Source organism: Notamacropus eugenii, chromosome 3, assembly GCF_028372415.1.
Source record: "Notamacropus eugenii isolate mMacEug1 chromosome 3, mMacEug1.pri_v2, whole genome shotgun sequence".
NCBI lineage: Eukaryota > Metazoa > Chordata > Mammalia > Diprotodontia > Macropodidae > Notamacropus > Notamacropus eugenii.
In genome coordinates this window covers 130,037,976-130,159,889 of record NC_092874.1, presented here as the reverse complement: position 1 = coordinate 130,159,889, position 121,914 = coordinate 130,037,976, and the positions used below count along the sequence as shown (strand labels likewise).

Below are 121,914 nucleotides of genomic sequence, written 5' to 3'. Positions count from 1 at the left end.
CACAATAAATGTCTATATTGGAAAACCAAGAATATTTAATAATCCTTATCTGAAAGAAAACTGATGCTTTACAATCCCTGATGCTGTAAATTTTGAAACTATACTTTTAATTTACAGAACTGAGGGAACTGATGTCTCTGTGTGTGTGTATTATATATAAATATATATAGATATAAAATACATACACATATACACACATACAAACATATGTGTATGTATATATGTGCAGAATGTGGTTTTGCTTAAAGTGTCCAAAACGACAGTTATTTTACTCATGTAAAAGCATAAGGTGCATTTTTTTCTTGCTTTACATTCATCTTAGATACAAGTTACTTACTTTCCAATAAACAGTTTCCACCTTGATTTACTGCTGTTTTTGAGAAAGATTTTGAAGTACAAAGTAAAATACAAAATCTCCTAGTTTATCAGTACAAGTTATTAAAATTCTGATAGTTTTGCAACTGTTGTGTCAGCACTACATGTACCATGTAAAATGTTAACTTCTGCTAATGGTTTACTCCAAGATTATACCATTCATGCCACTTACGTAGTCTGTAAATGATGTTGAGAAAAAAACTGAAACTCAGCAAACTGACAGTTCCAGATGTTTAAAAAAACTTGGATTTCTCATATTTTTGTGCAAAATTGAATATAAAATTATCATGATATGGTCTAACTTAAATATTTCTGAAAAAATTAACTAGCCTATTATTGGGTATTTCGAGATATACACTTAAAATTCTGAAAATACATTAGCCCTGTCAAATATCTTAACAGTTACAAAGTATTGCTGATTGTAGAGGTGCATAAATGACTGAATGCACAGAAGCTTCTCTGGCATTTGTGTTTTCTGGAAAGCTCAACCCACTCTTTCACTGACTATTTTTGCTAGAAGAAATCAAAAGTGACAAATTAGGGAGGGCATTTCATTTTTATGGATATGAGCATTCAGAATACTGGTCAAAAATTGTAGAATTTCATCAAACAAGAGTGAATGATGGTCAGAGAAATACATACAAAAATAATAATTTTAAAAATCTGTTTATTTCTATGACCACACTGCTAAACTATATCAGGGTCATTCTTTAAATGGCTGCTACAAGGTTAACTTACTTGCATCATAAATACAAATTATTTCAAGTTGTATTTCAAATCATATACATTTATACATTTCTTTTATCACTTCTTTTAGACAAAAAGGATGTTTGTGCTTTTTGCAACCTGATCTAAATTTCTATATCAAACATTCTAATTCTATATCTTAAAATCTTATTGGCCAGAAGTCTCTGTGGGATGTGAGGAAATAAGGTGGGGAAGGAATGAGGTAGAGCAGGAAGGGTATTGACTATTAGACAGCAAAGCAAAATTCCGGAATATATACAACTAGTCAAATACTTCTTTATTAAAGACTGACTACTGCCTTTAAAAGGGCAGTATATTTAAAAAAAAAAAAATTTAGCTCCCCCACCCACCCCAACAAAACTCTTTACTTTTACAATGGCCACATTCTTATAGCAATTGTATCTATAAAACAAGAGTATACCAGTTTTCATAATTTCTTCACAATGTGTGCTTAAAGACATTTCTACATCTTAAAGATGTTGTTTTTCATAACGCAATCTAAATCCTGTGCTTTTAGAGACAGTAGCTTAGAAAAGGTTCGTTATGGTGGACCTATTTACAAAGCTTATTCTTTAGGTTAGCAATAAATAATCCTGATTTGGAAGAGTGGATACTCATGCATAACTGACAAGATGGACGTATACTCTCAAAATATTTACATAGTAATATCTCCTTCATAGCATTTCCATCAATAGCGGAAAGATAATTTTCTCTAACATTCTTCATATTGTTCAGTCTTGCTTTTGGGGGATGCACCCTTCCATTTCTACAACTTCTGGCCATCCTTCATATTTGTTTGTGTCCTTGTTGTTCTTTATGTGCTGCAAAAGAAGAAAAAAAGAAAACCACCACAAACTCACCACAGTAACAAACACCATCAAGCTGATCTACAAGCTTGATTTGTTTTTGGCACAGGTACTACTATGTTTATTATAGTGAAGAAGGCATGACCAAGAAAATATTTATGAATTCCACTTAGTTAAATGTCAATAACAAAGACTCCATTACTTAATAGCAGGCAAAAAAGTATGATATTTATTGAGTTAGTAAACATATTACATACTTTTGCTATAATTCAAAATCAAGTTCACATAGTTCTAATGCTAAGCTCTCAGAATAAGGAAATTTGGATGTAATATAAAACATAAAAAATTATAACAATTTCCCAGATTAAATGTACCAGTATTTGTAGTGTTAACTACTCATCATTCCAAAGATTAGGATGAAAAAACAGTTTTAAATTACCATTATTTATACCTATAGTTCTAGTGCATTGAAAGGATTATGAAAAAGTTTGGGGTTTTTAAAAATTTGAGATTTTCAGAAGCTAGAGAGTACTATGATACTTCTAAATAGTGAATTAATAAGCATAGCGCTCATACAGGGTAAATGACTATATTTGATATCTACCCATTTAACTGAAGTGAAGAGTAACTGGGAAAAAATTAATTATATTTTTGTAGAATGCCAAGCACTTTGAATTTATCCACCAAAATATAATATGAGAAGTTAGGAGACTCACCTGTTCAAAGGGGCTTTTTGTCTTGATACCTTTTCCACCACAGAAGACCCAGTTGTCTCTAAAATCAAGGTTGGCTATTGCTGTACTTCCCAACGAAGCAATCAGTAATCTTGCCTCATTATTGAGTCTTTGAGAGGAAATAAATGAACATAATATGAAAACACCTTGTATAAACTGCATTAAATATAAGAATACTACTTCCCTCCAGAAGATTTTTTTTTATTTTAGACTTAAACATACAATAAGAAAAAAAGATACATTATAAACTTAAATATTGAAAGTTAAATAAAAAATAAGAAAAGATTTAAAAAAGCAGTCAAGTGCACAGCAAAATATGAGAGGATTCAAAACATACAATAAAATTTCATCTTAAGAAAGCCTATATAATAAATACTGCATGTTACGTTTAGAGCTGTCCCATCTTTTGTTTTTTTGTTTTCTGCTATGTACTTTTTACTTTGTTCTCCAACCGCCACCTCCAAAAGCTACAATTAAGTGCAAATATATTTATAGATACATATATATACATATATACATATCATTTCCTTAACAAATTCTACTCCTGAACTTGTTTTTATGTTTGTGTGTACCTCATTTCCTACCCCTCCCGATTCCTCTACTTCTACCTGCTACCTTACCCTATTACTTAATCTACATCGCCCCCTTATCCTCCCATTCCCATTAGTCTAAACACCTTTTTATATGCCCTTTCATCTATTCCATCAACCTCCCCTCTAAAGATCCTTCCTTTCTCCTCTCCTCCCTACCCCCTTAATATTTTATCTCCTTTTGAATTTAGAAGACTTTTATACTCTTCTAGATATATATGTATTGTTCCCTCTTGAACCCATCCATTCCCAGTGGCAGTAGGTTTCCAGAACTACCAGCCCTCCTCTCCCATCTAAATCCTTTGTGTTGGTTCTTCTTCTTGTATCTCATTTGTACAAGATAATTACTCTTTTGAGTTGTTCCTAAAAGATTTTACTTTTTAAAAATCTTATACTCAGGTCTACCCCAAACTTTCTTACAAACTACCCAATTACTAATGACAATCTGAGACATACATTTTACATACAGAAAAGGTAAACATTCCATCCTTATTGAGTCTATTGCAATTAGTCTTCGGTATGTATCTTATATCTCTCTTGGCTCTTGTAGGTCTTGTACGTTTTGTTTTGTTTTTTTTAAACAAAATCCTAAGTCTGACAATTCATTAAATTTCCTTTATTTTTTTTTCATTCAGAATTATGCTTAGCTTGGCTGGGTGTATTTTTGGGCAGAATGCCAGTTCTTTTGCTGTTTGATATATAATTTTCCAAGACCAGCAGTCTTTTAGTATTGCCACTGCCAGGTCTTGTGTGATTATAACTGTGGCAATACCATATTTAAATCTCTTTTTTCTTATTGCCTGTAGCATTTTACCCTTGAGCTGGGGGTTTCAGAATTTGGCTATGATATTCTTGTGGGTTTTCCTTGTAGGATCTTTCAAGTAGTGATGAGTGGATTTTTTCTATTTCTACTTTCCCCTCTTTTCCTAATATTTCAGGACAATTTTCTTTATTTGTGTTATTGTATTCAAGATTTTTTTAATCATAGTTTTCAGGGAGTTCAATTATTCTTATGATTTGTCTTTTTGATCTATTCCCCAGATAAGTTTATTTTTCTTATGAGATGTTTCATATTTTCTTCTATTATTTTCATGCTTTATATTTTATTTTATTACTTCATGTTCTCTTATAACTTCACTGGCTTGCCCCATACCCAATTTTGCTTTTCAAGAAGTTGTTTTCTTCCTTAAGATTCTGGATTTTTTTTATAATTAGTTGACTTTTTTTCATATTCTCCTTGTTTTTCTTGGATTGTTCTTACTCTTTTTATTTTTAGTTTTTCCTCAGTCTCTCTCATTTGATTTTTAAAATTATTTTTGGACAGGTGACCATCTGACAATAATTATTCTTTGGGAAAAAGAGAGTTTCTTTGTTTCACTATCCTGCTCTGATGATGAAACTGGTCTTCTTCTATTCCCATAGTACTCTCTATGACTGAATTCTTTCTCCTTTGCCTGTGTTGGTTTTTTTTTTTTTTTAATTTGCAGCAGCTTAGTTTCTGTAATCACTTCTAGTACTAGCAGCATGGGGGATGGTACTTCTGGCCTCAGATATTCCTTCAGTTCTCCCCTCTGAGCTGAAACTGAACCGAGACCTCCAGCCTCCAGTAAGTGCCCACAGATAGCAGCATCTCCACCCTATTGCTTCTGCACTCACTGGATGTGTGCTGGATCCTTCCTGACCCTGCCACATCTCCACAGTACAGCTGTGTCTGGTATTCCTTGTCAGCAGAGGTTCCTGCGATATTCCCCAGCTCAGAAGCCCCATTTACCTCACTGCCCAGGGTAAAAGTTCCTGTGGTTGGGGTTGAGGGAGTGTCCCAACTCAACTAACTCAACCCAACTAACTAACCGATTGTTGTTGAAGCAGAATTTCCCTGGAGGTGTTTACTCTTCAGCAGGCCCAAATCTTTCTAGAATTTTTCTTCAGATTTTCTCCACTGTCCCAGGAATACCACTGTTTTGCTCCTATTCTTATTTATTTTAACCACTCCATATTTGGAGGGGGGGGGGGGGGGGGGGGGGAATCTGGAAAGCTTGGAATTTTCTAACCTATTCCTCCATCTTCCCAGAATCCTACCAGGAAGATTTTAAGAGTAGGTTTTACAGAAAGAGTGGAACAATGAAGCAAACAAAAAGTTAGTTTTGTTGAATGCTAAAAATACTGTGAGCATTTTTACATAGTCATAATGGTGGAGGGCCAGATAGGTGGTGCAGTGGATAGAACAATGGCCCTGGAGTCAGGAGGAGCCTAGTTCAAATCCAGCCTCTAACACTTAGTAGCTACCAACTAGTATTAAAACTAACCAGTTCAGAACTATTTAAGTACATATAATACATAAATGAAAACAATATCTACATCAACAAATAGTCACATAAAATCTCTCTAGCAACTAATACTTGCAAGAAGCAATCACACTCTGCTCAAAAATACATTCATATAAAAGTTAAACCCTACTATTAGACAAAAAGTAGGTTGAGAATTTTCTGATTCTCTTTTCCAGAAACTTCACAAGATACCTCTACTTTTCCTAAGACACTCCAATGAATTTTTGGCACAAATTAATTAGTACGTAATTTAGGGGCTTCTGGACAGGAGAAATTAGGGCAACTAAAAAGCTAAATATAGGGGAAACCACTGATTGGCGAGGAAAATAAAAGACCATCATGAGATTTTAATACAGAATATTCTATGATACTGTGATTTGACAATCTACCTTACCACAGTGTAGAGAATTTGTGGACACAAATCTAAACTTCTAAAAGCCAGATCTCTAAAGGCTTTTGACGTAACAAGAGTTCCAAATGACCCACATGTACCATCCAAAGAGTTTGTGATTAAGGAAAGACTGAGGATGTGAGAAGGCAACAACTAAATAAAGCAATGATTATTATCTTTTAGTTTAAACCTGTAATGTCACTCTTACCAACGCACAGCAACAATTTTCATCAACTTATAGTTAAGATAGCTACGTGAGACATTAAAAGATTAAGTGATTTGCCCCGCATCATAAGAGTTAAGATGTGAACCCAAGTTTTCCTGATGTCAAGTCAGTCCTCTGCTTCATGCTGTATCTGACAACAATGATTATTAAGTGCTGAAAATCATTAATAAGTATATCATTCATATAAGTGTTTGTATTTCACTCTTGTTTTTGTGTAACAACTTTTTACATTTTTATGCTAATGCTAGTTTGATTATATGCTGTTATTTTGATATTCTTATTTTTATATAAGCCTATTTAAGTGGAAGATGTTAAACTAAGTTCTGTTAACTATGCCCAAAAGGAGGAAGGAGAGAAATAGATTTTTCTTGAATAAAAAAAAATTTAATGAAAAAATTATTTAAGTAAACAAAAAAAGCAGATAAATTATTATTAAAGAAATGCAAATCAAACAACTCTGAGGTACCACATCACACCAATCAGACCGGCTAACAAGACAAAACAGGAAAACCATAAGTAATGGAGAAGATGTGGGAAAATTGGAATATTAATGCATTGTTAGTGGAGTTGTGAACTGATCCAATCATTCTGGAGAACAATTTGGAACTATGCCCAAAGGTCTGTAAAACGGTGCCTACCCTTTGACCCAGCAATACTACTTCTAGGGCTATATCCCAAAGATATCATAAACGTGGAAATGGACCCACATGTACAAAAATATTTATAGCAGTTCTTTTTGTGGTGGCCTAGAATTGGAAATTGAGGGTACGTACACAAATATTTATAGCAGATTTTTGTGGAGGCCAATAATTGGAATTTGAGGGGATGCCAAAAACTGGGGAATGTTTGAACAAGTTGTGGTATATATTTATAATGGAAAACTTCTGTGCTATAAGAAATGAAGAGCAGGTAGACTTCAAAAAAACCAGGAAAGGCTTATGTGAACTGATGCTGAGAGAAGTGAGCAACACAGTCACAGCAACACTGTACAATGACTAACTTTGACAGACTTGGCTCTTCTAAGTAATGCAAGGATCTAAGACAATTCTAAAAGACTTGTGGTGGAAAATGCTATCCACATCCAGAAAAAGAACTTTGGAGTCCAAAGGCAGATCGAAGCATACTATTTGCTGACTTTTTTGTTTCTTCTTTCTTGAGTTCTTTTCATTGGTTTTAATTCTTCTTTACAACGAGACTAATATGAAAATATGTTAAATATGAATGTATATGTAGCGCCTATATCAAACTGCATGCCATCTTGGAGCGGTGGGTGAAATTTCAGAATTCAAATCTTATGGAAGTGAATGTTGAAAATTAGAAAAAAAAATTAATTTTTAAAAAAAGAAAAAAAAAGCTGTTCAGAAAAATACGAGCAAGTAAAAAGCCAGTCACATGGAAACTAAAAGCAGTCAGCAAGGAGGTTTCCTGGGATATCAGCTAAAGTCCTAACACTACTTTATATTCTCTCTTTCCAATGGGTCCATAGCTGGACCCCAAATCAATCTAATTGGGGGCACATCCTCTGTTCACAAATATCCCAAAATGAAGTTGTAGAAATGTGGGAAGTAAACTCAAACTTTAGTTCCAATATATTGGACCGCAAAAAGACCTAAGGAGAAAATAAACAGCCTGCAAAAGATTGAACTTGTTCCCGTGCCACAAAATGGTAGCACATGTTAATTCAACAAAGTAAAATACACCCAAAAAGTCAAATGATTGCCATATAAAAGCCACCTATATGAAGCCATCAAGTAAAAAATAATTTTTTTAAGTTGCTTTATACATTTAGGTTTTGTTAGCGATACAAAGCAAAAATACATACAAATTCTGGCTTGATTCATGGAAGCTAAATGAATGTGTGTATGTGTCTGTGTGTGTATATGTTTGTTTTTTTTGAATTATGAGGACAGTCAGGTAAGATGAACTAATACTTGAATCATAGCTGTATTTGGTTTCTGTCCTTTCAATTCATATAATTTAAAATTTTGCTTTCAGATAATAAAATAATTTAGCCTAGCTGTTTATTCTACTACTAAGAGGTTCAGAAACAATTTGAAATTTAAAATTTTAAATAAATATTTAGCATGCTCTTTGCTTTTTCCACTGTTTCTTATATATCTGATTTTTTTTTAATGTAAAAGGTGAAGCTGTGAACTAGTCTATCCATTCTGGAAAGAATTTTGGAATTAAAACCAAAATTACTACACGTCTTTGTGCATATCTTTGACTAAGAGATATCTCTACTAGGTCTATCCCAAAGAGATTGAAGAAAGAAAAAAAAGATATGTATGTATAAAAATACTTATAGCAGCTCTTTCTGTAGCAACAAAGAATTGCAAATTACGGGAGTGTACATCAACAGGGGAATGGCTGAACAAATAATAGTATATGAACATAACAAAATCCTACCATCAGAAGAAATGATGAAACAGTCAGTTTCAGAGACAACTGGTAAGACTAGTATGAACTGATGCAGAGTGCAGAACCGAACCAGGAGAATATTTTAAGACAAACAGCCCTGAAAGACTTAAGAACTCTAGGGGATGGTGGTGGAGCCAAAATGGTGAAGTAAGAGCAAGTAGTCACCTAAGTTCTAAGACAAACTCCCCTTCAGATACCTCTAAAAAGAGAATCTGAACAAATTTTAGAGTGGCAAAATACAATAGGAGACAGAGTGTGGCAGATTTCCAACTCAGGATGGCCTAGAAGGTCAACAGAAAGGATCTGTTGCATGGGGCTGGAGGGGCACACTGCGCCCAGGCTGTACCAGCGCAGACAAGCCATTGCAAAGTTGAGCAGGAAGCCCCAAGTAGTCTGAAGCAGCAGTAGCACTGCGGATTCTCAAATACATCAGCCCAGGACAGGACAGAAGTCCAGTGGAAGGAGCGAGAGAGAACCACAGAACCCCAGGTAACTGCAGCAATCACTCCTGAGACTATCAGCCCACAGATTAAATGTCTGTAAGTCACCTACTTGAACTTACAGGAGCCAAAATGGTAGAATGATCTGTAAGTGCTATCCCCCTCCCTTTCTTGACCTTGAAAAGCCCAGAAAATATTTCCCCAGGAAAAATCCTGGAACAGTGGGATCAGCCAAAGGGGTAAACAATCTGTTAGCCTGTGAGGCTAGGAAAAACACAAAGGGGGAGGGGGGGGCCCTCGTGCTGTGACTGAAGGGGACCAGTGCAGGACTGGAGCTGTCTCAGACAGCCACACCTCAGCAAACCAGGAGATCCTGAGCCCCAGGGTGGTTGAGCCTGTAATCACCAAAACCAGGACCCCTGGTTGTGCTGGGGCATGACACTAGCGCAGATGGGGCAGACACGGTAGACAGGGTTCACCAACCCCTGAGCTTGCTTATGCCCTACCTCAGGAGAGGAGACTTCCTGTGGCCAGATCACCCCTCCCCAACATTTAACATAACAAGCTCCAGAGTAACTTCAGAAAACTCAGAAAGACTTCACATGGCCTCGGCTTTGGCACATCAGCCAGCCTAGCACAAGGTAAGCTGCAGCATTTTAGCTTCTAGCTTAAAGAACCAGAGGCCACAATACACAAAGCATCAAGTTCTAAGCACAAGAACCATGAGACAGAGTCCCCTGTGGCCCAGAAGCAGAGATTCACTTTAAAACCCAGGAAAAGGGTGATCATTATGAGGAAGAATCAAACCATAAAAGACCATAAAATCTTTCTATGGGGACAAGGATCAAAACAGGAATACCAAAGAGGTCAGTACTGGACTCCCATCTGAAACTTCAGAAGAGAATATGAACTGGTCTCAAGCCCAAAGTGCATCCTTGGAAGCCTCAAGAAGGATTTTAAAAGCCAAATTAGAGAAGTAGAAGAAAAAGTGGCCAATGATTTTTACAATATGAAAAAAAAATCACAGAAAAAAGAAAATTGGGCAAATGGAAAAGAAAGCACAAAAACTAACTGGAAAATAGCTTTTAAGAAAGGAAGAACTGGACATGTGGAAAAGGAGATACAGAAGTTAACTGAAGAAAGCAATTTGATAAAAATTAGAATTGGGCAAGTTGAAGCTAATGACTCTATGAGACATCAAGAATCAGTCAAACAGAATCTAAAGAATGAAAAAATAGAAGAAAATGTAAAATATCTCATTGGAAAAACAACTGACCTGGAAAATAGATCCAGGAGAGAAAATCTAAGAATTATTGGTCTACTGGAAAGCAATGATGAAAAAAAAGAGCTTGAACAACATCTTCCAAGAAATCATCAAGGAAAACTGCCCAGAGGTCCTAGATCCAGAGGGCAAAATAATCACTGAAAGAATTCACTTATCAATTCCTGAAAGGGATCCCAAACTGAAAATACCAAGGAATATCATTGCCAAATTCCAGAATTATCAAGTGAAGGAGAAAATACTGCAAGCAGGCAGAAAGAAACAATTCAAATATCTAGAAACTACAGTCAGGATCACACAGGACCTTGTAGCTTCCACATTAAAAGATCAGAGGGATTGCAATATAATATTCTATAAGGCAAAGGAGCTGGGACTACAACCAAGGATCGAATACCCAACAAAATCGAACATAATATTTCATTCAGGCAAGGACACGAGCATTCAATGAAATAAGGGATTTTCAGACCTTTCTGATGAAAAGATCAGAGCTCAATAGAAATTTTGATCTCCAAACACAAGTTTCAAAAGAGGCATAAAAAGGTAAACAGAAGGGAAAAAAAACTTGTTATTCAATATAGGCAAACTGTTTACATCCCTATAAGGGAAGATGATAACTGTTAATCTTGAGAATTCCATATTTAATATGCTATTTCAAAGGGATATACATAGAGAGAGTGGGTATAAATTAAATGAAGGGATGATTAAAAAAAGTGATTTAAAGGTGCGATGGGATTGTAATGGGAGATGTGAAAAGGAAGAAGCAGAAAAGGGTAAATTACATCACAGGAAGAGGAACCAAAACATTACAGTAGAGGGAAAGAGGGGAGGGAGACGAGCACTGTTTCAGATATATTCTCATCTGATTTGGTTCAAGGAGGGAACAACAAACTCAGTTAAGTATAGAAATCTAACCAGCTCTACAGGCAGTAGGAGGGGAAAGGGAAAGAAAAGGGAGGGGAGGCTAAAAGGGAGGAAAGAAGTAGTAAGGGAAAAAGGGAGTAAAAGGGAGGAGGCTGAAAGAAGGGAGGAAAGACAGGGAGGCAGTGGTCAAAAGTTAAAACTACTGCGGAGGGGAAGGGAAAACTGAAAGCATAAACAGCAGAAAAGAGGATGGAGGGAAACACACTGATAGTAATCATAACTGTGAGTGGGAATGGGATGAACTTTCCCATAAAATGGAGATGGATAGCAGAATAGATTAAAAACCATAATCCAACACCATGTTATTTACAAGAAACACAATTGAAACAGGAGGATACAAACAGGGTAAAAGTAAAAGGTTGGAGCAGAATATATTATGCTTCAGCTGATGTAAAAATAGCAATGGTGGCAATCCTAATCTCAGACAAAGCAAAAGCACAAATAGATCTAATCAAAAGAGATAAGGAAGGAAACTATATCCTGCTAAAAAGCATCATAGACAATGAAGCAATATCATTAATAAACATATATGCTCCAAGTGGTATAGCATTCAAATTCTTAGAGAAGAACAGACATCAAAAGTATACTACTGAGGGATCTCAGCCTCCCCCTCTCTGAACTTGATAATGGGGATAGAAAAGAATATACCTTTTTCTCAGTGGTATATGGCACATATACAAAAATTGACCATGTACTAGGGCATAAAAACCTCACAATCCAGTGCAGAAAGGCAGAGATAGCCAATCCATCCTTCTCAGATCATAATGCAATAAAAATTATATGTAAAAGGCCATGGAAAGGCAGACCAAAAATTAGCTGGAAACTAAATAATTTAATCCTAAAGAATGAGTGTGTTAAACAAGAAATCACAGAAAGAATAAACATCTTCATTCAAGAGAATGACAATAATGAGACAACCTACCAAAACTATGGGATACTGAAAAAGCAGTTCTTAGGGGAAGTTTTATATCACTGAACACCTACATGAATAAAATAGAGAAAGAGGAGATCAGTGAATTGGACACATAGCTGAAAAAGCTAGAAAAAGAACAAATTGAAAATCCCCAAGTAAAAACCAAATCAGAAATACTGAAAACCAAAGCAGAATATATAAAAAAAAACTATTGAGCTAATAAATAAAACTAAGACTTGGTTTTATTAAAAAACAATAAAGTTGATAAACCTTTGGTCAATTTGATTAAAGAAAAAACAAGTAAACCAAATTACCAATATCACAAATGAAAAGGGTGAACTCACCTCCAATGAGAAAATTAAAACAATAATTAGAAATTACTTTGCCCAACTGTATGCCTATAAATTTGACAGTCTAAGTGAGACGGATGAATATTTAAAAAAATATAAATTGCCCAGATTAACAGAAGAAGAAGTTGAATACTTAAATAACCACATCTCAGAAAAAGAAATTGAACAAGCTATCAAAGAACTCCCTAGGAAAAAATCTCCAGGGCCAGATGGATTTACAAGTGAATTCTATCGAACATTTAAAGAACAGTTAATTCCAATACTATACAGACTATTTGGGAAAATTGGTGAAGAGAAGTCCTACCAAATTCTTTTTATGATACAAATATGGTTCTCATACCTAAATCAGGAAGAGCCAAAACAGAGAAAGAATATTATAGATCAATTTCTTTAATGAATATAGATGCAAAAATTTTAAATAAGATATTAGCAAAAAGAACACAGCAACTTATCACAAGAATACATTATGATCTAGTAGGATAATACCAGGAAGGCAGGGCTGGTTCATTATTAGGAAAACGATCAGCATTATTGATCATATCAACAACAAAACTAACAGAAACCATGATTGGATGTAGAAAAAGCTTTTTGACAAAATAGAACACCCATTCCTATTGAAAACACTGGAGAGCATAGGAATAAATGGAGCCTTCCATAAAATAATAAGCACTTATCTACCTAAAATCATCAGCAAGCATTATATGTAATGGGGATAAGCTAGATGCATGTCCAATAAGACCAGAGGTGAAACAAGGATATCCATTATCACCACTGTTATTCAGTATGGTACTAGAAATGTTAACTTTAGCAATAAGAAAAAGAAATTGAAGGAATTAAAACAGGCAAAGAAGAAACCAAGTTATCACTCTTTGCAGATGATATGATAATATACTTAGAGAACCCCAGAGAATCAAGCAAAACACTACCTGAAATAATAAACAACTTTGGCCAAGTTGCAGTTTACAAAATAAACCCACATAAATCATCCGCATTTCTATATATTACTAACAAAGCCCAATAGCAAGGGATAGAAAGAGAAATCCCATTTAAAGCTACAGAAGACACCATAAAATATCTGGGAGTCTACCTGTCAAAACAAACCCAGGGACTATATGAACACAATTACAAAACACTTTTCACACAAATAAAGTCAGATCTAAGTAAATGGAAAAGCAACAGTTGCTTGTGGGTAGGCTGAGCCAATATAATAAAAATGACAATTCAACCTAAATTAATTTACTTATTGAGTGCCATACCAATTGAACTACCAGATAATTATTTTCTAGAGCTAGAAAAAATAATATCAAAATTCATCTGGAAGAACAAATAGTTCAGAATATTAAGGGAACTAAAGAAAAGAAATGCTAGGGAATGCAGCCTAGGGAAAAGAAATGCCTGGCCCTACCAGATCTCAAATTGTATTATAAAGCAACAATCATCAAAACCACTTGGTACTGACTAAGAAACAGAGGTGTAGACCAGTGGAATAGGTCAGGTACTCAAGACACTGTAGTTAATGAATACTGCAATCTACAGCTTGATAAACCCAAGGACTCTAGCTTCTGGGATAAGAAATCACTGTTAGACAAAAATTACTGGAAAAACTGGATAACAGTATGGTGGAAACTGGGCATAGACCAATGCCTGACACCATACACAAGAATAAAGTCCAAATGCATACATGATCTAGGAATAAAGATTGATACTATAAACAAATCAGAGGAGCAAGGAATAGTGCATTTGTCAGATTTATGGAGAATGAAGAAATTTTTGACCAAACAAGAGATAGAGAACATTACGAAGTGCAAAATGAATAATTTTGATTACATTAAATTGAAAAGTTTTTGCACAAACAAACCTAATGCAACCAAGATTAAGAGGGAAGCAGAAAACTGGGAAAGAATTTTTGCAACTAGTGTCTATGATAAAGGACCCATTTCTAAAATATATAGCGAACTGAGTCAAATGTACAAGAATACAAGTCATTCCCCAGCTGATAAATAATCAAAGAATATGAACAGGCAGTTTTCAGAGGAAGAAATTAAAGCTATCTATAGTCATATGAAAAAATGCTCCAAATCACAATTGATTAGAGAGATGCAAATCAAAACAACTGTGATGTACCACATCATACCTATCAGACTGGCTAACCGGACAAAACAAGAAGATGATAAATGCTGGAGAAGATGTGGAAGAGTTGCAACACTAATTCATTGTTGGTGGAGTTAGGAAGTGATCCAACCATTCTGGAGAGCAATTTAGAACTATGCCCAAAGGGTTACAAAAATGTGCATACTCTTTGACCCAGCAATATCACTTCTGGAAGTATATTCCAAAGAGATTGTAGAAATGGGAAAGGGCTCCACACGTACAAAAACATTTATAGCAGCTCTCTTTGTGGTGGCCAAGAACTGGAAATCGAGGGGATGCACATCAGTTGAGGAATGGCTGAACAAATTGTGGTACATGAATGTAATGGAATACTATTGTGCTATAAGAAATGATGAACAGGAAGACTTAAGAGAGGCCTGGAAAGACTTATATGAACTGATGCTTAGTGAAAGGAACGGAACCAAGAGAATTTTGTACACAGCAACAACCAGAGTCTCTGAGGAATTTTTCTGGTAGACTTAGCTCTTCACAGCAATGCAAGAACCCAAAAAATTACCAATGGACTCAAGGCAAAATGCCGTTCACATTCAGAGAAACAACTATGGAACTACACTGCAGAATGAAGCAGACTCTTGTGTTTTGTCTTGTTTCGTTTTGGTTTGGTTTTTCTCATGGTTTCTCCCATCCATTTTAATTCTTCCATGCAACATGACTAAGGTGAAAATGTATTTAGTAAGAATGTACGTGTAGAACCCATGTAAGACTGCATGCTGTTTCAGGGAGGGAGGGAAGAAGGGAGGGGAAAGGAGGGTAAGAAATTCTAAAACTTATGGAAGTGATTGTAGAAAACTGAAAACAAATTAATTAATAAAAAATATAAAGACTTAAGAACTCTGATCAATGCAATGATGGGCTGGGATTACAGAGGGACAATCACTCACCATCTAACAGAGAGGTAACAGACTCCATGTACAGAATGACACAGTTTTAGAATTGGAAAATGAAGACATTTATTTTTTTTGACTATATATTTGTAACAAGAGTCTTGTTTTTCTTTTCCAGTAATTTGATGGGAAATGGGAATGGACAGAAAATATTTTTAATTTTAAAAAATTATTTTAAAATACAAAATAAGGTGCTTAGAAATGTCACTACTTTTTTTTTTTTAACACTATTATCTTGATTTTATTATTTTCTATTTGACTGATACCTTTTCTGTCTCATTTGCTCCACAGGATTTACCAGGAGGATAGTTCATCCACCTCTAAGAATGCAGCATTTAATTCCATCAAAAGCAAAGTACAAGCAAAGCTTAGCGAGATGCAGGATTCCTGGCTCAGTGGGAAGGCAGATGAAATTCAGTTTTATGTTGATAGCAACAAACCAATGCACTTTTATGATTCCCTGAAAGCTATTTATGGACCAAAATCACAATTACTCAGTGCTGATGGAGCCACATCAATTAGTGATAAGGACATGATCCTAAAGAGATGGGCTGAACACTTCCCTAGTATTCTCAACAGACCATCATCAATCAATGGTAAGGCCATTGATCATTTTACCTCAGGTTGAAGTCAATCCCTCCTTAGCTGAATTTCCAACTGAAGAAGAGGTTTTGAGGGTCATTAGGTTCCTTTCATGTGGCAAAGCACCTGGTGCTGCTTCTATTCCAGCTGAGATTTACAAGGTAGGGGGACCATTGCTCATACGAAAGTTGACTCAAATTTTCCAGGTTATATGGCAAGAGGAGATTATCCCTCAGAAGTTCAAGGATGCCTCCACTGTCCACCTCTATAAGGGTAAAGGGAATAAGTTGTCCTGCCTGCAACAATCACAGGGGGATCTCTCTCTTAGTCATTGCTGGCAAACTTCTTCCTAGAGTCCTCCTTCACTTGGAAGATGGTCATATACCTGAGAGCCACTACGGCTTCAGAAAGGGCTGAGGAACAGTGGATATGGTGTTTGTTGCCCGACAATTCCAGGAGAAATGCCAGGAGCAGTACAGGTCTGTACACAACGTTTGGAGATCTGACCAAGGCCCTTGACACTGTTAGTCATGAGGGCTTATGGAAAATTATGTCAAAATTTAATTGCCTGGAGAAGTACATCAATATCGTACATCAATTTCACGATGGTATGTTTGCTCGGGTTCTGGATAATAGACAAATCTCTCGTGCCTTCCTAGTCACCAATGGAGTGAAACAGGCTTGTGTGCTTGCTCCCATGCTTTTTAGCATGATGTTTTCAGCCATGTTGACAAATGCTTTCAATGAGGATGAACGTAGCATCAAGGTCAACTACCATACTGATGGTAAGTTCTTCAATTTGAAAAGGCTACAAGCCAAGACCAAAGTGCAGGGAGTGCTGGTGCATGATTTTCTGCTTGCAGATGATTGTGCACTCAATGCAGCCTCTGAAGCTGAGATGCAAGAAAGTATGGATCAATTCTCTGCTGCCTGTGCTAATTTTGGCCTAATAATTAACACCAAAAAAACACAGGTGCTCCATCAGCCACCACCACACCATCCATATGTGGAACCATCAATTACAACAAATGGAGAAGTTCTGAATGCTGTGGATAAGTTCACTTACCTTGGTAGTGTACTTTCCAGGGATGTACACATTGACAATGAGGTTGATGCATGCATCGCCAGAGCTAGCTCAGTGTTTGGGAGGCTCCGAAGAAAAGTTTGGGAAAGAGGTATTAGGGTGACTACCAAATTGAAGGACTACAGAGCCATTGTGCTGACCTCATTGTTGTAAGACTGTGAAACATGGACAGTCTACCAGTGCCATGCCAGAAAACTGAATTGTTTCCATTTGAACTGTCTTAGGAAGATTCTGAGGATCACCGGGCAGGATAAGGTACCAGACACTGAAGTCCTTGCTAGAGCTGAATTGCCAAGTATTCAAACGATGCTTCAGAGAGCGCAACTCTAATGGGCTGGCCACGTTGTTCGAATGCAAAATGTACGTTTGCCAAAAAGACTATTTTATGGAGAACTTGCATGGGGCAGGTGATCACATGGTGGCCAGAAGAAATGATACAAGGACACTCTCAAGGTCTCTCTCAAGAACTTTGGATTTGATATGCAACATGGGAGACACTGGCACAGGACCGCTCAGCATATTGTGCCCACATAAGAAAAGATGCTGTGCTCTTTGAGCAAAGCAGAACTGAGACAGCACAAAGTAAACGCAGGATGTGCAAATTTGGGATATTCACCCAAATATTCGCACCGACTATCCATGCCCAACTTGCGGTAGAGCATTCCAAGCCCATACTGGTCTGATCAGCCACAGTCAGACACAATGAAATTTCACTTTACAATGGTGTCATTTTGGTCCTCTTCGAAGATGAAGGACAACAACCACCCCTATAATTTAAAACTAGATGTCCAACAGGAGTCACAAAATCAAACATGACTAAAAGAGAACTTATTATCCTTTTCCCCAAATCCATTCCTCTTCCAAACTTCCTTATTTCTGCCAATGTGATATTTTCAAGTCTCTTAGTTCATTAACCTGGGTGAACAACTCCACGTATTCAACAGGTTGCCAAATCTTTCCATCTCCCCCAACTTGCCTTGCATACAATCACATTTTTCCTCCTTAGCTCAGACCCTCATTGCTTTTACTTTAAGACTACTGCAATAGCCTAAGTAGTTCCTGCTTTCCAATCTATTCTCCACAGTTGCCAAAGTGATTTTCCCAAAGCACAGACAGAATCACTTCATTCAGCTTAGACTACCGTGATTCCTTATCACCTCCAAAATCAAATATAAATGCTTCTGTTTTGCTTTTAAAGCCCTTCTCAAACTGGACCACTCCTATCTTTAAAATCTCCTTAACATATCATTCCCTTTCACACACGCTACAATCTAGCCAAAGTGGCTTTATTGCCATGATGCTCCATCTACATACCTTTACTTTGGCTTTATTACAGACCTGGAATGAACTCCTTCCTCATCATTGCCTCTTAATAGTTTCCTTCAAGGCTCAGCTTAAATATAACCTTCTACATGAAGCCTTTGTTTATCACCCTACTGACCTGCTAGTCCTTTTTTTTCCACCTCCTCCCATCACCTTTTATTTATAGGCACAGGGTTTGTGTGGCATGTTAACTTATCAACTGACAACCATGTCAATTATTGAAAATGTTCTTGTAATTAAAATGTCTTCCATATAATAACATGTAGTGTATAAAAATAAGACAATGGTTTTATTATGTAATCAAGAAGGATATAGTGTCGATGCTTCCTTCTTTCTTTTGGGGAGGGGGGGAGTGAGAGGGGTGGTGTTAGTGAGTTAAGTGACTTGCTCAGGGTCACACAGCTAGTAAATGTCTGAGGCCAGTTATGTGCTCAGGCCCTTTTAACTCCAGGGCTGGTGCTCTATCTACTGTGCCACCTAGCTGCCCCAGATGATGCTTTCCTGGTAGAGATTATAATACTGGCACAAAAGCAAGTGCAAAGCACAGGAAGTTTCAATTATCCTAACATCTTTTGGTAGTATAATTTCAAAGAAACTAGAACAGCAATATTTGACACATGCTTTGCTGCTAATTTTCTTATTCAGCAAGGGTTACTACTATTTTGAAATTAATTCTAATTAACAAGAAATAATTAGTTGGTTACATGGAAAAAGAGTAACTTAAGCATAAAAATGTCCATTTTCAATTAGAAACAGTAAAGAAAAGGAATATATAAAAAATGTACATGAGACAAGAGGAGAACAGATTTCAAAAAGTTAAGGAAAAAAAGATAGATAGGTATGAATGCATGACTAGTGGTTCCAAAAGTGAGGGAAAATGTCCAATAAAAGCTAGGAAATTTTTTGTAAAAAATTCTCACCATAATCACCAACCAACCATTAAGTACTTAAGCACTGCATTAAGACCCTAGAGGAATGTGAAAGAAAAGAATAAAGGTTCCTAAACAGGCATGAATATAAGTGTGGCATGGAAATCTGTCAGGAAATCTAAAGCCCAGAAGAGACTAAATAAAGAGTACATCAGAGTGGATAAAACAAATAAAAAAGGGCAATGTTCCTCTGCTAGTGGAAAATGGTGTTATGTTAACCAGTGACAGAATATATATGAAAGTGGCTCTGTAAATTGTAAGCTATGTGACATGCAAATATGTGGTATTTTTTAAAAAAAAAGAAAAAAAGACATATTCCAAAGATCAAAGAAAAAAGACCTACTTGTACAAAAATATTTCTATCAACTCTTTTGGTGGTGGCAAAAAAATGAAAATCAAGGGAGTGCTCATCAACTGGGGGTGAAAAGAAAGCTATTTATTATATTTTCTATAGCTACCTCTACCTATTTTAAAAGGTATCATGTAAAAAGAATAGACTTATTCTGTCATTCCATACAGCAAAACCAGCAACAATGGGGAGAAGTTACAAAAACATATTTCAGAATAATTTAACAAATACATTTTAATGATATAGTTCTTTCAACAATCGAATAAGTTTTCTCATTAGGCAGTGAGCTTCCAGTCACTTGGTGGTTGAACCCAAGGCTGCTTCTAACTATAACTCTATGGTTCTGATACTTTTTAAAAAATTAGGTAGAAAGGAACTTTAAAAAAAAATATGGCTCCAAATAGATGAAACCAAGATTAAAAATAAGCTCAAATTGAGTTTAGCTTGCTTACTTAAACTAGAGATTTACTTAATTTATACTAAGCTGTATATAGGATATTATTTCTGCAGTAAAATCCAGAACTATGTCTTTAGTTATAACCTCATGTCTGTTGCTGACATGCACAAATGTACCAAAAGCTGTTACTAAAGTAGAAAGAAGAGATCTAAACCAACTTTTGTCATTATTATTTATGACCTCAAAGTATTATACAAGTGAAAGGGGCAGGCTCAAATTTAAGCCTTCTACATACACACTTGCATAAGGAAGAAGGACTTCAAACTGAAGAATTTTCCTTGTTTTGTTGAAGTAGGCACCTAGTCTGTTAGTAGACTTAGAGCTTCTGGCTCATCCCAACAGTTGGTGGGTAATTGATGAGTTACTTCAAAGGTTCCTCAATTATACACTTGCCACTACAAAGTACTACAGACTTCACTTATCTCTATGGACAAGTTAGAAATTAATGACCCCACTGCCTTCTTTCATCAAAGTAATAAACAAGCTCATCAATTTAAAGTTGTCTTTACCCACCACACAATAACATGGGAGGAGGAGGAGTTTAACAGTCCCCATGGTCAAAAAGTACCTTTTATTTACTAATGGCAATATTTTCAGATATAATCCTAATCAATGTAATCCTCTGAATACATTAAAATAGTGGATATGCTGAAAACATAGAACAAATTGATAATATTGTAATACACATGACTAACACTAAACCTATGCTGAATTTGATTTCTTTTAGGAAAATATTTTGAAGTATAATCTCACTGTTTTATATTCAGAAAATTAAAACATTCTATACATTAATACCAACTAAAGAAAATATGTAAAACTAAAGAAGCAAAAATTTTAATTGCGTACATTAGAGTTTTGCTCCAGTGATGAGAACAGCACCTAGGACATAGTGGGTGCTTAATAAATGTTATCAATTGAATAACTGACCAGGGGTGGGGAACCTGTGGCTTTGAGGCCACATATGGCCTTCTAGGTCCTTGGATGTGGCCTTCTGACCAAGTAGAAGTTTTACAGAAAAAATCCTTTTATTAAGGGGATTTGTTCTGTGAAGTTTGGAATCAGTCAAAGGACCACTTTCAGGGCTACATGTGGCCTCCAGGTTACAGGTTCCCCACCCCTGGACTGACCTACACTTCTGCCAAATAAATTGAACTTTCTGCTAAAGCTTTCAAGGACTGATGGACTTTGTGTTTAAGGTTCATAATAGTTTAATGAGCTATTAATGTGTACAGATCTTTCCAGTCCTTGTTCCTACGAAGGAATTCTAAGCATAATAACAGAAGGTTGGAAGAAACCCTGAGGTTCAGCAATACTACTTTAGAACAGGGTAGAAAAAGCATAGTAATAAATATGCCTATCAAGTGTACACAGACTACAATTAAGATAAAAAAAACTTTCTCCTCAAAGAGCAAAACATTTTCTCTCCTGCATTTATGCATATATATGTATATTGTATATTTCTGTGTATTTTAAGTATGTGCTATTCTATTATATATACGTGTATATATATATATATATATATATATATATATATATGTTGTCTCTGATCAATAATTGGGGGGAGGGAGAAAGAGAAACATCTAAATTTTGACAACATAGATGTTGTAGAGACTTAGATTTAGATTTATACAGAATTTACAGAATTTTTCTTCTGACAATCACTCTCATCTTATATTTAAAACTCTTAACAAAATAAAAATGTGCCCTTCATAACAGTAAAAGACTGCTTTGATATACACATATTCATTTATAAAGGTCTTAATGTAGAAAAAATCCATACATACTTGGTTGCTCCATCATCATATGTTCCCATTAAAACTATGGTCCCATCCTGAATAGACTTAAGGAAGTCAATAAATGGTGCCACATCTAAAGAGAACAAAAATAATTAAATTTTTAATGACGGAGCAACTCGATCCCCCACCTCCAACCTCTGTCACCAGGCCTATTTCAAGCCTGGCCCTCATCTAATCCATGAAAGCAACCCTAAGCAGAAGGAGCGGACCATCCCTGTCACTACTGCCACCAGTGGATAGGTAAACCTACGAGTCCGAGCAATAGCAGTACCTCAGACCACCAGCCCTGCTTTCAGCTTAACACTCATAACCATTATCCAGGGAAGAAACTCTTGTAGAGATGTAGTCTGGTAACTGCCTCTTCAAGTTAGCCCCTGACTTCTCAGCAACCACAGCTCTGAAGTTCCCCCAAATACCGTCACTAAAGTCTTTGACACAGTTAAATGCATAAGAAACTGATAAGAGTTCAAAAAGAAATGTCACTGAAGAAGATGCATTACTGTTTGCCTAGTGGACTGGCCTTAAGGACCACTGAGCCTTTCCACCTGACTTGAAGCTGATGATCTTTACATGTTTACATGCTTTCCGTTAAAATATAAGCTCCTGGAGAACAGGGCCTATCTCATATTTCTTTTTGTATCCCTAGTACTTAGTACAGTGCTTTACACAAAGCAATGCATAACAAATTGGTTATTCATTCATTCTTTAATTCTAAGAAATTATCAAGCAGTCAGTATTAGATAGGAGTGAGTCATTTAAGAGAGTATATTACTGCTTACCTCCTCCCCACATATCAAAGTATTCAGTGCGTAATGCTTCTCCTGTTTTTCCTACAGAGATAAATATTTCAGATCAAAACACATAATGACTGAGTTTTAACTTATGGATATGAAATTATTTAAGAGGTAGTAAGCTAAAAGTAACAAAATTTAAAACTCTAGAGTCCTAATAATTTAATTCAAACCTATAAAACATAACGTGATAATATCAAAAGTCAGATGAGAAGAGGGATTCCATTGCTCCCTAATGGTCACTTCTCCTCCTAAGCTGCTGTCTAAGGATTCCTGATGTTCCCTAATACCCTTTTTCATCCTTTACTCCTATACATATGTACTGCCAAACTCCAACAAACATGAGCTCATCTATAAACAAAGAACAGGAAAATAATACCTTTGAAAAAAAAAAAACAAAACACCACTATTAATGGACCACCCTCCCCACAAAATGACATTCCCTTCTAAGTTAGCATAATCAAAAATAAATCCAAACATTGGACATGTCTGAAAACCTATCTCTCACTCTGAATTGCTAGACCATCAAACTGTTAAAGAGATAAAACACAAGCTTCCTCACTGGTTGTTGTTGTTGAATTGTTTCAGTTGTGTCTGATTCTCTGTGGGCCCATTTGGGCTTTCGTTGGCACAGATACTAGAGTGGTTTGCCATTTCCTAATCCAGCTCATTCTATAGATGAGGAAACTAAGGTAAACAAGGTTAAGTGACCTGCCCAGAAACATACAGCTAGTAAGTATCTGAGGTCAAATTTGAACTCAGATCCTACTGACTATAGGACCAGAGCTCTGTTTACTTTGCCACCTATCTGTCTAATAGCAGATTACTGCGCTGATAAGAATTAAGTTCTTTGAAGTTTAATTCTATGATGTTGTAGCAATTATCTTTGACCTCTTTGAGATACAGTCCTAACAGCTGTACAGTTCAGTCAAAGAGTATATTATTTAGTGATTTTTAGGGCACAATTTCAAATTGCTCTCAAAAATGAAGTGATTTACAGCTCCATCAACAGTCCAATAAGGTAGCTGCCCCCTGATAGCTCCAAAAACTTTAATTTTCCTTTTTTTGGTATCTTTGATAATCTAAATGGTAGAAGGTAGAACCTCAGAGTTTCAATATTCTTAATTTACTACATATTTATTAAATATTTTAATAATTATCATTTTATCATTAGTAATCTGGAACACTTTTTCTGCTTTTGAGAATTGTCTGTTCATATCCCTTTGACCACTTATCTGCTTGGCAGGACTCTTGTTCTTATATAGTTGAATCCATCCCCTATCTTATCTTGATACTAGGGAACAATCTGCTCCCAGCCTCATCCCTGACTTTCTGGATTTCAGAACCATGCCTTCTCTACTACTGGTCCATCATGGAACTTTCCCCAGCACCTGGGGCCTCCTTGCCCTAGAAGAGATGACATTACTAAGGGCTTACTTACCCCACAGTATTCCTCCACAAAGCCCACCCCCTCTCCCATTAAGTGAGTTTCTCCTGGAGCTTCCACCTTGTGCTGAATTGCTCTGGCAAGCCTATCTTCAACCCCATCCTGGCCCTGATTCTCTTCTGTACACTTCCCCCCCATTAGAATGCAGGCTCCTAGAGGTCAGGGATAGTCTTTATTTTTGCTAGTATTTGTATCGCAAATACTTAGCAAAGTGCCCAGCACAAAGCAAGTGTTTAATAAATGTTTCTTTTAATAAATGTTTAATTTAGTGTTTGTTCATTTTAGACCTTTATCAGAGAAACTTGCTGCAAAGATTTCTTTTAATGCCAGCAGAGTTCTACATCCTTCTTTTCTAACACTAGGTTTCTATACCTTACCTTTCATCTCACCTAATTAGTCCTCAAAGAGTCAAGATTTTTCACTTTCCTCCATTCACTAAGCCTATACTATCTTAGGTGAAATAAAAAATAAGGTAGGCATTTATACCTTTACTTCTACTCTTATGTAATATTTTTATTGCCTTGATTGAAAATAAATGGTCACATACAAAACAAAAATTCATTCAAGAATTCCAGAGTAGAAACTATTTTATCTTATGGTTTACAAAAGGGTATATGTAAGCAATTTATTTGCCCAAGATATCATAGCAGCTTTAACTTTTACATTCCAGTATTCTTAGTTATAAAATTTATTACTATAAAAATAGATAAAACCGGTAAACCATTTATTTTATCACTTGTACTCATGTAATTACTATCATACCTTGGGGATCTCACTTTTCAGATTCAGAAACTATTTTATCAGTTCACTAGGGTGAATAATTAAATATTTTAATAACTGCTAACCAAGTTCAAAAGAGATCAATTGATAAACCAAAATGCCATTTTATTAATTTGCATTGAGCTCAATGAATATTTATTTTTATGGATTGGTCAGTTTGGGAAATCAATATGAGATAACACATTAAAACCAGAATATTGCATAGTATATAGAAACCACCAAGCTCTGATAAACTGACATTTTTTTTTCACTAACGGGATATACTATCTAAGTAGGTCAGCTATTTGCATAAGTTAGTCAAGACAATTGTCTCCCTGGTCAATGCTAGAAAAATATCAAAATCCTCATTTTCTCAATTTCAAACACACAGCTACCCTTTGGTTCTTACACTATCCCTCTTCACTTCAGCATACTCAGATACTCTAAGCTCCCAAATTTACAACATTTTTATTGACTATGCATTAGGGATCGGCTAAAGTTAGAGGTTGATTGTTTGCTTCTTAATGATGTTCAGGAGTATCTTAAAGAGAAGGTCATGTGCCTAAAATACAATGTAGGGAAGATTATTTCTGAGAAGAGAAACAATTCCTATGCTAGAATGCATATTCTTTTTAGTGTCAATTAAAAGAACAACACTTTCTTTCTCTTTTTCTACATTTGGGGATACATATTACTTCTGAGGTGTCCATTCCTATATTCCCAAATACAGGACTAAGCTAAATTACACATACCATTTACCAATGCAACATTGATTCCTCTTCCAACATTATTCTTTACACCACTCATTAAACTGAAGAAAAAAAAATACGACAGATTTCAGAAGCAATTATTCACATAGTAATAAATACAAGGTCTAAAAATGAAGTAATGAAAAACAGAATGAACAGCATTAAGTGTATAATATATTCAACAGAATAAATTTAGGAAAAACTAAACCAAAAAGCTGTATTTATATATATGCAATGATTATTTAAAAACTCCTTTCAATGATGACTTCCTAAATATAAACGATATGTTAAAAGACTGGGGGTATAAAAGGTATAAAAAAAAATCAAGATGTTCCTTGATGAGTTATCAGATTATGAAATATTTCCTATGAAATCCCTCACAGTATATACATATTGCAAGTATGACTCTGCACCTGCCTTCAAACGAACAAGTGACCTAATTTACTTTTCATTTCCCATAACAATCTGATGTATAAGATAGAAGTAAAGTAAGATTTGTATGTAGGCCAAGAATTGAAAAAAATAGGCTACACGGAACCTGGGAGGCAGCAAAACTATTTTCAGTGACCCCAAGCTGCTTGTAAATGAAAAGTTCTATTTCTAAGGCTAGTATTATCTTGAAAATGCTATATGGCTGAGAATTATATAACACTAGCATCTCCAAAGAATCACAATCATACTCAAAGAAAAAAATGGGAGATAAATAAGGTACCATTTGCTAATAAGGATTTGCAAAAGAAGATCAGTATAAAAAATAATATTAAAGACATGGTGACCATAAAAAAATTTTGCACTGCTCATGATCTATGAGCGAAAGATAAGAGGCCAAGTGCTATAATGATAGCCACAACAAAGAATTAAAAAGGTAAGTCTCCATCCAACATGCAGAAAGATCCTCTTTAGAGGGCCAACAGAAAGATGTAGATATAACGTTCCCCAAGATGAGAAGACGTAATGGGGTTAAATCTGTACCTAAAGAAGGAGTATAATTTGAATGAGATCACAGATTCATTCAGTGAAGCGTGTCTAACAGAAAAGCCACTTTGAGTAACAAAGGAAGAGTCAGTCACTTAAGAACACTGAAAGGTTAAACGCCTTGCCCATAGCCAGCATATGTCAGGGGTAAGATCTGAACCTAGGTCTTACTGAGGAAAAGAACAGCTCCCAGTTCAACTCCCAGAGAGGTTCCCCATGTTTTTCATTCTGTTAACACTTCTGAACAACAAAAATGGTGTGAACTCCCAGAGTAACTTAATATACAACTCATAATTTTCATAAGCAACTTTTACTACTTAAGGTGCCATTAAAGAATTGTTAGTGTGGGGGAGGAGCCAAGATGGTGGAGTAGAAAGACACACATATGCTAGCTCTGAACCCACAGCCCATAAAATGCCTGTAAAGAAGAACTCCCAACAAATTCTGGAGCAGCAGAAGCCACAGAACAACGGAGTGGAGGAGATTTCTGTTCCAAAGAGACCTGAAAAACCAACCCAAAAGGTCCGTCGCGCACCTGATCTGGAGCAGAACCCAGCCCTGCCTCGTGGCAACGAGAGAAGCAGATCAGAGCAGGCTTCAAGGACAAAATCTCCAGCGGCCATGCAGGTCCCTCCACCCACAGGTCAGTGAGAGAGTCTTTTTGGCTCCCCAGAGAGGAGCAGAGTGTCCCCATAACTCAGGCCCCCTCGGGAGGCAGCAGCGGAGGCGGGAGCAGAGAGGGGTTCCCAAAGCAGTCAGGAGCTCTGATCCATTGTTGAATGTCTCCGCATAAACCCCCTGAGGGAACTAAGCCCCGTGTGGTAGCCTGCCCCCACCTGAACACTTGAACTTAATCTCACACTGAATAGCAGCCCCGCCCCCGCCCAAAGCCCTGAGGCTGGGAAGCAGCATTTGAATCTCAGACCCCAAGCGCTGCACCGATCTGGAGGCGAGGTGGGTGTGGAGAGGACACTCAGAAGTCAAGTTACTGGCTGGGAAAATGCCCAGAAAAGGGGGAAAAAAAAAATAAGACCATAGAAGGTTACTTTCTTGGTGAACAGATATCTCCTCCCTTCCTTTCAGAGGAGGAAGAACAATGCTTACCATCAGGGAAAGACACAGAAGTCAAGGTTTCTGCATCCCAGACATCCAAAATAAATATTCAATGGGCTCAGGCCATGGAAGAGCTCAAAAAGGATTTTGAAAATCAAGTTAGAGAGGTGGAGGAAAAACTGGGAAGAGAAATGAGACAGATGCAAGAAAAGCATGAAAAGCAGGTCAACACCTTGCTTAAGGAGACCCAAAAATATGCTGAAGAAAATAACACCTTGAAAAACAGCCTAACTCAATTGGCAAAAGAGGTTCAAAAAGCCAATGAAGAGAAGAATATTTTAAAAAGCAGAATTAGCCAAACGGAAAAGGAGGTCCAATTAGAATGGAACAGATGGAGGCTAATGACTTTATGAGAAACCAAGAAATCACAAAACAAAACCAAAAGAATGGAAAAATGGAAGATAGTATGAAATATCGCACTGGAAAAACAACTGACCTGGAAAATAGATCCAAGAGAGACAATTGAAAAATTATGGGATTACCTGAAAGCCATGATCAAAAACAGAGTCTAGACATCATCTTTCATGAAATTATCAAGGAAAACTGCCCTGATATTTTAGAACCAGAGGGTAAAATAAGTATTCAAGGAATCCACAGAACACCGCATGAAAGAGATCCAAAAAGAGAAACTCCTAGGAACATCGTGGCCAAATTCCAGAGCTCCCTGGTCAAGGAGAAAATACTGCAAGCAGATAGAAAGAAACAATTCAAGTACTGTGGAAATACAATCAGCATAACACAAGATCTAGCAGCTTCTACATTAAGGGATCGAAGGGCATGGAATAGGATATTCCGGAAGTCAAAGGAACTAGGACTAAGACCAAGAATCACCTACCCAGCAAAACTGAGTATAATACTTCAAGGGAAAAAAATGGTCTTTCAATGAAATTGGGGACTTTCAAGCATTCTTGATGAAAAGACCAGAGCTGAAAAGAAAATCTGACTTTCAAACACAAGAATGAAGAGAAGCATGAAAAGGTAAACAGCAAAGAGACTTACTAAAGTTGAACTGTTTACATTCCTACAAGGAAAGACAATATTTGAGGCTCTTGAAACTTTTCAGTATCTGGGTAGTTGGTGGGATTACACACACATACACACACACACACACACACACACACACACACACACACACACACACAGCAAAGAGTGAATGGAATAGGATGGGATCATATCTTTAAAAAATGAAATTAAGCGGTGAGAGAGAAATATATTGGGAGGAGAAAGGGAGAAATGGAATGGGGCAAATTATCTCTCATAAAAGAGGCAAGCAAAAGACTTTTTAGTGGAGGGAAAAAGAGGGGAGGTGAGAGAAAAACATGAAGTTTACTCTCATCACATTCCACTAAAGGAAGGAATAAAATGCACACTCATTTTGGTATGAAAACCTATCTTCAATACAGGAAAGTGGGGGAGAAGGGGATAAGCAGGGTGGTGGGAAAGATGGAAGGGAGGGCAATGGGAGGAGGGAGCAATTTGAAGTCAACATTTTTTTTTTTTTTATTTAGCTTTTAACATTCATTTTCACAAAATTTTGGGTTTCAAATTTTTCCCCTTTTCTCCCCTCCCCCCCCAAACGCCAAGCATTCTAATTGCCCCTATGACCAATCTGCTCTCTCTTCTATCATCCCTCTCTGCCCTTGTCTCTGTCTTCTCTTTTGTCCTGTAGGGCCAGATAGCTTTCTATACCCCTTTACCTGTATTTCTTATTTCCTAGTGGTAAGAACATTACAGCTGGTCCTAACACTTTGAGTTCCAACTTCTTTAGCTCCCTCCCTCTCCACCCCTTCCCTTTGGAAGGCAAGCAATTCAATATAGGCCAAATCTGTGTAGTTTTGCAAATGACTTCCATAATAGTTGTGTTGTATAGGACTAACTATATTTCCCTCCATCCTATCCTGTCCCCCATTACTTCTATTCTCTTTTGATCCTATCCCTCCCCATGAGTGTTGACCTCAAATTGCACTCTCCTCCCCATGCCCTCCCTTCTATCATCCCCCCCCACTCTGCTTATCCCCTTATCCTCCACTTTCCTGTATTGTAAGATAGGTTTTCATACCAAAATGAGTAGGCATTTTATTCTTTCCTTTAGTGGAATGTGATGAGAGTAGTGAAGTCAACATTCTTGGGGAGGGATAAGATCAAAAGAGAGAATAGAAGCAATGGGGGGCAGGATAGGATGGAGGGAAATATAGTTAGTCTTACACAACACGACTATTATGGAAGTCATTTGCAAAACTACACAGATATGGCCTATATTGAATTGCTTGCCTTCCAAAGGGAATGGGTGGGGAGGGAGGGATGAAGAGAAGTTGGAACTCAAAGTTTTAGGAACAACTGTTGAGTACTGTTCTTGCTACTAGGAAATAAGAAATACAGGTAATGGGGTATAGAAAGTTATCTGGCCCTACAGGACAAAAGAGAAGATGGGGACAAGGGAAGGGAGGGATGACAGAAGAGAGGGCAGATTGGTGATAGGGGCAATTAGAATGCTTGGTATTTTGTGGTGGGGGAGGGGACAAATGGGGAGAAAATTTGGAACCCAAAAGTTTGTGAAAATGAATGTTAAAAGTTAAATAAATAAATTTTAAAAAACAAACAAAAAAAACCAAAAAAAAAAAAAAAGAATTGTTAGTGTGAACCCCTTAGACCATTATCCTGAACCTCTGAAATTCACAAACCACTAAATGGGAACCACTGTTACTATGGCATGCTTCCTCTTAAGTGCTCAGACAGAAGCAACAATTTGTACTAAAATACATTCTGAAATTTAGCTTGCATCACAGAACCTCAGTAGGAATAGACTTCAGAGGCCAAATCCAACCATAACTAAACAAAAATCCCCCAACCCCACCTCATGCTCACAGCTCTAATTGTTTGGAAGTGTTTGGGTTTTTTTTCCTTTCTAACAAGCCTGAATTTACCTTTTTTCAAGTTCCATTCATACCAACTAGTTCTCCCCTTTGAGCTCAAATAGAACCAGTCTATCTCCTTTTCCCACTGAACATCCCCTTAAAATATTTCCAGATAGCTATCTTGATCTTCCTTTTCTCCTTCCTCTTCTTTTCTCTAGGCTAAACAATCCTCATATGACATGGCCTCAAGGCTCTTCATTATCCTGGTTACTCACCATCCTTCCTAAAAGTGCCAAGAAATGAAGAGAGTACAGTAAACAGGACTACCGTAGCTAGTCAGGGCACTATTCTTTTAATACAGCCTAAGACTGCATTAGTTTTCTTTAACTGTCACACATAGTTCACAATATTGACTTTGTAATCCACTGAAACCCCTAGATATTTTTCAAAAGTTCTAGCCATGTCTCCTGTATTGCTTTTTGATCTCAAGTCTGAGACACTGCATTTATCACTATTAAACTTCATCTTAAGATCATACCCAGTTCTGACTCACTATCTACCATTAGATATCTTTTCTAGCCCTTGTCACCTGCAAATTTTGACAAACACTCCATTTAAAACATTAATAAAAACCTTTAAACTCTCCTAGATACTTCACTAGGGAAGTCACTGAAAATAAAAACGGAACAAACCATTAATGACTACTCTTTCAGTCTTGCCATTTGACTATAGTTTGAAATCCCCAAGAATAGCATGAGAGTTTATCAAATGCTTGGCTAAAATCTAAGGAAGGCATATAAATAGCATTTTCCTGAGCTACTTTGGTAAATAGTGCCCTCCAAAGAAATAGGGATGTTTGAAGGAGGGAGAGGGGGATGACGGATGACAGAAGAATTCTCTTTTAACATGTTGATTTTTGAGATGTCTGTAAGACAGCCAGATGGAAATACTCAAAAACTGGAGCTCAGGAGACTGATTAGGGTAGATAAGAATTTAAGAGTCATCTGCATAAAAATAATGCAATCTATGAGTGCTAATAAGACCACCAAGAGAACAGATATGTATACATACAGAGAGAAGAGAAGGCTCAGGACAGACCTTGGGGGAAAAGGGGCAGGGTGGAACATGAATCTAGCAAATTAGTCTGAGAAAAAATGTTTAAGGCAAAAAAAGAAAACTAGGAGAAAATGTCATTAAATTCACTGGAAGAAGAATATTTAGGAAGAAGAGGTGAAAAGTAAAGAGATATATTAATAAAAGGCCAGCAGATTTAGAAAATGAGATAATCAGTAAACTTGAGGACAGCAGTTTTAGTAGAATACTGGGGCCAGAAATCAGATTACAAATAGTTGGGTGGGAAAACAGAAGATTAATATGCTGAAACCACAACAAATCTGCTATATTTAAAGTAGCCACACTAAATAATCAAATCTTAAAGTCTGTTTACTTTGTTCCTTTGAAATCAGCTTGTGATATAAGTAGAAATTCTTAATAAACTATCTTCTGAACTACAAAACAAAAGGTCTGATTAACTATTAGCTCTCAAAAAAATCTAGGTATACTATTAAGCCCCAATGTAACTTTTCATTAATACAGAGATAGATGATACACTTTTATCCAAACAGGAATAAATTAGGAATATGCAATCCTTAATGTAATTTGCTACAACTACAGGGTTGTCTCATTACTTGAAAGAATCTAATGTTGTGATAATGAAAAAATAAATGATCAAGTAGGATGAAAAACTTCCACAAGATGGCAGCATATCTATATGCTAATTTAAAAACAAGGCTATTTTGCCAAAATTAAAAACCAGGTCTGTGGTAAATTAAAATTGTAAAGTGCTTACAAACAGATTTTTGACTACATAAAGGTCAAAGTCAACTAAAAGACAGAATTATAATTTATTATGCTTCATAAATTATGAATCTTTCAAAACCAGAATTTAATGACAATTACTGTATAAGTTGTAAATGCTACTCTGCATTTGTTTGTCCTACTTTCAGATTTCATGTATTTTTATTTAAATTCTTTCTTGGTCTTTTTAGCTTGAATTTTCCTTTAAAACTACTAAAATTCTCACTATGATCTTGCAAAGATGTTTGTTTTTCATAGCCATCTTACCATGATTCATAGATTAAATCTGTACAAATCATATTGGTTATATGTACCAAAAAATAAAAATAACCATTTTTCCTTCTAGTGTTACCAGATATGATTGGTAGTTTTACTTTTTTCTGTCATATAATTAATGATTCCTAACATCACCTCTACCTAAAGTAAGAGATCTTAACCTGGGGTCTAAGCTTATTTTATGTGAGAGAAAAAAGAAGGCTCCTAACATGTACCAGACACTGTGCTAAGTGCTTTATAAATATCACATACATACAAAACTATTTCCATTGTTTTTAAAACCTATGTCTTTCGATGTATTAAAATTTTTGAGGGAAAAAAAAAAAACAGGTTTCACCAGACTGCCAAAAGAACCCAATGACACAGGAAGGTTAAGAAACCCTAATCTAATTTTAAAGAATTATCTACTGTGTTTTAAATAACATACAAAACTCAGGTTAAAATAATTCTTTGCTTAAGAAAAAAATTATCCATTCCTCAGAAGATCTTTCAAAGCAAAACTAGACTCTAGCAGTGTGATCTTGGGCAAATCATTTCACTTGTATGCACCTCTTTTTCCTCATCTGAATTAGGTGACCTCCAACATTCCATTCCAGCGCTAAGATTCCATAATGCCTTTAGGGAATGCTGGAGTGAGGAGATAAAGGTCAGGCCTTATTTCAGTTCTACAGAAGAATAAACTTATCTCCAAAATCACAGGATTCTAGATTTGGAGCAACCAAGGAGAACTTAAATCCAACCTTCTTATCTTACTGATACTGTGCTCAAAGGTTAAGTGACTTGCCCAGGGTCACTGGGAAAGTAAGCAGCAAAGTTGGGATTTAAAACTAGTTCCTCTGACTCCAAATACTGAATTCCTTACATAGTACCACACGGCATCCAACTGAAAGGCCAGGCCTAGAATCAATATTCTCTGGCTCAGAATTTCCTCTACTAAACTGTAACTGCCCACACAACACTTTCCCTTTTAAATGGTCGTTTCTCAAATGAGTACATATGCTTGCAGATTAATAACTACCTGATCCCTTTTTTCCGCAACAACAATTAAAAACTTCCTAAGTGATCAGAAGTGATGCTGTAGATACCTAAATGTGATCAAGTGTGAGTCAGGCATTCAAACAGAAGAATCCTTTCTCCCTGTTACTTAACAGTCAAACTAACTGAAAAGATATATAAAAAGAAAATGTTCTACATAAATGCAGAGCATACTGATTAAAACTAATGAATCTCCATTTAAAAATTTATTACATATTTTTTACAGCTAGATTTATGTCCACGTTAAGTTTGTAACTGAGAAAATAGTATCTTACAATTCAAATACAATATCCTATCACATAACTTAAGTATTTAAGGCTGTGTGATGTAGTGAAAAAAAAATCCTGTTTTCTATAGCAGTGTAACCATGGGGAAATCACTAAACTTTTCAATGCTCCAGGCAACTAAGATATAAATTGCAAAATAATTAAATTACAGAACAATTACAAATCTGCTTTGATAGCAGGAATTTGCTTCCCACAGTTCACCATAGAAAGAAAAAAATAGGTCTAGCTAAGGGGTGGGGAGCCTGCACCACATGTGCCCTTTTAGGTCCTTGGGTGTGGTTTTTTTTGACCAAGGACAAGTTTTACAGAATAAATTTTGTGAGGTTTGGATTCAGTCAAAGGGCTGCACTTGAGGACCTTGAGGCCACAGTAACCTCACCCCTGGTCTAGCCAAAAAATTTTTTATATAACTCAGTAAAAGAATAAATTTCATTATATTTAACTTAATTCAACCAAAAAGTTTTTTGCTGCACTTGTATGTATATTCAAGATATTCAAAGGTCAATGACAAACAGACTCAAATTACTAGGGGAAGTCTCATAGAAATTAGAATTTAAAGCTACTGAACCAATGTCCTCAATTTACCAAAGAAGAAAGTGAGCCAAACAGGAAAGGTGACTCATTTAAAGTCATAGCACTATACAACAGCAGAACCTGTATTTAGTATCTCAATATTAAATATTAAGTCTCAAAAGTAAGAAAGAAAATTTTAAAAAATGCAATTTACTACAACCACAGAGATGCTATACTGTTATTTGGTTGTAACAATCTATTTCACTTTTTCCACCAGTCAACTTATACATTACTGGGATGTGTCTTCCTTTTTTTTCAGTAAATATAAACATTCTTGTTAACAGATTTTTACATACCTTTCCAAGTGCCCTAGTAACAAAAGACATCACAGGGTGACTTGATGGCTGGAGTTTCCAACCAAAGACAGTCTGTCTTAGGTAGGCTTTAAGAAATAGATGGTGCAGTGGAAACAGAGCTGTATTTGAAAACCAAACAAGTGGAGGTACATCCCAGTTCTGTCTGTCACAATCTGACCTTGGGCAACTCATTCAGCCTCTCTGGATCATGGGTCTCTCATCAGTAAAATCCTAGTGTTGAATTAAATAAGTAACCTCTACGATTTCCACACCAAATTGATGGACCTGGAAGTTTACTATCTGGTTATTTTTTTCATGTTTGTAGTCCATCATCAATTCTAAAAAATAATTTTGTAGGAATCTAGTATGCTATGCAAGAATATTCAAGGTACTTGTGAAATTTGGTTTGTTGGTAAATGCACTACCTTGCAACAAAATGGGCCTATGTTTTATAATGTAATTCTACAGCATACAGAATCATTAATTACATAAAACTAACTTTGGGGAGAAAGACATACAATTTGGAAAAATTTAATAAAAATATCAAAAATCAAGACTATCACTTAGCTCAATTCCATAACCAAGAGTATCCAACAAAATAATGATTAAAATTGCTCATCTTTGGTTCTTGATGCCTCTCTTTTGAAATCACTTTCATTAGAACTAGAAACAAGCTTTTCTGTTGACTACTTTAACCTTCAACATTACTTAGGATATCTTCCAATATAAGACAAGTTAGTGTGTTTTTAGAAAATTAGCTACTAGTCAAGAAAATATTTGATTTTGCACATGAAACTAAAAATTTTAAAAGCCTTAACATTCGTCATTAAGACTGAACTAAAAGTTGACTTTTGAAATCTCAAAGTTTTAAAACAAAATTAAATTGTATACGTACAAAGGTAAGTAAGCTCTGTCAGAAATAGGAGCAGAAACCTCTAATAAATTTCCAGAAAGCCCATGGTTCTTTGCCTCTACAATATGCAAACTTTGCAAATTACATAAATACCAATTTATCTGAAGATCAGATTTCTAAGAACCCCAGAATCCTCAACTATAAAATAGGGATAATAATAGCACTACTTCCCAAGATTGATATGAGGATCAAGTAAGATATCGTCAAAGCTCTTAGCATGCTACCTGGCACACAGTAAACACTATATAAATGCTAATTGTTATTGAGGATGTGCCTGAGCTATATTTTGATGCAATCTAAGGGATTTTTGAGAAAGAAGTGAAGAGGAGGTGCATTTCATTCAGAGTTGGGAGACTATGTGTACAAACCCACCAAGGAAGATAATACCAAGTTTTCTAAACAAACAGTATCGCTCTCTAATTCTAAAAAAAAGTTCTCTTAAAAGTTTCAGAAAAAATAGAACATATACCTTTAAAAATTAAGTAACGACTATGAAAACACTAACTGGAAAGCACTACAAACATGGATTATTAGAGATTAAAATATGAAAATTAACTTCAGCAAAGTTAATAAGCCTCTTTTTAAAAGACACATTACAACTCAGCTTTGGAGATTATATTAAAATGATAAATTTGTGAAATGACGGTTTCAAGTTTATGCCAATACTTACATATTGTCTTCCACACAAATTTTGGGACCAACAACATTAGCTGCTCCACTTGCCATTTTGAAGGCAAAATGTTTTTCCGGACAAGCTTTTGAAATTCCACATTTATATCTGGGAGGTTTTGTATCTTTGGAGAAAATAGACACAGTTTCAAAATGAATTAGTAATTGAATGTATGTGACTATAATCAACGATTCTTCTAACTGCAAAGTAGGCAATGCACTAAATGACCAATCAAGGGCTAACATTCTTTGAATGACACACAAAAAAATGAAATGGCACAATGGAAATAACTGGGAATCACGAGATTATAGTTCTAATCCCTCTAGGTAACTAACTAGGTACAACAACTTTGTAATTTAACCCCTCTATGCCTTTATTTGCAAAATAAGCATGTTAGATCAGATTACCTCTAGAGTATCTAAAACTGAGTATACAATTTTCAGTATATATACTAGCTATATGTTCAGCTACAACTCTGCGTATGTGTGTATTATCAGTGTACCTTAAAGTTTATATTGGAAATTTTGTTATCTTAGAGTTTAAAAAAGACTTCCAAATGTTTAATCAAAAGATCCTAAGTGGCAGACTAGCAACTGACATAAGATAAACTTGAGTAAGAATGAGGAAAGATTTGAGCTTATGAATTAAATGGTTTCATTTTTTTCCCCCATTTAGAGACATTTTTGAGCCTTCGATTTAGTTTTCACTTTGGATAAACCCTATGCTAAAAAAAAAGGCTATGTAGAGACTGAAATAAATACACAATTTAAGCATTTAGAAAATTTTTTTAATCTATTTAGGTAAATTTATCTATACATTAATTCCTTCAGAGTAAATGACTCTTCTCTGTTCTGTCAACTATTACTCCAACTTCTATTAATCTTCGTTTTTTGCTATGGATTTTAAAAAGTTTTTAAACCAACAAATATAGCAGTAAAGTCTATGGTTTCTACTATTAATGAATGAAATAGCCTTTTGTGGGTGTCATGGACTCAACAGTTTGGAGAAGTATATAGATACCTTTTCAAAATAATATTTTTAAATGCATAAAATGAAATACGTAGGATTACAAAGGATGCTGTCAAGATTTTTTTTAAAGTTCACAGATGCCAGGTTAAGAATCCCTGCTGTCAAGTACAGTAAAAATTGAAAAGTAACTAAAGTGATTTTTCATTTGAAATTATTTCGCTTCTAGGTCAATTCTGTATGTTGAATTTCACAATAACCAAACTGATGTCAGTCAAAAATATGCCCCCTAAAAAACTACATATTACTGAACCAAATAGAAAATAAATTTCTTTTGAGATATATAATACTTACAAGCTATCTGTAGTGCTGACCTTGCTAAAATAAAAAACACAAAAAAAAGTCAGTTAACTTCAAGCAAAAAAACTGAATATGAAATGTATCTACTGAATTTTTAATAAACTCATAAAATGTTTATTGTTCATTATGATTTTATATACAACCTCTACCAAAATGAAAATAAAGCATATTGAAAGAGAAACCAGCAAGAATAGCTAACATTCAAAATACTCATAGTTCAAAATTACAAACTATAATGAAGTAGACAGATTACAATGTGGTATGTTTTAATATAGATAGCAAATACAGTTGTCATCTTTAATTATTATTGTAAATTTAAGGTCCAATCAGGCATATATTAAATTTTGATTGCCATATATTCAATAGCCATCACTGCAAACAATAAAATACCACTTTAAAATTATTACAGATTTGAAAATTTTTTTCAAAAATAAATTCAAACAAAACTAGAAACTCCTGAGTTATTAAACACAGAATCTTAGATTAAAAGAAGCAATATAATCTAAAGTAATTCCCTCTACACTTGATAAAATTCAGCTTTTGCAATTGGTCAGTTTTACTGGTGGAAAATTTGCTAAACCTAAGAAGATAGCCCGTTCCATTTTTGGCCTTCTTGATTTCTTAGTTAATTTTTCTTTATGCTCAGCCAAAAATATGTCTCCATTTAACTTTTATCCACTGGACCTGCTTTTACCTTCTAAATAAGTCTATTGCCTCTTCTACATGTGTCCCCTAAAAGTACCTGAAGATAAAAGATGTCCAGCTCCTCTCTAAAATAATCAGAATTTCTTTGACTTTTGCTCATATGCCATGGTTGAGAATGCCTTTAACTTCCTGTTCAAACAATCAACCAGTCATATACTTATTAAGTGCCAGTGCTATGTGTTAGGTGCTAGGAACACAAGTACAAAAAATGAAATGATTCCTATTCACAAGGAACTTATCTGGTAAAATGAAGCAAACAATAAGTACATACAAAAATACACACAGCGCAAATATAAAATGAGAAAAGCAAACATACACAAAGCAAGTTTGGATGAAGGAAACTAGGCGTTGGGAGATTAGAGAAAGGTCCATATAGAAGATGGTGCCTGAGCTGTGTTTTAAAAGAGAGGTCTCTGAGAAAGAAGAGTCCATCCAGTATTGTGGGATGGGAAGCACAAAAACTTGGAGAGAGGAGATGGAGACTTGTATATGTGGAAAAAGAAAAGGCGAGTTGTGCTGGATACCAGAGTGTGGGAGGAAGAATAATATCCAATAAAGCTGGAAAGATAAGTTGAGGCCAGAAAGTATAGGACTTTAACAGCTAAACAGAGGAGTTTTTATCTTATCCCTGGAGAAACAAGAAGCCATTAAAGTTGACTGAAAAGGGGAGATATATGGTCAGATTTTCACTAAAAGAAAATTATTTCTGAAGAAATATGCAGAAGAGGTTGGAGTGGTGAGAGACTTAAGTAGGGTAGACCAATTAAGTCTGTTGCAATAATCTAGGCAAAAGGTAGGAGGGGTCTGAACCAAGATGGTAGCAGTTGTCTGTGTGTGTAAAAATGGGAGGAGATAAGAGATACTGCAAAATTTTGCAACTCAATGGATATATGAGATGATGGAGGGTGAAGGAGTGAGAAAAATGCTGAGGTTATATAAGCCTGAGAGATCAGAATAAAGAAATTTCAAAAAGGAGAGGGTTTATAGTAAAAGATAATGAGTTCTATTTTAGAATCTGCAATAACTTCTGGGGAATTCTAGTTTGAGATATTCAATAAGTAACTCGTGATGCAGGGCTGAAGCTCAAGGGAAAGTTTGAGGCTGGTGATATATATATATATATATATATATATATATATACACACACACACACACACACACACACACACACACACACATATACATATAGTGGTGATATAGATACATACATATATAGATACATACATATATACACATGTATATAAAATATACATACACTTACATACATATGTATCCATATATAAATAAGTTAGACATGCAAATATATATTCCAATAGTTCCAACAAATATTTATTAATTTTAACAAATATAAATATCATCTAGACAAGAAAGACAGATACACAGACAGACACAACTGTATCTAGGTTCATCTGTTCATATGTATTTGTCCTGCCTGTGTGTTTTTCTGACCATTTGTTAGTGTCTGCCTGTATATCCCTATGCCAGTGTCATATCTCTGTGTCTGAGTCACCTGCTGATTATGTTACCAAGATGAAGGATATAGAGAGAGAAGACGGCCTAGGACAGAACCATGGGGAAGGTGTGCAGGATTGTGTAATGTGGATGATGAGTCAGCAAAAGAGCAATCAGATAAATATGAACCAAATCAGAAGGGAGTAGTGTCATGAAAACCCAGAGAGGAAAAACTATGTAAAAGGAGGAGGTGTTCAACAGTGTCAGATGCAGCAGATAGGATGAAAAGGAAAGACCATCAGACAACTTGGTAACTTCAGAGAAAGTAGATTTAATTGAGCCAAATGGTCAGAAGTGAGGGAATTAGGATTGAAAGTAGTTTATTGCAGGAATTAGGTGAACAACACTGACTCCATCTTGTGACTGAATTCCGGAGATTTCACTTTCTATTCAACTATGAGTCTAGTTCAACGTACGTTTTGTGAGAAAACTTTATTCAACTGTGGGAACTCAGAGAAAACTTTATTGCACTGTTTGAACCTAGTCCTGCATGTCTGGAAGCTGGAATACCCATCTGCTGCTTAGAGATCCTTAACTAAGAACCTAGGTTATGCTAACCAGAAACCAAGTCAGATGCAAAGAGTTTTCTCACAATTGTACATCTCTAGCAACCCATGTCTTATCTGAAAATTGACCACATGCTGATCAATTATTGTTTCTATGTTTCTTTGATTGTTTCCAGATACTTTGGAGGGAGTGCGATATATCTCTTTTTTCTGAATTCAGGTAATTGTACCTATTTGCTTTCCCCCTTCCAAATTGGAAAGTCCCTAGTTTTTCCTCCAATTAGAAATCAGACTACCTAATGTTGTATTGTTTTCTTTTAACTAAGTTGCCTTATTTGATCATTTTTAATAAATAAAAGGGTCTATCCTCAGCTGAGGAAGGGGCTTGGTCCTCATTTGTTGGGCAATTGGCATGCACTGCTTCATAAAACAATATGCTTGGAAGATCAAACCTTTGTTTTCCCCGGTCATTTCATCTTTTGCTTGCCAGACTCTAGTTTGTCAGACTGCAAAGAATTAAGAAATAAGACAGGACATGGATGCAACATGTATAGATAGTTTTTTAAAGGAGTTTGGCTAAGTAAGTAAAGAGGAAGAGACATAAGTGACAACTTGAGAGAATGCCAGGGTGCAGTGAAAGATAATTTTCTGTGTTTTTTAAGGATGGAGGAGGCTTTAGCATGCCTGAAGGTAAAAGGGAAGGAATAAGGAGATTCCAAGAATGGGAATAGGTGGGTACAAACATAATCTACTGGAGAAGAGAGAAGGGGAGGAGATAACGTATACATGTAGGAATGTTGGCCATGGCAAGGAGGTAGAGTGAGAGAAAGAAGTAGAGTAAGAAATTATGTTAAGAGGTTCTCAAATAAACAGAAAGGAGAGAACTTGAGCTTTTTGATCTCAGTTTTCTTGGTCAAGAGGCACTGTATTGGCTGAGACATAGGAGGGTAGGGTATGGGATGCTTAAAGAGGGAAGATAAAGTTGAAATAGCTTTTGTGTGGAGTGAGACTGGGAATCAATTAGGGAGGAATTAAAGATTTTCCTTAGCATTGGAAATGTTCCTTTTAAAATGTACTGAACAAAATATTACAAGGGTGATCTGATCAGCAACACAAAAGACAATGGGACTATAACTTTCCTTATTCTAGATCCTACATTTTTATTGATATTGGCTAAGATTGAGCTTGCAGTAAACTCCATCCTACAGTCAGGTAGCATTTCTTTTAAAGCTTAAGTGCTTATCCCTATTATGCTTCATCTTGTTAGGTATGGCTGGCTGTCAAATGTTTGATAGTACCTCTTTGAATCCTGATTCTGAGATCCAATTTACTAGCTATTTTTCTCAGTTAGATATAATCCAGAGTACCAAGGAGGATAGTGAAAAGTCTGGAAACCAAGTTATATGTAAGAGGGTTAAAGGAAAACTGGGATATTTAGTTTGCAAAAGAACAGAATAGGGGACATATGATCATTATCCTTAAATAATTAAAGTGCTGTCATGTGAAACAAGGATTAAGTTTATTTTGTGTGGCTCCCAAGGACAGGAAAAAAAAGACTAATAGGCAAAATATACAAGTAGGCAGATTTCAACTCATAATTATAAAAGCTACCAATTAGGGATGTTTAACTTAAAAGACAAATCCATTTTTTTTTTTTTTAAAGTCAGCTTCTCATCTTTGAAAGGGTTCAAATAGGAACTAATTACTATATCTGTCAGCTATTATAACAGGGATTTTCAAGTTGGGTAGAAGGCTAGACTAGATATACAATCTCCCAAGATACTAAGTCCATCCTGAGTCTATCAATAACACTACTTTCACTCCAAGCATATAAGGTCAAAGCCTTATGTTATCCAGCTCCATATTTTCATCAACAGTATAAAACTATTTTAAACAATGTCTCAGCTAAATGATTACTCATTATAACTCTGAGGACTCTTACAAATAAGGCCAACACCTTCTGTCTTCAAATACTGTAGGTCTTTAGTAAATATGCTGTAATATGTCGTGGTGATTCAGAAACAACCTTGCATTTATCTAGCTTCCAGAGCTTAAATGAATTAAATGCTCAAGTTAATATATTCCTTCCATTTTTTAGCATATAGATATTTAAATTATAGACCGATTCCTTGGGGAAATACATGCGCTATAATTACACTGCTGAAATTCAGTAATTTTTAAAACAGCTATTTTAAATATAAAATAAAAAGAACTGAAAACTAAAAGAGAGTCTATCAATTGGGGAATAGCTAAATAGATTACAGTACTGAATGGAATGAAATGAACTGTATCATAAGAAATGATGAAATGGATAGTTTCAGTATAGACTGGGAAAATTTGTATGATCTGATGCACAATGAACAAAATCCGAACAACTTAACAATCACAACAACATTGTAATGACAAAGAACTTTGATCTTAAGAACTCTTGGTCAACCCAGTGACCAACTGTAATTGCAGAAGAACTACCAGCCTGAGAAAGATAATGTGCTCAAAATACAGAATGACATAGAAATCTATAAACACACACATTTACCTGCCTGACAGAAGTAATGTACTCAAAAAACGGAAATATACACAACACACTTATATGCATACGAGTATGTATATATATAAATATATATGTACACACATATCTATACACACACACACACACATATATATATACCTACATATATAATACATACACAGTGACCAATGAGGGGAGCTGTTTTTCTGACTATACATAACCATTACAAGGGTTTTCTTTTTCTTCCTTTACCTTCCCCCCTTCTCCCCACCCTGTGGAAGGATAGACAAAATACATTTTTGTTCATTTAAATAAATTAATGAATTTTTTTTTCAAAATTAAAAAAAAATTATGGTCACCCCAGGAACATTGAGAATATATATTCCAATTTTGTTCCCCTCCATGACAGCACTTTTATTTATGTCCTCTACAAATAATAGCTGAATTATTTATATACTTTGTATTTAGTGATTTTAAAAGCCACTACTATTTGCATTTCAATATTACAAAGGATCAATATAACATAACCAAATTTACTTTTCTTAGAACAAAGCAACTCAGAGTAAGGAAAACTTGTAAACTAGGTGTCATAAAAAATAAAAGTTAAAAAAGAAACAGAAGAAACTTACCAAATAAATTTCCTAAATTTGAATCCAGCTTTATTTCAAATACTTGAGATATAACATAAAATGTCAGTAGAAATACTGCTACAGCAACCACCAACTTTACAGCCCCTGAAGAATAAGGAGCAGTTAAGTAATCTCATAAAATGTTCATATTACCTTTTTTTAAAGATATGAGTGTGTAATCCTAAATTCAGTATAAATAATTACAAATCACAATACAATGATCAGTGAATGAAAGTTAGCAAGTAGAATGATAGACAAATCATTTTTAACCATGTTAAAAAAGCTGTCTACTGTACTAAACTGATCAATGCAAAAACTCTCAACAAGAGAATACCTATGTATGACCACTACCATAAATGCTTTATGATTACTGGAAAAACCATTTGATTAATAACCAGTAGAATCATTTTCCTATATACAAGTTAACACATTAGAAAAACATTACATGCACAACCAGGGGGAGCCAACAGGAATGACTAGCTCTACTGGTAAAAGTAGTAAAAGTACTGAACAAGTCACTGAAAGGTAATAAGTTTTATTGGCCATACTAACGCTGGCAGGCAGAGGAGTGATAACTTTCTACTGGCTACCAAGAATGACCTTAAACCTTGTCCCCCTATCCTCTAGTCCCCCCAACCCTCCTCTAAAACCCACTACAATTGTGTTTTGTCATTTGGGGAGACTGCTTTTGTTTTCAGTCCCCTCTGAGCTAGAGTTGGAAGTAGAAATCAAGAAATGGAGTGAAGGGAATTTTCTTCAGGCTTCTCCATGCAGGAAGGAACACTTCTTTTGAGAAAGGGTCTCCCTTGATAATAGTCAAAGGAACAGAAACCAAGGGTCACTGTTACCTAATGAGTAGGGAAAGAAAGGAGAGGGTAAAAGGAATAGGCATTTATTAAGTTCCTACTAAGTGCCAGGCATTGTGCTAAGCCTCACTGGATCTGCCCCACAACCCTGCAAGGTAAGTACTACTATTATTTTTAGGGTCACAGCTAGAAAATGTCTGAAGCCAGAGTTGAGCTCATTCATGTCTTTGTGACTCTAGGCCCAGTGCTCAATCCACTCCATGTGTTGCCTAGCTTTTTCAACAACCCAATCAGCAATATAACTTTAGGAGAAAAAAAAGGATACACAGGGTAGTCTAGGAAAAATTAGAAAGGTTGTATGAGATAAATAAGGATACCATTTCTATAGTCAACTATGGGAAGGAGAGATGGCGAATGGGTGGGATAAGAAGTGACTCTAAAGCCCTTCTAAAAGCTCTCAGAAATGGTGAGCCAGCAATACCCAAGAAGTATGGCCTCCTTGCTTCTCCAACAGATGTTATCCCCAAACTAGGAACAACTTGAGCCTTTGGTTTCAGACAGGAAGCTTGTAGGGCTGGAGGGAGAGGAAGAAGCAAAACTACTTCCCTTTAGCAGAGGACAGGTGCTGGGCACACAGAAAAGGACTGGCCACACAGAAAAATGAGGAACTGGGTGGAAGAAGGGCAAAGATACTAGATAAAAAGGCTTTAAGCCATCTCCTCTGATTCTCACCCACTGAGCCTCTTGCTTCCTTGGCCTGGGAGGAAACCCCCTGGGGCTAACAGAGGCTGACCTTCCCTCTAGTAGGTCAACAAGCATTTATTAAGCATCTACAAAAGTACCAAGTGCTACTGCGTAAAATTTGCTTCATATATTGATTAACGAGCACTTATCAAGCATTTACTTGAATTTACAGCCATATTTATAAATATGAAACTTCAAGATTAAACATGTTGTCTGAAATAAATGTAATTTATTCTTTCTACAAGAGGCAATGTAGCACAGTGAACAGGGAGCTGAGTCTCTAAAACAATTCCTGCCTCTGAAACACTGGCTGTGTGACCTGTGGTAAATAACTTAATCTTTCAGTAACTCTGAAAGACTATAAATTGAAGAACAAGTCCATTGGTAAATCAAGTTTCTTCACAAGACATTGCCTATCAATGAAATCACAGGTCCAGTCCAAAAAAAAAAAAAAAGATTTAATGATAATACATTTACATTTGAGTTTTCTTCCACAAGTTCTATTGGCAGACCTAAAGGTGACCCTGTGGTGCAGTACCAGACCTCTGCTAGTGTCCAAAGCCCAGTTAAATTTGTGAAGGCTAGTAATCATCTGGGTGGGCAAATAGTGAAAAATTGTTCAGCCATAGTATATCTCCAAGGCCATTTACTAAGTCATGTAGTGATTTATCAACAAAATCATAGATATATATATCTGAGCATTAATCTCTTTTAAAATGATAGGTTTTGTTGTTGCTTTACAAAAAGGATTTCTAAAAATAGCTTAATTAAAAATCTTGAATTGTTGTTTTGTTTTTTTTTAATGTGTCTCTTCCCCTAGTGGTCAGCATTGTAAAAGAAAAGGCAGTGGAGTCCTGAAAGGTCTGAGTTCTAGGCCCAGCTCTGCCACTAGAAATATCCAAGTTACTTAGAGCAAATCACTCTCTCTGTAAATCTAAATCTTAATTTCTCATTTGTAAAATGAGGGGTTTATACAGATAATCTCTAATGTCCCTTCCCATTCTAAAATTACATTTTTTAATGACTTGTTTGTTCTAACACATCTTTGATACTTCTGAGAAGTATCCCCTAGGAATACAATCCATTGTTTGCCTAAGAGATAATAGGTAATTAAAATTACCTAATATCTATGCTGGGCAGGTATTTATGGGCAGCAGCTACCTCCAGGGTACAGGCAATCCACAGAAAAGAAGCATGACTTCAATGTAAAGCCAAAGAAAACACCAAACAGGAAAGGGAACAGAAAACCTGATCACTAAGATACCCCACACCTCCAATTACCTACAGAACAATATATTGTTTTATGCTTATAGTCCTTAACAAAAAACATTTTTATATTTTCTTAATATTTTGTGTAAATAATTACTTAATAATGCTTTCCCTAGTTTCTCTAACAGATACAAGTTTTTACTACAAAGTATCTAGTCACCAGTCCTATTTATTCCTCACATATGTGTTTTACTGAACTCTCCACATATGTCACTGTACTTGTTCATCTGCTACGATCCTATAAAGGGTTGTTAACATTCATTCTTCTCCACTCTAGAAGAACTCCCTCTTCACTCCTTAGCAATCCAGCTCCCTATCCCATCTTCCATTGCTTTCTCCAAAATTACTCCTAAATTCAATGCACTTTTTTCGGTCCTCATCCTTCTTGATCTTTCAGCACCAACCTCCCTCCTCCCATCTTCCCCAGGCATCCTTTCCTATGTAGGTTTCTATAACACTACTCCTTATTTTTCCCACTTGTCTGAAAGTTCTGACAGTCTCCACTATGGGATCACCTTCTCTTGCTCTCTAAGGGTTTACATCCCCCACAGCTCTATCCTGGACACTCTCTTTACACTCTCTTGGCAATCTCTTCTTGCTCCCATGGGTTCAATGATTTTTTTGTAGATGACTATCAAGTCTATAACCATCTCTAATCTCTACTGCCCTTCATCCCCCCTTAAATGTCCAGTAATGCCACATAACTGACATATCCAAAACAGGCACTTCTTTTCCCTAAAACCATTCCTCCTCCTAATGCCCCAATTAATATTGATGGCATCATCATCTTTCTACACATTCTTGACTCTTTCCTTTCTCTGAATCTCTACATCCAATTACCAAGTTTCCTTAACTTTAGCTCCATATCATTGTTCACATCCATCTTCTTTCCACTCACAAAGCTTTTATCTATCCTAATATGGAAACTTATTAACTCTCATTTGGACTACACTACCTCCTCTTAATAGCCTCCTCCTAAGTTGTCTCCTTGATCCTAGTTTCTTCCCTCTGTAACCCATCTTCCATACAGCTGCCAGACTGATAATCCTAGAACACAATTCTGATCATGCCCCACCCCCTACTTTAAAAAATCTTCCATGGCTCCCTATTATTTTGGAATAACACATGATTACCTCAGCCCGGAACTTAAAAGTCCTCAACCTTATCTTTCCAATCTTCTTTAATATCTGTACCCTTCACATACTCTCCACTCTTGCAAAGTAGTCTGCTAGCTGTTTCTCCTAAATGATACGGTATACCCTACCTCAAAGTCTCTCTACACCAGACCAATGTGGAATATGTTTTGCTTGACTATGAATATATATTACAAGGGTTTTTTTTTTTCTTTTCAAAATAAGGGAAGGATGTAGAGAGAAAGAAAAGAAATGTTTATTAATTGGGGGGAAAAAAACTATTCCTACTTTAATTCATCCTCTATAAAGCCACCTAATAAATTTTCCTGGAGGGGATGTGACAATGTCACTCCCCTACTTAAACACCAGAGACCCCGTTTCCTTTAATATCAAATATAATCACCTCTATTTGGCATTTAAACAAAGCTAAACTAGCCCCCTATCTTTTTACACATTACTCTATACTACGCACTTTGTGCCCTAGCCGTACCAGGTCACGGGTTGCTCTTCACACACAAAATTATATTCTCATCTCTAGACTGTTGCCCCATCCATAATGATGGCACGAATGCATTCTGTTCTAACTTCCACCTTGGTTTCCTTCAATATACTTAAGCCAAGCACTACCTTCCACAAGCAACCTATCTTGATACTCAACAGCTGCTAGAACCCATCACCTTCCCCACACAACCATCTTCATGTCTCCATTAAAATTTAAGCTCTTTGGAGACAGTCAATTTCACTTTTTTTTTTTTAAAGTATAGCAGGTACTTGATAAATGTTTCTTGATTGACCAACTGGAATATCCACTTCATCTCTACATTTTACAATTCCTAGCTTCCTTCAAAGCTACCCAGGTGCTACCCACTACGCCTGTCCTGATTCCTCCAATCATCAGCAAGCTCTCCCCTGAAGACATTTTGTATCACTTTGACTTCTCTTATGTTGTACAAGTTACAGTCCTCAGAAGGTAAGCTCTTTAAGAACAAAAACTCCTATAACAAGTTAAGTTCTAGTGCCTTGAATATACTAAATGTTTACTAATTGCTGATTGACTTAAATTTATTGTATATAAATAGAAGATATTGAAAGTTTAAACTTTAAGACATATTTCTCAATAAAGGTTCAATAAAGGAGGACTCAAAAACCTCACTGTATACTTGTAGCAAAGATTTTTACAAATGAAAACAAGCAAATTTCTCAGATGACATTTCAGTTGACATTTCACAATTTATTCCTAATATGTTTATTGTACAACACACAGCATTTTTTAATTAATTTTATTTATTTTCAGTGTTCTACAATCACTACCACATAACTTAGATTTTTTTCCCCTCTCCCTCTACTTCCCCCCTCTTCCCCAAGATGGCATACAATTTTATATAGGTTCTACACATACATTCCTATTAAATACATTTTCACTATAGACATGCTAACACAAAGAATTTCAAAATAGCTTAAATACATTTAAGGCATAAAATATGAAGAAAATTCCATTTTAGTCCTAGAAGCTAAATATTATAGAATATCCAAGAATATTACTCCTTTCATCAAGAACAGAATATTCTAAGATGTGCCCATCATCATGAAAAAGAATACTGCTATTAACATAGTCCCTCAAATTAAAATTTTCGATCCTTCCTTAGAGACAAGGAATTCAAAAAACTCCCAATCTTTTCATTCATATTAAACAATATGATTTATTTCCCAAGTAATGCAAGTACTAATGAAATAATTATCTTACCTGCCATTCTCATGTTTGCGTTTTTCAATCTATGGCACTATTTTGTTAAATAAGTATCCTGAAACAAAACAAATCATTAGACCTAAATTAACATAATTCTTTAAAAAGTATCCTTTTAATTTTTAATTAAAATTCAAAGATCTCCTAATAAATGGCACTACAGATTTCTTTTCCTAAGCATTTTACTCACTGACACCACTCATGGAAGAAAAAGGTTTCACACATTAACTTTTATTGGGTTATTTTAATTAATTCATAACATGTATATATTAAGTACCCACAATTTAAAAATAGCTTACACTTACGACACTTCAGAAATATACAGGACTTTATATACATTATCTCATTTGATCTTTCCCCCTCCTTCTTATTGATGCCTCTATATTAGTCATTTTCTCCCATGTAACAAAGAAAAACAGTTAAGGATAACTGGGTGGCAAAGTAATTTGTATGCTACATTTTTTACCCATTGTGGCCTAGTTCTCTGTTAAAATGAGTAATATGGCTAAACCTGCTGCACTCTAGAGCCAATATTGTTCACTACAATTAATTCAAGTATTGTTCTACTTTCTTCAATCTGCTCATCAAGGCTCCCCAAGATTCTCTGAAATCATGTGTCCATGTCATTTTTAAAATAAAAACACTAATATTCAATTATATTTAAATACCATGATTGTTTAGCTCTTCCTCAACATAGGGGCCCCTCACTTTGTTTTCAATTTTTACATAATGTAATTTGTTTAACATTAAGAATTTAATTGCCTTCAGATATATAAATTTTAGTTCATTATCTTACTCATATCCTTGTCATACTGAGAAACAAATTTTTAGAACTAGAAGGGGTCCTAGGAGATCACCTGGCCTAATGTCTCCTTTTTATAGATTGGGGAAATTGAAGCCCAGAAGGATTTGCTCTACTACGTTAGACCTAGAGTTTAGAATAATCAGGTCTCTTGACTTCAACCCAGGCAAAGATCTTCATTTTTTATGTGAAAAAATTTCAGATTTTTATTAATAAGTGTGCTCACATTCTCTCTCCTTCCCTCTCCATACATAGATGTATACACACACACACACACACATATACGTATACACACACATATATGACTGCTATGGAAATAATAATTTTGTAATGAAGTCAGTATGACATCCATTCAGGGATTCTTAAAACTGGATGGACAGATTTAAGGGATATGTGTACTTGGACAGGAAAAAGAAAAGTATATTCAATATAATTAGTTTTCTTTATAATTCAATGTATTATGTTTTATTCATTTCAAAACATTATTCTGAGAAGGGGTCCATAGGCTTCACCAGACTCCCAAAGGCCTCTGTGACACACAAAAAGGATTAAGAGCTTCTGAACAAAAACCTTGTGCAGGGATGCTGACTCCTAAAATCAACTCTAGATTATTTGCACTAGTGGAAAAAGCTGTAACATAAAGATAATCAAGAAACATTTTCCATCAGGTTTCAGAATGATTTGGGGATAGTAAAATTTTAATATGGCCATATGTTCTAGAAATTCATAACCATTAAAATTAAGTAGTGACTTGATGAGGGATTTGGGGGAGAAACAGGAATTGGTCTTCTGAGACTATCCTGAAGAGGCATCTCCCACCCTAACTGATATTATGCACCTGTTTAAAATTCAATCTAAAAAGGGAATTCCTGTCCCACTACCATATACTTAGTTTTAGTTATAAAAGAGTTCTGGCTGTGGAAAAGCTAGCAAGACACCAAAAAGAGAGAAAGCTAAATAGTTTCTACAAAGCACAAAATATATTGTGCTTTTTGAAAAGCACATCCCTGATCTTAGCCAAAAGGTCAAGAAGCAATTACTGATAACGATTTTCTCTTAACTCAAAAGAAAAACTAAGATATACAGTAATCATATTCTTTTGTACTTTAGCTACAATATTTATTTTGTCCAAACTCAAGTGATGTTTAAAATAAAAAAAAAAAACTATTTTTGATCATTGTCATGAGGTAACTTGAGCAGAGGCAGACACACGCATATACGCATACACACACACACACACACACACACACACAGAGCGTATCAGCAAAATAGGTCATATTATTTGGGGTGGCAGAAAATTTTGTCCCTAAGAGAATCAGTTTTTAATCTATTTAACCCTTCAAAAAACATTAATCCCTACTTTGAATAATACCTAGCAAGGGAGAATAAAGTTGTACAATGTTATCTTAAGAATTTACTCCTTTTAAATGGCAAAGAACAAAATGTTAAGATTTGGAATAATGATAAAGTTATTAATATTTCTAAAATGGTCGATGTAGAAAAAGACCAATTCTTGTTAAAATTCTTTTGATTTCATGAATGACTGAATTATGCTTTCACTCCACGCAAAAGCATATTCTCTGAAAATGGCCTAAGGAGAATTTTATCCAAAATAAACCAGACAACCAGAAGATTAATATATTTGCTTTTAATCACAATGTAATATAACTTACCTTTCCAAATAGTGTCCCATTTTACCACTCAATTTTTAATTCATTTGGAAGGGAATTTATTGAGCAGCTGTTATATGCAAGTTACAAAGAAAAAAATTCCTACCAACAAGGAACTAGTTATTCTGAGAGGACAGGGTGGAATACAATAACTACTAACGAAAGGGCACTAATGACTAGGGGAAATCAGGGAAGGCTTCCTCTAAGAGGAAGGACTCCATAAACTGGGCCCAAGGGAGATCTTTCTCTGTCAGGTGATCAAAAATGAAAAGGAAACACTGACTAAAAATTGTGTCACTAAAACTTTCAAAAGAACATAATACACAGCTTTATTAAATCACTACAACTGTAAATCACTAAAATCACTACAAAAATAGTAATATAAATAAAGTCATGGGGAATGGACATTTAATATACTTTTAGAACATTTTTTTAAGGCAGCACCCATTTATTATAATGTGTAAAGAAATCTATGCAACACTTTCATGCACACATACAAGTTGTACACCTTACATACAGACCACGACTTGTCCTCCCCTCCCCACCCCAACTCTTCTATCAAGAGACATCAGATTCCTTGCCGTTCCTCACATAAGACAACTCTATATCTAACTTTGCGCCTTTTCACTAGTAGTCCCTTATGCCTGGAACTATATTCCTCCTTTTCTATATGTAGGCATCCTTGATCAACTAAGCTCTCCCATTCCCCTTAGTGCAAGAAGCCATGGCTGATTCATTTTAATGCTAGCATCTTCCCTTTGTTTATTAATTTCAGCTTATCCTGAATATATCTTGTTTGTGCATAATTGTTTGCATACTATTTCCCCCACCATACTGTAATCTCCTTGGGAGCAGGAACTGTCTTTCACCTTCCTTTGTATCCAACAGTGCCTGGCGTATAGTAGGAGGGTCAATAAATGCTGAGTGGCACAAGGAGTGAATTTGCAAATTTCTGAAGGGACCTCAAAAGAAAAAAAGGTCCAAAGAAAAGGCAATTAAATAGAATATGGTTTTTCTGAGGACACACTAAAAAACAAACAAAAAACCAAAGAGGATTCTTCAACACAAAAGACAAAAGCTTATGATCCAAGTTCATAAAATCACTAAAAGTAGAACAAATAAAAGTACTATTTGGCACAGCAGGAAGTAACCACATGGAATTCATTACCTCAAAAAACGGAGCAAAAGCTGCAGATACAAATAGGTTTAGGCTCTCTCCCTTTAGAATGCACTCTCCTTGAGGGCAGGAACTGTTTATTTTTCCTGATGAGCTCAGATGCTAGTGACATCCCACAAAAAATTACCTTGTATTTATTTTGCATGTACTTATAAAAGAACTTGCTGTCTTCTCAGATATCACAAACTGCCTGATGACAAGGGCAATTTCTTTTTTGCCTTTGCATCCCCAACCTCAAGAATAGCACCTGGCATATAGTAAGTGTTAAATAAATGCTTGTTGATGACTGATAATCTCTGCTGCAGATACACTACTGAAAATAACAATTGACCAAACTGACTATATCTCTTTTATAGTCCCTGATAGAAAGTAAAAAACACTACATGCTATATGATCAATGATGAATAAGATCTTCCTATGCAAAGTATGTTAAATATATTTTCACAAACATGTCTTTTACTCAAGAAGAAAATAAGATTAAGAAATATTATTCAAAATGCAAAGTGACTAATAGTAATTTAAATAGATTCTATCAAACTTGGTTGGCAAAACTAAATATCAACCTTGGTCCAGACACACAAAATTTGTTGTTATCAACTGTGAATTCGAAGGCAAGATTTGTCTGTGGCACTTAAGGGAGTAATATAAATGAAAACAGGTAAGTATTTAAGTAGTAAGTGAAGAAATTTGTGAAAATCAAATAAAAAGATGCTACATTCCAAGGGAAGATACTACTAAAAGTAATTCTGATATTTTCACAAACAAGAAATTCAATCCATGAACACCATTAGAACAAGGTACAAGGAAGAATTTCTGTGACTTTCAATTCTTTGCAATTTCCTAGAAAGAAATTTACCAGAAAGTACTGCCTGACTTTCCTCACAAATAGAATTCTAGAATTTTAGGGTCTGAAGGGCCCTTAAAAAGTCATCTTGTCTAACCTCTAAACCAAGACATGAATCCCATCTACAACATCCCAAATAAGAAGTCATTCAAGCTTTGCTTAAACATTTCTAGTGATAGAAAATTCAACTCCTAAGGGTAACTCGTTCAATTTCTAGACAGCTCTAATTGTTAGGAAATGCTTTCTTAAATTGAACCTCCCAATACCTTCCACCCACTTAGTCCTATCTTTTGTAACCAAGTATAAATAGCTCTAAATTCCTTTCATGAACTTATCTTCTTAAAGCTAAACAGTCCCACTGGATACTTTCAAGATCCTTTACTGTTTCAGTCACCTTTGTCTCCTAAAATGTAGTGCTCCAAACTGGATGCAAAATATTCTAAATATGGTCAGACTAGGTCAGAATACAGCTTTGTTGGGTGATTATACTTCTATTACCATAGTCTAAGCTTTCACTGGCTGTTTTGGCTGTCTCATCACACTTAAGTCATATTGAGCCTATTAAAACCCCAAGGTTTTCTCCCACATGAACCGCTTTCTAGACACATAGTATTCAGGATCATATATTTAGAGCTGAAAGGGGTTCTTTTTATGGGTCCTTTTTAGCCCTTTGAGGTTAAATAATTAAATAGTAGGTATCAAGACCTTCCTTAAAACTAGGTTGGCTCAGGGGAATTAAAGGCTCAGACAACACTGCCTCATCTTCTGAGCACAAAGCAGCTGGGTGTCATTCTACGTGTTTTCAGATGCTTGGTTTATGGGTCACAATGGGTAACACAAGTCAAGGAGCTTCACTCAGTTGAATGAACTCCTAATATGTTCAATGGCATACCTTTCTTGAATAACCTTCTCATGCTACGGTTAAGTAAATCTCTTTTTTTGGTTAATTTCTAAATGACTGTCTCATTTTGTTTCAATACAGAACCTCAATTGCAAGGGAACTAGCCTACATCAATTCCAGCTCAGCAAAGAGGCTATCTGTCAAATCCATTTTACAAATGAGGAAACTGAGGTCTAGAGAAGCTAAGTAACTTGCTCAAGATAACCCAGCTAGTGAAAAAGACGGGATTTTAAAAATAGGTCCTCTGACTCCAAAACCAGTACTGCATCCAATTAACTACACCACTTCTCCCCTATCATGCATTACTCTGAACTCAAGAGCAAGACTTTAAATTTTCCCTAAATTTATCATTTCAACCTGACCAGATCTTTTGGAATCCTAATTCTTCCATCTAACTTTTTTTAGCTATCTTTCTCAGATTCAATAGTTTATTCTAATTCATTGTAGAACATCATATTTATGATTCATTTTCACTATCATTTCTTATATGAAAAGATCCATGTACTCTAATGAGCCCTCTTCAAGAAGACAATAAGCAAAGACTTTCCCACTGTTGCCTATGGTTTCTTCTCCCCTCTATCACTAACAAAGTGATTAAATCCCATTTTCCTAACAATATGGGCAGTTGCAAAAAGATGAAATGGGATAGATCCTATTTTATTAAATTTCTCTCACAAGTATGTCATTTGGATTCTGGATTTAACAAGTGGAAACACTTATGATTACAGAGAACTTATCTAATTATAATTTGGTATCAAAACATCAAAGGCCTGTCCCAGAGTCCACTCTGTCCTAATTTGGGAAATGTCACACTGCACATACAAGGCCCAACCAGGAGTTGGCCAGCTCTGCCAGAACTGCAGACTAACCTAAATGACCCCAGAACAACAGTGAGGCTTACAATGTTTTACATCGAAGAGGAAAAAAAGTCACAGCCTTTTTAAAAATATACCAGTCTTCAATAAATAGACTCCAGGTTCCTTTGAATATACTAGATATGGATAAAGTAATGAAAAGGCAGATAAAAAAAGCATATATGGGCTGAGAGAATTCAGTTCAAGTTTAGTGGCTACACATACAGATTGATCAGTCACAACTGGCTCTTTCTGCCTACCTACTACATCCTCCACCTTCCTTCCTCTGCAGAAAGTGGTCAAGTCTGACTAAACTGCCTCAACTGATAAGCTATAAGGGTAGGACAAACAGGAATTTTTAAAAAGTGACACTATCAAAATTCAAATTTAATAATTTACTGAGAGCTTGATCTTAGTAAAGCATTGTGATAAGCCCTGAGGACAAAGATACAGGGATGGTCCCTATTAATTTTACAATATGCTAAAGACTTGTCTGGGACTGTTTTAAATGTTTTCCCCTCCAGAGGAAAACAGAAGGGTTTGCCCTACTTAATGTGCTTTTAAGATTCTAATTCAAACAAATGAATTGGTATGTTTTTTTTTTTAAATTAGCTCATATTTTTCTTCAGCAAATATTCTTTCATTCTATTGACTTTTAGATTATTTTCTTTCACCATGTTAGGTATAACCTTAAATTATTCCATAAAAAAATGATAGTCAACATCAGAAGCCTTTGTCATGCTGGCTCAGTTTTTAAAAGGAATAAAATACCTAGGTTGTGACAGCTTCTTTGGGAAGCCTCCACCTAAAATAAATGTACATTTTGAAGGAAGAAGAGTTTTCTATAATAGAACACTTTAGGGTGCACAACACTCCGCATAGGTTTTATAATCCAGAAGCCTGACCCCATCTCCCAACCAAAGGCCACCATTTTTTGACAAACTAAAAGACTGACCCCAGTTTTGGATAGCCCTGTTTTTATTCAATTTTATTTTCATTATCCAGTTCTTTCTGAATCCATTTGGGTTTTCTTGGCAAAGATAGTGGAGTGGTCACAGTGAAGAAACAGGCCAACAGGCTTAAATGACTTGCCCAGGGTCACACAGTTAGACTGTGTCTGAGGCTGGATTTGAACATAAAGTTTCCTGCTTCTTCATCTGAAGTTGTATCCACTTCATCCATCTGCCCTGTGTGACCCTGTTAGGATCATGTTTTAATTCCATACAATATCTAACCTTGTGGCCTGGCAATCCCATCATGGGGACGATGGGTCACGGTTACTCTCATTCCATCCTAACTAAGTAAATTCCTTATGTCTGTATCAAAGTTAAGGGAAGAAAAGAAATAAATGGAAATGGAAAAGACAATAGGATAGGTCTGATATTCAAAATATCAATTATGCATATTCTGAAAGACAATACTCTAACTCTTCCACTATTAATCTGATCCTAGAATTTGCTATAATTGATACACATTTGGAATAAAATATTCATACCTTCACATAGGCTGTCCCACGTCTCAAATGTACTCTGCCTCTTAGAATCCTTTTTATATCTATGTATATAGTTGTCTATGGTATAGTAGAGAGAATACTGGGTCTGGAGTTAGGACCCAGTTAGTTAGGTTCAAGTCCAGTCTTGGACATTTTACTAGCCATATGACCCTAGGTAAATCTCTTAACCACTGTTTGCCTCCCTCTCCTCAGCTGTAAAATGGGGATAACAATGGCACCTACCCCCCAGGGTGGTTTGTGAGGATTAAATGAGATAATACTGCAAAGCATTCATCATAAAATGCCTAGTATAATGGACCCTATATAAATGCTTATTCCCACTCCCAGGGCAAGGAACTGTTGTTTCACTTTAGTCTTTGTATCCATGGCCAAGCACAAAGTTTAGCAACTAGGCAATTAATAAACACTTGATTAAGAAAAATGAAAACTAACGTGCATGACTCCAGAAAGTTACCCTAAAAAACGAGCCTGAAAATAAGCCCTAGCAAAATTGTTTTTAAAAATGTTCTTATGTACTCAAAGCACCAATCATTGAAAAAAGTCACAAATTTGGACTTTAAAGAACTGAATGAACATAGGATACAGTCTATCCTTGCACTTTGTATTTATTTTTTTTTAAGTTATTTATCCAAGGCTAAGTGACTTCTTGCTAAACTAGATCAGATTTATTCAAGTTACATTATATTAAAATATTATAAAGAGAAGTAATAACATTCAATCATGAAAACTGATCCAAAGGACACAAAATCAGGAAAAGGAGGAAAAGATACATCAGTACAGGGACAGATACCAAGCAGGAAATATAACAAGAAAATAACCAATGTAAATCATTAACCAAGCTGGGATTGAATTTGCCTAAAAATCAACCAGGTATTCCCAGTCTCCATATTCCATTTTGTTCTTTTGAAAAGTTGACTGGGATGGATGAAAGTGGGTGTGTAGAAAATCTTCACAGCTCTTCTAATGGGCTCATATCCATTCTTCTCCATAATGCAATATATGATAGTACTAACCCTCCCCTCCATCATGTCCTGTTTAACAGGCCAAGAAGATTTCCAAAGTCCTGCCAAAATATGGAAGTATTTTCTTAATTATGGACACCTATCCCACACCCCCACCATCTTCAATGAGGCAAAGATAGTTGTAGAATCAGATTTAGAAGTGGTAGGGACCTTAGAGACTGATTATCTAGTCCAGAGGTGCTGAACCTGTAGCCTTGAGTCCATATGTGGTCTTCTAGGTACTGAAAGTGTGTCCCTTTGACTGACTCCAAACTTCATAGAACAAATCCTCTTAATAAAAGGATTTGTTCTATAAAACTTAGACTCCATCAAAAAGCTGCACCCAAGGACATAGAAGGTCACATGTGGCCTCAAAACTGCAGATTCCCCACCCCTACTAGTCCAACTCCCTCATTTTACTAATAAGGGAAAAACCGAGACCCAAAAAAGGGAAGTAGCTTGCTCAAGTTACACAGGTAGTAAATAACAAACTTTAGTGAATTTGCCTGTCCTCATCCAAATGAACCACATTCTTCATTAATAAAAATCATATTCTCTGTATGTGTAGAACCCATATGAGATTGCATGCTGTCTTGGGGGGGGGCGGGGAGAAAAGCTAAGACCTATGGAAGTGATTGTAGAAAAATGAAAACAAATAAATTAATAAAAAAATCATATTCCCAACCCCCTTTATCTCATACCCCTACAGTTCTACTGAAAAAGAAACATTCTTCAGTACTACTCTCCTTTGATCAATGAAAACTCCCTGAAGCATAAAGATTTTTCTATCTCTAAAATAATGCAGGTATCAGTTTTTTTAAATACATGAGTTAATACATATATAAAGTAGGGGTTTTGTACTTAGTGCAGTGAGAAATAAATGTTCAGTTGTTTGAGTCTGTCCGATTCTTTGAGACCCCATTTGGGGTTTTCCCAGTTGGAGTGACTTGCCATTTTCTTCTCCAGTTCATTCTATAGATGGGGAAAATGAGGCAAACAGAGTTTAAGTGACTTGCCCACAGTCACACAACTATTAAGTGTCAGAGAAATAAACAAATATTGGACAAAAGAGATCTCTACCTTTAAGGAATTTACAATCTAGTTAGAGAGCAACATCTGAAACAATATTAATGGTTCACTTCAATAACAGAGAAATTGCTTAGATGTACAAAGCTTACACTAAAATTAGATTTCAAAATTTAGATTGTTTACCCTCTAATCTATTACATGTAACATATAAGTGGATAGGGATAGATTTCTTCTCATTTGCACAGAAACAGGAATTTTACATTATTATGCCCTAAGATGAATACTGAAATCACATCTGACATTGGAGTAATGTAATTCAATTTTGAAGAGTGATTGAAAAATAGATTACACTTCTAATGTGTAAGGACTTCAGAAATAATTTTTTCAACCAACCTAATATTAAATGAATATTTTGAAGTAAGAGTTATTAACTTATTCTAGAATGACAAACTGATGGTAAACATTTATTAAGCAGTGACCATTTTAAGTAGCTACTAGCAGTGTTTACATATTAAAATGTCCTACATAAACAAATTCTGGATCTGTATGTTCTAGTCTGAACTGTTACACATTGCTAGAGGGACTATATTAAGGCTATCGAGTTGTTCTGCACACCATAAACCATCTAACTTTTTTATTATAAAAAAATGAATTTTCATCACAATTCCCCCTCCCTCATTTCTCTTTCTATACCTTTTCTCTATCATTTCACCTACTCCCATGGCTTGAAGGATCACCTCCATGAAAGTAACATCCAGGTCCAATATATAGTTCTAAACACTCCTCTAAGCTCCAGTTACATAGTTAATTATAAATATTTCTTGGACATCAGCGTGACACTCCACTAGAAGGTCAAATTCAAAAAGTTACAAATGAACTTTTTTCCTCCCAAAAAATGTGCATAGTCTTCCTACAGCTTTTAACAGCACTCAATTCTCCTAATCACCCAGATTAAATACAGTAGTCATCTCCAACTCTTTACTAAACCCACTCTACCCAATCAATCAGTGGCCAAGTCAACCTTCACAGTGCCTCTTTAATTCATCCTCTCATCTCCCCTTCATACTGCCACCATTAAGGGCCCTCAACACTGCTCACTGAGTGCCTCCTAGTCTCCCTTCTTCCAATTTTTCCTTCCTTTTTCCTTCATGAAGCTGCCAAATTAATCTTCCTATATCAAACTTTCAGTTACATGATACCTTGAGAAAATACCTAAACTGGCATTCAGAGATCTTCACAATCTGTACAGTGCAAAGAATGCAGGCTCTGCAGTCAAGGTTCACATCTTTGCCACATCCTGTGTGTCCTTGGGGAGGTCACTTAACTTCTCTGTATTTGAGGAGGCTGAATCAAAGGGCCCCTCCTTTTTCTTTAAGGTCCAATTTAAGCACTGGTTCTTTCATAAAGTCTTTCTTGATACACCAAGATGAAAGGAATTCTTTGTCTCCTTAAATTTAGAAAGCTATTTGATTCTCTCTCCTTAAATTTTGTTAGAAAGCTGTTAGAATCTCTTTTCTATCAGACTTATGGCCTATACCCCACATAGAACTGGCATCCCCTCCCCTGACACAGAATATAAATTCCTCAATGAGAGAGACCACAGCACTTTACCTCTTTGTATTTCTAGCTCTAAGCAGAATTAGAACTTTGCCCAAGGCAGGCATTTCATAAAGGCAGGGTTGAGGGCAGCTAGGCCTCAATTATTAATACAAAGCAATTATCAGTGGAGCTCCGAATAGTCTTCTTTTCAGCTCCACAGCTAAAGCAAATTCAAAGAAGGTCTCTAAGCCCTGACAATCTAATTGTATTCACACCATAAAAGTTTCAGTAGCATGTATGGGAAGCAATCTACCATTAAAAAAAAAAAGACTGGATGAGATGAAAGCAAAGATGGACAGTAACTGGACATCTCAAATAATAGACTATATCCTGTACAATCACAAAATACTGACTTGACAAGTAAAAAACTTGAGAGGACAAACCAATATTATAGCTAGTTGGGGACTGTTGACTCTGATATTCAGTGATGTGCACTATGAAGAAGGAATGATGACTAATCTCACAATGAATAAAATGCTGTCTTTGCCCTCCCAGACGGCACAAAGTGCATTTAAGGGCATTGGAGAGGGACATGAAAGCTAGCAGATATTAGAATTATTAACAAGTTAAAAAATAAGGAATGAGAAAAAAAGAGCTGGAAATTTCTCAAAAGACCCATGGATCTAAGGAATTCTTTCTGAAGGGGAGAGATGAAGGATTAGGGTAAGTATGTTACCTACCTAGGATGTGAATACCAATATAGCCACCTACTCTCACCTGAACAGGGGAATGTAACACTAAATACAAGATTCCTTCTCTACTTTTCTAGTATTGCTAGGATAAATTGGAATAGAATCAGTCATAGGCTGTTCTAATACAGTAAGAAAGTGGTACCTGGTAATTAGATCTTTTTTTTATAGTCTAGATTAGAAAAACACCCCTCCTTCTCTAAGGTTACTACCTACTTTAATTTTCTTCTTTCTCCTTCAAGCCTACAATTCAATTTGAAAAGTGAATTTCAAAAGGTTTACGACTCAAATTACTGCTAAAATTATCCATATGCCACAAAAGGGGAGAAGGGAGAAGGAAAGAGGTGAATAAAGGGCCAAGGAAAAATATTTTAAGGATAAATTCCTGATAAATAGGAAGTGACTGGGAGGAGGGAAGGGAATGAGATGTTCTGATTAGGTAAAACAGACACCAAAAGGCACAATCTGAGGTACAAATAAAGCATTACCACCTTCATCTCAAATGACTCTTTTACCTAGTACACATGACTAGATTAAATAGACAATTGTCTGATAAAATGCTGTGGAATGCAGCTTTCCAACACTCACTACTCATAATTGTATTTAGTATAAATCATAATTTGCTTTTCAGAAATATTTTCTATTCATTTTAACCCTGGCAAATCGTTTATAAAGCATAAGCTAAACAAGTTATTTTTGTTGCAGAGGAGTATTACAGGGGTTTTTTTGTTGCAAAGAGGAGTAGTAAGTATGTTGCTTTGGCAATCTGAACTTTATTTTTAGAACTATTGTACTAAATTAGGTTGGAACATTATTGTTTCTGACCAAAAAAGATTTACTATTCTTTGCAAAATTTATTTTTGTACTGTCATATAGCATATACACATCATATGTGTACGAATGCTTTGACTAACCTATCTTGACACTGAAAACCCTTGCGGAACTTGTAACCACAATCAGAAGCTGATTCAGTATTCATTTACACATAACCTTTTCACACTAACACACAGAACTAACTCAAATAAAACTAAAAAACACTGAGCCCAGAAAATGATCTCAAATATAGTAGGAGGGATGACTACCTTAGTGAGGAAGAATATTATCAAGATATTTGCTTAATAGGCTTAAGAATTAAGAAGAAAAGTGGAAAGGGTTGGATTTTAGTAAATTGCAGCAGCAGTATAATAATGAGTATATGGATGTCTCTATCCTCAAAATTAAGTCTTATAAGGAAAATATTTTTCAAGTGGAAGTACGATCAAAAACATCTTGAGAAACATCATAAAGTGTTCTGAAAGCCAAATCCAATTCCCTAATGTCAGGGATAAGGAAAATTAAGGCCCCCAAATAAAAAGCAACTTACTGAAGCAGAAAGCTGATGGCAGAACCAGGTCTGATTTTCAGTTCAATTCCTAAAACAAGTCTAAAACTTTTTGACTATGATGGTGAATTCTGAATGATACAGAGGTGGTACATCTTGCTTCTTAGACCTCCCCATGACAGACTTTAAAAACTGTAACAATGCAGAAATAGATCTCTTCTAACAACTAATAGTGACCATTATAATTTATGTGAAAAAATTCGAGAAGGGGAAAAAATTTCACTAGATGAAAAAATAAGAAAAAGTTTGGAAACTCAATGACCTGGGTAATGAGGGGATGAATGTCTTATAGAAATGCTCGAGTTTGCGTGTTGGTGTTTCATTGCCCGAAGAAGACCATGCCATCAGAGAAATGATGACATCACTGGCACTTGACTTTGTTTTGAATGAGGGAGGGTTGCAGGTCACCAGCCTCACTGCTCCTCCAGAGCCATCTGAATCCAATGACCAGATATTCATCAGGATGACTGGAGATAACCCAATTTGAGGCAACTGGGGTTAAGTGACTTGCCCAAGGTCACACAGCTAGTAAATGTCAAGTGTCTGAGGTAAGATTTGAACTCAGGTCCTCCTGACTCCTACACTGGTATTCTATCCACTGCACCACCTAGCTGCCCAATGCTAAAGTTTATTACTCACTAGAAAGGTTTATCTAGAATTATTTAGGAAAACTCCAAAGAAAATTGTGTAATGATTATTGACTAGGGAACATACAATCTTTTACCACTAGAAAGTTACTAGAGATATTCAACCAAGTTCCTCCTGCTCTGTGGTTAATAATTGATGGCATTTATATAGCCCTTTAAAGTTTGCAAAGCACTTTACAGATATTTTCTCATTTAATCTCTACAACAACCATGTGATTCTTTCCATGGTTTCTTATCCCCATTTTACTGATGAGTTAACTGAGGCAGACACATAAAGTGATTTACCTGGGTCACTAAGCTAGGAAGAATCTGAGATTAGGTTTGAATCTACATCTTTCTAAATACTTTCAGTATTCCATCCATAGGTGCCTCAATTTTAACTCAACTGAATTTTTTTTTTGATCTGCATTTCATCCTTTAATACTTTTATTATTTAAAAATATTTATTCAATTACAAGTATAGGTGGCAGAGTGACTGGAGTACCAAGGCTGAAGGCAAGAAGATGAGTTCAAATCTGACCTCAGACAAAATCTTTGCTAAGAAAACCCCAAACAGGGTCACAAATGGGGTACATGACTGAAATGATTAAACAACATTTTGTTCAGCTAGGTGACCCAGTGGATAGAGTGCAGGGCCTGGAGTCAGGAAGACTAGTTCAAAACTGGCCTCAGACACTTACTATGTGTGTGATCCTCGGCAAGTCATTTAACCCTGTTTGCCTCAGTTTACTCATCTCTAAAATGTATTGGAGAAGGAATGGAAAACCACTTCAGTATCTCTGCCAAGAAAATCCCCAAAAAAGGGGTCACAAAGAGTTGGATACAACTAAAACAACTGAACAATTCAAATACATGTTAGATTCCAATTTTCAAGTGTACAAATATATCCAATCATTTCCCCTTGAAAAATATTTTGAATAGCTTCAACAATTTATGAATAATGATGCTGCATTTTAATCAGTTAAGAAAACATTAACAATCTCTCACACACACCCTCAATTTAAAGAGAACTGGTAACAAGCACTTAATCTTAGCCTGGGGGTATTCATAACCATAGTTAGGTATTTTAAAAAAGCTTCCCTGGTCAGGAAAAAAATTTCCTAGCTGCAGAGCTATGGTGTGGTACCTGTGGCTCCTGTGAGGCAGTGTATTATGGTGGGTAGAGAACCTACTTTTTAGAATCAGGAAGAATGGGTTCCAATAGTACCTACCACCTCTAACATTTGGCTGGGAATGTCTAAATGCCCTAGGCAAATCTCTGACATAATAAATTGCAGAGAAAGTTCAGACTTAGATTCACCTCACTTTGGGGAGTTCCCTATATCAACAAAATCACAGGTTCATGTCTTTATCCCCTAACAAGGAGTATGAAGATGAAAGAAATGATGCAGTGGGAAGAATTAATGATTAGGAGTCAAGGAGCCTGAGTTTCTTAACTCTTGGTCTTGCTTGGGCCTAAAGACAATTATGTGGCCCAGTGGATGGAGCACTGGGCTGGAATCAGGAAAACTCATCTTCATTAGTTCAAATCTAGCTTCAGACACTTAAGCAGCTGTGTAACCCTGGGTAAGTCACTTAATCCTGCTAAATAAGCTGGAGAAGGAAATGGCAAAGCACTCCAGTATCTTTTCCACGAAAACCCCCAATGAATCTGATGTGACTGAACAATGACAAACCTAGGTAGGCCTCAGTCTTCCTCAATATAAAGAAAGGCACCAGTCACAAGAAAAAGGAACACTGAAAAGCCTTACTCCAGAGACTGATAAGACCCACTTGCCATGGAGGTGAGGGGCCATAGGTGCAGGAAGAGATATATTTACATACAGGGATAGCCGATACCTTGGTTTCTTTTGTGTGTGTACAGTACTTATTAATCACAAGGAAAGACTTATGTGGGTGGGGAGGGAGAACTGGCAGGTAATAAAGGTTTAGTTAAAAAAAAAAAAGCATCAATGAAGCATTTAAAAAAAAAAACATAAGAGAGTAGAAGGAAGTTCAAAAGGGGACCCAGAGAAGTTTGGCAGTTTTGTTACTATCATGTTACATTTAATGTGCCTTTTTAAGCCATGTAACAGGTTAGTTTCACATAGAATGTTCTTTTCTGTTCTTTATTGAACTGTTCATGCTTGTTCATGTTAAGTTCAAAATCAAAAACCTTTTAATTAAAAAATAAAATATATTACCTTGTTTGTCCTCTAATCTATAACACCTAACAGGTAAGTAGATAGGGATAGATTTCTTCTCATTCACACAGATCTACATGTCTGAATTTCTTCTACCTCTAACACTCTAAGCTTAGAAATCAAGATTCTCCTAAAATGTGTAAGAAAAGAAGTGATACCGATTACTTGACAGTAACTTGAGTACTCCTTAGGGTTGCCAGTCTGTGGGTGAGAAGCTTAAAATAACACTAAGATAGAGATAAGCCAATAAGACAGAGATAACAGAATTGTGAATTACTTTTAAAGAATAGGATAAGTTTAAAGCTGCATGCACCTCGTTCAGTATTAGTATAAAATATATCCCATTTTTCCTTTCCTTGTACACGGATACAGTAAACAAAAAGAATTGTCCTTTAGACGACTGTACCAAACTACAAGAATAAAGCATTCACTTCAGTAAAGAGAGTGGGCAAAGGCATTAAAAAAAAAAAAACAAAAAACAAAGGCATATCTTTGAGAAACAAATTTCAAACTAAAAAAAGGTCGCATTTTTATAGAATGGATAAAAGCGATGGAAAACACAAGGGCACAGCCATAAGAAACCAATTTCACACTAAAAAAACAAACAGATGCCAACCAGACACTGCGGCTATCTAGTATCTAATGTCAGATTTTCAACCACTCAGATAAACTTGGAGACAGAAGGTCACGCCAGTAGCTTCTGCGAACGGAACGGAAGGGCTAATTTTGAGACAGACTTCCCTTGGAAAGAGTCACGGCAACTCACCAGGTGAGGCTTCAGGAAAATTCAAACTTGACGTACAACAAACACCTGCCAACCCCAGCGGCCCCCCATGCGCACATGCACGCACACACACACACGCACACACACACGCACACATGCACATGCATGCATGCACACACACACACACACACACACACACACGCACGCACGCTCTCTTCCTACCTCCTTCCTTAACAAGACGCAGACCCACAAAGTGCACTTCAGCCCCAGGGAGGCTGGCGGCCAGCCCAGGGATAAGCGGGTTCTCTAAGTAGGTACCCCCCGTGGCAGCCTGAAGATGCAGTCCGAATAGAGGACTTCGGGCGACTCATTCAAGTGCAAGATCAAGGGCTTGGCTTGGGGAGGGGGGCTGGGGTTGGATGGAGGGGTGCCCCCTGCTGTGACCCGGCTCGGCAGGGGGCGGGAGGAGCGCAGAGGAAGAGCTCGGGGAGTTCCAAGTGGGAAAGGAGGATGCTGCCCGCCCCGCCCGCGCGGGTCCGAAGGAGGAGGGCAGAGATGCCGCGCCCCCGGGGCGCCCCTCCCCTCGCCCCCAGGACACCTGCGAGTGCGCGCGCGCGCGCGTCCGAGGGAGCGACGGTCCGAGGCGAGCGGCCGTCTCCCTACCGCGCCAACGGTCTTTACCGGCGCCCGCCACCGCTCGCGTCCGGTCCCTGCCCGAGGCCGCCGGGAGTCACACGTCTCCACCTCGAATGGTCCTGGTCCTCCTCCTCCTCCTTCTCCTTCTCCTCTCCAGGTACCTCACGCTTCCCTTCCACCCTGGCTTGTGGACAGGAGGAAGCCCAGCTCCCCACCCCTGGCGTGCACCCTCTTCCCGCCCCTTCGCCTGCGGCCACCAATGAGCGCTCGTCTCCGGGGAAGCCGTTGGCGCCTCCCGGCGGTGGAGGACTGAGTTGCCCGCCCCGCCCCTGACTGGCCGCCATTGGCTGAGCGAGAAGGCAGCCCCCGTGGCTCCCCGATTGCTTGGGAAGGAGGGGAGGGCGGGGTCTCCTCAGCCAGTCCCGCCCCTCCCTTTCCCCAGCTGACGCTCCAGTCTCGGCGCTGTCTGACTTTGCCACGTGGGAGCCGCAGCTGCCTCCGGCTCCGGTCCCGGCGCGGGGATGCGGTCGTGCAGCGGCGTTCCTGGAAGGAAAGGGGGGAAGGACGTCCCCGGGAAGGAGCATTGGTTTGTCTCCTCTGCGGTCGCCTCCTGACCCTGCCGCTCCCCACCTCCCACCACGCCCACAAGTTCTGTGTAAGAAAATGAAAATAAACGTTGGTCTCTACCCTCGTGCTTCCTGTCCCTGTCCCTGTCGGGGTGGCGTCCGCCGACGGGCCACAGGAAGTTCGTTTGATTAAACGATGTTGCCCGTCCTGTGACTAACCTGAGTTTTGTTTTTATTTTTTAATGATTCGCGGAACCCCATCCCCCACCTCCGGAAGGGGCCCCGCCCCCACGGTCTCGGCTGCCTTCTCCGCTACTTCCGAAGCGCATCGTTGCCAGGTCTGATGTTACCCGACCTGAACGTTAGATATTGTAAAGGCAGATGTCGTCCCCCCTGAATAAACTGCAGGGGCCTCTGTCTTTGATCAGGGCTGCTTTAGAGCCATAGAGTGAGTGGCGCAGGGTCACTCGGTTTGGATGTGCCCAAAGCGGGATTCAAACTGGGGTTTTCCTGAGTCAAAAGCCCCCCGCTCTGTCCACTGTGCCACCTTTGGCTTTTAACTCCACCTCTCCTGGCCTCCGGACGTCGCGCCCCCTCCCGTACCCAGCCCTCGTCCTCCCGCTGGGCGCTCCGTCTGCGGTCTGTCTCCATGCCTGGAAGGCACCGTCCTGCCCTGGCATAGGATCCCTTTCTTCTAGAGGAATCTCAAGCTTCCATCCTCCCAGGAAAGCCTTTCCCGATCCCGTGTCCACCCGCTTAGAATGCAAACTTCCAGCCTCTAGGGATTGTTTCATTCCTCGTATCTGTGTCCCCATGCCAGCCCTTGGCACAGGGTAAGAAGTTGTTGATAAATCCAGGCATGTTCATTAATTGACGTTCTGTTCACAGCAACTAGATCCCAGGATCAGAGAGATCAGAGAGATTTAGAGGTGAAAGGTCACCTTTTCAAACTTCATTTTACACGAGAGGAAACAAACTTAAAAAAAAACCTAAGTGACACGCTCAAGATCACACAAAAGCAGGGGGTTGTGGAATTACGATTCAAACCGAAATGAAAATAACGAAAATCTATTGCACTTGCCACTATGCCCCAGCTCGCTAATATTTTAAAAATGTATTGATTTCAATGTCTAATACGGTGTGTATATGTATACACATATATCTATCTAGATATAAATATATATATCCATATCTACCTAGATATATACATATGTATCCATATCTAGGTGTGTATAGATATATACATACACACATCTATCCATATTATATGTAGATAAATGAAAGAGAGAGATCTTCCACATGAAAGCTTTTGCCTAGCTCTAGAGTACTGAGAGAATGAGTAATTTGGTCAGGATCACACAGCCAGTGTAAGGGAAGCAAGATCTGAATCCAGGTTTTACTGGTTTAAGTCCAGCTGTATCCATTATTTCACATCGCCTCCGGTCACATAGTTGGTGCTGAATAAATGCTTGTTGGTTGAACAAACAAAGCCCAAAATACTGCACTCAAAAAAAAAAAAAAGGCTGAGAGGATATCCTGGATCCCATTGGGCATATGCTTTGTAGAGGCATATCATCAGTCAAGTAGAAACAGTCCACTGAACTGTAGCTGAAGATCTCTCCAGGCTGCATATTGACTTGAAACCACAGAGGAACATTATGTTTTATTGCATTTTAATTTTGTTTTTTTAAACTTTCTGTTTTGGGCTATAGCCGTGTTTGACATCTCTGCTCTGTGAACATCTTCAAAATGAGAAGGCATTAGTGAGTTGCAATCTAATGAAAGTGCCTGCTAAATTAAGATCACAGATCTTTTAAGAGTCTTATTTATTTTGTCCTTGTGGCAAGTTGAGCGAAGTGGTTAAGTAGAGAGAGAAGGGAATTCCTTGACAGCATGTTTTACTTCCGGTCTTCAGTATTCCTTATTGGTTATATGTTGCAGACTGTTCATATTTACCACATACCTCTCTGTGGGTCTCTATGTGCTATTTTTATTCTTTGAAAGATAGCTGTGTTCCATGTCTTGGTACCATGTAGAAATATTGGGTAGAAGGTTATTTAAAAGACGGGCATTTGCTTTTATGAGAAACTTGGGATCATTAAAGGTGCTTTGCAATTTCCAGAACACAATCTGGCCCACCTTCCTTCTCCTCCCAGTCAACTCTAGATCCAACATCTCTCCATTTGTACCGTCTTCACTTATATATAGAACAAAAGTAAGGGCTTTGGTCCCTGAAATTTCCCACTGATATTCAAAAAAGAATAATAAGATATATGAATAATAAAAATACAAAAAACAGAAATAAAAAATGTAGGAACTGAGAAACTTACAGAAAGAGTTAGTGATTGCAAGAATAGTTGCTATTAAGTCATGTAAGTTCCTGTCATGTGAGTTACGCCTGTAGAAATTGTACTGAAATTTTAAATGATATGGTAATAAAGGGCAAAAAGTACATTCATCTTGATGCTTGGAAAATGAGCTTACAGTCAATTTTATAAAAATTAAAATGTACTTTATATAAAAAGCACATCACTAACTATCCAAACTAGTTTTCTTGATTAAATGCACAAATTCTCAAGACAGTTTGAGGAAGTGAAGGGACTAGCAGTGAAACCTGTGGCAATAGAACTGAGTTTTTATCTTGAGTGGCCAGTCTGGAGAGCAAATAGAATTAATTTTCTCAGCATCATCATATCACCACGATACAAGCAACTGTACCATCCTAGACAAGTGGACAATTCCTAAACTCAACATTAGGAACGTTTCATTTCCAAGCTTTCGTGCTTTTTACAGTGTAGTATGACTTGGAACAGGTAGCATGCTGTCATTTTCTCCACCTATGAGACAAGGATAACTATTCTGCATAGTTACTTTCATGGGGGTCAGAGGAGTCTACTTAGCAGTAAGTTTAAGTATGTAAAACAGTATTGAGATCTCTTAAGCTCTAGGCAGTTATACTTAAACTATGTTATGTAATAGCATTATCAGATACCGAATAATTGTTGTTTTTCAGTTGTTTGAGTCTTTGTGACCCCATTTGGGGTTTCCTTGGCTGAGATACTGGAGTGGTTTGCCATTTCCTTCTCTGTCTCATTTTACAGACGAGGAAACTGAGACATATAGGGTTAAAAGACTTACCCAGGATCACACAGCTAGTAAGTGTCTCACAGCAGATTTGAACTCAGGAAGATGAGTCTTACTTACTGTGGGACAGAGCACTGAACCACCTAGCTATGAATAATTACTTATTTTCAAAATTTTAATCACTTATTACTTTAAATTGATTTCTTAATTAATTTAACTAAATTATCTCACACACAACAAAATTTAAATCTAATCTTGAACAAAAGCTTACATTTACTCTGGCTAATTCTTAAAGAGGCCTATTCACTGAATGGATGTTACCTCATACCTTCCTGAATAGACCTTGGCTTGAAGGGGCCAAGGTCTTCCATTGCATCCTGGGTCACCTCCAGTCATCCCGATGAATTCTGGTCACTGGATTCAGATGGCTCTGGAAGAGAAGTGAGGCTGGTGACCTGCACAGCCCTCCCTCACTCAAAACAAAGTCAAGTGCAAGTCATGTCATCATTTCTCTGATGGCATGGTCTTCTTCAGTAACAAAGGACTTAACAGAACAACAACCATTACAGTTACTTTCTTTCCAAGGGCATTGATAAAGATACCCTTGACACCTCGTCATGACATAAAAGTGCCTGATTTCTCAAAGGCAATTCCTATAGAGTCTAAGTACATTCTACCAAACTGGAAAGGGATTAAGCACCCAACTCACAAGATTAAAGAGCTAGAAGGAACCATTGAGATCATCTGGTCCAACTCCCTCTACAGACACTAAGAGTTGTCTTACCCGAGGTCACATAACTAATGAGTAGTAAGCTAGTACAGGAATGTAACATGGTCTGCTTATGGGATAGGTGAATTATGGTGATTAACTCATGAAGAATTTAATGTCATCAATATCTTTAGTAATTAATGTTATTAAATATTCAAATCTTGATGATCAACTTGAATAATAAGGCCAGATTTATAGTTGAAGGGGACCTTAGAAACATCATTATAACTGAAAAGGAAGGAACATTGTATATTAGCCTGTGGCAGCTGCATGGTTAGAGTCCTGGACTTGGATTCAAAAAAGACCTGAGTTTGAATTCTCCCCAGACAATTATTAGCTGTGTAACCCTGAGCCAATTGTTGATCTCCTCTCAGCCTCAGTTCCATCTTCTGCAAAATGAGGATAAAACTTCTACTTTGTAGCATTATTTTGAAGTGTCAAATGAGATAAGATAAAGCATTTTGCAAACCTTAAAATGCTTCATAAGTGCTAGCTATCATTAATAAATATGAGAGATATTGAAATAAAGTGTGACAATGGCTAAGGAAAGCTATACAAGAATACATGTCCAATCCATGCAGTGCTTGACAAGAGAGTGAAGAAATTGCTGCTTGCCTTACAAAAGCAGCATTTGGAAGACTCGAATGGGAGAGAGACTAAAAAAATCTATTGGAGGCTATAAGATGGTAAACAGTGAAGATTCAATTCTGAGCCAAAGGAGCTCTAGGGTCTGATGAACTCTGTAATAGGGGAAATAATGATTTTCTCCACTAGGCCTATATCATCCTTGTTAACCCAAGGCACAGGAAGTACAAATATAGAACCTGGAGCACCCATGACACTCATACACACACACACACACACACACACACACATACACATGATTGCCTGCTTCAATAAACTCTGTAAATCAGCACACACTCAAAGTCATAGTATGTGGCTTTTAGATGAGGTATTTCTCAGGTCCTTAGTTTCCTCATCTGTAAAATGAGAACCCAGAGTCAATCTCCATGTTGATGTGAAATATCAGAGTAAGATCATATCCCTGCCTCTAGAAAAAATGATAGTAAAGGTAAATAAACCAATGCTTACTTTTGCCAATAAACCAAAATCAAAATAGTCGATATTGAATCAAAGCTGTCCTTGAGCAATTGCTTTGACAGGCAGTGGGGTAATAATGAAGAACGCATGAACATGAAGCCAGGAAGTCCTGGGTTCAAATCTTGATTCAGACACTTACTAGTAGTGTGATGCCCGGCAAGTTGCTTAACCTCAGTTTCTTCATCTATAAAATGAGGGAGTTGGAGTCATTGGTGTCTGAGGTGCCATCCTGCTCTAAATCTGTATATATATGTATGTATCTATGTATTCATTCTTCATTGCCAAAGAAGACCATGCCATCAGAGAAATGATGATATGACTTGCACTTGACTCTCTTTTGAGTGAGGGAGGGCTGTGCAGGTCACTAGCCTCACTTCTCCTCCAGAGCCATCTGAATCCAGTGACCAGACATTCATCAGGATGACTGGAGATGACCCAACATGAGGCAATTGGGGTTAAGTGACTCGCCCAAGGTCACATAGCTAGTAAGTGTCAAGTGTCTGAGGTGAGATTTGAACTCAGGTCCTCCTGACTCCTGCACTGGTGCTCTATCCACTGCACAACCTAGAGCAATAACAAAGTGATGAGACTATCCTTCTGATACATACACTGTGGCAGAGTTGCCCATATGACAGTGGGGAAAGGTATATCCAGAGAGAAGGCATATACCTGATGGGAATGCATATGGCCAGGGAACATTCATGAGGGGGCACAGGTCAGGAGCCCATCTGGTTAATACCTATAGAAGACACACATATGGGGAATATGTACATCCAGGACAATTCATTCCTCCCAAAGCTGCAGAGCTGCTGATAGCTTCTCCTAATGTCACACAGATTCCCTGTAGGCATGAAGTGTCTCTACTGGGTATTATGTCACCTAGGGGGTGAGAAGTGGACATCCCCAACTGATGTCCTGATTGTGAAACTGCTCTCTTTTCATCTGCTGGTCTCTGGGTTTCCATCTATTCTGGCAAAGACATAGATCAGGTTAGTCTGGCAATTCAGCCTTGGAATTAGATTTCAGTAAAACTCAGACCATAAAATGCAATAAAAATAACTTTACCTAGGATAAGGTTTAAAAGGTCACAATGAAGGTAAAAAGCTATTTCTTTTCAACTCAGCTTTTCATAATTAACACTAGATCAGAAAGACATCCTCACAGGGCATTGGAAATGCCTCTCCTAAAGGCTCAACAGCAACCATTGATAATACTGAAAATAACCTCCCTACCTTCCCCTTAAAGGGAAACCAGATTAGCTTACTTCCAACAGATGCTACTCCTACCACACAAGCTATTTAAGGTATGAAGTCTAGAAAGTCACTCCTAGACTGGGGCAGCATTTTGTTCTAGCATATAACCAAGGCAAGATAGCATTTGAGGTACTGCACCTAGCTATGGAGAACTAACAAAAGCAAGTAGAATTCTCCACCACCATTTTCAGTCTAATCTTTTAACTGACAGAGCCTGGTGATGATTTTTCATTTGATTTAAAGACATCTATCTGATTTAGGATTCAATTTTTAACTCATTATATTCCTGGTTGTGATCCTCTATCCTCAAAACCTATTTCATATGCTTTCCCGAAATAAACCTCATCTGAACTATTTGGAAGCTGGGGCAATGATGTTCGCCAGGTTTGAAGATCTTCTTTGATTGGATCCAAATGAAGTTGGACCAAAACAAAAGTGAAGTGTAGAAAGTAAAACCATTCCTTTCAAAGCTGTAGGTCCATATCCTTCCCTTTAATATGTATATCTATCAGCAATAAAACTTCAGATTTTGCCTCTGTTCTGATGAGCAGAAAATATTATTGTCTCCCTTGATACTTAGCTATCAGGAGAGGAACAGAAAAAATTAATTACTCTCCTGAGAATTCCAGTGCAGTGATACTTAGGTCTCATGTCTCAATATGCTTGTGACTCTTAAGGACCTCCAATTTTTTTTCCAATGACTTAATACTAGATTTGCTAAGATACAGAGGAATAAAATGGTTCTTTTAGTGAATGGTGATTGCAAACAGGCTTCCAAATTCACATATCTGTTGTAACATATAATATTGAAAGCAACATTCCAACAAGTTTTTAAGTTCTAAAATGTACAGGTGTTTCCACACTAGGCAATCTCATATTTTTTCTCTAAGCTATCCCATAATAACACCACATAAATAGGCAGATTTGTTTTAAAATAACTTTCAAAAACATTCTATTTTGATCTGTAGAAGAGTTCTTTTCTACAAGTATTTCCTTCATTAAAGAAATGTTTAAATAAAATGCAAATCACAATACATTGAGAATTAGTTAGTGAGTATTAAAAAGTACCTAACTGTGTGCTAGACACTCTTCTAGGTATTGGACATACATAGACAATAAATAAACTATATCCTCCAATTTATATTCTATCAGAAAAGACAAATATGCACATATGCAAATATATGCAGAATAAATAAAAAATAAATACAAGGCAGGTAAGAATGGACACTGGAAGTTTGGGGGCAAGCAGGTGTAATGCACATGGTGAGTGGGGGAAGAGTTAAAGATCTTCCCCACCCATTAATAGGCCTCAAAACTTTTTGTTAATTTCCATTGAGGCACTGGGTCAAAGGGTCCTGCCCACTGGCTCTGGAAAGTATATAAATACTCTGAGGTGAGGTTTTACGTGTGGGCTTAGTTTTTGGAAGAAGAGATAAGACTCTAGGAAGAAGCTAAGCAGGCCCCTGGTTTTGAAAACCCAGATGTTGGTGCTTCTTTCTCTGGTAACTATGTATGTATTGTCAGACAGTTGGATTTGTTGATCTGTGATGTATGTATTGCTTATGGTCAGGCAGCTGGAAGCCCTGTCTCTTGATCTTTATTTCTCTGTATTTTCTTTGAAGTTCAGGGTGCTGACTTTTCTCCTGAACTAAGTGAATGACATGTATGTGCTTGATTGTTGACCACACAAAAGTTGCTTTCCTTATAAAAATTCAAATCTAAGAACCTGTACAGCAGGCCCTCCTGTGTATGCCAGGGTCCTTGCTTTTACAGCAGGAAAAGCTTTATGTAGAAGGTGGTACTTGGACCGGAAGGAGGAGATTTTCAGTGAGGCAGAAGTAAGGAAGGAGAGAATTATATTAATGAGTGGGAGAAAGGGAAACAAGGCAGAATATCCAGTGTAAAGGAACACGAGAAAGAGATAGAAGTCAGAGTGCTATGGGTGGGGAGTAGAAAAGTCAGTCAGACTGGATGGCAGAGTACAGAAAGAAATTAACCTTTGATGATTTTAGAAAGATAGACTGGGGCCAGGTTATAAAGGGTCCATTTGGGGTTCATTCTTGTCAAATCTTATGAAGAGTCAGGAAACTAACAAGCTAAGGCATATTGAACGTATCTTGACTCTTCTAGGGACAAAATACTCTATTCCAGGCCACCAGAATGAAATAGAGCCAGAGACGGAACTGAATGGCTTTCTTTGAGGTGCTATCTTTCACTGCACCTGCTTGCATATATTTCAGTATCAGACTGCCTTGGAGAGCATGCCTTACTAGTCTAAGGACTAGTCTAGTTGGAGAGTCTCTTCACCAGAAGGTTGGCTACCAAGTGATGATATTTTATGGTCACAACTCATTAAGGTAATCTAAGGAGTAAGGATCAATGGTATGGGATAAGACCAATGGAATTGCATGCTACTGTACAGTAATAAATAAATGAAAATGCCAGGTATGGTGGTGTGTTCCTATAATCCCTGCCACAGGGCAGACTCTCTTAGTTGCCAAATCTAATGGTCTTTTCTCAATTCTCATTCTCTTTGACCTCCCTGCAGCCTTTGACACTATTGGTCACTGTCTTCTCCTTGACACTCCCTTTTCCCTAGGTTTTCAGGATACTGCTCTCTCCTACCTGTCAACCGCTCCTTTTCTCTTTCCTTTTAGAATCCTTCTCCAGATCATGATTTCTAACTGTAGGTGTCCATCAGGGTTCTGTTTTAGGCTCTCTTCTCTTCTCCCTCTATACTGTCACTTGGTTATCTCATTGACTCTCTTTAATTACCATCTCTGTGTTGATGATTGTCAAATCTACCTTTCCTGCTCCAGTTTTTCTGCTAATCTCTAATCTCAGGTCTGCAACTGTCTTTCAGACATCTTGGAATGGGTGTTTAATAGATATCTTAAAATCAATATATCCAGAACAGAACTTATTATCCTTCCCTTATTATCCTCTCCTTGTCCTACATTCCCTATTACTGTAGAGGGTAACACTGTCCTCACAGTCCCTCAGGCTTGATACCTAGGAGTCCTCCTGGATGCCCCACTATCTCTCACCCCCTCCTCTCTACCACTACCCCTCCCTTACTCCCGCCGTATACAAGCTGTTAAGTTGTTGCCAAGGCTTACTGATTTTTTTTTTTTGCAACATCTCTCAAATCCCTCCCCTCACTCCCGCAGGACAGTGATACCGCTCTAGTGCAGGCCCTCATCATCTCAAGCCTTGATTACTACTCTAGCTTGGTGGTAGATCGGCCTGCCCCACTCTCTCCCCACTGCAATCCATTCAGCTACTAAATTATTTTCCTAAAATGGAGGTCTGATCATTCCACAAACATATACACTTACACATACCCCATGTAATAAGCTCTAGAGGTTTCCTGTTACTACTAGAATCAAATACAAAATGTTCTGTTTGAAATTCAGAGCCCTTCATAACCTAGCCAGCTCCTACATTACTGTCTTCTTATACCTTATTCCCCAATATATACTCTTCTAACCAATGATATTGGCCTCTTGACTGTTCCACAAACAAGACACTCCATCTTTCAACTCTGGGCATTTTCTCTGGTTATTCCCCCATACCTAGAATATTTTCCTTCCCGCACTGGGAGTGCTGACCTCCTTGGCTTCCTGTAACTCCTAACTAAAATCCCACCTTCTAAGGGAAGTCTCCTGAACCCCTCTTAATTTCAATACTTTCCCTTTTTAAATTATTTCCAATTTATCTTATGTATAGCTTTGTGTATATTTCATTGCATTTTCTTCCTCCATGAGATTGTAAACTCCTTGAGTACAGGGACTATCTTTTGCCTATTTTTGTATCCCTAGTGCTTAGCATAGTAATAGATGCTTAATAAATGTGTATTGACTGAATAATTAATTAATTAGTTATTAATATTAATTAATTATTGACTGTTTAATTAGGGATTCTTTCAGTTCAGGAGAATTGAGCTGCAGTGGAATAAGTAGTCAGGTGTTGGTCCTGTGCTAATTTTAGCATTAATGTCAAGGTTTACATTTTGATAAACTATGGTATGGCCTGTGAGTGTCCCTTGCCTGTTCAACCTGAGGGGTGGAATGGGAGACAAGCATGGAAGAGGAGAGATGAGAGAAGGGAAAGAGAATTAGAAAAGCCACCTTTGGTTTGTACTAGGGTAGGAGTGGGCAACGATATTGGATTTAAACCATTAAAGCCCTATTTATCCATCGTTGAGGCTCAGAACTATTGGGAAATAACCAATGTATTTGCAGCTATGAAGTCATTGAATTTTTGTTCGAGAGAAAGAAAACATTAATAATTTAAAGGATAACTTAGTTGCTTCTCTGCATATAGATTTAAAGTTCACTTCTTACTGGGTATAACATCATGATTAAATTTGATTTAGGAATCCTAGTTCAAAATGCCCAAATGTGCATTTTTTTTTTTAATCTTTATCAACTCTCAAATTTGATCTATATCAACCAATATACTAAGGATTACCAAATGCATATTTTATCTGCCTCCAAAATGGAAAAATATAGAATTTTTTTAATGAAACAAAGCAGTGGGATACCTGTTATTCCACAAGCTATGGTTTTCAGAAACTGGCCATTTGAAACCAAGCCTGCTTATCTACAGTGAATCGTGGTGAGTTTTGAACTCTGAAATATAAGGTAAGAGGTAAAGTTAAGAATTAACTTTGGAGGAAGTAAAAAGAATTGTGAAGCCTATGTTATTCATTGAAATGCTATGTTTTCTTACAAAGAGTAGGACTGATAAAGTATTTTTTTTTAAGTATACCCTAGGCATTATTGAAACTGAAGGATCTCAGAGCTTTCAAGTTTTCATTGCAGTATGTTATCTGATGACTAGGAACTATAGTGAAACTACTGTAATAGTTGATGACCAATAAAATTATTTGATTTAATGTAGTCCTCTGTTAAGCTAGTTTGTCATGAAACAGAGAATTAAATTAGGAATTGGGGAGCTGGATAGAAACTGATAACCCAGAAAAGATACCCAATGCCAAAGGATTCTGGAATGTGAAGGGTTAATTGAGAATGCACTATACTGCCTAGGAGAGGTCATGACAACCAACACCCATTTGGAATACCCCATAGTGGATAGGATGAGATGATTACCAGATGCTGGGACAGGGCAGAGACCATGCAGAATCATTCTAGAGCTCCCTTTTTTTATGTGCCAAAAGCAAAACAACTACTAAATTCTTGGCTTGCCTTTAATGACAATTTCATCCTTCAGAAGATGGAAGAAATATCAAAGGTAATATCTAGTCTGCACCTAATTCTGACCAAGGAAAAGGAAGTAGTTGCTGAAGTAGTTGCTGAAGTAGTAACAATGGGAAACTTGATAGAAATTGGAATTCTGTTTCTGAGTTTGTGATAGAGGACAGTACAGACGAGTATAGCTTGACATGCAACCTAGATTTTAGGAAAAACAGACGTCAGAGGATTCAGAGAAAGGATTGGTAGGATACCATATTTTGGGAAATCACTCTATTGGGCATGGGACACTTAAAGCCTTAAGATGCAGAAGTAATTCCATTGAAGAAGGAAATGTGGAGTTGTCCAAAGAAATTGATTTCAGTGTATGAGATATGCATTGATCATCTTAAATTTTTAAATGACATGCAAAGGAGAGAGAAGAAAGGGCAAATAAATGGGAATAAACATACAACTATGGCATAGCCCTGTCAGAGGATGTCCAGAGCAGTAAAGCCAAGAATGTGCTAAGGATGCTGATAAATTATTAAGGACATTATATATGTTCATTGATTTTAACAGTATTGATGAAAGAAGAAAATCAAAGAAGGGATAAGACCACTGCCTGGAACTGATTGACGAGATATTGATAAAAGATGACAGAGAAGGCCAACTCAACTATTTTTTTTCTTTTTTACTTTGTTTTTTATGAATTGAAAAAGGAAAAAGATAGGTAATAGGCAATTATGACCCAAGATAAAAGAAAGAAGGAAATAAAATTTCACCTAGCTACTCTTCATGAATTTCAGTAACCAGGCTCAAACTAACTACATTTCAGGATTCTGAAAGAAATGGTAGAGGTAACTGCTGAGCCACTGGAAGGGAACTTGAAATGATCATGGAAAATGGGAGAGATGCCACAGGATTGGTCAAGGGCAAATGTCTTAATGATTTTCAGAACAACAACAAAGTGAATTAAAATGACAGGCCTGTGAACTTGACATCAGTCCTCTGCAAAATTCTAGGACATAACACTACAGGAAAGGGTTATTAATAACTAAAAAAGGGAAGCAATGATGATAAAGGACAGCATGATTCTTTAATTACAGCATAATTCACCTAGATTTTACCAAAACATTTGACAAAGTCTCTCCCACTGTGTTTGGAGATATGAGATGAGCCATATAACAGTAAAGTGGATTCTGAACTATTAGCAGAATAACCAAAGAGCAGTCATTAGTCACGTTGGAGGGATGTCTCTAGTAGAGTGCCTCAGGTATCTGTTATTGGCCCTTTGCTGTTCAGTATTACTAATTATTTTAATGAAGGCATATAAGAAATGCTTTTCAAATTTGTGTATGGTATAAATTGAGATAATTAGTACATGTAACAACAGAGTCAGAATCCAAAAAGATCTAGATCATCCACAAGATTGGGTCGGTTTCAAAGATGAAACTGAACATAGATTAGTGTATTAGGTCATAAAAGGATTCACAGGTTTAAAATGTAGGAGCCTTATCTACATAGCAATTCAACTGAAAAAAGATCTCAGGGTTTGAGTACGATGCAAGCTCAATAAAAATCAACATTTCTACCTGGGACCCCAAATGATCTTAATTGTTTTTGAGATCTTAAATTGTTTGAAGAAAGAGAATGTCCAGGAAATTTTCCAGTTTGTCTGGAGTTGATAGTTCCACTGTAGAACATTCTGGCTAGACTCTTGGAATAATGTTGTTAATTCTCAGCATTATAGTTTAGGAGACATTGATAAGCTGTGGAGTATCTAGAGATAGGCAGTGAGGATGGTCAGAGGCCTTGAGTCCATTCCGTGTGGAGATCCATTGAAGTAATAGGATGCTTAATCTGGAGAAGACAAGACTCACAGGTAATATTATACCTATCATCTGGAAAAGGTATTAGATTTACTCTTTTTTGTCCTTAGCAAGCAGAGTGAGAAAGAATGGGTAGAAGCAAAGAGGCAAATTTAGGTTTGATTTCAGGAAGAAGGGATAACTAGGCTATTAGACTTTGTGATTTCATTATTACAGGGATCTCTCAGCAAGGAACTTCTGTCAAGATAGTCCAGTACCATCTCTGCAATTTGTCATCTTAAAAAACCCACTGGAGCCCTAGCAAGTTAATGATTTGCCCAGGATCACAGAGGTGGTATGTGTGAAGATGGGACCGAGTCTTTTTGGTTCTGAGGCCAGCTCTCTGTTCACTGGACTCTCCTTCAGGAGAGAAAAACAAAAACAAAAAGCTTTTCTAATAATCAGACTATCCACAAGTGGAATTACCTATATTGAAGGTAGTAGGATCCCTCTCACTAAAGGTCATCAAGCAGAGTTTGGATGACCCCTTGTCAGGTACATCATAGTGTAAATTCCACTATTATTCTGAGTTGGAATAGATGACCTCCAAGAACCCCTATGACTCTAAAATTCTGTGAATCCATTGTTCTGGAGCAGACTATGCCAAGGAAAGTAGTGTAAAATAACTAGAAAAGAAGATTGGAGCCAGACACTGTAGAATCTTGAATAGCTAAGGAGTTTATATTTTATCTGGTAGGCAATGAGATGGCAGTAAAGGTGGCACCTGAGCTAGTTTTTAAAGGAAGAAAAGGATTTCAGTAGGTGGAGATATGGGGAGAGGCTATTCAAAGCATGGAGGCTAATAGAATGTACATGCGGGACACGATGAGACTAGAGAATGATGAATAGTCTGATTCAGCTAGAAGACAGAGTATACAAAGGAAAATAGTGTAAAATAAAGCTGGAAAGGAACTTGGAGCTATATCATGGAGGGTTTGGTATACCTAGATGAGGAGTTTTATCAGGTGGACACTAGAAAGACAAAGGAAAAAACATAATTGAACCTGTACATTGTTAGTGTGAAAGATGGATTGGAGAGAGGAGAGACTAGAGGCTATTAGAGAGGGCCAGTATAACATTTTTAGCCTAGATGGAAATAGAATGACTCCCAAGGTTCACTCAGTTTTAGGGATCTTTTTATAGGCAAACAGTTGACTAACAGAGAGAACCCCCTGTGATTGTCACAGGACAATCTTTTCACTTTACCTTTATAGAGATGGACAGTGGAGGCATCCTTGAACTCCTGGGGGATAACCTCCTCTTGCCATATAACCTGGAATATTTCAGTCAGCTTTTGTATGAGCAATGGTCCCTCTACCTTATAAATCCCAGCTGGAATAGAATCAGCACAAGGTGCTTTGCCACATGGAAGAAGCCTAATGATACTCAAAACCTCTTCTTCAGTTGGAAGTTCAGCTAAGGAGGGATTGACTTCAACCTGAGGTAAATGGTCAATGGCCTCAGCATTGATTGATGATGGTCTGTTGAGAACACTATGGAAGTGTTCAGCCCATCTCTCTAGAATCATGTCCTTATCACTAGTCAATGTGGCTCCATCAGCACTGAGTAGTTGTGATGCACCATAGGTTTTTGGTCCATAAATGGCTTTCAGGGAAACATAAAAGCATTTTGGATTGTTACTATCAGAATAAAACTGAATTTCATCTGCCTTCTTACTGAGCCAGGAATCCTGCATCTCTCTAAACTTGGCTTGTACTTTGTTTTTGATGGAATTAAATGCTACCTTCTTAGAGGTGGATGAACTATCCTGCTGGTAAATCCTGTGGAGTTCTCATTTTTCATTTAGCAGCTTCTGAATTTCCCCATCATTTTCATCAAACCAGTCTTGATGTTTGTGAGTGTTCTAACCCAGAGGAGCAAATGCAGTGCTGTACACCAAATCTCTGAAAGCTACCCACTCTTTTTCTGCTCCACTGTTGCCAACTGTATGTTGACTCAACTTTCCCTCCAAGTTAACAACAAACTGTTCACTCTCAGAGAAGAACTCTAATTTGTTGACAATTCTTCTGGTAGTCATTTTGCCTTGGGGGTGGCATTTTTGATGAATGTGAATATTTAGCTTGAAAATGAGAAGTCTATGATCAGTCCAACACTCTGCACCACACATTGCCTTTGTCACTCTCACATCTTATCTGTCTCTTCTCCTTACAATCACATAGTCTATTAAATTCCAATGTTTGCTGCAAGGGTGCATCCATGAACTTTTATTGTGTTTAGGTAAATGGAAAACAGTGTTGGTGATGAGGTCATGCGATGTACAAGTCTTCAGCAGTAAATGACCATTGCTGTTGCTGTGTCTAACTCCATTCCTCCTTAAGACTCCCTGCCAAGTCTTAGCCTGAACCTATTCTAACATTAGTCACCCAGAATTGTAAGTTTGTCCTCTTCTGACACATTGATGATAAGGGTCTCTAGGTCTTCATAAAATTTTTCTTTGACCTCATTAGTGTTCGTCATGGTGGGAGCATAGCAAGTAACAATCTCATTGTCGTGAGCCTGTCATTCACTCCTCTTGACAGGCATACCAGCCTCTGACTAGATTAGTTTTGATTGCAAAACCCACACCAGCTTCACAGCGCTCCCCTTCACTGCTCTCACTCCAGAAAAATGTGTATCCAGCTCCAACTTCAGTAAGCTGGCCTTCATTTGCCAGCCTTGTTTCACTCAGGGCTGCTATTTGGATGCAATACCTGTTGAATTCTCTTGCAGTTCATCTTTCAGGTCTACTGGGTTTTGTGTTGTCTATAAATGTGTGCATGTTTCATGTGCCAATGGTGAGTGGAATCATCTTTAAAGATGTTTTGTACATTTTGTACATTTTTTTGTGTTTCGACCACAGAGTAGGATTCCCTACCTGCTGCAGTAATCACACCAGGGTTGGGTAAGCAGACAATTTTTAGGGTACTTTTTCTAGCCCCCTTCCTCACACCAGGAGGTGAACAGAGCAATCCTGAAAAGACTGCTTTTAAGGATAGTCTCAAGGTCTCTCTCAAGAACTTTGGATTTGATTGTGCGACATGGGAGACACTGGCACAAGACCACTCAGCATGGGATGCCCACATCAGGAAAGATGTTGTGTTCTATGAGCAAAGCAGAATTGGAACAGCACAAAGGAAATGCAGAATGAGCAAATTTGGAGTATCCACCCCAAATATTCACAAGGACCATCTGTGCCCAACCTGTAGTAGAGCATTCTGAGCTTGTATTGGTCTGATCAGCCACAGTCATACACACTGAAGCTTCACTTTATCATTGTGATGTCATTTTGGTCCTTTTTAAGATTGAAGGACAACAACCAACCATAGGCAAACAGTTATAATTTCAGTCACAATTGCTGCAAGCCCCAGTGCAGGCAATTCCTAATGTTTAAGCAGAGGTTAGGCTTTCTGCCTAATACTTACATTTATATCACTCTCTAGTTAACCTCTGGCCTCTTTGTGGTTGAGGCAAAATTCAGTTTACCAGAAATGATTGAGTAATGAAGCAGCATACTGTATTATTCTATCTGTGGATAGACAAGGAAGGGAATGTTGGGGAAAGAGCCAGGCTCTTCTTGGAACTTCCCTCTGTCTAAGTCTTCCATTCCAAGATGCCTGTAAAGCTAAGAACTCCCCTCAACGTCTCCCTTCTCTGATACAATCCAAGCTTTCCCTTGCTCCTAAAAGGTATGCTAGAAATGCCATGCATACTCCAACTTCTTGAATCTAGACCCTCAGAATCCCTCCTTACAATTCTGAAATAGTTTCTTTCTTTTATACAAATTCCTTAGGCTATGACCCACTCATGTCTTTGATTCATTCCAGAGGTTGTACAGGACCAGTTTTCATACCCAGTTTTGATTTTGCTTCAGTTGTTTTTTACTTAGTCAAGGTATAAGAGAGCTCCTCTTTGAGAATGAAGGACAAACACAACAATGAGAGCTCAGATGGGAAGTGCTTTCAACCTTGCCCTTACTTTCTTCTCCAAGTTTTAATATTTATTTGTCCCCAATAAATCCACTTGAGTCAAAACATGGATAACTCTTTAGTGCCTCAAGGATGCTTTGTGTTATCTGATTCAAAGAAAAGTCCACAGGACATAGCTGGTATCAAATTCAGTAATTAACATTATTCTTTTTTCAGAAGATTTCAACTCCTGCTATAGCAAAATAAAGAAAAAAAAACAACTAAATAATACTCTACCCTTCAGTTCTGAACTTCAGATACCTTTATTTTCTTCCCAAGCTGGGGAGAAGGTCAACTCCCAGGGTCTTCAACAACATAAACTTCATTTTTCAAGGCAACCAGGTCAGAAGGAATGAAGGTTTGAACTAGGCTGTTGGAAATAGGAATGGGAATAAAAGGGATGGATAGGAGATATCTAGGGGAGATAGAGTAAAAACTTGGGGGAATACTTATTATATGGGAAGAAGGACAAGAACTAACGCAAGAGTAAGATCTGTCAAAGATGCAAGAAGAGCTGCAGATTGAGCCATGTCATATAAATCAAGAGAATGGAAGACTGAATGAATTAAAATCATTTACTAGATGAAAAGAAATATTAAGGGCAGCATGGTCAGAAATGGTAAAGGCCTAGTAGCATGAGAACTGAGCAAATATTGTATTTAGAAATTGAGGCCATTGGTGACCTTGAGGGGAACAGTTTCAGTAGAGTTGTGAAAAGAGAAGGCAAACTTCAGAGACCTAAAGTATTGTTAGGTGGTGAGAAAATGGAAGCAAGGAACATTGATTGATTACTGTTTCTAGAAGTTAGCAGTGAAATGGAGAAATTTATGGGCAGATTATCTCCACACAAATGATTATGGGGAAATAATCATTTCAAGAATAGCAGGATAAAGGGAAGCTTTCTTTAAAATAGGGAATCCTTGAATATGTTTGTAAGCAGAGGGAAGAAGTCAGTAGGATGATTGAAAATCATAAGAAGGTAGGATGATTGACAGAGCAAGGTTCTAGACTAACATATGATGAGATCAAAAATAGTAGGTTAGCTTTGGCAAGTAGGAGAACCACCTTCTCATCCAGTACTGCAGGTAAAAAGGAAGATACAGAAGAAAGAGAAGATAAATTTTCAATCCAAAAGGGAAAGATTCCAAGATGAAATACAGTTAGGTAGTACAGTGGATAAAGTTCTGGTTCTGGAGTCAGGAAGACCTTAGTTCAAATCCTGCTTCAGGCATTTACTACGTGACCCTGGTAAATCACTTAATCTCAGTTTCCTCAACTATAAAAAGGTGATAATAATAGCACTTACCTCCCAGGGTTGTTGGTGAGGATCAGATGAGATAATATTTGTAAAGTGCTTAGCACAATGTCAGGCACATAGTAGAGGCCACATATATGTTTATTTACTTACCCTGCCCCCCTCCCCTTGCTCAATAGCTATATGATCACAAGCAAGTCTTAATCTCTGTTTGCCTCAGTTTCCTCAACTTTAGCAAGGGGATTGTGACAGCACCTAACCTAACTGGGTTGTTAGGAGGATCAAATAAGCTGATATTTGTAAAATGCTTAGCACAGGACCCAGCACACAGCAGGAACTTAATAAATGCTTCTTTTCTTCTTTTTTGTGGTAGCCCTATTTTGAAGGTCTGAACTTTAAGATCCTTTGTGACTCTTCTGCCTCCACCTCTCTACATACTTGACATTAGTGTCAGCCCAACCAGACTCTGACACTTGGCAGGACCCCTGAATGGGAGGCAGGACCCCCCAGTAGTGACTGTCAGGGTCAGAGAGTAGAAGAGATAAGAACAAAGAAACCTTGAGGAAAACTGCAGGGGAGACAAGATGATTAATTTAGATTGTAGAATTACACGCGCTAGTTGATTAAAAAATTTTTAAAGTTGAAACTAATGAGCAAGATTTAGGGCAGCAGACATTTCTTCTTCTTTTTTTTTTTTTACCATGATTTCTTCATTGGAAGTACAAACTAAGGGAACCACTAAAACAGTGTTTGGTTGACTATGAAAAGATCATTTTGGGCTTAAAAACAGAGGAATAGATCTGAAGCCTAGGCATTCATGGATATTGACTCCTTAGTGCATTGATTAAAGAAATACACATTGAAACAACTGTGAGGTACCACCTCATACCCATAAAACTGACTAATATGGCAAAAAAAGAAAATGACAAAAGCTAGAGAGTATGCAGGAAAATTGGAATAGTAATAGAGCAATACGGTGTTGGTGGAGTTTTAACTAGTCCAGCCATTCTGGAGAGCAATTCGGAACTATGCCCAAAGAGCTACAAAACTGTGCATCCCCTTTGACCCAGCAATATCACTGGCCTCTAAGGAAAAGGTTAGGCTCTAGAAATCTCTAGCTCTTTACACTCCAACCCTAGGGCCCACAGAAAATCATTTAAAGTTTAAGTTTGGCTCATATTTGTGTGTCCTTCATTGCTGAAGAAGACCATGCCATCAGAGAAATGATGACATGACTTACACTTGCCTTTGTTTTTGAGGGAGGGAGGGCTGTGCAGGTCACCAGCCTCACTTTTCCTCCAGAGCCATCTGAATCCAGTGACCAGATATTCATCAGGATGACTGGAGATGACCCAGGATGAGGCAGTTGGGGTTAAGTGACTTGCCCAAGGTCACACAGCTAGTGAGTGTCAAGTGTGTAAGGTGAGATTTAAACTCAGGTCCTCCTGACTCCTGCAGCACCACCTAGATGCCCCATATTTAGGGTTTCCACAGATGAAATAGAAAGGTACTCAATGGTCAGTGTATAGGGCAGACACTTATTTGTAACCCATAAAAGATGTACTTAAAATACAAAAGACTAATAAGTTTGCCTTGACAAAAATGCAAAACATTACACAATAATACATAACTCCTGTTTTATTCTTCTGAGAAGCCAATACTCAAAACATCAAAATATGAAACATTTCACTTTGGTTGTGTATGCTGCCAGAACCCTCCCCCCCCCTTGTCTGCTCCTTCCTCCCCAACACCCCCCTCCCCAGGATCATATAAACCTGTGTATGGGTTGGGCACTTCCTATTGGTGGTAATCCTCTCCAAGAAGGGTACAGTTATGGAAAACTCCAGCTCTTGCTGGTCCTGAGGGACCAGGAACCCCTGTCCTCTCAATTCAGGAGGTTCCAAGTGTGTAAATGCCTATCTCAGGACTGTTGTTTATTCAACTGTGCTCAAGGAAAGAAACAAAGAATAAGAGATAGCCAAGACACTGAGATATATAGTCAGTTTTAGGCTCCACTATACAGCACATAAGTTTGCTGCTGTGTACAAACAGTCACCATTTACTGCTGGGGGAAGAACAAGGGACACCAAAGAGAATTCTAAACCACACTTTCAGGAGAAAAGAATGAAAGAACAAAAATAGATTTGTCTCTTCATTTAAAATCTACTGAAAGTTTTGTTCTTTCTGACTTAGTAGTTACTCCCCATTGACTAAGATGAAATATTGTGTACAGTTATTGACTGTTGACTATTGACATACCTTTTCCCCCTGTTGCCATCATGGGAACCAAAGGATACTGCTACCATTCCCAAAAGTTCCTCGCTGAACACATATATTCCCAGAATTGGCCAGGCCAGCTTGGCTTATTTTTGCAAATGCTCTTTGGGATGATCTTTTGCAGGACCACTCATAAATATGCTCCATGTGATGTCCTCTGTGAAATTATGTCATCCTTTGGAGTAAAGAATTGTCAGACTTCAGCTAATTGGCTAAACTGTTGGAAGCCACAAAGAAAAGTATCAATTTCTGTTTCAAAAGAAAGAACTAAAAGGTTTCTGAGCCTAAGCCCCTGACCCACCTCTTAATAAACTGCCCCCAGTTATTAGCACTATCCGTATCCTGAAATTGTTTTGCATAAACTTTGTATTTACTTAGGTAGCCCTGCACCTTAGAATGCACCAACTATGAATGTTTTGGAACTGGGGTTCCTGGGGAGGGCTTTGTGAAGGCTACATCATCCGTTTGTGTACATGATATCTATCCCCTCCCACCTCTCCCTAATAGAATGCACACGCCTGGAGGATGGAGGCGCTTTCTTTTTTGCCTTTGAATTCCCAGTGCCTAGCTGATGGAACTGTGCTTTTATTAAGGAGATTTGTTCTGTGAAGTTTGGGTTCTATCAAACGACCGCACTTGTGGACCTAGGGGCCACATGTGGCCTCAAGGCCACAGGTTTCCCACCCCTGGTAGCACCTAACAGTCACTTAATATTGAATTGAATTCTTTCCAACAACATGTTCCTATGTCAGCATGATAAAATGTGTTAGTATAACCTTCTGTAAATAAAACAAAAGGTTTCTTAATAATGATAGCTCATAAGGAAATTAATGATTCACCTGTGTATCACTTTTTTTTAATGCTATCTAAGTTATCACTATGAGTTGGAGCTTTGAGGGCTGGAAGGTCATGTCAACTACCAATAGCCTCAAGCAAGGCTCTCTTCTTCTTCCTATCTTGGCGCTCCCTGAAATCAGTAAACAAAAAGGAGGTGAAAAAAGAGCTTCTATTGTAGAGTTGATTATACTTTAAGAAAGAAGAACCAATGTGAGCTGATCCAACCATTCTGGAGAACAATTTGGAACTATGCCCAAGGGGCTACAAAAATGTACATGCCCTTTGACCCAGCAATATCACTTTTAGGGCTGTATCCCAAAGAAAACATAAAAATGGGAAAAAGTCCTACATGTACAGAAATATTGATAGCAGCTCTTTTTGTGGTGGCTAAGAAGTGGAAATTGAGGGAATTCCCATCAATCAGGGAATCCCAATCAATCAGTACAATAATATTCCGTTGCATTCGTATACATAAATGCAATGGAATACTATTGTACTATAAGAAATGATGAACAATCAGACTTCAGAAAAACCTGGAAAGACTTATATGAACTGATGCTGAGTAAAATGAGCAGAAGCAGGAGAACTTTATACACAGTAACAGCCACAGTGTGTGAGGACTTTTTCTGATAGACTTAGACCTTCATAGCAATGCAAGGACCTAAAGTATTCCCAAAAGACTCTTGAGGCAAAATGCCATCCACATCCAGAGAAAGAAAAATGGAGTGGGAATGCAGAATGAAGCAGACTATTTTCTCTTGTGCTATGTTTTGTTTTGGTTTGGTTTGGTTTTTCTCATGGTTTCTCCCATTTGTTTTAATTCTTCTATGCAACATGACTAATGTGAAAATGTGTTTAATAAGAATGTATGTATAGAACTCATATAAGATTGCATGCTTTCTCAGGGAAGGAGGGAAAAGAGAGAGGAAGAAAATTTAAGACTTATGGAAGTGTGTATTGAAAACAAATAAATTAGTTAAAAAAAGAAGAGTCAGATAAGATCTTTCTCTTTTTAACCTACACAAAACCAGCTATATTAAGCAAGAAACCTAAGAATCTTAAGTCACGGTTGGACCACTTTTATGGTATAGGTTCAGGTAAGGATGTTAAAAAGACAAAATATGGGTGAAAGCTTATTATAAATTGGGAAATTTCAGTTTCGTGCCTGAAACTTTGTACATTGTGACTTGGGCAGTACAACTAAGCACTATTATTTCTCCCCTAAGAGTGAGAACTGTGCTCTCTTGGCTAAGCTAGGCCTTAGTCAGGGAACCTTGAACTGTTCATTACCAGGGTTGGTTGAATAGTATCAAAGATTGAAAACCCTGCCACATCTCCCCACTTGGCTAAAAGCTTCAGGAGCAAGACCTCCCCAGGGGCTCTGGAGTGTAATCAAACAGCCAAGATCTTGTCTTCATCTCTAGGTTTTTCATTGTTTGGGGAGAGAATCACAGAATAAACAAGGGCTTAAGTACTGGGGGCTGCCAACCCTAGAAATCTTGGAGATAAAGGTGTTCCTAGGTGAGGAGGAGGGAGTCCCTTCTCATTCCAGCTTCAGTATCATCACTGACTTGCTCTCTTGGCTCAGTCTTCTGTTCCTGGATGACTTTCCCTGTGTTGGTTTGGGTTTCTTTCTGTTGTGTGTCTCTGGGGGAAGTTTTGTATACCAAGCCAATCTCTAAATTCCCCTGAGGTAGTAGTTGTAGATAACACTGAGAGTTTGTCATTACAGAATTTGTGTCACAAGGTCAACAAACAGCTATGATCTGGAAAGCACTTTCTGAGCCATCTGGGCTTCTCTCACAGACGCCTGGGTCAGAGGTTGTCCGAATTCTGTTCACTTAAGTTATGTGGTTCTATCATTTGCTGCATTTTCTTGGACGGAGATATCAGTTTCACTGGTTTCATTAATGGTTCTCTTGGTAGGGAAATGTTTGTCTTTAGTTATCTGGATAATAAATCATATTACAATTATATATATGGTAAACCACATTTCTAAATAGTCATTAGTTGAGTGGGCTCACATCCTCTCGCTACAAAGTAAAACTGTCTCTTAAATTAATTATGAATAAACTTGCTTGTATTATAAACAACTATTATGGTCATAAGGCAACTGAGTGGCATAGCAGATAGAGCACTGGGCTGGGAACATGGAAGACTCCTCTTCCTGAGTTCGAATCCAGCTTCAGACACTTACTTAACTGTGTGATCCTGGGCAGGTTCCTTAACCCTGTTTGCCTCAATTCTTCACCTATAAAATGGGGACATCCCGGAGAAGGAAATGGCTTTACTCCAGTTTTACTCCATAAAGTGGTTTACTCCAGTATCTCTGCCAAGAAAACCTCAGAAGGGGTCCCAGAGTCAGATAAGACTGAAATGACTGAACGACAATAAATTATGGTCACTGGTAACTACCACAGAAGAATCAGGTTTGAAATGTTGTATCTTATAAAATATGGGGCAGATAAAAATGGGATCCCAGAGAGTTGGACACAACTGAAAAATTACAGGACAACAAATAAAATATGACCACCTAGAAAAGTTTCATTCCCAGCAGCTTAACCTCAGATATACTTTTAGTGGACTCTTAAAGGGAATGATCTCAAATGCTCACTCATAATATTTATATATAATTGGAATATCATAAGTATGCATGCACATATTATGAATAATGTATAGAAGGGATGGGGAGTCAAGACTTTTCTAACCCTGATGAAAACATGTTTTATACTTTTCATCACTCTGGAGCAAGTGGGAAAATATGATTATCCCTAGCACCTGTATAACGCACAGCAGTCAAAGTGAATGAGTCCAACATGAGGACATTTGAAAACATTTCTCTCCCCACCCCTTTTTACAAACAAAGTAGGCACTAGAAGGTACAAATGGAAGTGAGAACTGTGGTGTAGGAGAAAACCATGGACTGCTTTCTTACAGCGTAATTGGCCACAGGTCAGTAACCTCAGTCCTTCAAGTGTAGAAAATCTTTAGAATAAGCAGAGAAGTGTTGGGTTTTTTGGGGGTTTTTTTTGTGGGCTTAGCTTTGTATTTAAACAATTAAGCTCTCCAGTTACATGAATTGGAAATAACATTGCTTGCTAGGTAAAGTAAAACAGTATTAATATGGGTAACAGAATATCATGTAACTGTTGCTATTCAATTTAAGACCTTGTCCCTAGTGAATTTCATGGATTCAAAGGATAATACTCCAGCAGCATTGGAGACTGAAGGAAGTCTTTGTGGAGAAAACCTGTCTCATATATGCAGAAGTAAGTGAAGTGTACATCTTATCATTCCATATGCATTACCCTAATGTCTATACACCTAACAGGGCATCTTATTTAGACTCCTCAATTTGTGATGCAAGCATTTTACCAATATTGCTAGTTATGAAGATCAGAGCTTTCCATGGGGAATACGGTTAAGACATTTGAGCCCCACATGGTAACAACAGCTCTCAACAGTGCAGCTTTCCTGTACTTCATCCACAAGAATGCTGTTTCTGGTGACAGCTGGGGCCTGGAAAGGGGGCTGGAATCAGATAGACTAACCAATTGTCTCTCTTTCACATGATGAAGTTTCCCCTTTCCTCAGGTCAACTCTGATCTCAGCTTCTTCATTCCCACCTTTAAAAAAGTCTCCAAAGATTTTAATCCCCATTTAGATATGAAATTCTCATTGTAAATTACTAAACTATTCCTCCTTGCTTTTATTTTGAAATGTTCTCTGTACAGATGTTGTGGTTTAGCTGAGACTTGGTACATATTTTTAAGTGTAATTTATTTACCCAGGAAAGCTTTCTCAAATATAGCATCTGGTTTTCAGTGAGGTTGTATACAGTGGTCAGATTTTCCATCTGGGATTTTGAAGCATAAAGACAGGGGCAGAGATGACTTACACATTGAGAGATCAGGAGTAGGAAATTAAATCTTGAAATTTTCAACTGCCCCCTCTCTTTTCTTCCTTCTTGTCCTTTTCTATCTCCCTCTTTCCTCCTTTCTTTTGGCCTATAAGATACTATTTCAGAAAATAATGACCAAAAAAAACCTACACTGCAGTCAGTGACGTATTTGACAGGAATTTGCCCAAATATTAATAGCTTAATACCAATCGTTTCCATTTTAATTTCTTTCTTACCAGATGTAAACTCTCTCCTTAATGTGTGTTCCCTTTCATTCTCACACAAACACACCCAATCCTGCCTACAAAGTCAAGTCACATTGACAATTTGTGATGTCATTTCAACAATTTATTATTAAACTTTTGTGAACGAAGTTTCTTTTGTCTTATTGGCTTTGATTCCTCCAAGATAAGCATCTAGAAAATATATGATATTTCAAACTTTATTTTAAAAACAGCTGGATCATTATACATCTTAGATTTAGAATTGGAAGGGACTTGACATTAATATAACCCCCTCATTTTACAGGTAAGAAGACAGTATGATATTCTCTATTACTTGCCTTTAAGAAACTTGTAGTCTCACCCATTAGTTTGATCTGAATCTATTATTTCATCAATGTAGGGAATTCGCAGTGTGGAAACTGCCTCTGTCAGTGCATACAGGTAAGTCATCTCTAACTTTGAGATTTGTTTTGGAGTGCTGAGGTGTTTAGAGACTCATTCATAGAAACAGGTGGTATGTTTGAGAAATAGAACTTTCTATCAGGACTTCTTGACTCCCAATACGGCCCTCTGATAACAGCTAACATTTACATAGTGCTTATTGTATGCCAGACACTATTTAACTGGTATAGGAAAATCCTAGGCAGGAATCTTCCTCTATCAATACTAATCTAGACCTGATTCAGAATTTATAATCTTAAATGAGTTGCCTGGGGACACTGATGGATTAGGCAGCTGGTCTAGTGTCAGACTGTCAGTATATGCTAGAGTTGGGATTTAGATTTAGATTTTGCTGACTCTGAGGTTAATTTTTTATAATTATTCATGAATACTTCCCATGTATGTGTGTGTGTGTGTGTGCGTGTGTATGAGTATGAGGCAATGATTGGCCTACCTCCTAGCTCCCTGAATCCAGCACGCTCATTTGGCAGGTGGGCAAAGAAAAGATTCAAACCCATAGATTCATAATTTTGGAAGCTCAGCATCAAGTCACTTGTGTTGCCAGTCCTGCTCTGACCTTGTACCATGTTTGTATTTTCTTCCTTATATCTAAACCCCACTGCCTTCAACCCTGGTTCTAGTCACATAATCACCTGGCCCACTTTGGTTTGTCTATTTGTTAGGACTGAGAACAGTGGGGGCAAAACAATTCCTGAGGCAAGTGATCACTGCCTGTTTTACTGCTAGAGAATTGAAGATGTATGTACTCTAGGTCCTAGTGCTGAGCCCCCTGGAGCAATCCAATATGTAGGCTAAAATGAATATGCCTTGGTCAGATCTGGTCTTGCACCACATATTTGAGTTGCAGTTTCTAAGCATGGAAATAGCAAGGGAAAAAGCATGTTTCCAAAACAGTGAGTAAACAGAGGATCTGAGTTGAATTTTTAAAGAGAAGACTAGAAAAGTATTTTAAAGGCCAAATTCAAAGGACTTTGAATGTCAAGTTAAGGAGCATGGACTGTTTTTTGTGTAGTCAATAGAGAGACATTCAAAAGTTTTGAATAGGAAGTTCTGTATATGCTAAAAGTGATATTTTCAAAAAAATTTATCAAGTTACCCAGAGGGCAATGGGGAGACACATAGTGAGGGAAAATGAGTTGCTATGTACTATCAGTGATGACTCACACATATGTGATCAGAAAAGGAGAGGCTGATTATGTAATAAGAGATTAGAAATAAGAGATGAGCAGTACTAGCCTACACAATATCTCCTTACAATAGATCTTCTCAAAATTTCCTCTTTCTGTTGAGGGCATCATGATTCTTTTAGTCACCCATGTTCAACCTTGCAGCCTCTCTTGCTTCTCCCTCAACCATTCTGCCCACTCAATTACTGATTCTTATTGATTCTACCTCCACATCTTTCCCCTTCTTTCCACTCATGGCTACTATGCTAGTTTAAGCCCTTATCAGTTCTCATCTGGACGATATATTTCAATAGTATTTCAGCCAGTTACCTCCCTCTCATTCCTACATGACTGCCAAACTGATATTACTAAAATATCGATCTGACCATGTCACTTTCTCACTCAAAATCGCCATTGTTTCCTGATTGCCTTGAGGATAAGATACAAAATCCTCAACCTGACTTTGAGGTCCTCTACAGTAGGGCTCCCACCTACTTTTCCAGTCTTATTTCATGTTACCCTCCTCTGAATAGTCTTCATTCCAGTTCAGCAGAGCTACTAACTGTTCCCTGTAGACAACATTGCATTTCCTGTCTCTCTGGTTTTGCACAGGCTGTATCCCAAGTCTGAAATCCAATCCCCTGTCATCCCCAACTCCTAGAATTCCTAATTTCTTACGAAGCAGAGTTTAGGTGGAACCTACTACATGCAGCTTGACCTTATTCCTTCTGTAATTAGAGCTCTCTTTCCCTTGAAAATGTATTGCAGTGATTGTATAGCTTTTGTATGTATTTGTCCACAAACAAATTGTATTCCTTTAACCGAGTGGAATGTAAGCTTTTTGAGGACAGGATCTGGTTTTATTTCTGTTTTTGATGCTACCCTGAGATTGTTACTTGAGTAAACCAGGTATGAAGTGTAATAGCCAAGTGCTAAACCGTTAGGGGATGACTGTTGTACAGCATCTAACTGCTGAGACAAAAAAAAATAATCAGTTTCATATTAAAAAATACTGCTCTGACCTAGTTCAGGGAATCTTTAATCAAGATCTAACCCATCACATTGGAAGCTCCCCATAGAACTGGCCCTGGGACTCTTTTTAACTGACTTATTCTTGGATTCCTGGATGGGGTGTCTCCTACTGCGTGAGTAGCTCCGTTGCTAGGTGCCATAGCCTGGGGGAGAGGGGTGGAGTAGAGACATCTTCCAGACATTTCTGATGTAAATACGCACTCCACAAAGTTGCTTTTGTCCAGGATGGCCCCTGCTGCACTTCAACCTTTTAAAGGGCCATCAGGGTGAAGCCAATTTTTCTGTCATCTGTATATTATCTTTTATCTTCCAGTTCAATCAGTGAGAAAGTCATTCACACTTCCTAAGGGGATTATGGAATGTGGCAGCATCTTTGTAGTTATTAATTATTTTTTAAGTTATTAATATAATTGCTCATTATATTATAATAATTAATTGTCATTAATTTCCCCTTACTTTCAATGACTACATTAACTGTTAGGAGAGGAAATCCGTTCATCTGCAGAAGTACTTGGCATTGTATATATTGGTATATTATATATACATACATATATAAAAAGGAAGGGAGTAAGTATTATTATAGTAGCTGCCAAGTACCAGACCCTATGCTAAGTGCTTTACAAATATTATTCTCACAACAACCCTGCAAGGTAGGTGCTATTATTATTCCCATTTTACAGTCAAGGACATCGAAGCAAACAGAAGTGAAGTGACTTGCCCAGGGTCACACAGCTAATAAGTATCTGAAGCTGAATTTGAACTCAGGCTTCCCTGATTCCAGGCCCAGTATTCTATCTACTGTGCCATCAGCTGGCTCTGAGTGAGTCTATTTGTCCTTCAAATATGTTATGCTGTTGGTGAGAGATATAATATGGAAGAGCAAGGATTTTTAAATATACAAAAGGGGTTTCTTTTGGAGTCCCTTGGCTACCAAAAGACCCTTGTACTGAAATAACTTTAAAAAAAAAAGAGAAAAGAAAATAGAGAGAGGGAAAAGGAAATGCCAAGTGAAGTCACTTAATTTCCTGAAGATGGTGAATCTCCTCAGTAAAAGCAGATAGACAACAGGAATATAGAGCTTTTAAAACAAAAACAAATGAAGCAGAGAAATATTTGAAAGTCAAAAACAAGTCAAGATTTTCTCCTGTCTTTTAGTTATCTTTTTATTCCCACCTATTTTTTTCCCCTTTTCTCTGGCTTTTCCATAACAAGTAGCATCATGTAGGGTTCGGAGGGCCAGTCTCAAAGTAAGAAACACATGAGTTCAAGTCAGATCTCTGACACATACTAACTGTATAATCAGCTCCAAGTCTCTTAGCCTGTCCCAGACAATTCCCTAAGACTATACCTTCCAAGATAGCTGTTGATCAGAGTTTCCCCCACTAATGAAATCACCACATTGGGAAAAATTAAAAGAATCTTTTCCTTTTCCCATTGTGAAAGCACCTTTCTTGGAGAGTAATGAATCCTGTGGACTAGAAAGGGGAGATTGTGTTAGAAAAGGTAGGAAACTTTGACGTGAATTTACAAATGTTCAATACCAAAACCAGTTCTTCTTTTGCTATTCAAATGCTCCCTCAGAATACAAGAATACAAAGGGAAGAATTATATGGAAGATTTCTGATCCACAGTTTAGTATTTTCTGATGTCACTTCTACAAAGCGCAGTTTGGGTTTTTGCTTAGTCTAGGAGTGTGTGTTCGTCCTTCATTGCAGAAGAAGACCACACCATCAGAGAAATGATGACATGACTTGCACTTGACTTTGTTTTGAGTAAGGGAGGGCTGTGCAGGTCACCAGCCTCACTTCTCCTCCAGAGCCATCTGAATCCAGTGACCAGATATTCATCAGGATGACTGGAGATGACCCAGGATGAGGCAATTGGGGTTAAGTGACTTGCCCAAGGTCATACAGCTAGCGAGTGTCAAGTGTCAAGTGTCTGAGGTGAGATTTGAACTCAGATCTTCCTGACTCCTGCACTAGTGTTCTATCCACTGCGCCACCTAGCTGCTCACTGCTTAGTCTAAGTGCTTGACTATTTGTGCATGTGCATGGAATATCCTTTTCCATCCATCCTCTGCAGCAACTAAGTTAAAAAGTCAGGCTAAGCATATCCCATATATTCATCCTGAATTTATTTATGCATATCAGATAGATGACCTTTAAAACCCAATTCTGACAACTGCTTTTAAATGTTCTTCATGCCCTTCCTTAAATGTGAAGTACTCATGCCTATTTAAAAGCGATATTCCTATTTTCAACTTTTATGCTATTTACATAAGACCAAATAAACACAATTTAATGTAGAAGCACTGCAGTCCAGTAAGGAAGGATACTTTAATCACATGCAGTTCTAATTTATTTAAATGACATATAACTATGCATGCTGTAGTTTTATAGTCACCATTTCCTTACCAAAAGAACAAAGATGCCAGAGAGGTAACACCTACATCTCATTTCTAATTATAAATATCTTTCAACTTAACCTTCAACGATTTCACATGGATAGTTTTCGTTCCTGATCCTATAATCCCATGCAGGACTGAATAAGATGCACTAAGCTTTGACAATAGGATTTAAATTTAAAGTCTGGCCCAGATTTCCCTTACATGAAATCTTAAGAGCATTTGCATTGTAGAGGTATATTCTTGTTTTTGGAATTTTTCTCTCCTGACTGGTCAGTTTTTATTTTTAATCACTCGTGAAATAGACAAGATCAATTATTTCAAGAGAAATAAATGAGGATGTGATGAGATCTTGGCTTTTAAAAATTAATTATTTCAGAATAAAGTTACTTTTCTTTCCCATTGAGGGCAGAAACAGCTATGTGATCTAGTACACTATTATATTATAATTTTCTGTAGGAGAGGAATCATTCAGCTTTCCAAAGGGTTTATTATCATAATGCTTTTGTACTAATAGAATGCTTTCTCCTCCCTGAGGGTGTGTGACTGGAAGTTTGTATGTGGCTTTGTTTTCTGAAATCTAGCCTCCTCTTACTTCTGTGACCCCACTTTACTCTCAAATGACTTACTATAAGGAGCCTGTTTCCCCATGTGAGATCCCTCTATTTCCATAAAAGTAAAAGACTGAATGATTTATGGAGAGTGATTTGAAGGATGCTAAGAAAGTCTTCCTACATACACATATCTTTAATCCCCTCTTCCACCATCCCCCTGGGACTGCCCTTACTGAGGTTGGCATCTAGGGGCATCCCTTGTGACCAGTAGGGTTAAGGTACTTCATCTTGGAGGATTGCCTTTCTTCAGCCTAAAATCACATGCACTTTCTTGGCTGGTATATCGCATCATTGACTCAAATACAGCTTGGTGTACAGTAAAACTCCTGGAATTTTACGGAAAACACAGCAAGCTGCCCTTTCGTTTCATGGATCCCTAAAAGTCGTTGCACTTGTATTCTTCAATAAACTGAATAAAGTGAATTCAATAAACTGCATAATAATTCAGCTCTCAGTCTTCATTACAACAGAGCACCAAACCCAGGGCACCTGCCCTTTACACCTTTATAGAAGTTGAAGTTGTTAGTTTAAATCAGGGCTCAGCAAACTGCTGAGCCCAGGGTCAAATCTCATTCTCCACCCTTTCTTTAGGGCTAGGAGGAAGAACGGTTTTTTTAATTTGTAAATAAGGGTGGACTGGTTTTGACCCTCAGACCTTAGTTTGCTGACAGTAAGCATCACAGGACCAAAAAAGGGAGCATATTATTGATTTCTATGTTCATATCCATGTCTATATCATTTATATCTATACCTCTGTTACATATAGATATACACACATATACATGGGTATACACACGTTCATACACACATGTATCTGTGAACAGGAATAATTTTTTTCAGCAGAGGCACAATAGATTATAACAAAATAATGTTAATATTTGGGAGTTAGCTTACTAAGAACGATAGACATAGGGACAGAAACTGGACCTGTGATTTCAATGGTTTAGGGAATTACGGTACAAGGAAAATTTCTACCATGAATGCAGATCGATACCTTCTCTGCAACTTGTAGTCTTAGACGGTTTCATAGAGAGATTCTGTGACTTGCCCAGTGTGTGGGATGGCTCAGGTCCCTACATAAATCAATTACTCAGAAGCCTCTCAAAGTGATGACAGAAAAGTGATTTATTCGATTCTCGAGAAGCGGGGCTTACCTGTAGGAGTAGGAAAGCCGAAGACAAAGAACAGGACAGTGATTTATATAGACCCTAACGCAAGTCCCTCCTCCCCCCCACTGACCATTATCCTCATTAGCTGAGAATATGGTCTTACATTCTAGACACGGAATCTAACCAATCCCTTTTGAAATGAAGACATCGAGGAATTATGTAAGTTTTGTCCAATCATTGAGATCCTAATACGCTACACAGTTTTATATCCTTATATGGAACTATTCTATTCTAAAAATATTGTAACCTTGAGCCTTTAGGCCTTACCTCACCCCTGGGAGAAAAATTACAATCTGAGGAGTCTTCACTAAGTCTATCCCACTCACCAGTATCACACAGTCAGTATAAATCAGAGGCAGGAACTAGACCCAGGTTTTCTTAGCTTTGAGGCTGGTTGTCCATCTATGAAGCCATGCTGCCTCTCCAAGTATAACACAATTTTCATAGAAATAAAACATGATCTGAGTAGACAGAAAAACAGTCAATGTTCACAATTGGGACATGATAATATAGTCAAAATGATGTTATCCAAACTGATCAGCAGATTTAATACTTGTGTGTGGGGGGGGAGCACGAACCCCCCCTTACTCAAATTGACTGCTTAGAGGCGTCTCAAGGCAAAAACAGAAAATCCTCTTCATTAGGTTCTCTCGAGAAACCGGGGGATCCCTTTACCAGTAAAGCTGGAGTAGAGAGGCGCCTTACAAAAGCAGAATGGCAATTTATGTAGACCCTGACTCAGATATCCCCTTCCCCCAGCTGACCATTATTCTCATTGGCTGAGAAGCATGGTCTTATATTCTAGGTGCGAAATCTAACCAATCCCTTTTGAAACCTGGTTCAAATTTCCCACTCCTGGATATTACAAAGCCCTGGAAAATACATGTCATTGTATGCAAACCAGGCACTGAAAATACAGCAAATGAAGCATTGATGACTCATGCAAATTGGGCATTGAGAACTTATGCAAATCAGGTGTGAGGACTGCAGACTGCGTGCGCATGTGCAAATTAGGTATTGAAGAGTTAGTAAGTCATATCCAATCGTTGATCCTAATGTAATAGGGAAATATGCCTTATATGTTAATCACCTGACTGGAGGAAAGGAAACCTGGGCCTAAGGTTCCTTCCACTCCAGGGAGAAGACTCCATATTCCTGAGAAGTCTTCACTAAATCTGTTCCCATTCAATACTAATATAATATAATCAAGGAAATTACATAAAATGATGGAATTCAGTCAGAAATATGGCCAGATCTGTTGCATCCTTCAAAACCTTTCAGTTGACCCTGCTGCTTTGTAGCCAAGGGTACCTCCCAACTCCAAGCCCTGGATCCCTAATGAGGTTCTCCTTAGGTACAGTATTTCATGCTAAGGTGGGTGAAGGATCATAATCCATGATGGGGGAATATCTTTCCATTTATCTGCAGGCAATTCCTCTTTTACCAACACTACCTTCCTGGTGGACTTTCAACTCTGACTGCCAGTGAGACATTTGATAGCTCTTTCAACCTTGTTTCATTTGCCTAAAATAAATAAAGAATAAACACAAAAGAAATAAAAACAATGTCTGCTTTCCGATATACTATAAATATCTGAGTGGGATCACCCAAGGTAACTGCCCTTTTCTTTGCTCAGATGCTCATAGTAGTTCTGTCCCATTTGATGCCAAGAGGGCACACACACACACACACACACACACACACGTTAACAAATTTCTCCTTTATGTAAAAGGATTTCCAGATCAGCAACTTGAGTCATCAGGCCAATGGGAAAACTGTCACACAGAGCACCAACCCCTTAGTCATTCGTAACCAGAAGTAAGCTCATTAAGTAAGAGAATATCTGTGCATGTTCTGTATGATCTATCTGGAAAGACAAATTTGAGTATACTCTAAGGATTGTATCCTCAGTGTCCAGCCCCTATTTCCCACCCCCCATTAAAAGAGAAGAAGGTTTAGCTTTGACATGGAAAGAGGATTCTTTTCATTCTTTGAGACTGGAGGGAAAGGTTCATAGGATGACCGAAGACACAAGGATTAAGGAGAGGAGTTGAGGGAATGTGTGTGGTCTTCTATTGAAAATGAGGGGAAATAGGGCTTGAGAAGAGAAAGTTAGAAGATATAGTTGTTATGGTGGATGTACTAGTGACTAAGAGAAAGATATTTGAGTTGTACCGAAAGCTTAGTTGAGCATAAATGTGCAATAGACTGTATGATTTCATGTAGAAACTTTTTTTACATATGATAGTATATTACTGAAGCATGACTCGTTATATATAATTAGAAAGCAAAATGCAAATATTTCATGTCGAACTGACTTTTCATCATACTCTCATTCTACTATCTCATATGTATATTTCGAGTAAGAAAAATGACATATCTTATACCTAAAGTGACAGCTAGTTGAAAGTACCCAATTTCTAAAATTTTATACCTCAGCAATTATTTTTAGTTTCTTTTTTCATAGCCTTACTTTTGAGGAGAAACAGATGTGACATTTAGTTAGAGATGATGTTGTAATTTTTTGGGAGTTTACCAATGGTCAAATTATGCTTTTTTTCCCACGATGAGGCAGTATTGTGTAATACGACCCAAGACAGATAACCTAGGTTTCAATTCTCACTAATACTAGTTGTATAACCTTGGGCAAACTGAGACCTCTCCAGTTCTGTTTCTTCATCCATAAAATGGGGATAGTATTTGTACTATCATCTTCACAGGGCATTGGTGAGAAAAAAAAACACTTTGTAAATCTCAAAACTTCTCATAAATGTCATTTATGTTGGGACCCATTGTTATACTTGTGTTACTTAGATAACATAAAATATAAATCAGATGGAAAACCATGTTTTAAATGACATGTTCAAAGATTTTTTGTTGTTCTTTCCATTTATATTACAATAATCTCTTTTTTGTCTGCCAGTACATACATTTTTGATATTATATTTTATTTTCCCCCAATTACATGTTAAAACAATTTTTAAACATTTTAAAAAAGTTTTGAGTTCCAAATTCTATCCCTTCCTTCCTCTTTCCTTTTCCTAATTGCTGCCTTAGATAGTAAGTAATCAGATATAGGTTATACATGTGCAATCGTATGAAGTATTTCCATATTAGTCATTTTGCATAAGAAGACTCAAGAAAAAAAAGAATGAAAGTGAAAAATATCATGCTTCAGTCTGTATTCAGTCAGCATCAGTTCTTTCTCTGGAGGCTGATAGCATGCTTCATCATTGGTCCTTTGGGATTGTCTCAGATCATTGTATTGCTGGGAATAGCTAAGTCATTCACAATTCTTCATCTCACAACATTTCTGTTGCTGTGTACAACATTCTCCTGGTTCTACTTACTTCATTTTACATCAGTTCATCTACGCCCAAGTTTTTCTAAAATCATCCTGCTTGTCATTTCTTATAGCACAATAATATTTCATCACCATCATATAGCACAGCTTGTTTAGTCATTCCTCTGTTGGTGGGATCCAGTTTTTGAAGAAAATCACTTCAACATACTAATGCAGGTAGATGATAGTCTTGGAAAGATGTCCTGATTTGTAGTCAGGAGGCACATTTCACATCTGATGCTGTCATTTAGAGTAAGTCATTTTACCTTTCAAAGTCTCAGTTTCTATTTGTAGAATGAAGAGAAATACACTTGCCTCACCCACTTCATGGGATTATACTAAGGAAAACCATAAAGTCTTATAGAAATGTTGAATGTATTTTTAAAAAAGTATACATTGCTAAACTCGCTCTGGCTTGAGTAACTTGAAAACTCCATAAAATGGATTGGACTCTAAATGCACAAATAATCTTTGCAGCCACCCAGGTTGATCTCAGAGATACCCTCGGTTCTTCCTTCTTCACCCCCTCATATCCTTCCAATTGCCAAGTCTTGCTAATTCTATTTCCAGAATACCTCTTGCATGTGTTTTCTCTCTACTCACAGACATCACTTTATCAGGGCTCCAGTATCCTCTCCCCAGGCTTTAACAATGGACTTCTAATTAGACTCTGGGCTTCAAGTCTTTCCCTTTCCTAGTCCATCCATCACAGAACTTCCAAAATGCTGCTCTGTCCATGGTTCTATGATTCCTTGTCACTTCGTACTCATGAGGCATCTGTGGCTCCCACCTGACTCCAGGATCAAATACACACTACTCTGAATTTTAAAGCATTTCTCTTTCTGGCTCCAGCATTCATTTCCAGGCTTTTTATGCATTATTCTGTGTTTAATCTCTGTTCCAGTCAACCTGACCTACTTTTTGTTTCCTGAAAGTAGCATTCCTTCTTTTGTCTCTGGGCCTGTGTAAAGGCTCCTTATATTAGGAACACCCTTTCTTCTCATTTTCACCTCAAAGAGCCCGTGCTTTCCTTCAAGATTCAGTTTTTATGGGAACTTCCAATACGAGGCCTATCCTCCTTGTGCCCTCTCCCCATAAATTACTTTATATCAAAACTGTATGTGTGATCATATTCCCCTAATCGGGCTCATTTGTCCAATTTGTCTTTGGCAAAGGCAGATTGGGTCTCCTGAGGGTGGCAGCTATGAGGTTCAGGGTCCTAGGGGGCATTCCTCTGGGTAACTATCCTGCTAAGTTTAGCTCAAGAGGCACCTCCCAAAGGCTTTCCCTTAACAATCAAGAAGCAGACTCATTTCTTTTGCAAAAGCATTTATTTAACCAACAGAGCAAAAACAGTAATTAACAAGATTTTCCCCAGCTCCAGGCATGCATTATCTCACAAGCACACCCAGAGTCTGGGAGGACTTGAGTGGATATGAACTTAAAGTAGAGAGGCCCAAAAGTAGGGAACTCAGGTGCCTAAGGCAACTCTGGAGCATTAAGGCCTTTGATGTACTTTGTCTCTCTAGAGTCTGCCATGCTACTTACTGTGAGAAAGCTTGTTCAGCCAGTGCTGGCCCTTTGTAGGACGTGGTTTCTCTGAGCTCTGCTGTTGGGCGGTTGCTGCTGGTCAGTGCCAAACAGGCTATCCTGCTTCTGTCAGATCACAGCCAGAAGGGGCTGGGAATCTGCTCTGCATTGGGATGCTCTTAGGGAGGTTGGGCCAGGCAAAGCTTTTCTCAGGGCAAAGTATCTCTGTTGGGTGGGTTGATTTCCTGGACCCTGCTGGGACCATCCTTTGATGAAGCTGGAAAGATATTAAGTATTGTACTGTGCTGAACCCTTTACAAATATTACCTCATTTGATCTTTACAATCCTTTGAGGTAGGTGCTGTTATTATCTCTATTTTATCATGGAAGACACTGAGGCAGACAGAGCTTAAGTGACTTTCTGAGGGTCACGCATCTAGCAACGTATATGAGGCTGGATTTGAACTCAGGTCTTCTTGATTCAGGGCCCAGTGTTACCCACTGCCCCAGTTAGCAGCCTTTTCTACCTTCAGTCATTGACTTAGCTCCTTGGTTCTGTGTTCTCAGCTGGAGCATTCCCTGGGTGCTACAAAGCTATTGCAGCTATAATCATGACCCTTAATTTAGAATTGGGAGAAGCCTCTTTCCTTCAACTCCCTGGGAATCTCAGCTCTGAAGTTGTTTGTCACCTGCAGGCAGGAGATGGGAGAGGCTCCCTTTTGACCATCCTGCCTAGATCAAAAGCAACTCTCCAGAATGAGCCACTCCATGTTGACTCAGGGTGATCAGTTTCAATGCAGTCACTTCTGCAACAAATAGTTCATGTTTAGAGACAAAAGAGTATGGATATAAACTGTGTCACCAAGGCAAGTTCATTGTTTCACTGGTCTCTTCATATGCAAGTGAACTATTCTTGCCACACCTACTTTTCTAAGGTGGAAGAATGCCTGTTGTACATCTGAAGACCTTCTTTACATATCAGTCTGTCCTTTACCTTTTGCTGAAGGTTTTCTCTTCTAATTCAGTCATTTTCAGTGGTGTCTGACACTCCCTAACCCCATTTTGGTTTTCTTGGCCGAGATGCTAGTGTTTGCCATTTTCTTCTCGTGCTCATTTTACAGATGAGGAAATCGAGGCAAACAGGGTTAGGGGACTTGTCCAGGGTGCTACTATGAGTCTGAATCTGGATTTGAACTCAGGACTTCCTGGCTCCAGGAAGTCCTGAGTCTGAATCTGGATTTGAACTCAGGACTTCCTGGCTCCAGGATAGACACTCTATCCACTGTGTTACCTAGCTATCCCTTTCCCTTCTTATGTATATATTTTGTGTATGTTTTTCTGCATTCCTCTTATTTCTGTGCAATAATAATATAAGATCTGTGAGGCTAAGGACTGTGCTATTTTTTGTCTTTGTACTTCTGTTCAGTTGTTTCAGTCTTTGTGACCCACTCTGGGTTTTTCTTGGCAAAGATACTGGTGTGGTTTGCCATTTCTTTCTCCAGCTCATTTTACAGATGAGGAAAATGAGGCCAATACATTTAAGTGACTTGCCCAGGGTCACATATCTGAAGCTGGACTTAAAGTCAGGAAGTTAAGTCAGGCACTCTATCCACTGCGCCACCTAGCTGCTCCCAATTGTCTCTCCCTTTGTGCCCTTAGCACTTGAATTAATAAATTAAAACATAATAAAAATTGAGGTCCCATGATGATTTTATATCTGTGTATTTCACCTCAAAATATTAATCTACTCATGAAATATCTGAAATGTAGCATGACAGAGTGCTGGTTTCAAAGCCAGGAAGATCTGGATTCATGTCTTACCTCTGACTTACATTGGCTTTGTGAACCTTGGGCCAATATGCTCTTGAACCTCCAGAAGAAGTTGGCAAAGAGTACCTGCATTGGCAATCCCCTACCTGAAAACTGTCTGTACTGGTACATTTAGAAGTATAGTTCCTATCCCATGAAAACATATCACTTATAATAACAACCCTTTGGAATAGGTCTCCAGTACCAATAAAGATAGACAGTCGTACAAGGAATATCATTTTCATTCCTGTTTTTTCTTTCTAAATGCCGTACCCCCAACTTCCTTCAATTTATGTTAAATACCACTCAATATCAGAAAAGAAAACCCTTAGTAATTAGACTAAGTAATTATTATACTGGTAATTAGTTGGAGATAACATGTAGATGCATAAAATAAAAATATAGACTACCAAGGAACCAATTATATTGAAATAAAGATGTATTTTTCCCAAAGTTCACAGAACCCCTTAAATCTATGCACAGACTCTTTGGGAGTAAAGATCCTTGTTTAGAGAATGACTAGCTATAGGAGGTTATCTGGAACAAAAAGGCCTCATGCCATGGCATGGAGAAGGTAAGAGATTTGCACCTTTCAAGCCCTGCTGTTGCTCATACTATGCATCTGAGATGAAAGGAGACTGTTCATTCAATACTTTCTCCAATCCTCTCTCCTGTGGAGAATCTAATGGATTATTTTAGTGCTGTGTATTTCTATATTTATTTATAAGCTTCTCTAAGTCCTTTGTATATGTTGATAATGTTTAATATAAAATTTTGGAATAATCTCTTTGTTCTCTCTGAAGTAAACTCAGGGAGTGCCTCTTCCTATGTCAGCAAAAGCCAGCCAAGGCCGACTCTACACTCCTTAAGGAGACCTTTAACCTAAGACACTATATCTTGAATAATGAGACTTTCCTTTGAATCTTATTATCTACAGACATGTACTATGTTATGGCATATTAATGGTAAAGAAAATATAGACATCTTAGGTCATAATTTCTATTGAACATTGTTTACCCGGTTTCCTATATCAATTATCTGTTTAGGGGAGGAAGCCTGCCACTTACTAGTGGTGGGGTTTCTTTCCTTATCACCGAGACATATGCTTACCCAGCCTGAAATCCCAAGGCCTGACTAACATTGCTTTGTTAATTGTCCTGTCTTACTGAATTTATGATTTGCTTAATTAGGAGAGTTTCTTTCCCATGGCAAAATGTACTTAAGACAGATGATTTCTGTACTAGGTAGTCAGAGTCACCTCTGACTCCATAGCGCTATGTAACTGTTTTCTTTATGGGGAATTGATTAATTAATTAAATCATAAAATGTATGCATTTAGCCATGTTGCCTTTTCTCTAACCAAGTTTTCAGGTCAACAATGTTATACATTTTCTGTGTAGGTGAAATAAAGTCTATTTCGTGCTTGATACCCATATTGTTTCACCTCTAAGAAAAAGACACTTTGGTAGGTTTTACTACTCGTCATTTATTATTAGGAATCAGTGTGGCATAGAAGATACGTGCCTGCAGAGATCTCAGGGTCTGGGACCTGGGACCAAGCACCACCTCTGACAGATTCTGGCTGTGTGACATTGGGAACTTGTGTAACCTCTCAGTGCTCCAGAGAAGGCTTAAATGATAATAAATTGAATATCTGCACTGTTAGAGGTTTTTCCTCATTGAGAGTTCTCTACACCAATGAAATCAGATTTTTTTAAAAAAATGTTATTGGAAGAAGTTAGTGAGTAAACATTTATCAAGTGCCTACTGTGTGCCAGTCACTATACTAAGTGCTGGGGATACAAAAAAAAGGGAAACGACAGTCATTTCATAAGAAATTTCTGTAAATACTTTATGTACAACTGAGTGAGCAAAACTGAAAAGCCATTTTGATGTATATATTATGTGTAAGTGGTAAATTCATACCTGTTATGCAGCCCTAAAGGTTGGATTGCTTTGTGGTATTGTTGTCCGGGCCAACTAAGTACTTCTGGGAACAGTGAGGCATGCTGGTTAGCCTAATAACAGCCATAGATAGTTCAAAGGTATGGAAAAAATAAATAATCATGTCTACTTTATTAAGGGCAGTGAATGCACCTATACATCTTTACTTACATATATTCCTATTTAAGTATTTACAGAAGGTGTGCAATTTGTTTTGAACAATTCGATCCAATAGACCTTAAAGTGTCTGTATATTATTTTTCCCACTAAGTAAAGTTTCTTCCCCATCATATTTGATCAATGCTGAATTGGTCATCAACTCCCTTTTAGGATGTGAAAGTACAAAGCAAGTACATTCCATTAAACAGTGGGTAGGACTATCTTTTATTTTTTTTAATCCAACCCACACTTTTTATTTTTGTACCCTGGGAGCTGTTAGCAAATTAATTAGCATTTTTAAAAGTACAGTAATGTACTGTCTCTAGCTTCCCCTCTCCAAGTCTTTTCTCCAGTTTTTGCTTGAAGTAATTGGTAGGAACACATTTGAATACCAGGAAAGTAACCATCCATACAAGGAAACAGTTTCCTCCTACCCTTCATCATAGGACTAAGACATTGCTTTTGCCATTCAGATTTCCAGGTAGTTGCTTTATTTGCAGAGATTAACTTTAGGCCTGAGGATCATATGGCATAGCAAAGACATAGAAGGCTAAGGGTATAGACTAAAGACCAATCTAGCCCCAGCTCATCAGCACTATATCTCTAATGCAGTCAGTCAACAAGGATTCATTAATTTAATTAATTAATTAATTAATTAAAGGCCTACTATATGCCATGGTGCTAAGCACTGAGGATACAGAAAGATTAAAAAAGACAATTGCTTCTCTTAAGGAGCTCAGAGTCTGTTGGGGAAACAACTATGTTGAGACAAGATATTTACAATCAGTGCAGGGATTGTTGTTTAGTTGTTTCCATTTTATTCAACTCTTCATGACTATTTGGGATATTCCTGGCAGAGATACTGGAGTGGTTTGCCATTTCCTTCTCCAGCTCATTTTACAGATGAGGAAACTGAGGCAAAAGGGTTAAGTGACTTGCCCAAGGGTCACACAGCTAGTAAGTATCTGAGGCCAGATTTGAACTCAGGAAGATAAGTTTTCCCGACTTCTGGCCCAGCCCTCAATATCTACTGTGTGGCCTACTTGTCTTCCAAAGAAAAGAAGGCACTAGCATTAAGTTGATGAGGAAGAGCTTTTTGTAGAAGATGGGGCTTTAGTTGCGACTCAAAGGAAGCCAGAGAATTTAAGAGGCAGAGATGTGAGGGAAGAAAGTTCCAAGCATGAGGCACTGCTGAGGAAAATGCTTGGAATCAGGAGATAGGGTGTCTAGTGCAGGGGTGGGGAACAAAAGTGAGTCCAGTTTCACTGGATTATTGATGAGGAAGGGGTATGAAGAAAGGAGACCAGAAAGGGAGGGAGGGACAAGGTTATGGAGGGCTTTAGAAGTCAAAAGGAGAATTTTATAATTGGGTCTTGGAGTAGCAGGATTAAATTCACTACAGGACCACCACATCAAATATATATATATATATGTTCATATATATAGACACACATATGTATATGTATATATGTATTATATATGTATATGTATGTATGTATACCCTTTAAAATAAGTACTCCTTCATATTTTCTTCTTTCTTGCTAAAGGCACAAATATATCCTCTATTACCAAGGTTCAGGACCTTGAAGCAAAGTTCTTTCAAATCTTAACATCTTCTTTACCCACTGCCTCCAAAAGTATATTGTCCATTTTCTTTGTTTCTGTGATGTCTTTTGAATCTGTCACAGTTCTGTTTTCACAGACACTATATCTTCAAACTTTCCACTTAAGTCATTCCTAGCGGTTTTTTTTTCAATTCCAGCTTAAGTCCCAGCTCGTACATGAGGCCTTCCTTGGCTGACCCTACTCCTGTTCTTTCCCCAATTCTTTCTCTGTATTCTACAAGGATTTCACACTTAATAGAGACTTCAAGTCTGGGTGACTGTGAGGATGGTGGTGCTAGTCCCCAGAAATAGGGAAGCTAGGGGGAGAGCAGAGTTTTTTGGGTGTCTGTGGAGGGGGGAGAGTATAGGAGAGAGATAATGAGTTCTATCTGGGACATGCTAAGTTTAAGCCTGATACATCCCAGTAAAACTATACACAGATTCAACATTCATTCCATGTCCTGCCTCCATTCATTTGCCAAAGACATAGCTCATTCTGGGAATGCACTTTCTTATCATTTCCATCCCCAGAATCTCTAAGGCTAAGCTCAGGTGGCACCTTCTCCATGTAGCATTTCCTTAACTTACTGGTTCTTTGTGTTCACTTCCTCCTCAGATTGAATTGTGTGCAATTATTCTTTTACATAATGTATGTGCCTTGGTAGAATTTGTAAGGTCTTTGAGAGTGGGAATGGTCTTGTTATTTATTGTCTATATCCCTTAGTACAGTACCTTGCACACAGTAGATGCTTACTAAAATTTTGTTCAATTGACATATATGTGAAATAGCAATTGGGTGATTGCCCTGTTAGTATGATCTTTGTATTTAAATAAATTCAACAACATTTATCAAGTGATATTATGTGTAAAGTACTAGAGATGTAAAGATGATAAAAACTGACATGGTCAGATACAGTCAGAAGATATGTATGTGTTCGTCCTTTGTTGCTGAAGAAGACCATGCCATCAGAGAAATGATGACATGACTTGCACTTGACTTTGTTTTGAGTGAGGGAGGGCTGTGCAGGTCACCAGCCTCACTTCTCCTCCAGAGCCATCTGAATCCAGTGACCAGATATTCATCAGGATGACTGGAGATGACCCAGGATGAGGCAATGGGGGGGTCACACAGCTAGTGAGTGTCAAATGTGTAAGGTGAGATTTAAACTCAGGTCCTCCTGACTCCTGCACTGGTGCTCTATCCACTGTACCACCTAGCTGCCCCAACTCAGAAGATAAGAAACATATACAAAGAAATATAATGCAAATTAAAATGTGGTAAGCAAGTAGGAGATGTCAAATAGAGGGACATGAGATTGAGAAGGAAGTAGGGAAGTAGGTAAATGTTTAACAACCAGATCTTTGTCAGGTCAGACTTTTATGTTTACTCTTCATTATAAACATTTTCTCCATCACTTTCTCAAATCTAGACAGTCAACAGAGCATCAAATTAGTCCCTGATTTGCAGCATTTGTGAATTTCTGATATGTAGATGTTCACACTGAAAATTTGAAAATAGACTCTCACAAGCCAGTTCAACCTGGCTCCAGTATCTCTAGGAAAGAAGGAATGATTTTTAATTGGTGGGATTTGGGAAGTAGTATAATAGAAATCAGGGAAGACCTCTGAAGAGTTAAGGAATCTTAAGTGAGTATTGAAGAAAGAGAAAGATTTCAACAAGTGGAAAAGTAGAGGGAATCTATAAGGAGCAGATAGTGTCCTCTCCAGGAATGAGTGGCAACCTACATAGATTCATGACAGTTGGAATGGACAGGGTGCGATCTGGAAACAACTAGAAGACTGGTTTAGTTGAGTGAGCAATGAGTGTTGTTTGAAGTAAGTCCGGAAAGGTAGATTGGAACTAGATTGTGAAGGAACTTCTAGCATGAGGAATTTGTTTATCCCGTAGGAAATGGGATGCCACTGAAGGTCTTTTAGCATAGCAAATCACTGAATGTTTTTGAACTTTATTTATATTCATCATCTTTAGGATGAAATTGATTAGATGATCTCTAAGATCTCTTCCAATTCAAAATCTTATGATTCCATAGATACCAAAGAAGAGAAACTTTAAAAATTGGTAGCTATTTTCATTCATTTTTAAAAAGCAATTGAACTATGTGCTTAAAGTAGAATATATGCACCTTGAGGACAATTATCATTTTGTTTTTGTCTTTGCATCCACAACAACTAGCTTAGTACCTGGCACATAGTACCTTGCACTTAATAAAAATTTGTTTGGTTGAATTGAATTATGTAGATTAAGTGGCATGGTGGCGATCATGCAGTTAATCTGATCATAGCAGACAGCCAAAGAGACTAATTATTTCCCAGTGTGGATTTTTGGACTTAATTATCCTTTGCCTGCCTAACAGATCAAAACAGGTACATAATTGCCACATTTACATTTTATGTTGTTTATACATTGCCTGTATTAACTTTCTTTTGCTGAATGAAAATTCCCAATAATTCAATCAGCAAGTATTCATTCAATTCCACAAACACACACCTTTTATGTGCCCAGCACTGTGCAAAGAACTGGACAGAATAAAATCCAAAACCAAACTTCTTGCTCCTGATGAGCTTGTATTCTGTTGGGAAAGATGATGTGCATATTTATGAGGATATGTAGAATAAATATAAATAAAGACAAGGTCATCGGAGAAGGAGGGCATAGCAGTTGGAGATATCAGAAAAGTTTTTATGAAGAAGGCAGGGCTTAAACTAAGTTTTGAAGGAAATGAGGACTTTTTTGAGGGAGAAGTGAAAAGCAAGTACATTCCATGCATGAAGGACGTTCACCGAGATGGGAGATGTAGTGCTGATATGTGTGAGGAGCGGAGAGACCAATTTGGCTGAATCATAGATTATGTAAAGGGATATAATGCATAAAGAATCTGACAAGTTAGGTTGGATCCTGCTGCGTGGCACAGCGCAAGCATGACATATCCAGGAAGATCTGAGTTCAAATCCTGCTTCAGGCACTTCCTATATGTATGACTCTGGGCAAGTCAATTAACCTCTGTCTGCCTCTGTTGCCTCCTACATAAAATGGAAATAATAACAGCACCTACCTCCAAGAGTTGTGGTGAGGATAAAATGAGATAATGTTTATAAAACACCATGTATAATTTAAAGTTCAATGTCTGCTGTTATTATTTAAAAGTCAAAACAGAGGTGTTTCTTAGCCTATCATCCATCCCTATGCATGTTTACGACATGCATGTGTAACCGGGGGTTTAGCATATTAGCTTGCTAAGACAGCATCTCCCTGTGAAGGATGCTAGTGAGATGCTTCCAAGAGAATCATGATGTCATGGAAAGGTTGGTGCAGATGTGGACATGTCATAATTGGTTCCAATAGGCTAACCATATATTGAAGAAAAGCTTTTTTATTAACTATGGAAGCATTCAGATAGGCTGGTCACTTTTGACTATACTTTCCCTTGGCCTCATTTGCTTCTGTGGTATCTCAGTGGCTCCTTCACTCAAGGCATCTAGTGAAAGGAGTATAATCTCCAGTCTTGGGAGTTTCAGAAGATTGGGAGAGCGAGTCATACAAAACTGGGAGCAGGAATCTGCTCTGAATTTCTCGTCCTACAAAGCACTGTCCTAAGGCACAAGAAGAAATCTTGAGAAGTGACCTTCATGACTCCAGTCCAGTGGAAGGATTCATCTGGTTGTGCCCTATCTGGACATAGACTTGGACCCATGCTATGTAGGAATTGAACTAAATTTTGAGCTTAATTCTGTTGTCTGTGGCACTCCTCCCCCACCACCCCTGAGACCAATGTGACTTAGGGGATTATGCCCTAAAGTGTTGGAGAAAATGTTTATAGGTTCTTGATTTATCTGTGAATTAAATATCCCTTCATAAAAGCCAATTGGTGTTAAGAGATTAAATAGGAATGGGGTACTAGTCACTGATCACCTAAACTAGGGAGGAATGCAACTAGTGGGGGCTCAAGCTGATGGTAAAGAGAAACCTCTACTCCCTCAGACCTGAACCTGAAAGAATGAGGTAAGAATCAGTCATGTTATACCTTCATAGTTCTAGTGTACCCATAGAGGTTAGCATTTAGAAGCAACTTATTAGAACTCATGGCCTATTTCATAGCACCAGACTCTGCAGTTCCATAGCTGATGGCTTACTGCTTCTTTTTTTAAATTTATTTTTAACACAGTTTATAACAGATAAAACAATTCAAACTTTTAGTCAGTTCTTCTTTTTAAAGCATTTACAATATGGACGACAAAAGAATTTTTTTTTAAATATTAACCAACTAAGACACAAATAATATTTATGTTGCTAACTTCACAAGTTCTTGACCTAATTGTCTCCACAGTATTACTAAAAATTAAAGGACCCTAACTCGTTGTTGTTCTAAAGTCCTATGCCTAATAGCTTAATTTCAGATAACCTCGGATGTTCCCCTACCAATAATCTATAATTGAATAGATCTGGTATTAAGCTTACAAATCTTTTGACTACAGGAAATTGCTACCAAGAGTAGGGACATTGCAGGGATACAATATCTCCCCAACTTCACGTGAATTCCAGGCAGGATTAGATTATCCACTTGCATTCAGTTAGGCTTAAAGTCTGCCAGGTGTCAGTGGGGAAATTGAGTCAGCAGAATCCCACCTCAGCCTATGCTGAACAGCCGCTCTCCCACCCTTCCCTTGAGATCACCTTATGCAGTTCATACCAGCATCTCATCAGTTTACTGGCATCATGGATTGGAGGCTCAGATCGCCTTTCTTGCTACCCATACCTGGAGTTAGACTCAGAAGAACAGTCACTTAATAGTCCCACAGCATCTAAAAATGGCAAGTTCCAATAACCATGTTTGAAATATGGTTATAGTTTCACTTTGGCTAAGGAACATCTTTTGAGGCACGTCTTAAGTGGCTTACATGCCTTTCTATACATGTTCTAGTTCCTGATTAAATGGCAATCATAAAATCAAATTTACCATTAAAACCTTGACTTTTCCATCAATGCCAAATTTTACCCAAGGTTACCTTCCTCTAGGAAATTTAGACTGAAATTCTTTTCTCCAAACTAACGATGTCATTGATTTATTCCCAGTAATTAATTCAGTCTATTATTTTAATACTAATTACTTTTACCTCACTTTGTAGCATGTCCAATTTTTCTCCCCATCATTTCCCTCCCCCCACTTCCTAATACCTTGCATTCTGATTACTCCTTCCCTCAATGTACCCTCCCCTCCATCATACCCCACCCCTCTCCTATCCCCATCTTCTCTCTTTTTGCTTTTCTTTATATGTGACATTCTATCTGCTTCCTTTGTGTCTTCATGAACTTTTTTTTCTGTAGTTGGGCTGAGCTCTTTTGAGTTATAATTGTTTACATTCAGGTGGTTCTGTAGTCTTCTGGAGCTTGATGCAGTTAGCAAAGTGTCATGTGCAAACAGGAGCATCTTCTAGACTTCTCTCTCTATAGAATATCCCTGATTTTATATGAGCTCTGAACCAGATATCCTTAATGATGGTGAAAAATATACCGATGAACATGTATACCTTGCTTAATGTTAATATTCAGAGGACTGTCAAATAAAGTCATCTGTGTTCTTATATATTTTAAGTAAACTGCACAATTTAGACATGTATGGGAAATATCAACATTTTTTCTGTGTGTGTGTGTGTGTGTGTGTGTGTGTGTGTGTGTGTGTGTGTGTGTGTGTTTTGAACCTCTTTGGAAGTCTGGTAAAGACTGTGGGCCACTTTCCAGAATAACGTTAAGTGCATAAAATAAGCTATATAAAATTGTAAAGGAAATGGATTATATTACAATACAGTTATCAAAATATTAAAAACAAAACAAAAGGAAGCTGGAGGACAGGATGGGGGTGTTGAATGCAAGTGCAAGACAGCTGGTAAAGAGAAGGAGAAATCTGGAGAGCAAGCTGAGGTGAGATGATAAATACGAAGAATTCAGAGAAACTTGAGAAAAATGCCTATGAACTTAAGCAGAGTGAAACTTCACCAAGAGAACCATTTGCCTAATAACTTCAATAACGTAAAGTAAAGCAGTGTCGACAGACCAATTGTGACTTCAGAAGACTGATGATAAAGTGTACCTCATATTTTCTCTGTCACAATAGTAGCAATATAGGTATGGAATTAGGCATAAATTTTCAATGTGGCTAGTGAGTTGATTTATTTTCTTCATTATCCTTTTTGTTTTTTGTTGTTTCAAGGAAAGATTATTTCTCTTGGAATGGGAAGGTTCAAAGGTTGGATGGAGTCTTTGGGAGCTAAGAGTGATGCACTAAAAAAAAAATAGAATATTTTTTTAAAAGCCCAAAGGGGATTTCTAGAAATATCCTATGGAGAGTGGGTGAGCTGAGCCTTGAAAGGAGTGTTGGACCCAAGGAAAAACAGCATGGCCAACAAATCCGTGCAAGGCCACAAAGGCAGAAAATGCAATGTTAAGTTCAGGGACATACAAATAGTCATTTTGACCAGAACATAGAGTATGCAAGGGTGGGGCATAATGTGAAATCAGTCTAGAAAGTAGGTTGGATCCAATTTGTGAAAGATTTCATTTGTCAAAAAGAGGAGTTTGGATTTATCTGAGAGTCAATAGAGAGCAGTGCTTTTTGAGCCAAATAACATGGGCAGATTTGTGCTTGAGGAAAACCAGTTTGGCCACCATTTTAAAGGATGGACTGGATGGAGACAAGAGAGACTGGAGCTCTGGGGGCCAATTAGTTATTATAATGGTCCGTGTGACAATTGACGAGGGACTAAACTAGGCCTTATGAGTGATGAAGGCGGAGGTAGATATGAGAGATATAGAATGATATTGAACAGGCCTTGACAACTGATAGGCTCTGGCAGGCAAGGATAGCACAGAACTGAGGGTTCCTTTAATGTTGCAAACTTGGGTGACTGGAAGGATTTTGATGATCTCAACAAAACTGAAATGGAAGGAGTAGCTTTCGTAGGTGAAAATAAAAAGTTCTCTTTTAGCTGTGGAGAAATCTAGCAGGTAATTGTTGATATAGAACTGGTCTTAAAAGAGAGATTAGAAAGTTATATGTAAATACTTGGAATCATTCACAAAACGATGATCACTGGACCCTTGACAGTTAATGAGACCTACTACTAAAAAAGATACAGATAGAGGAACCTCCTTTGAATGTGAAGTGTTCCCACACAGCAAGTCCCAAGGCAAATCCTTTTTTCCTTCCTTTACACAGTAAAATGGAGGCGACTTGACTGTGCTATTGTTGGCTTTAATCACTCACATCTAGTTTAATTAACTTTGTAAATGCTTTTCCTCAAATAAGGCCAAGTGAGCTCATTCTCAGGCTAAGGCCTTTTAAGGGTTTTGATTACCTTGGGAGACCATACTACTTTTTGTATTGACTTCAGTCAGTATGTCATGCTTTCGGTCCCGACTTCAGAGCCTGTCCTATTTAAATGTTGACTCAGGAGAGGCAATATGTGCTTTTCTTGGTAGATGTGAACTCTAAAGAAAGGCTTGTGCCATTCGAATTTCATAAAAAGGAACACCTGTCCTCTTTCTCTGTGCCAAGGGCTTTACCTGATAAAATCACTGATGTAAAAAAAGTACACTGACCTTACCTCCAGGCAAATGAGAAGGACTCTCCCTTTGTTCTTTGTTCTCAACAATAAGTTAGTATAAAAATTAAATTATCCATGCTCAGTAAATCTTGATTCCTAAACAAATATATCCTGGTTGCTGCCAAGGGTATGTCAGTGGACTGCCCGGTGGCACCACTCTTTATCCCTGAGACTTCTCGGTCCAAAACAGCCTTCTCTGTGGTTTTCCTCTATGTAGTTACTCCCTTCCTTTAGAATACAAGCCCCTTGCAGACAGGGATTGTCTTTTTTTGTTTTTGTATTCCTGTGGTTTAGTGAGGTGTCTGTCACAGAAAGGTCTTAATAATGCTTTTGATTGAATGATTCCTTTATAATGTGAGTTATTTTCCATCTGTCATTTGTTTTCTTTAGAAGAGGAAGAAGAGTTGCAAACAATACTAGGCAGCTATTGTATTGTAGTTATCACACAATTAGACCAATGTTCTATTGTGTCTAAGTGAATTTTAAGTCATTTAAATGGAAGTCTTTCTTGGGTGCAGTGTTATTTTTTGAGTCTTACATTTCTGTTTAATATTAATAGATTTACATGATTCAATACTATGAAGGACAGTTATATCTCCTCTTCCAAATTACATCTAATTATGTTTTAAAAGGATTTTCGGTTTATTTTGAATGGGAAAAACACTTAGACACTGTTCTCAAAATCAGAACACTGAGGAATTATATTACAGTATAAAGAAACTTGAACTTTCTCAGCTTAGTAGTGTGTTTTATTATGCTACAAGCCTTCTTTGAAATGTGTCTAATGATTTGATTAGGGAAGACATTGTATGCTCTTCTGTCCCATTTTTTTTGTCTTGATATTTTTGAAGAAAGAATTGTAATTGCAAAATTCCATTTGTGGATTGCGGATGTCTGGGTTTTTTTTTTTTTTAAAGCTCTAGACAGTTAGCCCTCTGTTTCTAAACAGGTTCTCAGTTAAAAGCAAGCTTACTCATGGGTTTCACTTGAACTTTATTGCAGTTTTGAAAGTAAATTGAGAGAAAAATGTTTTCAGTTTGGAGACTGGAAGAAGGGTACACACCAGTGTTGGCACAATCATGAAATAAGGTCTAGGATTTTAAAATGGGATGGTAGGTAGAGGATGAGAAAGAGGACATGACATTTAGGCAAAAATAGAAAGTCAACAAAGTGATTCATATATTCATAAATCTGGAACTAAACAGGATGTCAGAGGATCATCTGACCAAAATCCTTCATTTTACAGATGAAGAAAATGAGACCCAAGGAAATTGTGACTTTAGAGGCAGCCAAGGTGACCCAGCGGGCACCGTGCTGAACCTGCATTTTTTTTTAATTGCATGGAAAGAAATAAAGTAGCAAGAGGGTTTGTAATAGTTAATCACCCCTCCTTCTTCCCCATTCCCAGTCCTCTATATGGATGATATCCAACCTGCTCCCCATTTCATCACAGAAGGCATATGCAACTCCATGAAATTAGTCAATCAAATATTGAAGCTAGAGAATAACAAATCCTTAGTTCATTTGAGAGAAATAAAGTGATTTAACATTGGACAAAGATAGGTGAATCAGACACAACTTTGGACTGTATCTCAGAATATCAACTCTGCCCTCCTCTAGCATCTTTTAGGTAGAAATTGCCATTTTCCTTTGGAACAGATTCAAGATCAGGTATGTCTCCCTGATGAGGTTAATGGTGAGGGGAACCCCAAAATACCGACGGTCCGGGTCGTGCTCGAATGAATTCGACTCAAGCCTTCTTAAAGCCAAAGAAAACAAAGTTTATTAAGGATTCGCCTAATTGGGTTGCCTCTTAAGGAGCCTAAGCTTTTGTAACGCTTGTATTCACAAGTGGGCCAGACACAATCCCAGCTAGACAGAGTCTGAGCTGGATTGCATCTGAGCGCCTTCATGGAGGCAGGATGGAACTTAAATACAGAAAAGAGTATAGGAGGGATGGGAGGGGGGGGGGTCTGGTAGTCCAGGGTGATGGGAGGAGGGGTTTAGGAAGGGTCTTGAGGAGAAGTCCAAGAAGGGTCAAAGGCTGGAAACAGCTGGAGGCTATCAGGAGATATCAGACTAGGGAGGGTTTGGGTGGGAAGCAGGTGGGGCAATCCAGAGATCTTGATAGGGGCAGTATGCGTATGGGGTTGATGGGATCAAGGGTGGGGAGTGCAACAGAGACCTGAAATGATAATGAAAAGCCCATGGGCTTCCTGAGACTGCCGGAACAAATGGGAAGATTAGATTTGAGTAAGAAAGGCCAGACCAAGTGGGAAGATTCAAGGGGAGCCCAAGGAGGCTCCCAGAGTCTGAACCTCATCATCCCTATCACAGATGAGCCAGCCACGTACACCTATCTGATGTCAGTTTCAAAGATAAGGTGACTGTTGACACCCCCAGTCTACAGTTTATCCTTAGCCCCTGATGGTTAGAAGACATGACCAATACTATGCTTTCAGTCACCGGGCCAGAGAGGCAATGCGTATAGATCCTGGAAGATCTGACTTCTGATTACTCATCAGAAGCCAGATTTGTGACAAGTAATAGTCGCTTTAATCCCTCTGAACTTTGTACAACTTGTTAACTTGTATACACAGCAATACATGCAAAAATCCACTCCTATCACTATTCTCTCTAAAGCTGCTTGTTGGAGAGATTTTGCATGCCTTAGGGATCTAGATCTTTGATTCTGTGGTCTATAAATGGTTGATTGTCTACCCTTGCTTGGAAGGGCAACATTACCTAATGGAAAGCACTCATGTGAAGGAGCTCAGCTAGCAGAATCTAGGTGGTACAGGGAATAGGGTCCTGGTCCCAGAAACAGGAGGACCTAAGTTCAAATCCAGCCTCAAATGCATATTATTTACATGACCCTAGGCAAGTCATTTAATGTTTGCCTCCTTCTCAACTACAAAATGGAGATAATAGCAGTACCTATTTTGCAGGGTTGTTGTAAAGATCAAATGAGGTGATATTTGTAAAGCACTTAGCACAATATTATACACGCAGACATATATGGGGATCCTGTCCTTTTTTTCATATATGTATGTATACATATGAATACATATGTATATATGTGAACACATGTATGTGTATATATAAAAGATTTGTTCCCATAAATGCTTATTCCCTTCCCTTTTTCCCTTTCAAAAAATCTAGGTTCTAGCCTTAGTTCTGATACTTGTTAGCTATATAACTATGGGCAAATTTTTTGATGTCTCTGAGCTTCAGTTTTCTTGACTGTAAAATTTACACTGTCCCCTCCATGAGATTGCTGTGAATGCTTTGGAAATTGTGAAGTACCATGCAAATGTGAGTTATTATTTGAAAAAAATGTTGCCCTAAGCAAAATTATAAAATAAGCAAAGTCCCCAATCTCTTTCTGTCTACTTTCCTTTCCTCTTTAACACTTCTCCTTCAGTTCCATGCCCCATAAGTAGATCAGTGCTTTTTCTTCACTCCTCAAAACAGAGAATCATCTGACAGCCTCTATTTACATTTTATTGTGAATTTCACCTTTAAGAACTGG

The 121,914-nt window shown here is 37.5% G+C and overlaps 1 protein-coding gene across 4 annotated transcripts; it reads right to left on the bottom strand.

Moving 5' to 3' along the window:
- Nucleotides 1-1,025: 1,025 nt before the first annotated feature.
- FAM3C (FAM3 metabolism regulating signaling molecule C) lies at nucleotides 1,026-67,407 on the bottom strand. 4 transcript variants are annotated; one of them, XM_072652900.1, is made up of 10 exons: nucleotides 67,274-67,407; nucleotides 49,579-49,636; nucleotides 43,883-43,987; nucleotides 38,016-38,039; nucleotides 36,696-36,819; nucleotides 25,849-25,907; nucleotides 22,879-22,929; nucleotides 22,088-22,172; nucleotides 2,645-2,771; nucleotides 1,026-1,943 (listed from the first exon to the last, which is right to left on the bottom strand). In XM_072652900.1, exons 2-10 carry the CDS (start codon nucleotides 49,589-49,591, stop codon nucleotides 1,854-1,856), a joined length of 678 nt encoding a protein of 225 aa, XP_072509001.1. In that variant the 5' UTR covers nucleotides 49,592-49,636; nucleotides 67,274-67,407; the 3' UTR covers nucleotides 1,026-1,853. The 4 variants fall into 4 exon arrangements, with proteins under 4 accessions (XP_072509001.1, XP_072509003.1, XP_072509000.1 ...); XM_072652902.1 differs by having other exon boundaries at nucleotides 22,879-22,920; XM_072652899.1 differs by lacking the exon at nucleotides 67,274-67,407 and adding an exon at nucleotides 67,191-67,272.
- Nucleotides 67,408-121,914: the final 54,507 nt, after the last annotated feature.

Bases quoted from the DNA above. Each gene is read 5' to 3' on its own strand.
- FAM3C (XM_072652900.1), bottom strand. The intron at 22,173-22,878 runs GTAAGCAGTAAT...TGTTCTCTTTAG, and splicing joins CTTTGATATGTGGGGAGGAG to ATGTGGCACCATTTATTGAC. The intron at 2,772-22,087 runs GTATGTATGGAT...TTCCTCTCAAAG, and splicing joins TATGATGATGGAGCAACCAA to ACTCAATAATGAGGCAAGAT.